The 144,179-nt window shown below is 42.6% G+C and overlaps 4 protein-coding genes across 4 annotated transcripts in view; 1 reads left to right on the top strand and 3 right to left on the bottom strand.

Moving 5' to 3' along the window:
- Positions 1 to 12,977: 12,977 nt before the first annotated feature.
- On the bottom strand, positions 12,978 to 13,907 carry LOC311224231 (olfactory receptor 4E1-like; the record flags this gene model as incomplete). The annotated part of the gene is made up of 1 exon (XM_084309131.1): positions 12,978 to 13,907. The coding sequence occupies one exon, from the start codon at positions 13,905 to 13,907 to the stop codon at positions 12,978 to 12,980; it is 930 nt and encodes a 309-aa protein (XP_084165257.1).
- A 9,289-nt stretch (positions 13,908 to 23,196) lies between these two features.
- LOC311224239 (uncharacterized protein) lies at positions 23,197 to 72,226 on the bottom strand. The gene is made up of 21 exons (XM_084309143.1): positions 72,069 to 72,226; positions 68,438 to 68,676; positions 66,342 to 66,490; positions 65,700 to 65,825; positions 63,418 to 63,576; positions 62,182 to 62,353; positions 59,755 to 59,888; positions 57,304 to 57,460; positions 56,785 to 56,888; positions 54,214 to 54,340; positions 32,182 to 32,317; positions 31,675 to 31,791; positions 31,032 to 31,159; positions 30,342 to 30,490; positions 29,574 to 29,699; positions 28,479 to 28,640; positions 28,014 to 28,194; positions 24,600 to 24,730; positions 24,272 to 24,437; positions 24,063 to 24,166; positions 23,197 to 23,336 (listed from the first exon to the last, which is right to left on the bottom strand). Exons 1-21 carry the CDS (start codon positions 72,201 to 72,203, stop codon positions 23,233 to 23,235), a joined length of 3,006 nt encoding a protein of 1,001 aa, XP_084165269.1. The 5' UTR covers positions 72,204 to 72,226; the 3' UTR covers positions 23,197 to 23,232.
- On the bottom strand, positions 34,312 to 47,041 carry LOC311230030 (matrix metalloproteinase-20-like). The gene is made up of 10 exons (XM_084316170.1): positions 46,798 to 47,041; positions 44,068 to 44,321; positions 39,680 to 39,828; positions 39,327 to 39,458; positions 37,412 to 37,573; positions 36,526 to 36,640; positions 35,522 to 35,664; positions 35,173 to 35,329; positions 34,750 to 34,850; positions 34,312 to 34,552 (listed from the first exon to the last, which is right to left on the bottom strand). Exons 1-10 carry the CDS (start codon positions 46,909 to 46,911, stop codon positions 34,452 to 34,454), a joined length of 1,428 nt encoding a protein of 475 aa, XP_084172296.1. The 5' UTR covers positions 46,912 to 47,041; the 3' UTR covers positions 34,312 to 34,451.
- A 68,610-nt stretch (positions 72,227 to 140,836) lies between the features above and the next one.
- LOC311230615 (collagenase 3-like) overlaps positions 140,837 to 144,179 on the top strand; it is a 12,177-nt gene continuing 8,834 nt past the window's right edge. The window contains 2 exon segments of the mRNA XM_084316950.1: positions 140,837 to 140,951; positions 142,693 to 142,931. Of these exon segments, the coding sequence (XP_084173076.1) occupies positions 140,853 to 140,951; positions 142,693 to 142,931 (338 nt within the window). The 5' untranslated portion in view covers positions 140,837 to 140,852.

A 144,179-nucleotide genomic window follows, 5' to 3' on the forward strand; every position in this document is an offset into this window, starting at 1 on the left:
GTGGCTTCACAGTGGGCGCTCCTTTAGCGATCAACTAAACTGGTCATTTCCAAAATCAAGGGAGAGTAGCCTCGGCTGATGATGTCGGCCTACACAGATCAAAAGCCAAGGTCAAGTGGCATCGCTTGGGTCATTCTTGAGATGTGGTCAAGGAAACTATAAAAGAAGGAAAGGCTCATCACGTCACCGCGTGACACGTGAACGTACCTCTGTGCCAAGTGTGGACACTTTCAGTTCGGCCGACATGGAGTTGAATGGGATCAGCCATCTCCTCGTTTATGACATTTAAAGTTATTACCTCGGATGTCAAGAGTTATCGGCGATTTGTTGCTAACTAGCTAAATTTTGATGTATTGGTTGATGTATACCTGAATATTTTTTAATTGAATACAGGCTTCAATAGAACTGGCATCAAGCAGAGCACAGAACACTGCTATTCTGACATGACGACCCTTCCTTCTCTTATAGTTTCCTTGGATATAGCCTGGCGCGAGAGTCTCTGTTGTGATGCCAACGCGGCTTCTTCATTCTGAGGCGCGGTGCAGGTTTCTGTGTGATCCTGCTCACTCTCTGCAAACCGCTGTTCACATTGTAAAGCCAGTCGGTTGGAAACTAAACGTATGCTATCGGAAGTACAGCGCACAAGTCTCAAATCGGCCTATATGGGTGTATTTCAGTACGGTAGTGGTTTTCATTAGAGATTTACAAACGTTGACACACTGCGATCGGCTAATGCAGTGGTTGTTTATTAGCGTGATCATTAGTAATGTAAGTGATGGTACCTTGTTGCAGCTGGTTCCTTTTTAAATGCTGCTGACTAGCTGTCCTTCTCTTCGCTCATCTTCATGTCGCTGCAGACGTGTGAGAACCTTGTGTGACCTTTTCAGGGATAGTCGCCCGTATTAGAAACCATACAGTGAACCCTTGAAGAGGTTTCTATGGTCCCTCGGGTGATTAACTCCCCGAGCGCACGAGAGATTGTGTAAGCTTTCGATCAATTAAGTCAAATGAATAAAAAGAATACCAAAACCGTGACGTACAAGGTTCAAACACGACAGTCATCATGGTCCTGTGTGCTTTATGTGTAGATCCAGTCTATATAAATGGACCTAGTACCTCTCAACCCTGTTTTTGCTGCTTTGAATATATGTAACTGTGGACGAGCTACAGTGTACCAGCCAAAGGTCGGAGGTCGTGTGTGAGGCATGCCATGTACATAATGCATAGGGCACCGCCTAGCGCCTACCCAACACTTACGTTTAGAAGACAAAGAAAAGAGACAATCGGGACAGATGGTTTTTCTTCTTTAACACTTTCAATGCCAACGACGAGAGATCTTGTTTTTTTTTATTAGCGATTTGAATTCATATTTCATCAATCTAGTCTCATGTTAGTGCTGCAAACTCTCTCTGAGCTCCATTGGGAAAATACCGCCCCCTATCGTGTCTCCCTGTTGTACTGCACCCCTTTGGAATGGATTCAATGAAACGCATGGTAAAAAAGAAAATCCTGCTTCCTCATTTACTTCTCGGGCAAGTCACCCGAGAGGATTGGATTCATTGTGGACCATCAGAACAGCGTGGAATACATATTTCCAGTACCCAGCGTTGGATCAATAAACGCAATCGATATTTGGAATGGCGATCAGGAATTGGAATAATCTTTTTGGAGAACATCTGATCTGAGGTAAGGAATCTATTTTACCAGTCTTAGGATAATCAGACCTTTTTTCACAGAGATATCAACGTGTGCCCTATGTGTGTGTGTGCTGATCGGGAAATGAGAGAATCGATTTTTCAGCTTGCTTCTATAGCGTGCATACGTACACATACTATCGATAATCTAGCGTTTATTTGAAAACGATTCATAAATAGGCCGAAAAGTTGTGTGTATTCCAGAATATTCCAGTAAAGGGCGATTATCACACTCTTTATATTTTCCTGAAACTTAAAAAAATTGCGTTTTTCAAAATGGTATAAAACGGAAATAAACCGATACATTTTTTATTTATTTTTTAATCCGTTTAGACAATGTTGACTGCAAACAAGTCATTGATAAGCGACGGCCAGATTAGACACATAGCCATAATTTAAGACATAGTTTATGCGTTTGCAAATATGAGAGCTCTATCATTTAAGTGGGTGGTGGCATTCAAGGGGGGTAAGGCGCACCGCATGGCTGGCAATGAAAGTGTTAAAGGCAGAACAATAGGAATGAGAGACACATTTGCATCTTCTAGTTGGTAAAACAGGTTAACGGTAGACAACAGGTAAATATGACTTTTTAATTGTATTAATTTGCCGTGTTAATGGTTTGTTTACCTCTGTAATGTTTGTAAAGACTAGAGAAAAACAGACCTGTATTCTGATCTGATCTAGGAACAGAAAATTCCAAATGGTGTATTTTCCATCAAACACTTAAAGGGACACTTCACAAAAAAAAAATAACATAATCTCACACTCTAAAAACTATAAGGAGTTTTGCACACATTAATTTAGTTTGAGATTGAATGAGTTTGAATATGGCCACCAGTGATGTCGGGGACCTTAAATCCTTGTGTTAATTACAGTTCCATGAAATGATGTAGAATAGATGAACAAATGGCAACACCTTGTCTTTTAGGGACTGCTACCGGCATATAATTTCATTGAGCTGTAATTAACAACACTAGGATTAAATGTCCCAGATGACATCACTGGTGGCCTCATTCAAACTAATTTACTCTCTAACTCTAAATGAATGTGTACAAAACTGATTAGAGTTTGTGTGAGATTATGTGCAAAATAAATCAGTATTGTTATTTTGGTGAAGTGCCCCTTTAAGGAATGTATGAGAATATACCACACATTGATATGGTAAAATAAATGTATTGGGATTGGGTAAATTTGCCAGAATTCTACTAGATGACATTATAATGCCTCATGTTGGAAAGTATTCGTGGTTGGCCTTAGAAATTAGATTTTATGTCATCAGTCAGTTAGGTTAGGATGTATTATGTCATTGACAGGGCAGAATCTGCGCTTTTGTTCACCAAATTGTTATTCATTATTTTTTTTATACTTTCATCACTTTTAAATTGTAAAATGATCAACATTTTTCCAAAGACACTGTACCTTTTTATTTTGGCGTTTAATTGTAATTGTCTTCATTGTTTGTTCATTTAATTCACTTTACATGGTTTATCTGTAACATTCTGTGACGGATAATGTAACATAATCTGTAACATGCCACTGGTGGTACATTTCAGAAACACAGCCAAAAGTGCAAATATTACAACCTAAAGTTAGTCTCTTTTTGCTGTTGGCATCAGGCGATTTAATATGAGGCAAATAGACGGCTATTGATTTTTGATTGTGATTGGCGTATTTGTCAAACCGTTTTGAAGCCATCACACCAGAATGAAAGACTAGCTTTAGCTCAGGACTTAACGGTGACTGCATGTGGGAGTCTTGACGAGCATTGTCCACTAGGTGTCAGGCTATACCTGAATATTTAGGAATGGAGGCATATCCCTTTATTGCTCCAAATGTCCATTTTAGTCAACAAGACTTTGACATGTTTTCAGCCAAACATGAGCTCTCTTTCAGCCATGCAATAAACTATTGATCTTCTGTTGGCTTCAGCCAGATACTATCCCCAGGTTTGGTTTGTGAACTCCGCAACATTTATTGGCTAAATATGTTTATCTACACATACGTAAGGTAGACTAACTATGTTCCATATACAATTACTTTATTTTGAAATTGAAACATACTGTATGATGTACAAGTACTGTAGAACCTTGTTTATCGAAACCAATAAAGGTAGAATCAGTAATGTCGTCAAACGGCGACATCTAGACAAAAGATGACAACATGGTACTGCACTTTGTTTACAGTTTTTGTTTTTGTCTGATGTGTGGGTTGGATTTCAGTGGGTATAGGGGAGGGGTTGCTACTGCTGATGTCTGGAAACTCTCAGTATAATAAGTTACTAAATTCCAACCGACATGTCAAAAGCAATACCATGCAGGGCTCTTTTGCCTAGAGATCAAGCAACTGTTGTGCCTTCCAACATGGACGAATGGGCATTCTAAATATTCTGTGAAAGGGGCACCAGCCGCTTTAAGATTCACTTTTCACCACTTGGCAACCAATCGAGTACCGAAGAACCATACAACTCTGTTTTAAGTTTTCAGAGTAACAATGTTTTCAAACTTTATCTAAAGATGGTAAGTTAGAGTGTTGTGTTCATTCATAGTTAACCCTCATCCATGTAGTCAATGGGCCACGCTAAAAGATAGGCATTTTCACTTTGCGTCACAATGTTTGCAGAGCTATATTTATATTCTATATTATAGCTATGGAGACAATACTATGGCTCATTTGACAGTCACTATCTCTTGTCCAACATGTAAAAAAGAGTAAATTTCTTCATTTATACGTTTGCGTGTTATCCCTTGGTGAATATTGTATAGTTTCAGAGTGATCCGGGCTAATTCCGGGAAGCTGAGTTATGGAGCGTTGTGTGCATTTTGCGAAAGATCGTCAGCAACGGCATACGTTTTGAATACTACATATGTTGATCGTTGCGATCTATGTGAAATCATTGTTGGATCAAAGTAGGATTGATGTCATCTAGTCCTTACCTTTGCTAGGAGTTATTCCAAAATGAATATTCCAATTGTCTGATCGCGATTTCCAGTATTGATGTCCATTGGGTCCCTGACATGAAATGGCACAAAAATATGCATCAAGTGTGCTGGACCATATAAAATGTAACCGTGTGAAATAAGGTTTCAAAGGGTAGACGATACTGCCACCTAGCAGGATTCGGCCAGCATTGCACCCTCGAGGTCTCGGAATGAGTTCCAATGATAACACTGAGGTCTGTGAGAGTGTATAGAATATTAAAATCGACCAGAGAAATGTCGGGTATGGCGCAGTAATAGAGAAATAGACAGTAGAGGTTGAGTACTTTATTATGGTGAGTTAGTGTTGTGTTCATTCATAGTTAAAGACAGTAGAGGTTGACTAGTTTCTTGTGATATATCACATTCACACTCCAAGTGATTTTAGATTAACTTCACAACTGCAAATACACAGGCTCTCCAAGAAATGTCAAAACAGACTTCTATGGTTTTTCAGTGCAAGGGTTCAAATGTTAAGAATTTGAACAACCAAACGGATTTATTTTTGGCCTGCCAAGTGGTGTTTCTGTGGTCGCATCAGAAAACTACCACCGCGTTCTTCATCAAAAAGTACACAATGTGCAAATCCACCTGCCGATCAGGCTGGGAAATATTTAGTCTTTTTTTTAAAGATTTAGCTTAAAGCTACTGGTGCCTCTGGGGCGTCTGTGGAAAAGCTTTGTTGCACTGCATTGGGCTTGTAAAGTGATGCAGAGCTCACTCTGTTTCCGGCCGCTGGATATCTACGCTCACTATTGCTCACTATTGCTCACTATTGTTCATTTCTCTCAAATTGCCTTTTAAAAACGTCAGCAGCTTAATGGTATTTACGCATCCATACAGTCCCCCTCCCAGCAGTAGCTCTGTACTCCAAACTGTAAAGTGTTGCCGTGTACTTTATATAGGCTCTATGCTAACATTATATGGGTTATGCTGTATTTTGTTGTATGTTTTGAGTGAGCAGTGATTAGTTTCACCTAATATATAAAAAGAAACGTGTACTATGCTGAGCTATACCCTTGACCTCCACCGATACCTATTTATTTGTATATCATGCCATAAGATATTTATGTAAAAGCACTTATTGTACAGAGGTCAGACTTGGAGGCTGGATGTCGACACTGTTGTTGCAGTATTCAAAACGGCACATAACTTGATGTTGAAGACATGGGATTTTGAATGCATTTAAGCAATTGGAGGATATTCCCTAAAGATCATGCTCTATTTGTTAGAAATAATTATGGAATATAGCTATATTTTTTCAATTGTATCTTTCAGGAACCAAACGTTTCTTTCAGAAAGAAATTGCTGTGAGATATTGAATGGCAGTTCTAAATAATATGAATGTAGCATATATATTTTCACTTGACTCCTATAGATAGCTATTTTTATGTTTTCCCTTGTTCTCTATGCATGTCGTATATGCAGCTATATCACAGTGTTTAGTCTACATTCATCAGAACGGTGTTAATGTGATATTCATGATATTACACCAATAAATTTCCCTTTTCAATGAGGTTTAATAATCCATTTGTGTTGTGCAATTTTCTTTTTAGCAGTGTGTAAATATGAGATAAATATGCTATAGCATTGTGTAAATACGAGATATATATGCTATAGCAGTGTGTAAATACGAGATAAATATGCTATAGCAGTGTGTAAATACGGGATAAATATGCTATAGCAAAGTCTGTTTACTACTGCTACCTGGATTATTTCAGGCTCAGGAAGATGGTTTCTACAGATTTCGTTTGCCATCTTTGGAGGTCACTGCTGTTCTATTAGTGAGGAAGATAAGATAATATATTCCTTTATTGATCCCCTTGGGGAAATTCAGGCATCATAGCAGCAAGGGGGGGGGGGGGTACAGGTAGTAAAAACAACACAAGCAGTGTAAACAAATAGGTCAATATAATTTACTATCTAACTAGCTGAAAAATATATTCACAGTATTCACAGTGTCACATAAGGTGCAGTATGCATAAGGTAGTGTTATAATTTACTATCTACTGAAATATACATTATTCACAGTATCACAGTATCCACTGAAATATACATTCACAGTATCACAGTATCCACAAGGTGCAGTATGCCTAAGGTAGTGTTATTGTCCTCCTTGGGTTCCTATTAGTCCCAGGTCAATGTCTGGCAGCAGTCGCTGCCCCCTGTTGTGGAGCCTGGAGGCCGCTAGTCGCTGCCCACTGTTGTGGAGCCTGATGGCCGCTGGTATGAAGGACTGTCCGAGGCGGTTAGTTGAGTGTCGGGGGGGGTATGAGTATGGCTGAACAAGCTTCTCATCTTGACTAGCTTGTCGTAGAGGGGGTGGTAGGGGTTCTCCATGATGGCAGCCAGCTTCCTTCTCATCCCCCTCTCTGCCATCACCTCTAGTCTAGGTAGCTCGACTCCCACCACGGAGCTAGCCTTCCTCACCAGCTTGTTGGTGTCCCTTGAGTTGATGTAGCCTCCCCAGCATGCCACAGCATAAAAGAGGACGCTGGCCACTACAGACTGTTAAAATGACTGCAGCAGCGTCAATATCTGTCCCATGATCGTTGTGAATTTTTCTGTGAGGCTTTTCACATAGGACTATTCCAACTAGGGATGTCCGATATTATCGGCCTACCGATATTATCGGCCGATATTGGCATTAAAATATAATATCGGAAATTATCTGTATCGGTTTTAAAAAAAACATATATTTTACATTTATTTAACCTTTATTTACCCAGGCAAGCAAGCAAAAAGTATGCATAATGTTGTGTTTTTTGGGGGGGGAACCCTGCATATATCGGTATCGGTTGATATCCGTATCGGAAATTAAGAGTTGGACAATATCGGGATATCGGTAAAAAAGCCAATATCGAACATCCCTAATTCCAACCATGTTTTAACCCAAAAATCCGCCTATCGACCGGAGTGATCCTCTACATATGGCAGCTTGCCCCAGAAATCTGATGTCAACTTCCCAAGCCCAACTATTATAAATGTTACAAAGGATCAGATTAAACCGAATATATATATTTATTGATTGATATATATTGCATAATATTTGTATATCGTTTGATATCCCTTGTATATTCCTTGTACATATACACGGAATATCCCTTTAGCCTAGTACAGACCATAATATTTCATTCTCCTATTGGACAGCGGCCCACAGGCGCCAAGGCCATGCCTCCAAAGTCAGGTTCAAAGTCACCGCCGGGGACATGCCTGGACAAGAATGGTATTGCGCAAGGATATGAGACAGGAATAAAGCTGGTACTAGTTTATTCACCTAAGCGTATAAATACGGCGCAGGTGAATACAGAAGCACTTAGTCAGAAGTCTTAGTAACTAAAGTTGAAGCCTCACCCATGATACTACGTGCGGTGAAGTATGGCCTGTTTGGCCCCAAATAGAGCATTGAGACCGCGTGCGAATTAATAACTGAAGTGTCAGAGTTTGGCGCTATACCGTCGAGTGCGACATATTCTATTAAGTCAGTAATAGTCTTCGTGTATAGTGTATCGTGCGGCTAAAGTTCTACAGTGACCAGCATCACCAACGTTTTCCTCGTATCAGCTAGAGTGCTTATCCAGGCTGGGCTGCTTTCATGGCGCTTTCACCCGAGGAGCCCTAGACGAGGACCGTGTGGACATGTACACTGGATTATCTACCCGACGACTGCATAGCCCTTTTCGGCTGGATTATATTTGCTTTTGGTCCTGTAATTAATGGAGCGGAGAATCGCCGACGCCCACAAGTGTGTGGGATTTACCCTGTGAGGAGCCACGTCGAGTCTGCCCCTCAGAAGCCTGAGGCAGGCTAGCTTTCTTCCCTGTGGAGCTACAGGCTACGGAGAACAGCTGTATTCGTCTGTGGATCAAGATCTTATTGCACCGTCTCCCGTACTCGGAGTCTCCTTATCATCGTTGACCCAGACTCTATTACCGACAGATCCTCTACCCTTGCTGGCTTACAACCGGGGGGACCCTTCCAGTATCTCCCGCTATATTACTAGTGTACCATAGATATAATTCCCTAAGATTCAGGTTGTATGATTACCTCCTGCGTAACCAGAGAATGGACATTCGTTATTGATTTGCCTACGCACATTCCTTTGCCTTATAAGCGCATTCAAAGTGAAGTAAAGAAAGTATATTATGTACCTTTTGCTGCAATAAATACTTAATTACAACTTTGTGTGGAACCGATTTCATTGTGGGGAAGTGTTCATCATTAAGATACCTATGTACTGTATGGCCAGTAGAATGTACATAAAGACGGTAGTGGTTTAATGATACCATACTTATCAATACAGTCAGGGAATTGTACCCCTCAGTTACAATAAACATATCTTATATAATGTGACTACCACCAGACACAGTTCTGGATAATATCTTATATAATGTGACTACCTCCAGACACAGTTCTGGATAATATCTTATATGTGACTACCACCAGGCACAGTTATGGATAATATCTTATATAATGTAACTACCACCAGACACAGTTCTGGATAATATCTTATATAATGTGACTACCAGACACAGTTCTGGATAATATCTTATATAATGTGACTACCAGACACAGTTCTGGATAATATCTTATATAATGTGACTACCACCAGACACAGTTCTGGATTATATATTATAGAATGTGACTAGCACCAGACACAGTTCTGGATAATATCTTATATAATGTGACTACCAGACACAGTTTTGGATAATATATTATATAATGTGACTACCACCAGACACAGTTCTGGATAATATATTATATAATGTAACTACCACCAGACACAGTTCTGGATAATATCTTATATAATGTGACTACCACCAGACACAGTTCTGGATAATATCTTATATAATGTGACTACCACCAGACACAGTTCTGGATAATATATTATATAATGTAACTACCAGACACAGTTCTGGATAATATTTTATATAATGTGACTACCACCAGACACAGTTCTGGATCATCTTATATAATGTGACTACCAGACACAGTTCTGGATAATATTTTATATAATGTGACTACCACCAGACACAGTTCTGGATAATATATTATATAATGTGACTACCACCAGACACAGTTCTGGATAATATCTTATATAATGTGACTACCACCAAACACAGTTCTGGATTATATATTATATAATGTAACTACCACCAGACACAGTTCTGGATAATATCTTATATAATGTGACTACCACCAGACACAGTTCTGGATAATATCTTATATAATGTGACTACCACCAGACACAGTTCTGGATAATATCTTATATAATGTGACTACCACCAAACACAGTTCTGGATTATATATTATATAATGTAACTACCACCAGACACAGTTCTGGATAATATCTTATTATAATGTGACTACCACCAGACACAGTTCTGGATAATATCTTATTATAATGTGACTACCACCAGACACAGTTCTGGATAATATCTTATATAATGTGACTACCACCAGACACAGTTCTGGATAATGTCTTATAGAATGTGACTACCACCAGGCACAGTTCTGGATAATATCTTATATAATGTGACTACCTCCAGACACAGTTCTGGATAATATCTTATTATAATGTGACTACCACCAGACACAGTTCTGGATAATTAAAGAAGTGGAGAAATGAAGGGTCAATGCCTGGTGGATAAACACAATTTATCATTAAGAATACTTTATTATGGACGGCTAAGTGGCGCAGTGGGCAAGGCTATCGCCACTAATGCAGGAGATGCTGGGTTCGAGCCCAGCTCTCGGCATTGCTACCAGCTTGGCTGGTTGTTCATACTAACGCAATTAGCAGTGTTAGGGGTGGGAAGCTGGTGGGTGGGGATCGGACGTTGTGGGCAGCGACTCCTACAGGTCTGTTGGTGCGCCTGCGCAGCAGAATCAGGAAGCAACGGGGGTGGCGTGTCCCTCCCACGCAGACCCTCGCCGCTAAGAGATCGCGCTGTGCAGGTGAAAAGATGCGACGGCTGCCTCCTCGTGTACCGGAGGGGACACGTGATGCAAGGCTTCGTCCACATTGCAGCCAGCCTGTGGGAGGCATGGCCTAACAACGTTCGAGACAGGGGAGGGTAGAATTGGACAATGCGAAATTGGGATGGGAGAAAAATTGAAAATGGGAGGAAAAGTAGATAAAAAAAAAAGAATACTTTATTATCTTGCTATTTTATACAATGGACAATGTCAAATTTGGGTTGTTGATTGTTTCCTGACGCAAAACAGTTGAGAACCACTGGTATGAATGAATGAATAAAAACTTTATTTAACAGATTGCAGAATGGGTACAATACAGTACGGCTCAATACACACAATTGTTAAAGGGATGCAGACCAGAGATAGACGTTTGTCTTGTTTACATCAGGGTCCCCCATTTTCAATTCATAGTATGCCACATGTAGCTAGATAATGAAATGAAAATCAACACCACTGTGAACCATAATGTATGTACAGACAAGCTGCAGCTAAAGACCAGACAATTGAGACCCACTGTAAACAATGCAGCTATAATTTAATCATAAAGCAAAAAGCTAAGCGTGGTACATTCCTTGCATTGTTTGATGTTACAGAACTGATGTCAAGCTTTTACAGGTTTTGTTTTTGGAGAGAGATTTGAGAAGTGAAAAATTATATGGTGCATATTTTCATAACCACTGATAACTTCAGAGGGAAATAGGGGCCCCAGAACACTGTTTGAAGCTAGAAGAAGCTAGAAAAGTGATTGTTTCACCATCATAGTTTACAATGACAGGGCTGGCAATTTTATTTACAGCTATATTTACTATTAAAATAATTACCTTCTAGGCTTATGTCGAGTATGCTGTGCCTCAAGATGATTTGATTTAGATTGATGACGACATAAGATAGAATAATTCAATGATAGGGCGGCTACGTGGCACAGTGGGCAAGGCGCTCGCCACTAATGCAGGAGATGCTGGGTTCGAGCCCAGCTCTCGGCGTTGCTTCCGGCTTGGCTGGTCGTTCATACTAATACAATTGGCAGTATTAGGGGGTGGGAAAGCCGGTGGGTGGGGATCGGACGTTGTGGACAGCGACTCCTACAGGTTGGTTGGTGCGCCTGTACAGAAGAATCAGGAAGTATCAGGCGCAGCATGAGCCTCCCACGCATTACTCCTCGCCACCGAGAGATCGCGCTGTACAGGTGAAAAGATGCGACGGCTGCCTCCTCGTGTACCGGAGGGGACGCGTGAATATTTTAGGCAACCAACTTGCGTGTAGCCACGTCCCCGCATTATTATTATTATGTAGCCATAATTCCCCCTCTTTTAACATCGACGACTAGCTCAACTGGTTTGCCGCCTTGCTGTGGATCCTGCGGTGCGTTGGTGACAAGTTCGATTCCCTTCAATTTTTTTTTCTTTTTTTAACGTGCATTCTTTCGCCGGTTAAGTTTAGGCATTGTTTCGGAGTTGGTTAAGGTTAGGGTTAAGGTTAGGCATGGTTTCGGAGTTGGTTAAGGTTAGAAGGGTTACGTTTAGGCGCTGTTTCGGAGTTGGTTAAGGTTAGAGTTTGTCTTAGAGCATGGCAATATTCTTTCGGAGTTGGTTAAGGTTATGGTTAAGTTTAGGCATTGTTTCGGAGTTGGTTAAGGTTAGAAGGGTTAAGTTTAGGCGCTGTTTCGGAGTTGGTTAAGGTTAGAGTTTGTCGCAGGGAATGGCAATAGAATGCAGCCTATTTCCGCACTGCAGCTCTCTCGCGCTGCCACGGACACATGGGCGTAGTGGCCAATCAGAGAAACGCTGAACACAAGTTGTTTGCCTAAAATATTCACGCGGAGGGGACACGTGATGCAAGGCTTCGTCCACATTGCAGCCGACCAGTGGGAGGCATGGCCTAGCAACGTTCGAGACAGGGGAGGGTAGAATTGGATAATACGAAAAATTGGGATGGGAGAAAAATTGAAAATGGGGAGAAAAAGTAGATAAAAAAGAAATTCAATGATTTCCATCTTCTGTAAACTAATTGCAGGCTCTAAACTGAATTCTCCCCCCAAACTGCACAATGCTCGTTTTAAACACGGAGAGACATCTGGTGTAGCTTTTCACAAAACATCCTATAATAAATGATGCAGTATAAACCTTGGCATTGACAGAGTCCAAGTCGATGAGTTTCCAGATGGAAAATGTCCTGTCAGGAAAACCTGAGCAAGATGTGAAGTTGTCCATATGAGAAATGCTTCATAATTACAATAAAGCACATGATTAACGATATTTACAATATGTCAAAAGTCAAAACGTGTCACACCAGAGCAGACATAATTCTGACATTACAACATCTTGTGCATTTACCTCAGTGCATTTACCTTGTGAGAAAACATTCGTATAACTCTCCTGCGAATCTTATGCAGATTCAATCCATATATGATGGGATTTATTAGAGGAGGCACAACCAGAAACTCTGCAGATAAAATATTCCTCAGTAACTGGTGATTGCCGCTCTGGCCATAGCGAGCATACATGATGTCGAACATGAGCGTTATGGTAAACGTCGACAGGGTGATCAGATGAGGCAGACATGTCTGCATGAATTTCCTTCTCTCTGCTTTGGATCTCAGCGATGCCTTGACTATATTGATATAAGAAACCAAGATGAGCATAGTTTGAAATAAATGAGACATGGTAAGTACAAACCCATAGATGTTATTCAAAGTGTTGTCGGTGCAGGAGAGCTTAACAACTGCCCAGTTAGTACAGTACAGTTTATCTATCTGATCTCCACATATCGGTAATATGATCGTTAGCCCGGTCCCGATAATTACTTCTAAGTGAGCGAAGATCCATGTGAGGAGAAGCAACCGTCCCACCTTCTCAACTGTCATAATCGTGTGATATTGCAACGGTTTGCAGATGGCAATGTACCTGTCGTACGCCATCACTGTCAAACTGGTGAATTCACAGAAAACGTACGCGTATACAAAGAATATTTGTGTGATGCAACCGGCGTATGATATCACGTGAGCATCGGCCAGAAGGTCGTGAAGCAGTTTAGGGTAAAAACTTGAGGCACCATATATTCCATTTATACAGAGATTACAAAGAAATATGTACATTGGTTCATGAAGCATTTTCTCCAGGAAGATCGTAAAAATAAGAATTAGATTTGCAAAAATGGTAAAGAGGTATAGTATGAGAGTAAAGGTGAAATACATGCGTCTGTTTGTTCGTGTTTCATTTAAACCCTGCAGGAAAAAGACTATCTTTGAATTGTTTTCCATTTTCTGTTAATGTTCAAGTGCACCTGGAAGACTGACGTTTTACGACGCCAGGCTTGAACTGCATTAGGAACACAGGTCATTTCTTTTTCAGACTCACAAGAGCAATGTTTTCACACAGTTCATGCAATAACCATCATATTGGATTCACAGGATTTCAGCCTCAGTTTCCCACTACAGGAAGCCTTTCATCTGCTATTCTGAAGATTATTTTTAGAAGTGATATGAGCCGGCACATAGCATTAAGAAGATTCTGAAAGAATAAATACAGTTAATTACAATGTTTTCACCTGAGTCAACCATTTCTTTTTTTATCTTTCATATCCTGCACAGTCTAAAAAAAACACAGTGTATAGTCACAGCAAACCAGTTGAATTTCCATGAATGACAATCAAGTTAGGAGCTCTTAGAAATTAGTGAAAAGGAAGGAGGGTCATCAAAGAGAGGCCGCCTATTCTCGGTCCTCCCTCCACAATGGTGGAACGAACTTCCCACCACAGTTAGGACAGCCGAAACCCGACCAATCTTTTGCGGTTGACTAAAGACACACTTCTTCAATCAATATCTGAAATGAAAGAAAATATATGGAAAAAAACGAACCTTCTTACTGTCCTCTACTATCATGCACTCTTCCTAATATAACATGTCTCTACTACTATATGCTCTCAACACTGCAGCACTCAAGTTTCAACACTTTGATAAACATTGTTACTCAGCTGATAGTTGTACCCTTCCTGCTGACTTGTTGTGCAGAACTTGTAAGACGCTTTGGATAAAAGCGTCAGCTAAATGACAAAATGTAAATGACAGCATAGTCCTCACACAGTGACTGTGGATCCCTGTCCTGAAACAGTCTGGAGACGTTCTCTGAAGCACATCAGAAGCCCTTATGAAGCTCAGCGAGAGGAACATCTCAGACGAGGTGACCCCCGTGGAGGTCTCCTAATGACATCATTCCACCAAGGATACAGTTTCCAACCCCCCCCCCCCCCCCACCCCCTCAAAGACGTAAACATATATCTCCTTGTGGATAGTGTGCACAAACAATGTCAGCTTCTTTTAGTGATGTCATTCTGTCCCTTCAGTCAGAAGGACTTATATTGCTTATTTTTATAATTTTTATAAATATTCCCAATATCTCCTTAGGTACGGAAAATCATGTTAGGTAATCCAACCGATGTTGTATTGTAGGATAATGGGGAGTGTGATGCAAAACTTGAAGAATGCATTCAGTAGAGGACAGATATCTGCCAAAACTAAACAATCTCCCCAGTTTGTCATTGCTTTCACAATCAACATTTTACTGGGACAGAAACAAGAGTCTCCAATATTGCCAGTCTCAACAGGCCAAGGCTGTAAATCCATGTTTTATGTATCAACAACATTTTGTCAAGTTTGGTGCGACCGTAACCCTATCAAAACAGCAGTTTATTTTTACCGATTTAAGATTTACCGGGAAAAAAATGTATCGGAAATAAAATGCTAATTATATCTCTTTTATCGTAAAACCGTGAGGAAATGACTAAATCCTGATTTAACACTGCCATTTGGAAAGAGGAGCCTTTTCCCTATACATAGATGTATGATTTGGCCATAATAAGGTCAAGTTCAAGGTACAATATGAATTTATAATTAAAATGGATTATAATTTATTACTGCATCTAAAAATCCTTCTGTTTAATCATCTTCCCTTTATTCCTTTGCTTAGATTTTTCGTACACCTGATCTCAAGAAGGTGCTGAATGAGCTCAGTGAGCGAAATCAATAGCACCTCAATGTTTTCATGGTGTTATTTACCGGCACAAATGCAAAATAAAATCATAATTTATATTCTCCTTTTTTTATTACAATTCACTCAAGCCTAGTAACAGACACAATATTTCTGACACTGGGAATACATACCCCCAGGTCCCCATATGTTCCTAGATACCAAGAACATGCAAATCGACCTTGTAGAAGTGGAGCAATCTTCCATTTACTTAGGCATGTACCTGAAAATAGGGCCAACTTAAAAACGCACATTTCCCCTAAAATGCAGTACATTTATTTATTCAACATAAAATCACATCATATTTAATTATTTTATTTGTTTGCATCAAGTAGTTTTGTTGTTGTAGCCATCTTTAATGTTACAGATTTCCCCATTCAGATTCATTACAGGAGGCTGTTGCCATCTTTAACTAATGTTGTGTTCATAGGTGTATGTTTTAGTACATCTCAGCCTTTCTTACTAAACCATCCATTCACACTGCTGTTGATTGAAAAATACTTCACAATGCTTAATCTTTAAAGAATATTTAAAGAAACCTTTAAATAATAAAAGTGTCCATCAAATGGTATATGTCCTTCCCCAGTCTTTGAAAAGCACTGTCCTAATTATGGAGCATGTTTAGAATGCATGTCAACCTCAGAGATTGATTCAGTCATCCCATATTATTTTGTAGATGTCGGATGTCATAAACTTAGTTGATTCTAATAGTAATTATTATAAAGTAGTGTTGGCCTACATGTCTTCAGTTGTCATGGATTGGATCATTCAAACCCTGACATCAGCATTAATAATGACCTCCCTCAGGCCAATGGTCATCTCATCTCAACAACATGTTGACCATGAACACATAGTAAACCATTAGTCCTTAATCCCTTGGAAGCAAATTACAGAATGAACCGTTTACCTATGAGACCAATCAGACTTAACATGTATCATCTTCGCTTATGGAGCCCATAGAGGACAGAGTGGCCGTAATGACCTCCCTTTAGACAGCTGCTAAAACAACCTCAGTAGTTATTATACCAAGTAAACATTAGGATCATTAGATGTACCACATAATGTTGAAAGGCCTGCAAAGGTTATACCACAGAGTTTGAGTGGATAGGAAGGGCTTTTCCTAGAGTATCATGGTAATATCATCTGGTACACTAGAAGATGGCCGCCATAGAACACAACATCAATAATAACAACAATAATAATAATGACAAGACAATAATAAATAATAAATACTTATAGATCAAAACTTAACTAATAATACAAAATAAAAAATGCCATGTAAAAAAATTATAAAAACATCACAAACAACACAAAAGACATTAGACATTGGACATTTCCTCCCCCACTCCCCCCCCCATCCCAAGACTGCCGGATCCCCCAGGACCAACACCCCATCCCAACTCCGCCACTACATTGTACCTTTGACCCCCTCGGCCGCCGCGGCCCACAGACCTGCTTGTCCCACCCCAACCACACGAGCAGTCGAGATCTCCAAATAAATAACATCCAGCAATGTCAGGGACCAGTTAATTACTGTGAGTTTCTCAGGTTCTTTCCATCTCATAGCGATAAGCTTTTTGGCTGCTGTAACGCCTGCCAGAATAATTATTTTCTGTTGTATGGATGTTGGTGGTAAAGATATATTGTTTAGAAGTAATGTTGCTGCCGTGAGTGGAATTGATATATTACAGATGTTTGAGAGTTTAGTTGCTATTGCTATACATTTCCAAAAATGGGCTTACTGGTGGGCAATCCCAGAACATATGCATATACTGTACGTGCCGGTGGCTCTTTAGAGAGCATAAAGTCCACCGGGAGTCGGCCACCAGTCCCATAGTAAACAGCTTATTCGTCCTATGAATATAATTAAAATTAATTTATTGGTTATTAGGGAGGCTAATATAACATTTGTCCAAACGTCGTCCCAGTCAAACTCAGGGTCTAACCCTGGGATGTCCCCTCGCCAGACTGTATCCAATGTTAATTTCTTATATATGGATTTGATTAAACGTGTATACAAATCTGAGACAAACCCTCTTGTGGTTGTCCTGTCACCGATAAGCCCGACAAAAGGGTGTGGGTGCAACGCCTGAGCGCCGACCTTAGTTGTAGGTAAAGGAAGAATGACTCACCAGGTATATCAAAGGGTCATCATTAGGTCCTGAAACGCTCGAAGACCGTTTTTATCATATATATCTTCCAGAGTATGAACTCCCCTCCTCTCCCATTGAGGAATATGAACAGGGTTTGTGCCCAACAAGTAGTTGCTGGTTATGAAATGTTGGAGAGTAGAGGTGTCACAGGCATTTAACCACACAGGACCTCTTTACATTACGCCACGTTTGAATAACGTGGGATATGATTGGTCCATATCGTAACTGGCATTTTGATATAGGGATAGTGGAGTATACTACATCCTGTAGTCTTTGTGGTGAGACCGCTGCAGCTTATAAGGAGCGCAATTTCAGGGTCAAGCCAGTTTATCAGGGGCCTCAGCGAGAAGGACCAGAAGTATAACTTAAAATCAGGGATTGCCAAGCCACCATCCCCATCCCATCCCATTCCTACGTTGAGTGGTAGTTATTTTTGATTCTCTGGCATTTGTTATTCCAAATGAATTTAGCTATCATAGTTTGAGTCTTACGCCAGTGGTCTATTGCACGGGTTCCCAAAGTTTTCAGGCCGCGACCCCCGAAATAACGGTGTCAGAGAGCCGCGACCCCCATTATTATAGGAGGGGATTATTCTTTTTGGAGCACCTTCTGGCAAAGGTAAGGTCTATTCTATTTTACCGAACCTAAAACATGTTTTTGTACCGATCACAGTGTTGTATTTTACCGGACCTAAAACATGCTTTTGGTAACGATCGCAGTTTCGGGGTAAGACCACCCTCCCCCCTCCCTTGATGATTTTGTGAAGACACATATGTATGGTTTGAGTTTGAGTATGAATTTTCAAAGTCCGATTAAAACTAACAGTTAATCATGTCCCTTGCCCCATGACAAACCTACTTCATCAAGTATTGTAGTGTTACATTAATCCATTTGAATGTTGCATCTTAGTGGGACTTGATTCAAAAATGTTATCTAATTAATTCAAGACTTCATAGTTAATTAATCTAAATCAATTTGATGCGAAAAGCTAAAATGTTCAATTCAAATGGAATGGATTTAGGTATACAAGTGAATCAATGAATATACATTATATACATTTAAGCAGCAACATTTTGTTTATTAGCTACTAATTACACAGACCAGCAGATAAATGCAATTTTTACAAAGTGCAGCACTTTTAGGAATAATATATATAGCGCAAAGGACCTTTTGTAAACGCAAGCACTTTCGAGGTACAAGTAAAATGCAGTACTTTCAAGTACATTCGAGAACAGTTGACCATTGGGAAAAATTGATTGATCTCAATTTCTCTTATTTTTTCAATATTCCAAACCAAAGTTCAAGTTCAAGTTCTTTAATAGTTGTCATACAGAAGTACAGAATACTTTCATACAAAATGCTTCTTACTGTTACGCTCCAGAGACTGTGCTAGACAAGATAGTATCAAATAACATAATAACATAATATAGCATGAATGAAAGCACTGTTAGCCCCCTAGTCATCCTCTGAAGCAAACAGCAAGAGGCTCTTCTTTGTTGGCTCCTCCTCACAACAGTGCCTCACATACTGTATCTGCAGTAGATAGTTTAGGAAAGTGATTAATTATTGTACCAATTAACAGTATTCAAAATAATTCTAATAAAAACAGCACCAATGTTTTACTATTGTGATCAATATTCAGTACATTTCATTTTGGAAAAGCAATTTAATTAATATTTCACTAATTCACTGTCAATTCACAAAGATTTAATGGACAGTAAATCCCACATTATTACAGTAAATTACAGTAAAACTGTAATAAAACAGTTATTGTTGTGGGTGTTTTTTTGTTTACCTGCGCGGTTCAAGGAGGGTGACGGTCTACAGCTTCTGTATTTTGGTGGTCCACGGCAATCCAGCAAGCCAGCCAGTGTGTTTGTTACTGCTTCAGCATTAGCCAGCATTAGCTCTTAGTTCCACGTTAGTCAAAGTCAGCTTTATTGTCGCTTCTCATAATGTGCAAGACAGAGAAATGGACGTTTTGATACAAGAACGGTTGTGTTTGCAAAGACTTTGCATATCACCGGAGCATTTCAAGCCTATACGTTATCACCTCAATGCTAAGCATGTTGCAGCTAATCCAATGCAGATATTCATTCAGGTTGTTATTGGCTTTCTGATTTTGGATTTGTAAACTAACAATGAAATAACAGGTTGTTATTGGCTTTCTGATTTTGGATTCTAAATTTCATATGAAGTGAACAAATGATACACGGATACTGCCGCTGCTCAGATGCTCTGGTCAGGTTGGTAGGTTACTCTGCTACTCTACTGTCGCACTTAGAATGAACGATGGGAGAAATTGTTTTAAAACTAGGCTCAAATCAGAAGGATGTGTTCTGTGAGGAAACATTACAGCTTATAGTGCAGATTCATGTCCTCTTTACTTTCCCTGCCTTTCCTTTTTGTATCTCTGATGTCTGTATTAACACTAAATAAGCTAAATTAAAATGAATGGAACTCCTAATTTGCTATACAAGTTGTGAAAATTATGGAAACTTGAGTTCAGTCATGGTCCCGTGGTCTAGGACAGTTCAGTCATGGTCCCGTGGTCTAGGACAGTTCAGTCATGGTCCCGTGGTCTAGGACAGTTCAGTCATGGTCCTGTGGTCTAGGACAGTTCAGTCATGGTCCCGTGGTCTAGGACAGTTCAGTCATGGTCCCGTGGTCTAGGACAGTTCAGTCATGGTCCTGTGGTCTAGGACAGTTCAGTCATGGTCCCGTGGTCTAGGACAGTTCAGTCATGGTCCCGTGGTCAAGGACAGTTCAGTCATGGTCCCGTGGTCAAGGACAGTTCAGTCATGGTCCTGTGGTCTAGGACAGTTCAGTCATGGTCCCGTGGTCTAGGACAGTTCAGTCATGGTCCCGTGGTCAAGGACAGTTCAGTCATGGTCCCGTGGTCTAGGACAGTTCAGTCATGGTCCCGTGTTCTAGGACAGTTCAGTCATGGTCCTGTGGTCTAGGACAGTTCAGTCATGGTCCCGTGGTCTGAGACAGTTCAGTCATGGTCCTGTGGTCTAGGACAGTTCAGTCATGGTCCCGTGGTCTAGGACAGTTCAGTCAGTATTTAACACACTTTGATTTCCTAAACCAAAGAAAACCCTTGACTTTGTGACGTCACCCGGATGCAGAACCTGGGCCTCCTCCCTAGAGGACTCTGTGGGCCTGGGCCTCCTCCCTAGAGGACTCTGTGGGCCTGGGCCTCCTCCCTAGAGGACTCTGTGGGCCTGGGCCTCCTCCCTAGAGGACTCTGTGGACCTGGGCCTCCTCCCTAGAGGACTCTGTGGGCCTGGGCCTCCTCCCTAGAGGACTCTGTGGGCCTGGGCCTCCTCCCTAGAGGACTCTGTGGACCTGGGCCTCCTCCCTAGAGGACTCTGTGGGCCTGGGCCTCCTCCCTAGAGGACTCTGTGGACCTGGGCCTCCTCCCTAGAGGACTCTGTGGACCTAGGCCTCCTCCCTAGAGGACTCTGTGGACCTGGGCCTCCTCCCTAGAGGACTCTGTGGACCTGGGCCTCCTCCCTAGAGGACTCTGTGGACCTGGGCCTCCTCCCTAGAGGACTCTGTGGACCTGGGCCTCGTCCCTAGAGGACTCTGTGGACCTGGGCCTCCTCCCTAGAGGACTCTGTGAACCTGGGCCTCCTCCCTAGAGGACTCTGTGGACCTGGGCCTCCTCCCTAGAGGACTCTGTGGAGCCATGTTGAGTTCTGACACCCAAGTGAGGTTTGTATTCTAATCATGGGGAGATTTTAAAGTCAGGATAACTTTGAATAGGCTATATTCCAGTTGTTATATATCATTCTATTTTGTAGGGATGTGCTCCTGTACCGTAGCCGTTTTCATGTGCTGTGTATAAAACTAAGATTACAGGACCAACTTCGAGTTCGTACACAAGCTACAGCCAAGGTCTGCCCTGCGAACGTACAAAACAACTCTCTTAAAGCCGCCACGACGGAAACCATGATTGATTCTCTCGGAAACAGGATACGGTTTGAACTGGCTTATAATAAAAGAGTCATTCTGTTCCGTTGTTACCCAACGGTTGCACACACACAAACACACATTCACACCCGCTTGATTATGGTTTAATTCTGTTTTTAATTATGTTTACGACAGAAATCCATGGAGTGTCTCCAGTCTGAGGAAGAGCAGTAGTGGCTCTCGTTAATACACTAACACATAGGTGTAGAATTAGGGGGGCTTGCAGGGGACATGTCCCCCTCATTATTGAGAAGAGGTAAATGTGTCCCCCTCAAAATATAGGAAAGACAACCCTCTTTTCGCTCCTGTAACAGTCTTGCACAATATGGGACACACTGGCCCTATGTATAGTTCAACAGTCAAAAATATTATCTTCTCTCCAGTAACTGTCGTGCACAGTATGAGACCTGTAAGAGTAGCCTAATCTTTAAAGGTGTGATTTCTTGTTGATAAATAGTTACATATTGGGAGGATATCTTAACATTACTGATTATCATGCCTTACTTCCAAATAAAACCCTGATGGTCCACTCAAAGACACAAAGGTGTCCACCGAGCAACTCTCAGCGGAACACTTTTGCAGAGATGGAAGGAGATCTTCTCTCCGCAGAAACACAGAGGCTCTGAGGTCATCGAGAGAGAGGGAAGCGGCCCCAGCTTGTAGCGAACACGGCAAAGCGGATAGGATCAAACGTGAAACTACCGACAAGTCAGCTCAAGCCAATGCTGGAGGGCACGGTTAAAAACTGCAGTGGTGCCTTTTGTGTATTTCACTCCTGACATTTATGCGAGTCCCTGGGCTACGTTCAGACAACTTAACAATAGACAAAGGGGAAAGTAAACACCAGATTGGGTTACGCCTCATGTAACAGCCTCAAGTTGTGCAATCTGCACGATTGCTGAAATGAATACCCCCCTGCCAAATACATTCATTATCAGTACCTTATTTTACAGTTGTAACAAGGACAGACGGTGTCTTAGCTGTGAAGTAACGCGTCCCACGCAAAGTGCAACCGCCACTAATGGCTGAGTGGCTCACTGTGAGTGACATCGCTGGTCGTAAAGCGGTGATTCACGTTTTAAAGCAAGTCAGGATAACTATAGTGAATCACGAGAGAAATAACCGTGTAGTGTTTCTGTGGTGAAACCACAGGGATACTCTTAATGATTCACCATAGATTTCTATCATATTCCACTACAGAAATACTACGGTAAATCACTACAATCTAGTGTTTATGGGGGGAAAACACAGGAATACTATCAATCACTATAGTATTTCTCTTGTAATAGTGTGTCCAAAGTACTACAGGTTTTTACTGGAGTTTGTATGTGCAGCTCCTGGTGAGTGACGGGTGGCGTCTTGTTATTATTCCTCCGTCACACAGTTTGGACAGTTTTGGTTTTGACAGTGCAGGACGGTCTACTTGTCCTCAGTAGCAGTTGAGCCAGCCGTAGTTGAGGAGGACGCGCATCACTCTCTTGGAGGCGAAGCAGTACTCGCTCTGCCTCGGGCCATCGGAGAAGTACAGGAATCCTACGGAGGAGGCATCAGTCAATATGTAGAGAAACCATCTTATCTTACAGTAAAGTTACATTCAGTCAGTCAATATGTAGAGAAACCATCTTATCTTACAGTAAAGTTACATTCAGTCAGTCAATATGTAGAGAAACCATCTTATCTTACAGTAAAGTTACATTCAGTCTGTCAATATGTAGAGAAACCATCTTATCTTACAGTAAAGTTACATTCAGTCTGTCAATATGTAGAGAAACCATCTTATCTTACAGTAAAGTTACATTCAGTCTGTCAATATGTAGAGAAACCATCTTATCTTACAGTAAAGTTACATTCAGTCTGTCAATATGTAGAGAAACCATCTTATCTTACAGTAAAGTTACATTCAGTCAGTCAATATGTAGCGAAACCATCTTATCTTACAGTAAAGTTACATTCAGTCAGTCAATATGTAGAGAAACCATCTATATTACAGTAAAGTTACATTCAGTCTGTCAATATGTACAGTAGAGAAACCATCTATCTTACAGTAAAGTTACATGGAGTCAGTCAATATGTAGAGAAACCATCTTATCTTACAGTAAGGTTACATGGGGTCAGTCAATATGTAGAGAAACCATTTTATCTTACAGTAAAGTTACATGGAGTCAGTCAGTCAATATGTAGAGAAACCATCTTATCTTACAGTAAGGTTACATGGAGTGATGGAGTCAGTCAATCTGTCACCATTGATAAAAGTCTCACCGAAATTCTCAAACGCCGCGTCCACCTTGGAGCCGATCCCGGAGAAGTCCTGTGTGATGGATCTGGGGTACCCGCTGTCCATCCGGTTTCTGCTCTCATCGTAGCTGGAATGTGACACATTTATCATTTTGAGTACATTATTATTCTCCGTCATCGTGGAGATATTGATACTGTATAATACATACGATCAAGACATTGTGACCCCCCACCTCCAATATTGTCTTTTGACAAAGATGAGTGTTTTCCCAGTCGTTGGCACGTAGACGGCTGCGTCCACCTTGTTCACAGACGACGGGAGGCCGAGGCTGCAGATGGACTTTGGATAGCCTGAAATCACTGTCTTCGCAAATGCCCTCAAGCCCCAGTACTGATCACCTGCAGGGAAAAAAGGGTAGGCGTTATACTGTAAAGACATGTCTTTGAGGAAAGTAAATTCATCATAATGATTGATTGATAGATAATAAGTAATGTTACACCATGCTGGTTTATATTCATTCAGTCATTTATTTGAGAATATTCATCCTGTATGAAAGGTACCTTCAAAAAGATAGAACACATCCTTGTTCGGGACTTCATAGGCGGCATCGACATGATTAACGCGAGGCCACCTTGTGCTCACTTTAGTGAGCCGGATTGCTTGGATTGAAGTACTCTTCCTCCAGTAGTAACTATCAATAAAACGGAAAGCATTTTAGGACTCTACACAAGAAGCTGTCAAAAAAAGAACGTGTTGTGTTTTGATTCAAGTACAACACATACATACAGTGTGCTCCATAAGTATTTGGAACCCCTCCCATCCCCTCTATGAGGAGCTAGTCAAGATCTAGACCTAGATCAAGAAATATCTGACTCTTAATAATAAACACTGTTAGGACTATCTGACTCTTAATAATAAACACTGCACAAACTCTGGTCCAGTGTGTCACTATACTACTGTCTGATTGAATCCTGCCACCCAATACTGTTCGCTACTACTACTACTATTATCACTATTGACACTATTGTCATTATTACTTGCGCTTTGTTCTATGTTCTATTATTCTATTATCTATGTACATGTGGGTATCTACATGAACCCCCCCCCCATGCTGCTATGACACTTGAATTTCCCCAGGGGGATTGATAAAGGAACACTTGACTTGGATAGCTTGATGTTTTGTCTCCATTTTCTTGCTACCATGTATGTGATAACATGAACATGATTGTAAGGTTCAAATTTAGGATACTTTCAACTATATTTCAACTAACTGTTGAATAACTATAGCAATTTTTTTACACAATAGTATCTGGATGGATTAGGGCTCTATTTAATAAAGTACTTCTTTATTTTTGTGGCCTTTTTGCATTCCTATAATATGAGGATTTACACAATTAAACAATTATCTGACTGTCTAACGCTTTGAGTTAGTTCTGCTGTAGAGGTTCAAGTTTCATATGAATGGTCATGGCAGTTTCTTTCTACCAATACCGTCCTTCGGATGAGACGCTAAACCGAGGTCCTGACTGAATTCGGTCGTTAAAGAACCCTATCGTAAAGAGTAGAGGGGGTTCCCCGACGTTCCTGGCCAAATTCTCAATCAGGTCTCTGACATCAAGACCACCTAATCATCCCTTCCCCTTAATTGACTGATATCAATCCCTATCTCCTGAGCCGTTAAGCCATTTTGAAGTGTGATGTGTGCCGGGTGCCAGTGTATGGTAGCCATTGAGCCTGTGTAGCCCAAGGTTGGGTGCTACCAGTGGGGGTGAAGGACGCAATTTCCACCCTACAATGTAAAGCGCTTTGAATGTCTAGAAAAGCGATATATAAATGCAATTCATTATTATTATTATTACCACATTATTATTATTATCTGTGGGAATATTTGATTTTATTTGATCTTTATTTATCTCAAACACAACAAACATACAAATCACAGTAAAGACAGAATGTAAACATAAACAAATGAGTTCATTTTCATCCATAGAAAAACAAACAAGGATCAGTTGGAGAAGAGGCAGAAGGAAGCACAGCTTATCTAGTCCCGCCCCTTTCCTACAATATCATAACATTTGAAATAAAACGTACCACCCAAGAGAGCGAAATAAATAATAATAAATTAATTAAGGCTGCAACGTCCCTCATATGGGATGTTTTTAGGATTTTTTTGCAACCGGCAATTTGGCGACCCCTAGTGGCTCGGGTGTGCATATTTTGTAATACAATATATATATCGTATTGAAGGCTTATTTGTTGCCTGTCGATAGTGACAAAATCCGACAAAATCTAGGGCGGCTGGGTGGCGCAGCGGACATTGCGCTTGTCACCAACGCAAAAGACACCGGGTTCGACTCCGGCTGTCGGCGTTGCCTCCGGCTTGGGCCGGCCGTCATACTAATTCAATGGCAGAATTAGCGGGTGGAAGTCGATGGGTGCTAATCTGGCCGTTGTGGACAGCGACTCCTACAGGTCGGTTGGGGGACGCCTGCACAGCAGAGACAGGAAATGGCGGGGGTAGTGTGAGCCTCCCACACATTACACCTCACCAATGAGAGTCCGCGCTGGCAGGTGAAAAGATGTGACAGGCTGCCTCCTCATGCACCGGAGGGGACACGTGATGCAAGGCTTCTATCCTCCCTACGACCGACCTGTGGGGGGCATATGCGAGCAACGTTCAAGACAGGGGAGGGGAGAATTGGAAACAGCGAAATTGGGATGGGAGAAAAATAGAAAAAATAAAGGAGAAAAAGTGGATAAAAAAATTATAATCCGACAAAATCTGTTCAGCGGTTCTCGAGTTACATGCCGGTATTTGAGGCTTGTGCAAAGTACACGGTATTGCACAAAATACCACTCCCGACTCCCGTCAATCTAGATCCGATCTCGAAAATGATTGTGGATCGTGACTTTCCAATGATACCCCACATGGGGATCTAAATAAAAAAACAAAAAACACGAAAGAACACGAAAACAGGAAGAGCAAAACAGCCGAATGAATTGAAGTCTATGAGAAAACTGAGTTTGTCTTTGTACACAGTTTACCAAAATCACTCCTAATCACTCCTTTCTGAATGGATATTTATGGAATTGGGTACATACTACATAATGCGTCAGCAGGCTATGGCTCCGTCTGGATTTGTAAGCCATACCACCTTCTGGGGAAATACTACCTCTCGACTACTAACTACTACAGAAAAACTTGAGTAACAAGTTTTTTTACAACTCAAGTTCAGACCTATGTTCCTCTATTACATTAGCACTAAAGGTCAATTTTTTTTTCTGGAATCAGAAACTTCAGAATGTCATCTTTCAAAGGGGACCAGGCTCATGCATGTGCTATAAGTATAAAGTATGTTGTTTTGGTTTGCAAAGAAGGTATGCAGTCCTCAAGTTCAAGTTCAAAAATTGCCGCTTTTCTGCCCGCTTGTTAAGAGGTTAAAAAAGCAACAAGACAACCATTCTTTTTTATAAAACTTTCCCTGAGATATTTCATATTGATAAATAGATACATATTGGGAGGATATCTTAACATTCAAGGTTGATTATTACTGATTATTGATCGTGCCTTACACTAAGGGGTCCACCGAGCAACTCTCAGCGGAACACTTTTGCAGAGATGGAAGGAGCTCTTCTCTCCACAGAAACACAGAGGCTCTGAGGTCATCGAGAGAGAGGGAAGCGGCCCCAGCTTGTAGCGAACACGGCAAAGCGGAAAGGATCAAACGTGAAACAACCGACAAGTCAGCTCAAGCCAACGCTGGAGGGCACGGTTAAAAACTGCAGTGGTGCCTTTGTGTATTTACATCATTGTGGTTGCTACTGTACATCATATTTGTATTGTGGTTGAGTCTACACCTGGTCCTCATTCACAAACTCAGTTAGGCACCTCGACTAATGAAGGCCGGTGCCCTGCGGGTCCAGCAAAAAGTATTAGATGCACTATTTAATGGTAAGTACGTATTCACACATACCCGTTTTTGAAGAAGTACAGGTCTCCCCTTATGGAGGTGGCAGCATCAAACACCAGGTCCCGACTGCACTGTTCATCTCCTGGGTTGGGCTGAGGGTCGGTCTCTGTGGGCTCCTCAGGTTCTGGTTCTGATGTTGGAGGCGGCTCTTTTGGTGTCTTTGTAGGCCCAGTTGTACGGGTGCCTTCAGGACAAATACACAGTCAACCAATCACACAACACAGTTAATACTCACAGTATAACACAGTCATAACTGATAGGCCTACACATTATGGCCGACATCACCAGCTTGTTATTGTAAGAACTGATCTAAGATCAGTGGCCACACCCCCTTGATCATATCATTCGTGAACTGATGACAAGACTACAGATTATAACTCAGCACACTTGTTCTGAGACACACAATACATGTAACATGTGCATCCTTTGTCTATTAACAGTCTAATGAGAGAAACAGACTTTGTTTACCATAAAGGGCTTGGACTCCACGTCTGTCGTCATCTGGCAGCCTGTATCCGTTAGTGTCGACATATTTGTAGGTAGGGAACAGCAGAGCACTTCTGTCCCTGGAGTGATCCAAGCCCAGAGCATGGCCGAACTCATGGGCCGCCACCAAGAGCAGATTCACGCCTGATAAGATAAGATAAGTTACCCTAAGTTGTACCTCATCCCATTTCTGCATTGTATTGTGTATTGTATTGTAACTCAGTTACTAATTTTTTAGTATATTGTATAATATATGTATATTGAACACTTTTGTTTACACTTGTTTACATACTTTTGACTTTCTATGTTTTACTTATCTATTTAAATTTTTATCTAGCACACTCTCAGGAGCAGAACAGAAAAAAGCATTTCATATAAAAGTATTCTGTATTTTTGTATGACTACTAATAAAGAAACTTGAACTTGATAAGATATTCCTTTATTGATCTCCTTGGGGAAATCCGGGGGCCATAGCAGCATGGGAGAGGTACAGGTATGGGCAATAGTAGAAAGACATAAATATAGGCAATACAATTTGATCTCAATATAAGAATATGAGAAATAAACAGTGTAAACAATTAACTCTGAATATAAAAATATGAGAAAAATAAACACTGTAAACAAAGGTGCAGATGAGGGTCTGTATGCCCTATCGGTTATATTCTATGTTACAATACATAGGCAATAAAGAATTTGATCTGAATATATACTATGAGTAAAAGTAAACAGTATACACGTGGTGCAGTATCAGTATACACAAGGTACCCCAACTGGCATGATATACATGTTGTAGTCCGTGCAGGTTTTGGTGATTAACAAAATGATGACAAAACATATGATAGACTAAACTTTCAAATGTTGTGCTTATATTCCAGTTATTATACATAGGCAGAGTCTATGCTGTCCTCATTCCAAATGACTGAGTCTACATGGTCCTCATTCCAAATGACTGACTCTACACAGTCCTCATTCTAAATGACTGAGTCTACACTGTCCTCATTCCAAACACACTCCCATTTAATTTTTCACAAGCATAACTTGTTTCTAGACAGGGCAGCTTGTAACAAAGACTCTTACCTCTCTGAGTTAGACTCCAGTTTTCATCATCATCAAAGTGAGTGTCCCCTCCTTGACCCTGACTTGGAGAGTTAGCGTGGGCCAAGACTCCACCAAGGCCATCAAAAGGGTAGAAATCACCATGGTCTGCATTTAGACAGGGAGATAAGATAAGAGATTCCCTTATTGATCCCCATGGGGAAATGCAGGTGTGATGGCAGCAAGGATGAGGGGGGGGGGGGGGTACAGGTATGGGCAGGGTAATAGAAAGACAATACATTTCATATAAAATATTCATTAATAAAAATAAACAGTAGACAAAAAGGTGCAGAAGTAATCTCAAGTCAACATACATTAACTGCATATGAAGACGCTCAGGCAGAAATTGTCCATACTTGCCACCAGAAAAAAGAGACTATGCTCAATATTTAGCAGCAGCAAGCAATGGATTCTGGTCTTTCTCTACCACAGTGTCTTTATACCTGTATCACTGTACATATTAATACTACAACTCTGTACATACATCTGATGTAGCACTATTACTCAGTAGTACTCATTTGTATATTTTGTACCCAGTTTAATCATCTGTACATTCATTGTATATTATTATTGCACTTTACTGTTACATTTGTACTCTGGTTGGATGACAGACTTATTTTCGTTGTACTGTACTTGTGCTGTATAATACATTTTAATCTAATCTAATATATAATATCATATAATCTTTGGAGGTTTAAATGTGTTCCTGTGTGAAACTCTGTTATGCATGTGTTTCTAAAACCTACTCACATCCGCCCTTGAAGAGGATCATGATATCTGCTGTGCCGCTGTATATCTGCTTGAAGTCTAGTGGGATGACGTCACTGTAGAGCTGGAAGGCCTGGCCGATGGTGGCATCCACCTGACTCTGGATCAGATCTGGGGTGTACTCTGTGATCCTGCTCAAAAGAGGGCATCAAGGGTTTGGACACTACATTGATAATAATAATATAATATAATAACATTGATATCCTGGGGAACAGTGATACACATAGACTTTGTTTGAATCCACTGAAACCAGAACCTTCTTCTCGGGAGGAAATGGGTGGGACGGCAGACGTGTTGCTATTCAATCACATCTTCATCTAAATGCAGTGTATTGTTATTGTCATTATTGCTATCATCATCATCATACCAGGTACCATTCAACCGCTTCAAATAATTTAGCCTTAAAACTAGTTTTTATTTCAAATGTTTGTCAGACCTTTCTTACAGTATGGAGTTCTCTCTCCTGATTGGATAAAGTGGGAACGGGATACACAGAAAATGTATTTTCTGTTTACTGCAGAGCAGAGGGACTGATCGACCGAACTTATTGACCAGACACTCTATATCAGTGATGGCTGTCAAAATGTAGAGCTATTATTTTAACATGTAGACCAATTATAAAAAAAACTAAAAAAAACACTTATAGCACTTTTTAATTCCGGGGTACATTACCTGTAGGTAATCAGACTCTTCTGCCACTTGGGTCTTCCAGGGAAGTGTCCATACCGGCTAATATCTGACACTCCACACCTGGGTGCCTTCATCACCTCCACTGTCTCCTTATTCAGGACGCCAGTCACCTGGTGATGTCATTGGTGATGTATGAGGTCATACCCTTACAAACGATGCAATATCTGTTTTCATGTTATCCCAATTCACAAGTTTCACAAGTGCAATTATGGTTTTTGAAATAATAGTGAAGTAAAATAAATTTTAGAGGAATCTGATATTAAAGCCACAGGTAGAATTTTCAACAATAATATATTATATTGAGTGTCATTGTCAGATTAGTTGTGATACCTTGGTATGATTACTGTAAACAAATGAGACCGTTGGCAAAACAATCGGTAGCCTAATTCTGCTGATAAGACCACATTTCCTATAAACCCTCTTGCTTCCTGTTGTCAAGGAGATTTTTTAACCGTTTGTTAACGAGATGAAGGTCCTCGTACCAAAACATTGTTCTAAAAAAAATTAAAAAAAATGAACTGCAAGTGAAGAAGACATTGTGTGAGTCGGCCCACTGTCTTCTCCTACGTACCAGCTGTCTACCTACGATCATGTGTATCTACGGTTTGATATCCGTGATTAATACCTCTAGGCCAAAGAAGGACTGCATGGCCTGCAGACTCTCGTTGAATGAAGACCTTTGGATGTTACGTGATGTGGAGTTGTTCAGCCCAACGTCAGTGTAGAAGTGAGAGACGTACTCCTGTCAGGTAACGGGAAGGACAAGTATTGGACAGAACATTTACTCATGTGTCATCTGATCATCATGACCATGCACCAACATTGCACCATTATCTGACCGCTATCAACTTATTTGACCTATCGCAAGCGCCGCCCCTCTTTTCTTGATCCTCAAATCACAAGTGTTGCTTCCCTCGGACAACTTTGTCAGTGGGAAGCAACAGTTGTGATTGGAGGATCAAGAAAAGAGGGGCGGCGCTTGAGATAGGTCAAATAAGTGGATAACGGTCTACACTGGAGAGACCTTAGAGCTTCTTATTGTATTTATTTGTTTACGAGATGTTATTTCATACAATATAATAATATACAAGACAATTCTTTAGTTGCATTTATTTTTACAGGTATACATTACCTCTGCAAAGGCCTCTTCTTCTTCTGGTGAAGGTTGGTCTTCAGGTGTAGCAACAGGTGCCGTGTGACACAGAGACAAACAAGCCAGTAACGCCATCCCTAACCCCTCCAGGGAACCCATTTTATTCACAATAAACCTTTAATGTAGAATACAGATCTCTCTCTCTCTATTTCTGTCTTGCCCTCCCACTCTCTCCATCCAACCTCTCTTATATAGCCTCCTCTGACCGCCTGAGGTATGTTTGGCTCTGATAGAACTTGACAAAGATGTCATGGAAGGCAGAGTACTTTGAGGCATTCCAGTAAGCGTTAGGACAAGTCTGTGTCCTAGGGGAGAGGAGGGACGGGTGGATATAAGATAATAGTGAGGTGATGTAGCAGCGAGGTAGTGGAGATTACCTAAACTCTGTTTACCCACTCTAACATAATATATAATAGGGTAGTTCTTGAGGAAAATATACAAAACTATAATACTATTATATTCTGAGAGAAATGGGAAAAAAGATAACCTCCCCATCAAATTCAGTAGATTATTATCATTATTATTATTATGATTGTTATTTGCATTGTATTGCATTGTGATCATCAACTTGAGTTTGACTTTTTTGGCATACAGTGAAATGCAGGTGGCTTGACTTGTTTAAAGAAGACGTGTCCAGCCCATGGGGACATTAACGTGTGTTGTCGGGCCTTACAAATACATTTGAGAATTGGCTTGAGAGACCCGGCGAAACCCCTATACATTTATACAAATGAGACAAGGGGATGTGGTTTGGTCTCCCCAGGTGGGTGGTGGTAGACAGAAACTGAGTATTGGAGAACAGGTTGCCTATTATAGTAGATGTGTGTGTGGGGGGGGGGGGGGGGGGGGACAATTCCACTACATAACCCACCATATTCCAATCTGACCTCCAGACATGATATTGGCATTATAACAACCAGCACCATTGTACCCCAACGGTACTTCAGGCACATGTAGGGGTCCCCCTTCTCCCATAATCCTCGGAGGGGAGGAGGTAGAGATGGTGGAGTCCTACAAGTTCCTTGGAGTGCACCTGAACAAAAACTGGACTGGTCGGACAACACTGAGGCCCTCTACAGGAAGGGACAGAGCAGGCTGTTCTTCCTGAGGAGACTCAGGTTGTTCGATGTGTGCAACCGACTGCTGCTATCTTTCTACCAGTCGGTTGTAGCCAGCGTCCTCTTTTTTTGCTGTGGTGTGCTCGGGGGGGCAACATCAGAGGGACTCCAGCAAGTGGGTGGTGAGCTGGCTAATCTAGAGGTGGTGGCTGAGAGGAGGATGAGGAAAAAGCTAGAAGCCCCCCCCCCCCCCCCTTTATACCGGCAGCCATCAGGCTCTACAACCAAGGGCTCTGCTGCCAGGATAACTATTGCTGTCAGAACTTGGGACGTGAGAACTCATATCCACGTGCACTCATTGTACTATTTTGTATTTTGTACTTTTATATTGTATTTTGTATTTATATTTTATATTGTATCTATAGTGTATATAGATACTGGACTGTATAGGACTGTGAAGCTCTGTACCCCCCCCCCCCCCCCCCCCCCCCTGCTTTGACACCTGCATTTCCCCAAGGGGATTAATAAAGGATCATCTTAGCTTACCTTATCTTATCTTATCTTATGTGTGTTTGAAGAAGAAGCAGATTTATTCTCACAAGAAGAAGCCTGCGTTGTGAAATAATGCTAGATTTATTCTGGCTTGTGAGGCTGTAAGCAGGTAGACACTTGTTTCAAAATTGTGCAATAATTAAAGGTACTGTAAATGGGTTTCTTTTGTTAAAATAAGTGTAAAATTAGAGAACCCTAGATATTTGTACTTATTTCAAGAAACCGTGCCACATTTGCTTACTGCACTGGCAGATTATTTTACAGTAGCGTACTTGTTTCAGGCACTATTTGCTTAAAACTTGTTTTTTTTTGCAGTGCGGAGTTCTCTCTACTAATGGATAAAGTAGGAACAGGATACCAGAACATCTATATTGTGTTTACTGCAGAGCGGAGGGACTGGGAGACCCATTTTACTGACCAAACACTCTATATCAGTGATGACTGTCGAAGTGTAGAGCTATTATTTTAACAAACAAAAAAAGACCACTTACACCTTTAATTTACAGCGATGATAAACAAATAGTGCAACAACTCAAATGGTAATGTTTACATTTTTTGGTTGTTTTAATTCGTTTTTAAAGACGTACACAAGAACTAATCAGCTGACCCCTTTGCCACAATCCTGACCACTGTTTAATGTCAGCAGCCCAGCCAAGTATTTGCTGGCATGGTATTCAGCACCTGGTTTTGTCTCAAGTCATAGTGGTAAGCTTTAGTCCCGCTGAAGAGGTAGATGTTCCCTGCCAAAGAAAATGACACAAAAAAGAAAGTTGTGTTTACAAAAACACAGATGTTGAAATATGAATTGTGTATTAGCGATGTAGGTTTTGTCAAAATATACCGGAGCTATGATGAGAAAGAACTAGTGTTGAGCTGTGGAATACTTGGATGCAATATTTGAATTCTTTGAATTCTTTCAAACAGGTCTGATTCCTACCTTGTAGTTCAAATGCTGCGTCGATCCTCCTCTTGATGGGCCAGTCCAGACTGATTGGTCTGGGAAAGCCTGGGTCCATTTTCCTTCTACTCTCATCATACCTACGGATCAATTAGATGAATAAACACAAGGCACCTTCATTTTCATCACAACCAGTTGCTTTCCATAGCGTGCACTGCAGTGTCTGTGAGGTGTTATACCAGCAAACCATCACTAGGTGGCATACTTTAGTTAGTATGATCTGGAGTATAGCCTACTAAAGGTTGCACATGAATCAGGTAAACAATCTCAATTCTGTTGAGAAATATGATGCTTTATAACATTTTATTTGAAGGCATTGACATCGTTTACCATATAAAAATAATAATATAGTATAAAATATCAGTATATTCTGACAATGCATTCAAGACAACTTGACATTACCGATAATAAACATGTCCACTGAAGAAGATGGTTTTTCCATATTCAGGAACATGCAGCGCCGCATCGACCTGCTTGACCGCGGTGGGGAATCCGTACTCGTAGATGGAGCCAGCGCTGCTCTTCGTCTTCAGCTGTTGAACCACCCAGTACTTAGGACCTGGAAGAACACAGATGTGTCACTGCGTCGGGACACCATGAAAAACAGCAAAATACCGCAAGCGCGGCCAAACGCAATGAGCCCCTTCTATGAAGGCTGTAATTTGGGTGCAACGTCGGTGCTCCGTGCTGGATATCCAGCCTTGTCATGCTGAGGCCTAAGTGATGCTTTGCAGACTGTACATTACCGTACCAGTGAATATGTACGCCACGCCTTTGGCAGGGATGTCGTAGGCCGCGTCTACGCGAGAGTTGATGCCCGGAAGGTATGTCCTGCTGTGGCCCTCGCTCAGCTGGTTCCAGTAGCTCGCCCAGGTGGTCCTCATCCACAGGTACCTGGGGCCAAATAATCAATCTGTCACAGATTATAATCCATGTGTACCTGGGGTCAAATAATCTCACCTGTCACAGATTATAATCCACATGTACCTGGGGTCAAATAATCTAACCTGTCACACATTATAATCTAACCTGTCACAAATTATAATCCACATGTATCTGGGGTCAAATAATCTAACTTGTGTTTCGATCACACCTGTCACAAATTATAATCCACATGTACCTGGGGTCAAATAATCTAACATGTCACAAATTATAATCTAACCTGTATCACAGATTATAATCCACATGTACCTGGGGTCAAATAATCTAACCTGTCACACATTATAATCTAACCTGTCACAAATTATAATCCACATGTACCTGGGGTCAAATAATCTAACATGTCACAAATTATAATCTAACCTGTCACAAATTATAATCCACATGTATCTGGGGTCAAATAATCTAACCTGTGTTTCGATCACACCTGTCTGTCACAAATTATAATCCACATGTACCTGGGGTCAAATAATCTAACATGTCACAAATTATAATCTAACCTGTATCACAAATTAAAATCCACATGTACCTGGGGTCAAATAATCTAACCTGTCACAAATTATAATCTAACCTGTCACAAATTATAATCCACATATACCTGGGGTCAAATAACATAATCTGTCACAAATTATAATCCACATGTACCCACCCATTTGTTTATATTTGGACTGCTGATTGGACCTTTAACCTCTTAAGGTTCAGCGTACCGTATATGGTATGTTTTGCACTTGGCACTTCTACCGGGTCGAAGCTGCATCAGGATGTGTGTGAAGATTAAGAATCATAGTGTTATTATTCATATTACAACATATTTACCTATTTTTAAAGAAAACCATCTCCTTCCCAATGACTGCAACTGCATCAACAGTGAAGGCGGAGTCACATTTCTTAGGTATTAACTCAGGTTCCAACTTCCTACTGGACGGCTTGCCTAGGAAACAGTACAATATATATTAGAAACAGTACAATATCTATTAGAAACAGTACAATATATATTAGAAACTGTACAATATATATTAGAGACAGTACAATATATATTAGAAACAGTACAATATCTATTAGAAACAGTACAATATATATTAGAAACAGTACAATATATATTAGAAACAGTAATATATATTATAAACAGTACAATATCTATTAGAAACAGTACAATATATATTAGAAACAGTACAATATCTATTAGAAACAGTACAATATATATTAGAAACAGTACAATATCTATTAGAAACAGTACAATATATATTAGAAACAGTACAATATATATTAGAGTACAATATCTATTAGAAACAGTACAATATATATTAGAAACAGTACAATATATATTAGAATACAACATACATTACTAGGCTTACCTAGGAAACAGTACAATATCTATTAGAATATAACATACATTCCTAGTTGGCTTGCCTAGGAAACAGTACAATATCTATTAGAATATAACATACATTCCAATTGGCTTACCTAGGAAACAGTACAATATATATTAGAATACAACATACATTACTAGGCTTACCTAGGAAACAGTGCAACCATCTATTAGAATACAACGTACATCCTCACAATGCAATTTAACTATTTCAAACCCTGTCCACTTTTCTTGATCTTCCAATCACAACCGTTGCTTTGTCTGAAGGAAGGGGTTTGAGATTATAGTATTAGTATTATTATGTGCTTGTAACCATTCAGGTGGGTTGCTCACCGTACAGGGTTTGGATCCCGAGCACATCGTCTTTGGGCAGCGTGTACTCTGCACTGCTGTGATACTTGTAGTTGGGATACATGAGAGCGGAGGGTTCCTTGGAGTGGGATAAACCCAGCGAATGGCCCAACTCATGGGCCGCAGCGGTGAACAGGTTGTAACCTGAAACAATCAGCCAACAATGAACCTCGTTCAGAACATCTAAGATACTGTTCTACTTGTCCAAGTATTCATGGAGATCAACTAAGTAAGTTGTACCAAAAAAAAAAAAAAAAAAAAAAATTAAATAAATAAATAAATAAATAAATAAATAAATAAATAAATAAATAAATAAATAAATAAATAAATAAATAAATAAATAAATAAATAAATAAATAAATAAATAAATAAATAAATAAATAAATAAATAAATAAATAAATAAATAAATAAATAAATAAATAAATAAATAAATAAATAAATAAATAAATAAATAAATAAATAAATAAATAAATAAATAAATAAATAAATAAATAAATAAATAAATAAATAAATAAATAAATAAATAAATAAATAAATAAATAAATAAATAAATAAATAAATAAATAAATAAATAAATAAATAAATAAATAAATAAATAAATAAATAAATAAATAAATAAATAAATAAATATAAATTAGACAGCCTCATCACTAGGCTATGGACTAGGTTTCTTAAACTGGGCTTTTTGTGGGTGCATTTTAACCTTCTCTCCCACCTCATCTCCCATTTATCTTAATTATATTGTTTACAATGTTTATTTTTCTCATATTTCTATATTCAGATCTAATCTTATTGCCTATATTTATGTCTTCTACTATTACCCTGCCCATACCTGTACTTCCCATCCCCCCACCCCCATGCTGCTATGTATCAGTCAGTCTGGGGAGGGTGTTGACTACCACATGCCTCCTCCGATACATGTGGAGTCTCCAGTCACTTCTTTTCACCTGACAGTTAGGAGTTTCACTGGGAGAGCGTAATATGCACAGAGGTTCACACTATCTCCTCCAGATCCCCTCCCTACTGAACAGGAGAGCCGAACGACCAGTAAGAGTCGCTGTTGCAACAATCAGGACTCATACCCCACCGGCTCCCACCCACAAACACTGCCAATTGTGTTTGTAGGGACGACTGACCAAGTCTATCTCAAACCCTGCCCCTTTTCTTGATCCTCCAATCACAGCTGTCGCTTACCTCGGACAAACTTTGTTTGTACGAGGAAGTCCGAGGTAAGCGACAGCTGTGATTGGAGGATCAAGAAAAGAGGGCAGGGTTTGAGATAGGTCCATTGAACCCGGCTCTCTGCAGTGGTAGGCAAGTGCTTAAACCTCTACATTACCCAGCCGCTCCCCCTTAGTCTGGGCTAATCTACCATCAGGATTTGATCAGCTATATAAACAATATCACTACTCCTGGACAGTGGCGTCGCGTGGGTAAAATAACTGGGGATGCCAATCTTTTTTTAATACATTTTTTTTTTTTTTTTTATTAAATCTTTATATTTTTATATATATATATATATATATATATATATATATATATATATATATATATATATATATAATGTGGAGAAAGACACCTCCCCTCTGCCTCCTCTCCTCTGCTGCAGTGACTGCATCAGTGACTGCACTGTGTCTCAGTGTATTAGAGAGAGTGAGAAGGAGAAGAGGGAGACATTAAAAAATAATAATAATTATAACACGGAGATGAATAATAATGATTTTTTTATTATTATTGTAAACTATATAAACATTTTTTTTATATTTCTTTAATTTTTTCTTTTTTTTCTTCATATTTCATATTAATTCATATTTTAATAATGGGGAAGCCTGGCTTCCGTTGGCTTCCAGGAGGATTCGCCACTGCTCCTGGAAGGATGTTGTGATGATCTCAAACCTGACTTTTGTTGGTCCATGGTCCATGTTTCATCCTCGTCAAAGTGCACGTCCCCTCCCATCCCCTCCCCCGGCTGGAAGGCGTGGGCCAGCACGCCCCTGGGTCCGTCAAAGGGAAACAAGTCTCCATGAGCTGCATGGGACAGAGATTGCATAGACATGGGTCTATTGCTGTGTGTGAATGAGTCAGGGCTTATAATAGTATACTGTAAGTGTCAGTTACTGTATGTATAAAATATATACCATGCTATATTTATGTATCTTTTGTGGCATCATAAAACATAATAAGGTACTTCACTTTTATTGAATATAAACAAAAAGGAAAGGTTTTCAAAATCGGTTTGATGGTAATACTTCTCCGTGTGAAGGAAAGGACGATGTCAGCTTTGCCCTGGTTGACTTTGATGAACTTCAGCGGAGACGCATCACTCCAGATCTTCAGGGCCGAATGGAAGGAGTTCTCCACATTCTCTCTACTCATGTCCGGGGTGTATTTATCAATCCTGCATGCCGTTGACAAATGGGTGGACACAAATATGAGGTACTGTATCTGTCTAGCAAGGAAGAAATAACTGGACAAGGGCCAGAGTGGGTGGTAATGGTAATATAGGCCAGGGGTTCCCAACGTTTCAGGCCGTGACCCCCGAAATAACGGTGTCAGAGAGCTGCAACCCCCACTATTATAGGAGGCCAAAAGAAATTATTAAAAAAAAATATATAATAATAATAATAATAATAATAATAAATGTTTATTTTATTTTATTTTTTTATGGAAATGTATGGTTGAAACATGCAAACGTTCAAACGCACACACACTAATAAGCATGGGAGGCTTTTAACCAGGGCCGGACTGGGGAAATCATTCAGGCCAGGAAATATAGTGCGAAATATAGCCCCAGTCAGGCCACTTTTTAAGGGGGTCCCCCACCAGGAAATCTTTTGTTACAAATACTTAATTTCCTGCATTCTGGTGCAGGAATTTTTTTATTTGTACCCTTTAAATGCCAGTGTTTGTGATGGTATCACAAATTATTCTTAAAAAACAGGCTAGCTGTATGATTAGCAACAACACTGATTTTGATGGATTTCCTGTTTTTTTGTAATGTCAGATTGAAAATAATACAATCTTTTATTCAACTTCAGCCCTGATCATAACACCACATATTTATTTTATAATCCTAACCCTTTAAATGCCAGTGTGTGTGATGGCATATATTTGCAATATATCAAATGCAAAGTAGATTTTTCTGGGGGGGAATATTACAGGCTAGCATGTGTCAATGATTAGCAACAACATTGATTTGGATGGATTTTTTGTAAGGGTCCCGCCTCCACCAATCACATGCGGCTCCCTTTGTGTGTGTGTGTGTGTGTGAGCAAGAGAGCTCCAACTTGTGTGAATTGCAGTGATCTCCTGGTTGTTCCCCACCTAGGTTATCTAACTATTGCACCGCTGCAACTGGAAACACTGGCCTGGCCTGCTTCTAAGTTCAGTGGCCTGACTGCATAATTTTATTTATTTATTTTTATTTATTTTCTAAATCTTTTATTTTATTTTTTTTTAATATTTTTTTTTATCATCTGGCGACCCCCCCGCGGCGACCCCCACTTTGGGAACCACTGATAGGCTACTGTTGATAAGATATGAATGTTATGGATAATAACAAAATTAAACATGGCAACTGCATGCTACCATGTCCTCCCTCCTCACTCCCCCCCACCCCCTCCTCCCTCATCTTTCTCTGCCGAAGACTTTGCTATCTTCTTTGAGGAAAAAGTGGAGAAAATCCACAGCTCCTTCTCCCAACCCCCACCCATTCCAAACACTGAATCGAGAACCTCATCCTTCACTCTGTCATCTTTCTCTCCCATTACAGAAGCCGAGACCCTGACACTGGTAACGTCGAACCGTCCGACTACATGCCAGCTGGACCAGCTACCCTCCCCACTCCTCCAGACCATAGCACCAGACATCCTCCCATTCCCTTTTTTTTTTTTTGGTCTTTTTCCCCCTCCATTTTCCTCCGATTTTCTCCCATCCCAATGTTAGTCGTATGCCAATTCCCAGTCCCTTCCTGATCGCTGCGCACTTACCCCCCACAGTCAGATCATCTGGGAGAGTGGAGGCTACCACGTGCTTCCTCCGACACACGTCCAGCCAATCACCGCTTCTTTTCACCTGGCAGCGCGGATTCTCATTGAGAGGGCGTAGCGTGTGGGAGGACCACACTATCCCCCTCACGTCCAATCCGCGCTTAGCAGGCGCCCCGACCGAACTGTAGGAGTCGCTGTTTACAACGACCCGGACCCACCCCGCCAGCTTCTCCCACCCTCTGATACAGCCAATTGTATCAGTGCAGACGGCCAGCCAAGCTGGTGACAACCCCGGAGCTGTGAGCTGGATTCGAACAGGCGAATCGAGCTCACAGCTCCGGGGCTGGTGACGAACGCAATCTCCGCTCGGCCACCTAACCGCCACGACATCCTCCCATTCCTAACTGCAACCATCAACTCCTCACTCAACTCGGAGTCACGCCCCTCATAAAAAAAAAAAACCTGAACCCCACCGTCATAGGCTCCTGTCTCTCTTCTCTCCTTCCTTTCTAAAACACTTGAACGTGCTGTATCCAACCAACTTACTGCTTATCTCTTACAGAATGATCTCCTAGACCCTAATCAGTCTGGCTTCCGGACTGGCCACTCCACAGAAACGGCCCTCATTGCGGTCACAGAGGCACTTCACTTAGCAAAAGCGAAAGGCCTCTCCTCTGTCCTGATTCTCCTAGATCTATCTGCAGCCTTCGACACAGTCAACCATTCCTCGCGGCCCTCGCAGGAATGGGAGTGGCTGGATCTGCGCTGACATGGCTGACATCATACCTCAATGACCGCTCCTACCAAGTGTCATGGAGAGGGACCCTGTCGGCCACCCGCCCCCTGCGGACGGGTGTCCCCCAGGGCTCGGTCCTAGGACCCCTTCTCTTCTCCCTCTACACTAAATCACTGGGTAACATTATCACGTCTCATGGCTTCTCATATCATTGTTATGCCGATGATACGCAACTCTTCCTCTCCTTCCCTCCCTCAGATATCCACGTCTCTGAGCCTGTCTGTCCGACATCTCCGCCTGGATGACGACCAACCACCTCAAACTGAACCTAAGCAAAACAGAATTGCTCCACCTGCCGGCCAAATCCTCCCCCCTGACCGACCATTCCATCACAGACGAGAATGCAGCTGTGACCGCGTCCCCGACCGCCAAGAACCTTGGTGTTGTCCTCGACGACCAGTTGAACTTCTCTGCTCACATCGCAGCGACAACCAGAACCTGCAGATTCCTCCTGAGCAACGTCAGAAGGATCCGCCCCTTCCTGACAAAAGAAGCCACCCAACTCCTCGTCCAATCAACAGTCATCTCCCGCCTCGACTACTGCAACGCACTGCTCGCTGGCCTCCCGGCCACTGCCACCAAGCCTCTTCAACTCATTCAAAACGCAGCGGCCAGCCTGATCTCAAACCTACCGAAGTCGGCCCATGTCACCCCACTTCTTAGGGACCTGCACTGGCTCCCCATTGGTGCACGTATCCGCTTCAAGGCCCTCGACCTAGCATACCGTGCGGCAAAGGGAACCGTTCCCGCCTACGTCCGGTCAATGGTCTCTAACTAACTACACACCCTCAAGACCCCTACGCTCTGCATCTTCTGGCCGCCTCAGACCTACTCCTATCCAAGCTCCGGGAGGGTCATCAAAGAGAAGCCGCCTATTCTCAGTCCTTGCCCCACAATGGTGGAATGAACTACCCACCCCAGTTAGGACAGCCGAATCCCGTCCAATCTTTCGCCGTCGACTAAAGACGCACTTCTTCAACCATTATCTGAAATAATGAAAATAAAAATATAAAATCTAACCCCAACTAACCTTATTGTCATGCACTTGTCCTAATAAACTAACCTACACTGTAACACGCAACACTTTGATGAACATTGTTACTCAGCTGATAGAGTTGTACTCTTCCTGATGACTTGTCGTACAGAACTTGTAAGTCGCTTTGGATAAAAGCGTCAGCTAAATGACTGTACCGTACTGTAGCATGTTCCAATAATCAATAATACAGCATTGCAAAAAAGGGAACAGGATATAAATTCTTTCAGTTGTACAATCTCACATGTGACATTCGCATTTCTGAGTGAGAAGTGAATGTTCTAATAATAATAATAATAATAATAATAATAATAATTATTATTATTATTATTATAATTATAATAATAATAATAATAATTATTATTATTATTATTATTATTATTATTATTATTATTATTATTATTATTATTATTATTATTATTATTATTATTATTATTATTATTATTATTATTATTATTATTATTATTATTATTATTATTATTATTATTATTATTATTATTATTATTATTATTATTAAATTAATAATAATAATAATAATAATACACTTTATTTGTATAGCACCTTTCATAATAGAATTGCAGCCCAAAGTGCTTCACAGCAGTAATGTAGACATAATGGACATAAAATAGACAAAAAATTTGCATAAAAGTGGCAAAAATATAGACAGACAATGAGCATAGAATTGACATAAAAGGTAAATGTCGAGAATTCCGAGACTTTGGAGAGAACGTTCCATGTGTACACGAGAAAGGGTTAAAGACTGAGTCATGTTAAAATAATAAGAAGAAGAATAAGTGAATAGGTGTCAGGTGGTCTCACTTGTATGTGACGGTGTTGCTCTTCCACTTGGGCTTGCGAGGGTAGAAGCTGAAGTTCTCCACATCTGGAACACCACACCTGTCCTCCTTCATCACGGCCAGGGTTTCAGGGTCCAGGCGGCCTGTCTCGCTCACGCCAAAGAACACCTGCATTTCCCTGATCTTTTCCTCCATGGCTGAAGCGGACCTGATTCGCCTTCCGGAGATGCTAGCTCCGCTTTGGGGCTTCAGGTGGTAGAACTTCCTAAGGTAGTCCTGTCATTAAAGGAAGACACTGGCATTATTGGAAATGCCCTTACCGTCTTCTCCGGAGTCAGACAAGATGAGAGATACCAACTCCCTCTCTACTGTGTTCAGTAGAAAGCCTGAAAGCCTGAAAGCTAGCCTAGCTTAGCACAAATGAATAGAAGCGGATACAGACTAGCTGGAGTTTTAAGCTAGGTTAGTGGTCCGTATCCACTTAGTTAGCCTCTCTGGTTAGCAGTTAGCCTCTCTGGTATTCACGCCATTAGTGTTAACCACGCTTCTAGGCCTCTTTGCTTTTAGAAAGAATGAAAAAAATATATGATATTATAATGTTTTTATTTATTTTTTGCATTCGACTAAGATGTTGGCAGTCGACTACGGCTCCTTTCGATTGATTAGTCGACTATTCGACTAATCGGTGTCAGCCCGACTGCTGACTTCTATAGACTTAATACAGGTATCTTGTGTTGATTACTGTCTTCTATTATTATGCACTTTGCTACTAAGGAATCTTCCTTGCCTATATTACGGTCTACTACTATGCATGCTAATATGTCTACTACTACTACACTCAAGACTGTAGCACTCAAGTTCAACACTGTTTGACGAACAATCTTACTGACCCTTAGCTGCCAGAGTTGTACCCTTCCTGCTAACTTGTTGTACAGAACTTGTAAGTCGCTTTGGATAAAAGCATCACCTAAATGACTAAATGACTGAATGTAAATGCTGTACATATGCTTGGCATGTCGTCTGAATCTGTGCCTCTTCCTGAAGTGCCATCCTGACATCGACAACAGAGCTAAACAGGACACGTTAGGGCTTGTTCAGACATGTTATTTCCCCCCAAATTGACTGTCTCGCTCTTTATCTCGTTGCCACCAGAGGTGACGTCAGCAGGGGCATGACCTCATGTACAGCAGCACTGCCATTAACCCATTAGAGGCCTGGTGGCATGTTCAGGTTCTGCTTCAGATTACTGTGGAACAGGATTGGAAAGTGGTCTCAATATACTAGGCTCTGACTCACATTCTCGGTCATCAGTCACTCAGTCATCAACGCTTCATGAGATGGCCTCTGGAGGGCATGTCATTTGATACATGTGCTTTGTACAATCAATTACAATACAATTGAATTGAAGTGAAGTGAATTAAAACACAGGCACCGTGGGCCTGTATAGGATTTGTGCTTGTTTTTTGACAAAAACTATTTATTTGTCCATGAGGTTTAAGTGAGATATATGACGGGAGTCATTTGGATAACTGAATGTAACCAATTAGAGAATTAGATAATCATAAAGGATATTAGCCATCCAAACAATGGACTCTTCTGTCTTCTCTCTACTGAGATCAAACCTTCAAAATCCCCTCAGAGATGTATTTTAAACCTATATTGAATAACAATATATATACAGGTTTTTTCCACCACATTATTTAATAAAGTACTGAAAGTCACTTAGCAGCATCTTTACACCTTTACCCTCATTAAGAATGCAAGGATCTCTGAATATACAAATTGGCAACAAGCATGTATTGATATTTTCCAGGAATTGCAAGTCGGAAGCTTATATTGTTTCAAGACATGTCAATTTCTACTCAGCTTTCTGTCTATGCTGGAGCTAAAGGTGTCAAGTTACCACATACTGGACAATGAGAGGCTTGACCTATGTGAGTGATGTCACACATGCAATACAACTCAGATGTCGGGGGCAGTACAGATAAACTCTCCCTCAGTCTCCACAGGAAGAATGTGAGAAAAGCGCTGCACAAATAACAATGTGAATAGTCAAACGACTCAAATCCATGCCTCCAAGAGGAGTTAACCAGAAAGAAACACATTTTTTAATGGAGGGGGGTCTTTAAGACCAACGCAGAGAGGCTTAAGAGAAGCTACTACCCACAAGCCATCTGGAGCCTATATAAAAAAGAACTGTCTAAAAACTAAACTAAATACTCACTGACTATAATACCTATGAAGAAAGTGAAGTCTAGTAAATAAGTAGTAATACAAATATAGGTTAAAGTAGAATACGTTGTTAAAGAGTTTTTCATTCAACTAAGTAATTTGATGTACAGTAAGTATGTGTTTAATAGTGCATTATCATCTGTGCTAAAGTTAGTGGTGGCACATGCTTTTTCTGATCTTGCTGTTAAAGATGGCTGGTTTTGTGATGATTTTTGATCATGTTTTGCATACAATACACGTATCTCAAAACTGGATTTAATTTAAGTACAGTACTTGAGTAAAAGTACTTAATTACTTTATGATCCTGCTTTATGATCCTTTATGATCCTCGTATACGAAATATGAAGCTAAACAAACAATGTGCTGTAACTACCCCCTTTAAAATCTACTTAAAAGTCAGAAAGGGGGCCTGAAGGTTCGGCGATAAAGCCCTTCCTGGAAGGGATTTACCTCTATAATATATACCTCCTGTGCATTTTCCATGGAAGATCCTGCAGTACAGTTTTCCAGACACACAAACCTCAGCGAGCTCCACATCCTCTGGCCTGAGCCATTGATCCTCAAGAATCGGTGAAGTCCACAGGATGTCCACAAGCACCAGCAACACAGGTATCCACAGCCAGAAGAACTCCATCGCTTTTCAAAAGAACATCACAGCAAGCTCATTTTCACCTGGCCCTAGATTTTATGGGAGCATTCTTTCAGGGTTGTTTGTTCGAGGAATCACGTGGGCCAAAAGCTCTCAATCCTGCGTTTACACTAATGCCATACCTGCTCCGATCTTCCAGAGGTTCTGTGGTTAGAACTGCCTCATAAGGAATGTCTGCATAATGCGTCTGGTCCACCCTCGTCTCTACGGCTACAAGACAAAGGTAGAATAAACAATTCCTCATTCCTGTAAACACTTATGGTGAAGGAGCTGTTGCCATGGCCAAATGTTCATTATCAGTATTTGATTGTTGTTGCTACAGGATTTTAATGATACTGAACGATACATCTTCCTCCTGTGGACTGTCAGTGTGGTCCGTAGGTCAGTGTGAAACGGACAGTGAAACTGTTGTATTGTTGTTGTATTGGCTCTGTACTCCAGCACATTCGAGCTGGGGAAAACAAATGTTGTCCATATACTGTATATTATGTTCTGTTGGATGTTCTGTTTTGTATTTCTCTGTGTCATTGTAAATGAGAGCTTGCTCTCAATGATCCTTCCAGATTAAATAAATATTGAATGAATGAAAATGAAAAAGGTGCAGACTTTCAGCTTCAACTTGGGGGTGTTTATGTGAACCACCGTGTAGGAATTGTAGTATTTCTTTATACATTTTTAGGGGACCAAAAGTAATTGTACAACTGAACATAAACTTCATTCATTCATTCAAACTTCACTTCCATGTCACTGTTTTGTCCCCGTTTTAATTCACTTTATATACTGTACCTTAGACAGTATATAACATATTCTCAGATTCTCAAACATAAACATAAAGACGGACAACACGCTCATCACAGAAAAGCTGGATGTAGCCAATTACTTAAATAGTTTCTTCACAAACATAGCCACAACACTGGTAAACAAACTACCCTCCCACTCAGGGCATTATGGGGTAGAACACATAGTAGCTTACTACAAAAACCTAGGGGTCCACAAAGACGACTTCAAACTGGAAATGGTAACAACAGATGAGGTACTCAAAAAACTGAGCGCCCTCCAACCTAACAAGGCCACTGGCCATGACAACATCCCCTCCAAATTCCTCAGAGACTCAGCAGCCGCCATCACCCCAGTCATCACACACATAATAAACCTCTCTATAAAACAGGGACACGTCCCCAAGGACTTCAAAATTGCGAGAGTGACCCCTCTGCACAAAAAAGGCAGTAAATTAGACCCAGGCAACTACCGCCCTGTTTCTATCCTTACCTCCATCTCGAAAGTCATGGAAAAAATTGTATACGAACAGGTCGAAAAATACCTTGCGGAAAAAAATCTAATCTACGAATTCCAATCTGGCTTCAGAACATCCCACTCCACTGACACATGCCTTCTCTATTTAAACGACCACATCAAACAAGAGGTGGACGCGGGCAAATACTGCGGCATGGTCATGCTGGACCTACAAAAGGCCTTCGACACTGTCAATCACACCATTCTGATTGACAAGCTAAAAGCAATTGGTTTTGATAGTCTATCAGTGAGCTGGATGCAATCCTACCTGGAGGGGAGAGAGCAGATGGTGGAGGTAAACGGTACCCTATCCCCCCCCCTCACAGTAAACTGTGGTGTTCCACAAGGAAGCATACTAGGTCCGCTACTGTTCCTAATTTATGCAAATGACATGTCGTCAGCTTGTGACTGCAACTTGTTCCTGTTTGCGGACGACTCAGCCCTGCTGGTCTCTGACAAGAACAAATTACAGGTTGAAAAAACCCTCAGCTCAGAACTAAGCAAAATCTGCATATGGCTCGCTGATAACAAACTATCATTACACATGGGCAAAACAGAGTCCATTCTCTTCGGTTCAAATAACAAACTCAGCAAGACCGACGGCTTCTCAGTTACAGTGGGTGACAATATTGTCACAAGGAAAGAAGATATTACCTACCTGGGTTCCATCCTAGAGGCAAATCTTTCCTGTGACAAAATGGCATCCAATGTAATAAAAAAAAGTCAACCAACGAACTCGTTTCTTGTACCGGATCTCCTCACTGGTAAACAAGAATACCCTGAAGACTCTAGCAGGAGCACTCATTCAAGGGTACTACGACTATGCTTGCACCTCATGGTACCAAAGCACCTCAAAGGCGCTAAAAACAAAATTACAAACATCTCAAAACAAACTGGTCAGACTACTGCTTGACCTTACTCCTAGAACCCACCTCACCCCTGCCCACTTTGACAACCTAGGATGGCTTAGAGTAGACGACAGAGTACAGCAACTTGCAATGGGCCTGGTCTACAAGATACACTACACGACCAAGGTACCCATGTACATGACTAAATACTTCCCAAAGGTCAGTGAATACCACGATCACAACACCAGAGGGAGCTCCACAAATCATGTTAAACCCAGATTCGGCTCAAACAAGGGACTAAACACGTTTCGCAATTATGCCACATCAATGTGGAACGCCCTACCCAAAGCTGTAAAGGAATGTGAATCACTACCCACTTTCAAAAACACTCTCAAAAAACACCTAAGGGAGACTGCAACTCGAAACTGGCCCCTGTAAATGTCCGAACACAACCCCCGCCAATGTACAGTAAATTACCAAGTATGGTCTTGTCAATAATCCAATGTACAGTGTTGTTTGTACAGTTGTACAGTGTCCCCCACCCACCCCTCCTACCCACCCCCCCCCCCCCCCCCCCCACCCAACCACCTCCAATGTACAGTCCAATGTACAGTCCCATAATCCAATGTACAGTGTTGTTTGTACAGTTATACAGTGTCCCCCCCCCACCCCTCCTACCCAACCCCCCCCCCCCCCCCCACTCCTACCCAACACCCCCCCCCCCCACTCCTACCCCCCCCCACCCCCCCCCCCCCCCCCCAACCACCTCCAATGTACAGTCCCACCCCCACCTACCCAATCCAATGTACAGTTTCTACGCCTAATGTATATACTCTTTTCTTTCTGGACTCTTTTTGTATCACAAATACAGTACTGTAATTGCAAATCTGGTATGTCATAAATGTATAGATGTAGCAGTACTGTCTATCTGTATGTCATGTATGTCATATATGTTACGATGAATTGGAAATGGGGGACCCTGGTGTAAACAAGACGAAAGTCTTTCTCTGGTCTGCATCCCCTTAACAATTGTATGTATTGAGCTGTACTGCACTGTACCCATTCTGCAATCTGTTAATAAAGTTTTCATTCATTCATTCAGACTGCAGGTTGCGTCTGGGATCTGGCTGCTACCTGCAAAAACCTTCTTCTGATTCTGCACTCGTTGGCTAAATCCTCAGAGACAACCAATTACTGTAGCTTACTGTACCGCAGGAAGGACATTGAGGATGGTTTCCTCTGCCAAGAACCTCAGTGTCCATGTGGTTAAAGAGGAGGACATTGAGGTGGTGTCTCCTGACAAGAACCTCAGTGTCCATGTGGTTAACGAGGAGGACATTGAGGTGGTGTCTCCTGACAAGTACCTCAGTGTCCATGTGGTTAAAGAGGAGGACATTGAGGTGGTTTATCCTGCCAAGTACCTCAGTGTCCATTTAGACAACAGGCTGGACTGGAAAGAGAACACCAGTGCCATCTTTAAAATGTCTCAGTCCAGGCTGTTTGTCCTCAGGAGGCTCTTGTCTTTTGACGTCATCAGCAGGTCACTCCTGCACATGTTTTATCAAAGCATTTTAGCAAGTGTCCTATTTTATGCCGTTGTCTGTTGGGGGTGCGGCTTAAGGTCATAGAACAGGAACCAGATCAATATAGACCACTGCACTTCCGCGTTACATTGAGCTCATGGGAGAGAGAGCGGGGGGAGAAAATGAATGAATGTGGATGAGAGCCTTGACATTAAGTGGTTGTAGCTACGGCTGTGGGGGTGCTCCGCATTCACAGATTGCCCACGGAGTCTCTCTGGATTGTCCAGAGATCTAGGTTTATCAATCTGCGCATGCGGAGTTCGGGAGTAGGTGCGGAAAAGTGACTATAGCCGAGAAAGTGCAGATCGACTTGAGATTGGTCTCTCCGTGTTCAGGAGACTCAGGCGTATACAAGTATATTGGATCATGTCTCCAGCACCCCCACAGCCGTAGCTACAACCACTTAATGTCAAAGCTCTCATCCACATTAATTCATTTTCTCCCCTCGCTCTCTCTCCCATGATTTCAGAATACCGGAAGTGTTGCGGTGGTCTATACTGATCAGGATCCATTATTGTCTTGACCCCTGACTCTCTAGAAGTGATCACGGAGCAGAAGAATGTGTAGGAAGCTCAAGACTGTTGTTGCAACATGAGGATCATCCGCTCTTTAATGTTTTTAACGAGCTGAAGAGCTCTTTTAGTGACAGGCTTGTTATGACAAGGTGCTCTTCAGAGAGATTCAGGAAGTCATTTGTACAGTCTGCTGCATTTTCTTTTTATTAATATTGTCGTTGACTGTCACTGTGGTTGACGATGATGATGATCATCTGATGTTGACGACTAGGATGGTGGATGTACTGAGGATTGTGGTGATGTCGGTGTTCATGAATATGACGTTGATGTCATCTATAACCACTAACATTATTCTAGTAGAGTCACATTGATGTTTACACTGTTTATTATGGTGCTGTGCTCTCCCCTTATTTTGTACTGCCTTGAGATGTGTATGCCTCTTTTCTATTTTATTTTCACTTTATTTTAGTGATAGGAATATCAATAAACTATACAAATAGGTGGTACGAGTTTACTTGTGTTTATCCAGTGCCTATGAATCAAGGTAAACAACTGTAGTATATGTATGTACGTTTATGGTTTCTCACTGCTTGTGAATGTAGTGCATATTAATATATACTGTATTATGTAATATATACTATTGTACTATGTATGACTCCATATGGTTAAGAATATAGTATGTATAGTATGAGAGAAAGGATATCGTCACTTTCTGATTTTAATACCACTTGGTTGTTTGTCTGTAAATGTCTTATCTGTTGTCATGTTTATATGTTGCGTTTCCACAAAGGAAGAGTAGCTGATGTTCTGCATCCTAATAAAATCCTAAATCCTAAAGTCCTGCCTGTTGTCTGTCCTGTATGTATGGTGGCTGTGTGTCAATTTCCTCTTGGGGAATTAATAAAGTATTTTGAGGGGCGGCCTTCATTTCCAAGCATTTGGAAAGTTTTTGTATTTAGTCATACATTGTTGTTAAAGGCCCCATGAAATCAAAATAGATGTTTATGTTCTTTTTATCACATATGTCTTGCACTTATTGTCACATATATGCTAGTATCAGTCCCAACAATGACAAAAAAGTAGTTTTGTATGTTTTTTTCTTTATTTTTATTATATTTATTTTTGGGCTTTCTGTATTTTTCACCCATCCCAATTTAGTCGTTATGCCAATTCACTTCCTGGTCGTTGCGCGCATTGCCCCACTGTCAGCCTGTGGAGGGTGTAGAACTACCACATGCCTCCTCCGATACACGTGGAGTCGCCAGCCGCTTCTTTTCACCTGACAGAGAGGGGTTTGACTGGGGGAACGTAGCGTGTGCGGAGGTTCACGCTATTTCCCCCAGATCCCCTCCCTGCTGAACAGGCGCCCCGACTGACCAGTAGGAGTCGCAGTTTACAAAGACCACCTGACACATACCCCACCCGCTAACACTGCCTATTGTTCCTGTAGTAGTACAGGAAACACATAAAGACTTAACCCCTAACTTCTCCCGATGAGCAGGTTGGCACCTTGCATGGTTGCCTCCTATGAGGTGCAGATTGTGTCCCAATAGCCTCCGCCGTCGGTGTGTGAATGTGTGAGTGAATGGGTAAAATGTGAGGAACAAAATTGTAAAGCGCTTTGGATTGAAAACGCTATATACTGTAAATGCAGCCATTTACTACTTGCCATTTATAAATATCTGGAATCATGTAGCATTCTGCCTGCTGTCTCATGGGGACTTTAATTTCAAAGTTGTCACATTTAATATTTGATTGATGACTGCTTGAAGGACAAAGCAGAGACAAATGCTCAATACATTTGAATGGGATTTAATGGTATTTACGGTGTACCGTGGACTCTCCACCAGAATACAGAATACAGTATGGGATATGTAGCTGACTTGAAAGTACAGATCGGTGTTTTGGTGACTTTTTCCAATCCAATCTCTCCATTGTCTTCCATAGTAAAACTGGACTGGTGTGACACTATTGTGATAGCCCTGCCCAAACCCTAACACTAACCTTAACCCCAACTTTATATTAAACTTAAACATAATCGTTAAACATTCAAACAAACCATCATCATCATAGTATTTCTGTGTTTGTTTCTAGGTGGGTGGGTGAACGCATGTATCAAATAATATTTTGGTGATGAATGACCACTTAACACTTTGAGTGCCACGCCGTGTTTTCCTTTTTACCCCCTTGATGCCACCATCCACTCCCAATGTTAACGTTAATATCGCCTAATCTATGTTTTAAAATGTGTCTAATCTGCCCGTCGCTTATCAAAGACTCATTTTCCAGTCAACATTGGCAAGGCAGATTGTATTTTTATCGCTTCATTTCCATTTGATAGCATTTTGAAAATCACCCGTTTTCCGGGGAAAAACAACACATTCTATGATAATCGCCTTTTACTGGAATATTCCAGAACGTTGTCATTTGTCGGCCTATTTATGAATCGTTTTAAAATAAACGCTAGATGATCGATAGTATATGTGTGCGCTGCTGTTATTTCCTCATGGCTTTTACAGTCAAAACAGCTATATCACATATAGTGGAAACGCTTATATCTCCGTGAAAACAAGTCTGATTATCCTAACACTGATAACAGCTTCCTTACCTGAGGTCAGATGGTATCCAAATGGTTTATTCCAATTTCCGATCGCCAAAATAATACATAAAGGAACAACTTTATATTTGCACAATACAAGATATCAAACCCAATAGATGCCACTGCAATATTCCATTCTTCATGTGGCATGATGGTTTGTTTTACAGACCCCATGTATGACACAGGATCCCTATGAAGTCGCCCACGGAAGTCAATCTTCTCTGCAGGGAGTATTTGACTGTGTTAAAACCAAACTGGTTTACCGTCTCCATGTATCATCCATGTATCATCTCTATTCTAATCCTTCATAAAATATTAAATACGATAGTGTGACCTGGACAATAGTTATTTATTGCTAAATAACATTCCACTTAGAACTGATTATGCACAACATTCGGTTCCTCTGGATGTACTGTATGACCGGTTCATCAAAGTACATAATGAGGCCTCAGTTGATTCTTGGCGCTGCAGTGTTTTCACATCCCAGCCAGGTGTTTGCTTTCTCCACTCCGACAACCTGCTTCTGTTTGTAGTCGTACTTGTAGACTTGTGATCCGACAAAGAAGTAGATGAAACCTAGGATGACAAAGAAATCATACGGCAACAGAAAAAAACAACATTAATGTAATTTATTATAGAGCCTTGGGCTTTCATAATACTGTATGCATGTGTGTCATTAATGCTGCTATTTCTGAAGTCTGGATTTCAGGATTCACAACATCAAAATGGCATCATCAATCTTGGAGGCCAATACCCCCCAGAGCCCCCTCATACCCACCCAGTACCCCCCAGATGCCCCCCCAGTAACCCAAACCCACTAGTCCAGTTACTGTATCAATAGCCACATGACATCACAAGAGACACATGAACATAACATTTAATAAAACATTTACAAACTAAATGTTGTTTTACCAGAAAAAAGGAACACCTTCCATGGTGCAAAATAAAACAAACACAGCTAAATAAAACAAACAAAACACGATCCCTAGGAAGCAGGACATTATGATAATAATAGATTCAGAAATATTCATTATACATCAGACAAAAATATACAGGACTAATACAGGACCAAAATCTGCACGGACTATAACGTATATTATGCCAGTTAGGGTACAGACCCTCACCCTGCACCTAGTGTGTTTATTAGTTAATTATATTGTTTACAGTGTTTATTTTTTTCTTGTTTTTATATTCAGATCTAATTTTATTGTCTATATGTCTTTCTACTATTACCCTGTCCATACCTGTACCTCCCCTCCCCCCTCCCATATGCTGCCCGAATTTCCGCAAGGTGATTAATAAAGGAATATCTTATCTTAGGTCATCATCAAACAAACTAGCATGTTCCTTTTATACCTTTTAAGAGAATATACTCTTTTGTGCTGCTTTTTAAAACAAGCTTTACTTGTTGCTTTTGTTAAGGACCATGGTAACACATCCCACAAGTGGCAGCTCTGTTCAAAACAGTTTGTGCATTGCACAAGTTCTAGGTGAAAGAACTATGATATGACCTTGCGTTACCTGTCTGGTATGACTGTGTCTGTTAGTATTATGAAATGTTTGAGTACAAGCTTTTAGGCCTAGCTAGAGTACACAAAACTAGGAGGATTACTTACAAATATGTTCTCAACTTGTAGCCAGGAGAGAACATCATGCCCTGGGTGACCAGGTAAGAGCTAGACGCAAGTTGATCTGCACAAGTTGAAGCTTGTGCAAATCTCTTTCTCTCACGCTTGACCAAACAACGGAACAACAAGATGAGACAAAACCAGCGCTTGTATAACATGTCTAATTTAGTGGATCAGTCAGGAAATAAGCACAACCTCCTAATGACAGACGCTGCCCTTCCCATCTTAGCCACAAACTTATCAACATGACAAGACCGTACGCTGTCTGTCCAGGGTGACTCCTAAGAGCTTTACTTTGTGGAGCTGCTCCACCCTTCATTAACTCCTTCTTATTTGATACACCTGTTAAAAATGTAATCTACTCCCTATAACAGAGCTGCTCACCATATCTCACTAGATGCCCCCAGTGTTAATACTTCCTTTGGTCAACCCTCCTTCCAATTTGCTGCTCCCAGAAGTTGGAACGAGATGCACACACACACGCGCGCGCACGCACGCACGCACGCACACACACACACACACACACACACACACACACACACACACACACACACACACACACACACACACACACACACACACACACACACACACACACACACACACACACACACACACACACACACACACACACACACACACACACACACACACACACACACACACACACACACACACACACACACTTACACTTACATACCTTGTAATTGTATTTGGTTGTTTGTTTGATGTGTGTTTAAATGATTTCCCTTACCTCTGTAATGTATTTTCTATTTTATTTATTTATTTATTTTATTTAGTTGTCCCCTTCGAGAGGCCCTTTTGTCCTCTCACCAGGCCGTCATTGTAAATAAGAATTTGTTCTTAATTGACCTGCCTGGTTAAATGAAGTTTAAATTAAAAAAATCTAATTAATTAATTAATTTGTTCTTTGATTGATAGCTTGTTAGACTTTGAGGAAGATTGTATAGACCAATCAAATTGAAGCATGCCTCCAATGTTTACACACCTCCAGCGCACGCCCATGCGTCCTCATTCGCACGCTGGAAGAACACGTGATACATCGTTTTCGAGTTCCCCTCTCCTCCTAATGTGCTCTATAGCGCCAATTTCATCAAATAGTGGTAAAAATAGCATAGTACCTATCAATTCCTTCAGAAGGTTTGATGACTGACATTATTACTACACAAGCTGACCCGAATATGAGCACGTCTGGTTTGTTGTGTACACTTATGTTCTATTAGCTTTCTATGCCATTTGCAACCTTGAAATCAAACCGTGTGAACACAATATTTATGTCAGCTGAACAACCAAATTTATAGAACAGTGATTATGTATATGAGAATGTGTAGTGTGCGTGTGTGGGGGGGGGGGGGGGGGGGGGTGGCTTACCATTCTTATGAACAGCTGCACTTATGGTGGTGTTGAGTCCAGGGAAGTCCTCACTGATGTACTTTGGGAAACCAATGTCCATAACCCTCCGCTTTTCATTGTAACTGAAAAAGCCATGACAATTCATAATGCCAATACCACTAGTAATTACAAATGCTTCATCTCTACACACACACGCACACACACGCACACGCACACACACACACACACACACACACACACACACACACACACACACACACACACACACACACACACACACACACACACACACACACACACACACACACACACACACACACACACACACACACACACACACACACACACACACACACACACACACACACACACACACACACACACACACACACACACACACACACACAGTGGAGTCCAAGTCTCTGTCTAGGTTCAAGTCCAGAACACCAAGTCACTTACTAGTCCAAGTCAAATCACAAAGTAAAGTCACAAGTCTGTGAGATAATCACAAAACATGTTGTGTATGTGTTGTCTTACCTCCAGTAGATGTCATGGATGAAGAAAAGCGTGCGTCCAGTCCCCGCAATGTGCACCGCCGCGTCCACATCCTGAACCCAGGTGGGGAAGCCCAGGTTACTCAGGGGCTTTGGCTTGCCTTTCACCAGAGAGCCCTTCACCGTCCAGTACATGGATTCTGTCACAGGGTTGTGGAAAAGACGAGATATGGGACACCTCCTGAATACCACTGGTGACAGGGGCGTAGGAGAAAGACACGCTCATCTGTCATTAAAGCCCCAGTCTGTGATTAGTGGGGAAACAGCGCCCTCTATAAGATTCCGCCCGAGCTGCCATTTGTTATTGTACACTCTGAGGCTGGAGGAGCTGTCTCCGCTTCCTTCCTGACAGTGAGGTGAAAATAACAGAAGGTGAATAGAGCTGACTATCTGTGATACTAGCTTGTTGTTTTACTACAGAGTAGGCCTATATTGACAATAAACAGTTATAAACTAGAAAGGTGTGCTCAGTAAATCTCTCTCTCAAACAAAAAATATGTGTAGCATCCTGAATATTCTGCTATTTATTCAGAAGTGCTGACTTAACCTGTTACTTCCCCTGTGTGCACAAAGACGTGATAAACAGTGTTCCTCTTTGATATCTCGCCCGGACTAATGATGCGAGGTGCTCTTCTTCCTCCGGCTTCGATATGGACCATTAACGTGACATTGAATCATCTTTCTTCCTGCCTTGAGTGTCCCATAGTGGGACCAGTTTGCGGTCGCCAGCAGGGGGCGGTGGTGGCAGGCGGAGCGAAGGAGAAAGGAGCAGCGAGTGAGAAGCTAGTTACCTGGAGGGCGGAACAGGAGGAAGTCCTCTTCGACAGTGAACTCGAACGTGAACGGACGTGGGCTCTCGAAGAGCCCCGTTGAAGAGCAACAGGAGATAACAAGTACTTTGCTATAACACGGGTTATCCTAGAAGTACAAGCGATAGAGAAGTGTGTGACTAAGCGAAACGGAAAGAAGAACCAACTTCAGTAAATAACGTGTTATCCTAGAAGTTGAAGCAGTATATTAGCTTGCTGCTAACGGCTATAGTGACTCTGAGTACACCACAAGGCGAGCGTCGCTGAAGACAGGTGGTGCATATAGCACGTTGCGTTAGCTGTATAGACGACAGCAGGAGGGTCCACCAAGACCCACAGTTTAGCTGTGTTTAAGGTAGCAAACAGTTTAGAGGGCGCCAGCTCAGTCAGCAGCCCCGCAGTGGACGTCTCGTCGACGCAGCCGAGGACACCTCTTCTTCCAACAGAGGTCGCCACAACACAGCACGCTCCTCCAGTTCAGCCACTGCCCCTGCTGCCTACCCTGGCTGGCTGTTCTCGCGGGATCGCCCGACGGCCATCTTGTCACCCGGACGAGGGGTGGTGAGAGTGGACCCGCCATCTCGGTTAAGTACAGCGGTACTTCGTGTGCCAAAACAATATTCATTTGAAGCGAACGCTAGCAACCAGCGTCTAGGGGTACCCCAACCATTATAAGCCGGCTTTAGCTTAGGTCTTTTATTTGGTAACGTGGGCCCACATGTGATTTATTTTTGTATGGTAATAATATTGTGATGTTCTTGAATTCCCATTGAACTCCTTAATATGTGCCTGGGTCTTCCCCTACTCAAAGCCGGGCTCTTGAATTAATGTACTGAGCACTAGGTGGCTATTTTGGGAATAGCGTCCCCTGTATTGTGAGTGAGAGCACCCGGTGCCTACTGTGATTATACTGCATATGAACCACATGAAGTTATAATCTGTAATTGCTACTTGACCCGGCCTTATATAAAGGAGACGTAGATGGGAGCACAGTGTGTGTGTCTATTACTGAGCCTTGTTCTAACCTTTGTTGACCGGGTAAATATATGACTATCAGCATTACTATTGAACCCTTCCCACCCTATTCGTATCACATGGTTAAAGGTCTCTACAGGTTGTCAAGGAAGGGTACTGCTTTGGGGGAGCGCAATATCTTTAGTCAACTAACAGTCACCATGTGTGGGAGGGCTAACGGAGGTACTGGGGGAAGTGAGAGTGTGTGGGGAGCTACTGCTGACCGCCCTGGAAGGCGAGGAGGACCAGAGTACCACCCCCCAGGTTAGTAAATCCTGGGCCCCATCCGCTCCTGCTGCCCGCCCTCCAGTTCGACGTTCCGGGCCCAAAGATGGGGGTTCAGATAGATTAGAATCTACTGCATCCCGCTACCAGGTGGCCGTGTACAACCACTCCCATAAAGCAGGGATAATCCACCCTGCTACATATGTATTACTGATTATTAGTATAGAGATACATTCAAACTATAATACAGTTTAATCATTAACCCTTTCACTGCCACACTACCAGTGGTAGTGAAAGGTTAACCTTCTGTAGTGTGGTAGTGAAAGGGTTAAAAGCAAACACATTATTGTATGGGGCTATGACATGAAAATGGTTGCATTTTGTACCATGAATGAGATAAGCGGTGGATCTGCGGGGAACCCAGAAGGCAGCATCGATGTTCGTCTCAATCTTGGGCATGAAGTTGGTGATGGGACCTTCTTTGATGTCATTTTGCTTGTTGTGTTTGATCCATAGATACCTTATACAGACATGAGAGAAAAGTAGTACACATCAGTATCATCTGGGTGTGGGCAAAACACAAAGCACTTCATTCATCATGATTCCTCAAGCCAAGGCACTTTATGGTAAGCCACTAGGGGTGTAACAATCGAAATGCATCGATCCTAATGTGACGATTCAACTGCATCGATTTGAAAATATTAGAATAGATTAGAATCGATTAGAATAAAAACGAAAATATTTGTAAGTAATTTTTTTTATGTATTGTTTTTGTGTACTTTTTTGTGTATTGTTTTTATTGGCCTATAGTCCATTCATGCTGAGTGAATCAGTTCCCCCAGCCACATTTGTGTATTCAAATTTTTTTGGGGAATTCACTGATAGAAAATTAATCTAATCGAATCGAATCGAATCGTGGTCAAATGAAGAGATTTCATGATGCATTGAATCGTTGCCTGAACAATCGTAATCGAATTTAATCGTTGTGAGGTCGAATCGTTACACCCCTATAAGCCACCATAAACCAATTTCCAATTTCACCAATTTTCAATGGTATCTGTATGGTCTCTGATTACTGTGTTTTTAACAGTAACTGCAAATTAATGGATTACATTTACAATTGACCCACATCAAACCCTGCCCCCTTTTCTTGATCCTCCAATCGCAACTGCTTCCAGGAATTTACAGAATCAATAACTGTAAATCAAAGTAAACTCTACTCCCCCAGCCATGTAAAGTTCCCAGAGTTTGCACTGAATTAGGAAAATCTGCTTTTAGCTTCTGTGCCCCAGAAACATGAGGTGCTTTGCAATGCACTTAAAAAATGTATTCATTAGTATCTATTGGTCAGTTTAAATCTTTAATAGCAAACCACTTCACCACAGTCTGCAGTTGTTTTTAATTATTTTAAATGTTTAATTGACTTACTTTGTGTTTCTATATTTATTAAAAATAAATATATACATATTGTGTTGTATTTCTCAACGGCATTGTAAATGAGAGCTTGCTCTCAATGGGCCTCATTCACATACTCTCTTATATTCTTTCTTTTCTTATATGTTTTCTTAACCGTCTGGAGAAAAAATAAGAAAAGCCACGCTGCATTCATCAACCCGTTCTCAACGTCTGTTCTTCAGGTGTGTTGAATGATGAATCCCACTCATTCTAAACTGAAATGCGCATTCTTGCTCAATTAATTTGCGGTCATTATAATACGAGAGCCGTGTGCAAAACTGCATTGCATGAGCGGATCCATGTTTTCAACAGGTAGCGCTGGCACGCTTCTTTGCGACAGATCAAAATGTTATCAGATTCAAATGTATTGTCATCATACAGCACCTAGAGTGGAATAGACTGCATTAATATTCCATATTTATACCGTCTAGTTGTGCACTCCTGGCCACCTACCGCAGCGCGCACACACACACCCACACACACACACAAACACACACACATACGTGTGTTGGGAAATACCGGACCTGTCATCTATCACTCTGAAAGGTTCCTGTGGCTAAATCCCAGAGTGCGCTCAGAACTTGTAGGTGTGGAGGCACAGGATTTGACCGGTGTGTGTGTTTATGTTTGGTCATCTCATCACTCGTGTGTGTTGTTATGTATAAGCTGTCTCATCCTTTCGCCTCTCTCTCTCTCTCTCTCTCTCTCTCTCTCTCTCTCTCTCCCCCTCTCTATCTCTCTTTCTCTCTCTACCAAATCCATTCAGAATGCAGTGCGTGTGACGCGGGTCAAAGTCAGTTGTTTATTTATTTATTTTCACTTGTTTACATATGAGGTGGTCCGCAAATGTTCTTGATAACAATCTAGTGGTCCGCAGAAACATCTCTAAATATGCGTTCTATGCGTACGGCCTGGCCGGCCAGAGCATCTAACTGTTCTAACAGCAATATATAATCCATTTCAGAAGCAGAACGCAGTTATAATAATAATTATTATTATTATTGAAAAGTTCTGGGGTTTTTTAAGTCGTATTTGGGGGCAATTGACAAATGTTAGGCATTTAAAATAGTTTTCATCTGGATAAGAGTTTATTATCTGAGTAAGTGTGCTCTCGACCACTCTTAGAATTTGGTCTTGCCTAAGAGAAAAGCTAAAATAAGAAAACATTGCTGAATCCCAGGTAAGAACAAAATGAGAAAAAATGCTAGTTAACAAAATAAGAGGAAATCTGTTCTTATATCGCTTTGTGAATGAGGCCCATTGATCCTTCGAGATTAAATAAAGATTGAATGAATTAATGTATTTGTCGCCTGCCAAGGCCAGATGTAATAGGTGTCCTCATTAATAAACCGCTTTACCTTTCTCTGAAAAAAAAGGTGGCGTCCCCCAGGGTAGATACTGCGTCAAAGGACAGATCAGGATTACATTTGTTTTGCAGGAGTCGGGGGAACTGAGGTCCTGACAACCAGGGGTTGTACTGAATGTTCCAGTTGTATCTCGTAGAGAAGTACTGAGGACTTATCTGTGGACCTGAGAAATATCAGCAAACATCAGAGACACGTCACTTGACTTCCACTTTAAAGACACAATACTGGATTAATTTGGTTAAAATATGCTCTAGAGGAATTTGACTTGTTGACAACATTCAAAATCATAAATCAAATACCTTTAATTGCAAATGTAAATAGACATTTAACAGCCTCAAAAAGTCATGTCAAGCTTAGTCTCACATACTGTAGCCATACCTCTCTCCACACTATGTTAGCACTGTGCCAGCGGCAGAGAGAGGTCTGGTGGAACCTGTTATCATTCCAGTATAGATTGTCAGACTGGCCAAATACCTGTATCTCCAAACACTATAGAAATAAAGCCAGTATAGGTGTTAGTAAGCATCCTGAGATCAATAGTGACCTCATATAAAATAACAGTCACAGCTTGGCTTTAGGGGGCATGAATGGTGAAAATATAAAAAATGTTAGTTGAATTCACCAGACGAGATGGAGCAAATACAGGTATATTAACAATGAAGATGAAATTGACTGCTATGAATTCTCTGTGGCGTATACAGTAGATAATGAATAGGTTACATTTAGAAATGGTCTAATCTTTTAAATGACAACAATGCCACTGTTGAGACCAAACGCACTAGCATGCCTTCATGCAAGTTTGATAGTTTTTGATGATCAAACTGGTGCAAGTAGAGCAAGACAATATTTATCTTTGCGTTGTAATCTGAACGTACAGTAAGACCAACTCAATAAATTCCATTGAAACCAGCCTTTAATCTTTTACTCAACATGACCCAATAGTCTAAATCTCTATATATATATAAAAGCAACTGCCCATGCTGGCCCTAACACAAGATTTGAGAGCCACTGGTAATTTAGCTGTGACTACTTTAGCTGCTGTCGTGACACGCTTAGTCCTCTGTTGGTTGTTTTGCGATACTCTATCATCTGGTGGTGGTACGGGGCAGCCTGCAGGCTTAGCGCCTGACCAAAATGGTTGGACCAAGTGACAGACCGACCTTGCCATTTCTTAGAGCCCTTTGCTAGCCCTCGCTAGCCGTGCTAAAAAAACAAAATAAAAGTTACCATAAAGTGCATTGATGTTTGTCACGTCCTCTCTGGAGAGTAAGTTGAGTGCTCTAGGGAACTTGTACGTAGGATACATCAGCGACTGTTGGTTCGTGGAGTGTTTCAAGCCCAGCGCGTGACCGAACTCATGTGCTGCTACCACATAGAGATTGAATCCTGTAATGGTACAAAAACAAATCAGATCACCATAACACTTGGTTTCTTAAAGGGTTCTTTAAACTGGATTTGACAACGTCCTTCCCAACGTCCTTCCCGCATCAGGATGCCTCCAAAGCCACGCCGCAGCTGTGTGTCAGCAGCAGGCCTTTGTGTACATGTGCAACTGTTATGCGCATAACAAGTACATGTGTCTCTAGAGGGTTTGATAGACAGCTTGCTCGTTCAAATCATTTGACTTGGTCGTTTGGTTGATTGGATGTCATTGTTTTAGGAAAGATCTTTTTAATTTTGGTGTCAAACGTCTTAATCTTTTGAGTACTGCTGTTGAGATATAATAAGGAATCTAAAATGTTGCCAAAAATCCGTGGCAGCCTATTGATCCTGTAAACAATTTGACTCAGGACCAAATGTGAGTTGCAAGCCTTCTATTGGCAGGTCCGCACATGCAACACTGTATCATGTCCCGGTGTCACGCCTGTCCCACGACGTCTGCGTCTTCACACTCGGGCACCATTAGGCGTGTGTTCTTCATGCTCAGACACCATTAGGCGTGTTCTTCACGCTCAGGCACCATTAGCCATGTGTTCTTCATGCTCAGACACCATTAGGCGTGTTCTTCACGCTCAGGCACCATTAGCCATGTGTTCTTCATGCTCAGGCACCATTAGGCGTGTTCTTCACACTCAGGCACCATTAGGCGTGTGTTCTTCATGCTCAGATACCATTAGGCGTGTTCTTCATGCTCAGACACCATTAGGCGTGTTCTTCATGCTCAGGCACCATTAGGCGTGTTCTTCACACTCAGACACCATTAGGCGTGTTCTTCACACTCAGGCACCATTAGGCGTGTTCTTCATGCTCAGGCACCATTAGGCGTGTTCTTCACACTCAGACACCATTAGGCGTGTTCTTCACACTCAGTCACTATTAGGCGTGTGTTCTTCATGCTCAGACACCATTAGGCGTGTTCTTCACACTCAGACACCATTAGGCGTGTTCTTCACCCTCAGACACCATTAGGCGTGTGTTCTTCACACTCAGACACCATTAGGCGTGTGTTCTTCACGCTCAGACACCATTAGGCGTGTTCTTCACCCTCAGACACCATTAGGCGTGTTCTTCATGCTCAGACACCATTAGGTGTGTTCTTCACACTCAGACACCATTAGGCGTGTGTTCTTCACGATCAGACACCATTAGGTGTGTTCTTCACACTCAGACACCATTAGGCGTGTTCTTCACACTCAGACACCATTAGGCGTGTTCTTCATGCTCAGACACCATTAGGCGTGTTCTTCACACTCAGACACCATTAGGCGTGTGTTCTTCACGATCAGACACCATTAGGCGTGTTCTTCACACTCAGACACCATTAGGCGTGTGTTCTTCACACTCAGACACCATTAGGCGTGTGTTCTTCACGATCAGACACCATTAGGCGTGTGTCTAACATGCACTGTGCATGGCCCTCTTCACTCTCTGTAGTCTCTGTGGTTAACTGCATAAGTTTGCCTGCCGGGGATCGGAACCCAGGGCGTTACGTTGGTCAGCAAGTACTTTTGACCATGACACTGCCGAGACACAGTTTAATGACAGCCTCACCCAAACCATAACCCAAACCTTAACCACACAGTTGTCTTAAACTAACCATAACCGTTAAGGAAACCAGTAAAACGAACCTTAACCATAACCATAACTGCTTCCATTCATTGTGCTAAGCTAGGCTAGCGTGCAGCTGGATATGCATGTTAAGTAACAGTACCATTCATAACAAATCCATGAGTTAAAATGTAGGTTTACATGGCCATATAGAGTAGGCCTATACCCACCTCTTTTTCTGGCCAGGCCACATTGTGTATACCCTGAGGGGTTGACCCACTTCCCCTTTGCCCTCATTGGCCCAAGTGCCCCTTTTCATAGCATAACATAGTTATTATATATAACAAAAATAAAAAAGAATTTATGACAATTATCAGTCAGTCTGCATATACTTCAACATAATCCCACCATAGAAGATGAATGACTCTGTTATGAATGTGTTATGACCCTGTTATTTCACAAACATAATCCCATATAGATATGTCTGAATATCCACTGTGATTCTGATTGTGACTCAGTACCCTTGTCTCCTGCTGTCCAGTGCTCATCATCATCGAAGTGCGTGTCCCCGCCCGTCCCTTCTCCTGGACCAAAGGCATGAGCCAGCGTTCCTCTGGGGCCGTCGAATGGAAACAGGTCTCCGTGGTCTTCATTATAATAATAAGAAAGAAAGAAAAGATAATCCTCACAGAGGAGAAAATCATCACATCAAGCCAAAAGACAATGAGAAATCTCTATAGACGGGTTTCTGGTCCACGTCAGACTCAAGGAGGTAAAAAGGAACATAATCCTGGCCAGAACAATGGGGCAGACTACATATATTTACATTTGTTTGCCATGCTAACAATCTAAACAATCAATCTATGCCAAAGCTATATAATAAAAGGTTACTCACACTCACAGCTGATTTGACTAAATGACATCCAGCTGTTTTTGTCAGGGGAGTGCCATGGTTTCTCCATAGAGCCTGTTGTACTTTTTTAGCGCAGCAGCTCAGGCAGGTAGGGGGCAACCTATAGTCACGTGATTCAGCGGGCATCGCTTATTGGCTCAAACATGGTATGTTTATAAACAAGAAACCCGTCTATAGACGTCATCTAAATGAATGAATTTGCAACGGTACAGTATTATAGTGCTTTTATGCTAACGTTAAAGGAACCCACCATGGGTAGCAAACTCCACCATGATGTCAGCGTTGCGGGTGTATGACCTCACAAAGGTCAGGGTGCTGGCTATGCCCCAGACGCTGAGAGCCGACTCGATCAGAGAGTCCACGGTGCTGCGTGGCATGTCTCTGGTGTATCTACCGATGCTGCAACACAGGAAACGGTAAGGCGGTAAGACTCGGATTGGTTGAAATAAAATTAACATTCTTTCATTTGATTTGAATGCGTTTGATTTATTCTTCCTCAGAAAGTTTGGCTGGTAATTCAGTTGGTTCAACTGTGCTAAATGAGATCAGTCTATCTCATGAAAAGTGTATGTAATTAAATCTATATCCAATAGAAATGCAACCAAGGTCTGAAATTAAATTAAATTAAACCAGCGAGAAAGAGATTAAGACAAAACAACACGTCACAACTGAACACCGATGTCAGTCCTCTCAACCATCATGAAGATTCTAAAATACATATGTTGTAAATGATTGATTGATTACTTTATTTTCGTGTCATGCACACCAAGTGCCCAACCCTCATGGGTTTATAAGATACCAACAATAGTGTTGCCGTGTTCCAATATTACACCACACATTACATTCCATAATGAATCTAAATACGGATTACAGCTCAGTCTTAAACAAAGTATTATGTCTTCTCTCCCATGCTTGACAAATAAAACTACAAAAAAAGTGTTTTCCTTCCTGAAGCACAACTCAAGTTGTTCATAGTCATCCAGCTCAAGAAAATCAACATAAACGGAGGACATTTTACTAAAAAGTACACACATATTACCTCATTCTCAATTTCAATTTCAATTGACGTAATCAATTGACGTAATCAATACCACTACAAGTATGGTCTTGTCAATAATCCAATGTACAGTGTTGTTTGTACAGTTGTACAGTGTCCCCCACCCACCCCTCCTACCCAACCCCCCCCCCCCTACCCAACCCCCCCCCCCCCTACTCCTAACGAACCCCCCCCCCCCCCCCCCCCCCACTCCTAACCAACCCCCCCCCCCCCCCCACCCACCCAACCACCTCCAATGTACAGTCCCCCCCCACCCCCACCTACCCAATCCAATGTACAGTTTCCACGCCTAATGTACATACTCTTTTCTTTCTGGACTCTTTTTGTATCACAAACAGTACTGTAATTGCAAATCTGGTATGTCATAAATGTATAGATGGAGCAGTACTGTCTATCTGTATGTCATGTATGTCATATATGTTACGATGAATTGAAAATGGGGGACCCTGATGTAAATAAGACGAAAGTCTTTCTCTGGTCTGCATCCCCTTAACAATTGTATGTATTGAGCTGTACTGTACTGTACCCATTCTGCAATCTGTTAATAAAGTTTTCATTCATTCATTCATTCTACTACTACTACTACTACTACTACTACTACTACTACTACTACTACTACTACTACTACTACTACTACTACTACTACTACTACTACTACTACTACTACTGCTACTACTACTGCTACTACTACTGCTACCTATAACAATCTAGGTAGTGAGCTAGCTCATTCGCAAATGTGTCTTTGCGAATGAGCTAGCTGGGTAACGATTTGATTTAATTTGATTATGGATCCCCATTAGCTGGTGCCATAACAACCAGCTAGTCTTCCTGGGGTCTAGCTAGGTCATCTTTGCAAATGAGCTAGTTGGGTACTCAGCTAGTTAATTCGCAATAGAAAACTGGAATAAAAGCTAAAACGGCTTGCCATACCACCACCACCTACTACTACTACAGTACTACTACTACTACTACTACTACTACTACTACTACTACTACTACTACTACTACTACTACTACTACTACTACTACTACTACTACTACTACTACTACTACTACTACTACTACTACTACTACTACTACTACTACTACTACTACTACTACTACTACTACTACTACTACTAATAATAATAATAATAATAATAATAATAATAATAATAATAATAATAATAATAATAATAATAATAATAATAATAATAATAATAATAATAATAATAATACAAATAATAAGAATTTCTGACAAGGCTTAGTGAAGGCAGCCCTTCATGCTTTGGACCTCAGACAGGAATCACCTGTAGGTGATGACGTTCTTGTTCCAGCGTGCTCCCTGGTCGTGGTTATATTCCTCCACGTCAGGGACTCCACAGCGGGGGGTCCTCATCAGGTCCAGGGTGTCTGAGTCCAGGGTGCCGGTCGTGTTTAGCCCAAAGAAGTTCTGCATGTCCTTCACCTTGGAGGTGAACGAGGGCCAGCTCCTCTTCCTGCGTCCGAACGGCTCCTTCTTCAGGTTGTAGTACTGTCGCAGGTATTCCTGAGGACAGAGTGGACAAGATAAGATAAGATATTCCTTTATTGATCCCCTTGGGGGAAATTGGGGCGTCATAGCAGCATGGGGGAGGGGGGGGGGGTGTGGAGGTACAAGTATGGGCAGGGTAATAGTAGAAAGACATAAATATAGGCAATACAATTTGATCAATATATAAATATGAGGACGGGGCATCGACGGGGCACCGGTTGAGAGAGTCAACAGCTTTAAGTACCTCGGAGCCTACATATCCGAGGACTTGACATGGACCACACACATTGACAGTGTTGTGAAGAAGGCACGACAACGCCTCTACTTCCTCAGGCGCCTAAGGAAGTTCCAAGTCAGTCAGAAGATCCTTAAGAACTTCTACTCATGTACAATAGAGAGCATCTTGACCGGCAACATCACCTCCTGGTTTGGGAATAGCACTGCACAAGACCGAAGCAGACTACAAAGAGTGACACGTTCAGCCGAACGCACAATTGGAGGGGGGCTCCCCACCCTCCAGAACATTTACAACAAGCGTTGCAAGGGCAAGGCTAAGAGAATCATTAAAGACTCCAGTCACCCGAACAACTGCCTCTTTGAACTGCTGCGGTCAGGCAAGCGATACCGGAGTCTCAAGGCGAGCACAGAAAGACTCAGAAGAAGCTTCTATCCCCAGGCCATCAGGCTGCTAAACGAACAATGAACACTACACAACAACAACCACCAAACGCACATAGCACACACATCCACACGCACACACTCACTTTAAACAAACACACTGTAGCACCCACTCCACACACTTTATAGCACACACCCACTTTAAACAAACACACTGTAGCACCCACTCCCCACACTTTATATTTATTGATGAAGGATTGCACTACAACTCGTACACCTTACTGTAAATTGTACCTAAATTGTACCTCATCCCATTTCTGCTTTGCACTATATAGTACTGTACATTAGTACACTGCATAGTATTGTATATTATTATATGGTAACTCAGAACATTGTACATATGTCTATACCGAACACTGTGACCTCATTTTCTTCTTCTAAATTACATGCACTATGTTATTTGATACTATCTTGTCTAGCACAGTCTCTGGAGCGTAACAGTAAGAAGCATTTTGTATGAAAGTATTCTGTACTTCTGTATGACAACTATTAAAGAAACTTGAAACTTGACAAAATAAACAGTGTAAACAAAGGTGCAGATGAGGGACTGTTTGCCCTATCGGTTATATTATACATTACAATACATATGGGCAATAAAGAATGTGATTCTGAATATATACTATGAGTAAGAGTAAAAGTAAAGGACAACCTGAATCCTAACCTTGTCCTGTTGTGAGGAGGACATCAAAGGTACCAATGTGTACCAGAGCTCAGCTGCATCGGCCCCTTGAGGAGCTCTGCTGATGGTACCTGAGTCAGGGTTAGGGTTAGGTTACCTGACAGAGAACACATCTCTAATGAACTGCAGACAGTCACATCTCAACTATTTTCAACCGTAGGAGGTCCAACTCGAGGAAGAGATAGTTGAGGAAATAGTGTCAGCAGTTCACTAGAGGTCTGTTTACAAGAGCCCTGTTCACTATAGGTCTGTTTACAAGAGCCCTGTTCACTATAGGTCTGTTTACAAGAGGTCAGTTCACTAGAGGTCAGTTCACTAGAGGTCTGTTCACTATAGGTCTGTTCACTAGAGGTCTGTTCACTATAGGTCTGTTTACAAGAGGTCAGTTCACTAGAGGTCAGTTCACTAGAGGTCTGTTCACTATAGGACTAGAGGTCTGTTCACTAGAGCAGGGGTTCCCAAACTTTTCAGGCCAGGACCCAGAAAATAAGGCGTCAGAGAGCCGCGGCCCAATGCACATCGTGAAGCTTAAAAAAAAAAAAAAATTGCCAGGCGACCGATTTTTTAAGCCAAATATCACTTCGATCCTATTAAGTTAGTTCAAGTTAGTTATTCATTTATATGTGCTATTTATGAGAGGGCTAACTTGTTGCAAAATAATAATGATAATAATAATAGCCTCATTAAAATACTATTGTTGCTTCGGTTGTTTTCAGCGTTTTATGTGCATAATCTGTTATTTAGTTTGAAATGTTCGTTGAAATAAGTAGATTTTACGTTTTTGTTTATTTATTAAGTTAATATAAAACCATATAGTCACATTTTAGAATACAATAGAATAGAATTTTAGAATACAACTAGAAACACTGTCCTGGCCTGCTTCTAAGTTCAGTGACCTGACCAAAAAAAAAAAGAAAAAAATGATTTAAAAAAAAAATTTAAATGTTTTTTTGGAAATCATCTCGCGGCCCTCCCGTGGCTTTTCGCGGCCCACCTTTGGGAACCACTGCACTAGAGGACTGTTTACAAGAGCCCTGTTCACTAGAGGTCAGTTCACTAGAGGTCAGTTCACTAGAGGTCAGTTCACTAGAGGTCAGTTCACTAGAGGTCTGTTCACTAGAGGTCTGTTCACTAGAGGTCAGTTCACTAGAGGTCAGTTCACTAGAGGTCAGTTCACTAGAGGTCAGTTCACTAGAGGTCAGTTCACTAGAGGTCTGTTCACTAGAGGTCTGTTCACTAGAGGTCAGTTCACTGGAGGTCTGTTCACTAGAGGTTTGCTCTAGTTTCTTAGGAGGGTGACACATCCGAGCTCTCGAGAGACGTTGTATGTCTTCGTCACAACAGAATGACAGGATTCAGGTTTGAAATGATCAAAATGCACCCTTTAAGATTCTTTATCCAATCTGTATTACACTGCATTGGGAATCCGAGATTATTTCCCAACTCTCTTATCGATTTAACAAACACACAGGTTATCAAATAGCAAGGATTATACCTGAGCATACAGTAGGCTACTCCTATAACCTCAAGCTGAAATGACACATGAGAAAAATTCCTACACTGCACCACAAACAAACCAAATAGACCTGACGTGCCACAAACAGTCATAATGCGACAAAAATTCTCATTGGCAAAGAACAAAAGGAATAAGTGAGGGAGAAGTAGAAAAGAGGAGACCAATTAGGCAGATCGGTAGAATTTGTAAAAAATAAACAGTATTATTGTGGCAGAGACTCATAGGGCAGTGCATTTGGAGATAATTGGATTTACCCCCGCCCATCCTACCCACACAAATAATTTTTTATGGATAAACAGATATCTCAGTTCATCCACACACGCCATTCACACACCGATCAGGAGGCACACATTCTTCAGCTTACTTTCACTTAATTAAAGGACACCTTGCTTCTTTCACAATAATTGTCTGGTAAAGAAAAAAAAGCTAATATCTGACCTTCACACTTAGCACAGTTCTTGGTAATGCACAACAGATGCACCTGCATGCACTCGCTCTCAAATATCTCCAGATCTCATTCCATTATGCACTTACTGTGGCAAGCTTGAGGTCATTCTGCTGTGCAGGAGGAGAGCTCTCTCCCTCCAGGGTGGACGCCGGAGCCGCTAAACATGGACCGGACATAGCCGAGACCAGCACGCAGAGGCAGGAGAGCAACCTGACATGCATCTCCCAAACCAACAATGCGGGAATTGGAGTGGCCTAGTTTTTAAGAAACGCATAGAGTTGCAAGTCCTTGGTTAATGAGAAAGCCTTTTAAATGGTTATTGTGACTCATACCACGCCAAAGCCAAAGGGAAGCCTCAGACAGAAAGCTACTATGGAATTAGGGAGGGGTTTACTTGGAGCAAAGGAAAAGCAAAGAGAAAGAACTGAATGCGTCAAATTGTATACATCATGAAGGTTTTATATCGTGTGGTCTAAAATGTTGATGCATACAAATTATGTCCATTTAAAATCTAACTTCAAATCTCTTTCCTCCCCCAATCTCCGGTCTCATTGATCGATTGATGTGACGATGTTCCTAAAGGTCCTGGTCTCACTGATGGATGATGTTGTGATAAAGTGCTAAAGTCCCTAAGACCCACAAGTTTGCGTTGCCACGTTTTGAAAACACGTTACTCACAGATAATCCCAAAGATATTGTGAAACCATAACTGCTAGAAAACAGGACGATGATTTTGCCCTGCGTGTTCTCTCGTCACACGATCCGATTGTTGCACACGATCTGTAGACATTCAAAGATGTCTCAACGAGTTGCGATATGTCTTTTAAACTATTCTCTTCGCAGTGCGTCTCTGTCGCGGGGGCGCTCCCTCGACCTCCATCGACCTCCCTCCATCCAAACTGATGCAACAGCGGGAACTCTGCTGTAATACAGCTCCTGTCCCACGCATTCTGCTCGCTCTCCCGAAATAACCCCCCCCCCCCCCCCCCCATCAAAGGCCATTCCCGGCCTGTTTTAGCAAATCCGTGTAAGTCCGTTCAACGGGGGAGAGATCCATGGGAAGGATCAAAACTGACTCTAATTGCAGGGATGGCTTCGGGGGCCGAAAAAGAAGATGGCTGCCGGCCAGGACGCCTGTAGTGGCGAGAGTGGTGGTGCCATGGTGAACTCAGGCTACAATTAGCCTTGATTGGCTGTTGTGGAGCTTTACGGGCTTCAGGAACATTCCAGTGCTGAGGGCATTATAGGAGGACCCACTGTTCCGCTGTGCTCTTTCTGCGGAATGATTTGAAAGAGCTCCTGCTGCTGGTTTTGTGGGCGAGCCAGTGAAATGGTGAAGTCCATTTAGGCAACTTGTGATCTAGAGAGCAGGGCTTAGCAGCAGAGAGGTTACACGCCGGGAGAGACCATGACAGCTGCCGACGTAATTAAGCAAGCAGACGTCCACGCCGCAGGAATACGCTTTTGCTCTCAAGGAGACGCTGGAGCTGTGCAACACAGGACTGCTCTGATGGCACTATATTGATGTAACTATAAGAGATTCGCTGAAATAAATAAATTTTAACAGGGAATTACATGCGGAAAAACACCAATGGGGCATGATCGCCTAACAGCGGCGGTCTGACATATCATGTTGCTCCCGCAGGGAATAGTCCATGTCCTGTAAGGGCAGAATAAGCAGGGAAGGCAGGATGGCCTAGACTAGAGTAAAGTAAAGGTCACCAGTTCAATCCCCGGCACAGACAGGAGGGTGTATTCCAGCTGTGAGCTGGTGATTGAAGGGTGGATGATGACATCTACGCCCCACCATCTCTGACAACTTGAGGAAAGCACTGAACCTGTGGGTAGTCCTGTGCCCTGTGACCTCTCTAATGAAACGTATTATGTGTGGAAAACTGTGTGCATGTGTAACTAGGAAGGATATGCAAAAACACACATTTCATAAACACACTCCATTTCAATTGCCTTGTGCACATTGACAATAAAGTAATATTATGATTTAGAGGGAAATTATGATGGGGTGGCTTTATGGAATGGACTACAAGTGGAAACGAAACAGAGCAATAACGTTGCACAGTTCAAAAATAGATACAAAAAAGCACTGATAGACATACAGAAAAAAGAATGGTTGTTTAAATAAATAAACCTTGTTTTAGTTATTATTCTTTTTCCTCACTCTTAGGTAGTAAGAGAGTTTTATTTTATACGGTAAGAAAGGGGCAGGACTAGATAAGCTGTGCTTCCTTTTGCCCCTTCTCCAACTCATCCTTGTTTGTTTTTCTATGGATGAAGATGGACTCATTTGTTTATGTTTACATTTAGTCTTTACTGTGATTTGTATTGATTTGTTGTGTTCAAGATAAATAAAGAGAGAGAAGAGATCACAGATCAAAGATCTTCTTCTGACTAGTGACTACCCCACTGTAACTGCAGCTATGGTTAACAGTTGGTTAATATAGTTATTTATGTTTACAATTTATATGCTTATTTTGTATAATAGTAATAATACACTCAATTGCTTTTCAATGTATTTCTTATTTGTTTTATATAAGATATATATTAGTGGCGCACTGTTTTTTCTATTTTATTTGTGCAATTACCACATCTCACGAGAGTTGACACACCTGGTATCCATCCGGTGACGTGTGTTTCCTCCTTCGCTCTCTTGCGTTGGACCATGAACTTGAATGGTAATGGAATTACCTGGCGTTCTAATAAGTAAAGAACAATCCATCACGCCAACGAAACAAGACAATCTTCCAAGAAATTGACAGAAGACATATACTACAGTAACGCATTGATGTTCTCATGTACTTGCACGCAGCCAATAAGGTATTGATTGATGGAGATAATAATTGTGGTATATGTTTAGTGACGTTCCGACCATTGGTAATGGACTTGTGATTGTAATAGTATCTTTTGTATGCAAGTTTCAAGTTCAAGTTTCAAGTTTCTTTATTAGTTGACATGCAAAGATACAGAATACCTTCACATGGAATGCTTTTTTCTGTTATGCTCCTATGAGGATCATAGGACGCTTGGATCATACACATACAGCTCATTACAGTAATATTCCACAATTATTACATTTTAGATAGTAATAATGGTACAGAGCCTTGAGACAAACATATGCATATTCACCACCGCAAACAGACTGGCAGCCGTCATAGGCAGCGCCATTTACGGAAGGAGGGGGGAGTGGGTTGGGGTTGTTACAGGGCTGTAGGGGGGGGGGGGGAGTGATCCCTCACACGAGGCAGCCGACAGTGCAGCGCCAATGCAGAGGAAGGGGGGGGGGGGGTGGGACTGGAGGGGGGGGGAAGGTGGGGGGGAGTGCACAAGCCAAGTCCTGGGTGGGGGAGGTAGGGATTGGGGGTGTGGGAAGCCGCTCGCCACTCTTATCTCCCAGAGGGCCTTCGACTCCACAGCTCTCTGGTTCGACCTTGGTCCAGGAATTTGTTTTGGCTGACTGGCACAATTTATCCCAGCCACGTCACTTTAAATTTTATTTGAATAGAGTGGAATATAACTCTATTGATTTGAGTGGAGTGAGTTTTAACAACTCCGTCCAAATGACTGAATGCATTATTAGTCCAAGTGCATTTGTATCTCATACAGATTTTTACGGTTTGGATGAAGTTGGATCAAGCTTCTTCATTAAAATCAGTCCAAGAAATCAACTTGTGTTTTGCGTCGTGCCGAGGATGTCACACCCACTGTCAGCGCAGAATAAGCAGGGATTAATGGCAGACTGACATATTGTTACTCTGTTGCAGTGTTAATTTTGTCAACTAAAATGATGACGAAAGATGTTCGTCAACTAAGGTTTTTTTCATGATGACAACGAGACGTGACGTCACGTTATTGAAAACCATGTCACGCTAACGTGACTAAATAGTTAATTAAATATCGTTGACACAACTGAGGACACACAAAATTTTATTTACAAAAACCAGGATTAAATTTCTCTTCATGCATGTTGATATTGTTGACTAAAACAAGACGAGACGAAATAATTATAACTTTTCAGCCATCGTCCCGAGTAGAGCAGTGTGACGGGGAGCTCTGTTATTAGCATTAGCTGAAGAGCTATTTGAAAAGCTAGTTTTAGCTTAACGTTACCTTGGCTAAAGTTGGGACTATTCATAATCCAGCTGCAGACCTGCAAGCAAAGTACAGCAAGTTGGCAAAGGAGTATTCCAAGGTAAATCACTTTTTCACCAGTAACGTTACATTTTCAGATTCAGATTCAGATTCAGAGTTTTTATTTGCCACATGATATCAATACAATCAGAGTTTCTTCATTACACAATCATAAATATCATTCCATGGACAAAAGGAGCAGGAAGAAGAATAAATGCCTGCCCCTTATTCCTAAACTAAACAAGTATTTACTTAATGGTCAGTGTACAACCTAATTTACACAAAATAATAATTTATACCATTATACAAGAAACACAATCCACAGTTAAACAAGAAAAAAAATTAATAATAATAATAATAATAATAATAATAATAATAATAATAATAATAATAATAATAATAATAATAATAATAATAATAATAATAATAATAATAATAATAATAATAATAATAATAATAATAATAATAATAATAATAATAATAATAATAATAATAATAATAATAATAATAATAATAATAATAATAATAATAATAATAATAATAATAATAATAATAATAATAATAATAATAATAATAATAATAATAATAATAATGAAAGAAAGAAAAAAAAGAAAATATCTCACTATTCAGATCACATTTGATTTTCATACTGACTAAATATTTTTAATTTTTTTTTGTTTTTGAATTGATAAACACTATTACATCCCTTAAGCTCGCTATGGAGAGAATTCCACAACTTTACACCAATAACTGAAGGATACATCTGTTTAAGTGTGGTACGTGCAAACTGATGTTTAAAATTGCATTTTCTCCTACTAAACTCACTTTCTAAATGAAAAAGATTTTGTACTTTTTCTGGCAGTGTATTATTTCTTGCCCTAAACATAATTAACATTGTTTGAAACTTAACCATGTCTTCAAGTTTAATTATTCTAGATTTAATAAATAATGTGTTTGTGTGTTCTCGATAATTCACTTTATGTGTGTTCTTTCCATCTAGCTCGCGTTAACTAGTGGCTAACCTAGGCTAGCTCACGTTAACGTGGTCACTGATCGACCTCTCGCACACAATTAATGACATAATGCAGACAGCCATACCGGTGACAATGTTTAGCTTTTAGTGCCAAATGATAAGAGTCTGAGGCGGAGTCTCAAAAGAGAATGTTGAATATTTATTTTGCATTAAAAATCACAACAGAGCCTCTGCTACTACAGTAGCTAACCTAAACGGAGCCTTCTGGTAGCAAGTGCAACAACGTATAACATCCGTGCGGAACCAATGTGCCAACAACCTTTCCGTGGGTGAACTCATTGAGCTTAGTTGTCAATTAATGATACTAATACTAATCTATACAATCACCTGTTGTTGAATAAATACCATTACTTTCTAGTTATTACTAAAAAACTGTATATACTGTATAAAACAGTAGCTGTAAAAAAGAAAAGAAAAAAAGTTTTATAATTTATATAATATAATTTTATTTAAAAAAAATTATGTATGCACTGGTATCGGATCAGTATAACCAGACCTAGACCACCTCTAACTCTAACCCCTAACCAGACCTAGACCACCTCTAACTCTAACCCCTAAGTTAGGGTTGTGACTTAGGCAGAGGTTACACCTTTCGTATCATCTTCGTATTGTTTTCTTATGCGTATCGCCGCGACGTCGTGCGCCTGAGTCACACTTTCGTTTTTTTCGTTTTTGTCAGCCAAGCACACTGATGTAGTACACTGCCAAAGCAGTAGGTGGCAGTAGGTGGCAAACATGAAGGCAATTTCAACCAATCAGAACGAATGTGCCAATACACTTCCTGGTGGAAGCTCCAGCAAAGAAATGTCAATAAGGCAGGCGCCTATGCCGCGCCACCATCTTGCTTGCTCACTCAATGCAGCAATTCTTTTTTCAGCAAAGCCTAATAAAAGTGCAATAAACAAAACGGATACATTCACTGTGTGTTCTGCCTGTCATTTGTTGATGAAACAAAACTAACATCAACACAAGTGACCACCAAGAGCAGATTGTTTAGTCTAAAAACGATCGGTAGCATTGTTAGCTGCATGCTAACGTCAATGGAGTATGCCATTATAACAATATAGCATTGTGGCTAGAAGCTAACGTTAGCTCACGCTACTTAGCCAGCACGAAACTGATGATATCGCGAGCTATCAGTAGTTTCAGTAGTTAGATAACATTAGAGACAACGCTGTGTGTATTAAACAAAGGTGAATAGATGACTGGGCCATTTTGTTTAATGCTTGTAAGTTGAAAGAGGAACTCTGAGCTAACAGGGTCTGAATCCTGATAGCTCACGTTAGCCAGCTCATGCAATCGGTAATGCTAGCAGAATGAATGGATGTAAACTTTATTTAACATATTGCATATGGGTACAATACAATACGGCTCAATACAAACAATTGTTAAGGGAATGCAGACTGTTGTAGCTTGGACTGGGGTCCTTATAACAATAACTTGACAACACATGGTAGCTGAAGCTATTTGGGACACGGAGCTCTGTCCCAAACACACACACTGTACACAGGAAGGGCACGCAGATGGTATCTACTGCGCATGGGCGTTTTCGCAACAACTGCTCCGTGCTGACTACACGCTGTATTCCTGGCGTTTTTTTTGCGTATCTCCAAACGCAAACACAATTTTGCGTTTCAGCCGTATCCACAAAAAAACGCCAAAAAACGCGTTTCTGTGTAGATAGGACATGATACGTCGTCAAAAACGTATAAAAAAACGCCAGGAATACACTAGTCTAACCTCAGCCTAGAGGTGGTCTAGGTCCGGATAGGGGTTAAGAGTTGGTCTAGCCCAGGGCTATTCAACTAAATTGTTCAGGGGGCCACATTGTCAGAAACCCAAGGGGCCAGGGGCCGGACTGCCACGGCGCCTCCCCATGCTATGAATATATGTACACTTGACACAACACGCAACCACATTTTCACAACTTTTATTTAACTACATTGCAAAAGTAGTATACTTTTCAAAAAAAGTGCTTCATTTATGTGCCACATCTGCAACATCTCCTGCAGAAAGTGCTTCATTTATGACTGTGCAACAACTGCAACATCTCCTCTTCAACATTTCAATATAAAAATAAAATAAAAAACAAACAAGTGCATGATGTGCATCTGAACATTCTAACATCAACAGTAACACTTGAACAAAAAAACACATTTATAGTGCAGCTGAGCTTATGAAAAAGTGCTTCATGTCTGTGCAACAACAGCAAATCACAGCATCTTATTAGCACTTATTGTCCACTCTTAACTCTCAAACATCAGGGGGGTGGGAGGCAGACAGGCCTAGCCTACATACACACATCTAATGAGAGCGATTGCACTTATTTGACTGGGCAATGGCAGAGAAAGAGGGTTCATAGGAAGTGAGGGCTACCCGCAAACAGTGATGCAAATGCTCATTTGTCAAGGAGGCACGTTGCTTGTTTTAATGACATTCATGTGAGAGAAACTGGATTCACAGGTGTATGTTGAGCCAAACATTGTGGTCAATGTCAGACTTTGCAATCAAAAGTTAGGGGGCTAATAACCCTTGCCATAATTTCAGTGCGCCCCCTAACTTTTGATTGCAAGGTCTGACATTGACCCCCTTTTCAGGAGTTGACCTAGAGCCCACCAAGGTCATGCATATCAAGTTTGGTCAATGTCAGACCTTGCAATACACTGTAAGGCACTGTAAGGCTACTGTCCTGCCTCACTTCCAGTGATGAAGCTAAGCTATGCTAACGGAGCGTCTATTCCCAAAGCTAAAATGCACGCACAGAGACAAAAAAGGTATGCATCTTCTTGTCTAACTCCAGGGAAGATGTTAAATAAGCTAATTTCCAAAAAAAGTGGAGTTCCCCTTTAACTACCCCTAAGTTAACCTAACCAGACCTAGACCACCTCTAGCTCTAACCACTAACCAGACCTCTTCCATGTGGCACTTTAACACTGACCTCAGAATGTGATTTTATATAATGTTTTTATGCAAGCAGATTGCAATCAGTGTGTACTAGTACTACTGTGTGTTCTGTTTACTTAGTTTACAGTATCCTGTTGTTATAGAATAAACTGCTGCCAGACACAGCAGAGAGAGAGAGGACAGACATGACAGAGAGGACAGACACAGCAGAGAGAGGGTACAGACACAGCAGAGAGAGGACAGACATGGCAGAGAGAAAGGAAAGACACAGCAAACAGAAGACAGACAGAGTTCAGCGTTGTCTCTCTGGTCAGAAACAACGTCACCACATCCGTAATGCATTGGACCATGTCTACACCAACATATACTGTAGGAGCAACAATACATTGGACCATGTCTACACCAACATATACTGTAGGAGCAACAATACATTGGACCATGTCTACACCAACATATATACTTCCTGTGTATCACTTGTGCCGCCGACTCAGATTCCCCTAGGTTAAAAACAAAATATGCAATTTAAATCAGAAAATGTTGGCAGCTAGGTGGCGCAGTGGGCAAGGCGCTCGCCACCAATGCAGGAGATGCTGGGTTCGAGCCCAGCTCTCGGCGTTGCTACCAGCTTGGCTGGTCGTTCATACTAATACAATTGGCAGTATTAGGGGGTGGGAAGCTGGTGGGTGGGGATCGGACGTTGTGGACAGCGACTCCTACAGGTCGGTTGGTGCGCCTGCGCAGTAGAATCAGGAAGCGACGAGGGCGGCGTGTCCCTCCCACGCAGACCCTCGCCGCTGAGAGATCGCGCTGTGCAGGTGAAAAGATGCGATGGCTGCCTCCTCGAGTACCGGAGGGGACACGTGATGCAAGGCTTCGTCCACATTGCAGCCGGCTTGTGGGAGGCATGGCCTAACAACGTTCGAGACAGGGGAGGGTAGAATTGGACAATACGAAATTGGGGACGGGAGAAAAAAGGAAAAATGGGGAGAAAAAGTAGATAAAAATGTCATCCGTTTTCGTCGACTAAATCTAGACTAAAACAAAAAAGGCAAAATTGAGACAAAAACTGACTAAGACTAAAATGCTCAGACATTTAGTTGACTAAAACTGACTAAACGAAAAATAAATGAAGATGACTAAATATGACGAAAACGAAAAAGGAGCACTTGACACATGACTAATACTAAAACTAAAATGAAAATAGCTGCCAAAATTAACACTGCTCTGTTGTCACTGTATTATAGCGGGAATAAGAAGGGAACAGTGTCTCGAACATAGAAACATAAAACAAGTTTAAAAAACAAAAAGGTAAATAGTCAAAGACTATTTCAAGTTCAAGTTCAAGTTCAAGTTCTTTAATAGTTGTCATACAGAAGTACAGAATACTTTCATACAAAATGCTTCTTACTGTTACGCTCCAGAGACTGTGCTAGACAAGATAGTATCAAATAACATAATAACATAATATAGCATGAATTTAGAAGAAGAAAATGAGGTCACAGTGTTCGGTATAGACATATGTACAATGTTCTGAGTTACCATATAATATACAATACACAATACTATGCAGTGTACTAATGTACAGTACTATCTAGTGCAAAGCAGAAATGGGATGAGGTACAATTTTAGGTACAATTTACAGTAAGGTGTACGAGTTGTAGTGCAATCCTTCATCCATAAATATAAAGTGTGGGGAGTGGGTGCTACAGTGTGTTTGTTTAAAGTGGGTGTGTGCTATAAGTGTGTGGAGTGGGTGCTACAGTGTGTTTGTTTAAAGTGAGTGTGTGCGTGTGGATGTGTGTGCTATGTGCGTTTGGTGGTTGTTGTTGTGTAGTGTTCATTCATTGTTCGTTTAGCAGCCTGATGGCCTGGGGATAGAAGCTTCTTCTGAGTCTTTCTGTGCTCGCCTTGAGACTCCTGTATCGCTTGCCTGACCGCAGCAGTTCAAAGAGGCAGTTGTTCGGGTGACTGGAGTCTTTAATGATTCTCTTAGCCTTGCCCTTGCAACGCTTGTAGTAAATGTTCTGGAGGGTGGGGAGCCCCCCTCCAATTGTGCGTTCGGCTGAACGTGTCACTCTTTGTAGTCTGCTTTGGTCTTGTGCAGTGCTATTCCCAAACCAGGAGGTGATGTTGCCGGTCAAGATGCTCTCTATTGTACATGAGTAGAAGTTCTTAAGGATCTTCTGGCTGACTTGGAACTTCCTTAGGCGCCTGAGGAAGTAGAGGCGTTGTCGTGCCTTCTTCACAACACTGTTAATGTGTGTGGTCCATGTCAAGTCCTCGGATATGTAGGCTCCGAGGTACTTAAAGCTGTTGACTCTCTCAACCGGTGCCCCGTCGATGCTGAGGGGGCTGTAGTCCTTGACCCCCGACCTCCTGAAGTCCACAATCATCTCCTTTGTTTTGCTGACGTTCAGGGAGAGGCTGTTTTCCTGGCACCATCCCGCCAGGACCTTGACCTCTTCCAGGTAGGCCCTCTCGTCGTTGGCAGAGATCAGGCCCACCACCACTGTGTCGTCAGCAAATTTGACGATTGTATTGCTACTCCGCTGAGCCACACAGTCGTGTGTGTACAGGGAGTAGAGGAGGGGACTCAGAACACAGCCCTGGGGGGCCCCTATGTTGAGGGTGATGGATGAGGAGGTGCAGTTGCCTGCTCTCACCACCTGGGGTCTGCCAGTCAGGAAGTCCAAGACCCACTGGCAGAGGTCATAGCCCAAGCCCAGGTCCCTGAGCTTGGCTATGAGTATGGAGGGGACTATGGTATTGAATGCCGAGCTGTAGTCGATGAATAGCATTCTCACATAGTTCCCCTGCCTCTTGTCCAGGTGTGATGCTGCTGTGTGCAGCACATGGGATATGGCGTCCTCCGTGGACCTGTTGGGGCGGTATGCAAATTGCAGGGGGTCCATGTTGATGGGGAGGGAGGAGCAGATGTAGCCCTTTACTAGCTTCTCAAAGCACTTCATGGCTATGGAGGTGAGAGCTACAGGGCGGTAGTCGTTGAGGCAAGCAGGCTTGGATTTTTTGGGTACAGGGATAATAGTGGACTTCTTCAGGCAGGTGGGGATGACAGCCTGTTCTAAGGACAGGTTAAATATGTCAGTGAATACTGGGGCCAGTTGGTCGGCACAGACTTTCTAAGTGTTCGAGAAGGAACAGGGGGAAGTAAAAAAACATATCAAGCCCTGCCCCTTCCTTACAATATTTTACATTATAATTTAAACAAATAAAATAATATAACAAATAATGAAAAATTTAATAAAAGTAGTTTTTATATATCCAAATGAGAAAAAAATATGTATTAGGCAGTCACATTACTGCTCAAGCTCCTCTCTCTTATATGTGTCCATACGTGCTTGTTTATAGCTACCTAATTGATTGATATTATTGCTAAATTTTATACTCACATCCAGACCATTCCAGAGTGATACCCCACAAACTGCAATGCACATACTTTTAAGAGTTGTACGTACCGTAGGTTGTTTTAAAGCTAATGTCCCTCTAAAATTATAAACACTCTCTCTAGCCATGGAAATTATTGAATGTTGCTTGGTAATTCGTTTTTTATTGCCAGAAACATCATTTGTGCAGATTTGAATTTAATTAAGTCCATGCATTTTAATGTTTGACTCTTTACAAAATGTCAGTGCAGAAGAAGAACAAGTCGTGTTTATCTATCCCCTTGGGGAGATTCGTCCTCTGCAGAAGAAGAATAAGAAGAAGTCATGTTTATCTATCCCCTTGGGGAGATTTGTTCTCTGCAGAAGAAGAAGAAGAAGTCATGTTTACTGTATCTATCCCCTTGGGGAGATTCGTCCTCTGCAGAAGAAGAATAAGAAGAAGTCATGTTTATCTATCCCCTTGGGGAGATTTGTTCTCTGCAGAAGAAGAAGAAGTCATGTTTATCTATCCCCTTGGGGAGATTCGTCCTCTGCAGAAGAAGAAGAAGAAGAAGTTGTTATGATGTATGCACGTACCACGTAATATTTTGTAGTGGTGTAGTATGTAAGTAATAAGACTCAGGATGCAGGATCACTCTTTAGCCTTTAGCCTATTTACTTATACTTGTAGCAGGTGTAGCCACCTGAATATGTCTGGCTATTATTCAGGGTGTCTAACGTTAATCTTTTGCATGACCTGTGTTCACGAGGACATTGTAACCAGTTGACCGCTCTTGATCATACCTACCCGGACATGGACTATTAACTTGCTGCTCTTTGATTCTCCTTCTTCAAAACATTGACGTTTCATAACGAGACAGGATTACAGGTGCCGGCAGGGGGCGGTGGTGGTCGCTGGGCAGGAAGGACATCAGGAGAAGAAGAAATGGTTCATTGCACGGTGCAGCGGGGAGGGGCTCTCACTTCTGCGTTCTACACGGAGGAAGAAGGACGTCTGGAACGGGAGCACCACTGAGTCAGCATGCGAGGAACAAACTCAGTTACCAAACGGGTTATCCTAGAAATATCTGCGGTAGCTTAGCGTTTGGTTAATGTGCCAGAGACACTGTGAATGAATCGACAGGCGAGCATCGCCGAAGACCAGGTGGTAGACATTGGCCACCTTGCGTTAGCTGTGTATAGGCGTCATAGCAGGAGGGTTCAACACGACCCACAGTTTAGCTGTGTTTAGGCGAGTACCACAGTTTAGCACGCGCGCCGGCTCACCTCTTCAGCCCAGCAGAGGACGCCACTACACTGCATGCTTCTCCAGCCCCTCCAAGCCGTTGCCCAGCAGCACCTGCCCCAGCGTCTACTCCGCCCCGCTGGCTGTTATCGCGGGATCTCCGTCGGCCATCTTAGCACCTGGACTAGTGGTGCTGAGGTTGAGCCCGCCATCTTGGATAAGTACCAGCGGTGCTCTGAGTGTTGAAGCGTGTTCGGTAGACAGTCCACTGTGTGGCGCAGGCTCTGTAAGAGTGAAGATAAACGGTGCTTTGAACGAACGCTGGAGAGCAGTGTATAGGGGCGCCCCAACCATTTCAAGCCGGCTTTAGATAGGACTTTATTTGCTAAATGTGGGCCCACTGTTAATTTCTTTTGAGTGTAATAATAATGTGTGGTTCTTTATAAAATTCCCATTGAACTCCTTTACTCCTTACCTGGTTCTCCCCTACCGCAAACGGAGCAGTAGATAACCCTTAAAGGGAAGAGGTTCTTACTGTGTCTGTAATAAAGAGTGAAAGCACTAGGTGCTCAGTGTGGGAATAGCTGTCAGTGTGGGAATAGCTGTCAGTGTGGGAATAGCTGTCAGTGTGGGAATAGCTGTCAGTGTGGGAATAGCTTTTCTAATTGAGTGCTATACTTGTGAATGGAACCAGGCTATATAAAGGAGACGTAAATGGGATCACTGTGTGCGTGTCCGTAATGTGCATTTCATCTAACCCTTTTCTCTCCGGGTAATGCTCATTATTATTTAACCCTTTCCCCACCCCTGCCTATAGTTCATTGTTAAAGGTCTCTACGGGTTATTAAGGAAGGGTACTGCTTTGGGGAGCGAATACATCATCCATCTTACTGCCATCAGGTGTGGGAGGGCTCAGGAAGTATTGGGGGAAGTGGGGGTGTGTGGGGAGCTACTGCTGATCGCCCTGGAGGGCAAGAAGGACCAGAGTACCATCCCTAGGTCAGTGAATCCTAGGCCCCATCCGCTCCTGCTGCTCGACCTCCACTTCGACATTCCTGGCCTACAGTCGGGGATCCAGCTAGACTCAGCTCTGCTGCGTCCCGCTACCAGGTGGCCGTGTACAACCACTCCCATAAAGCAGGGATAATCCACCCTGCTACACAGGGTACACAACATGGTACACAGGCTTCTTCTCTCTTCACCTGTATGCATAACATCGCATTGTATTAACTGCGCCCCATAGTGGAGGCTCTTGGAAGTACAGCTTAAACATGCATTATGATTAGAGAACACAACAGAAGTCATGTTTATCTATCCCCTTGGGGAGATTCGTTCTCTGCAGAAGAAGAATAAGAATAAGAATAAGTCATGTTTATCTATTCCTTTGGGGAGATTCATCCTCTGCAGAAGAAGAAGCAGAAGAAGTCATGTTTATATATCCCCTTGGGGAGATTCATCCTCTACATTTGACACACATCCCAACAATTTCTGGAGCAGTGGGCAGCCACACAAGTTCAAGTTCAAGTGTGTCACTGGGGACCAACGCCAGTTGTAATGCCAGTAGGTCAGTGGCAGTGGCATGAGGATATGCAGAGCATGCATGTCTTTATGGTGTGGGGGAAACCGGAGTACTCAAGTTAAACCCACGCAAACACAGAGATAATATGCAAACTCCACACAGGCAACAGTGGTGGGGTTTGAACCCAGGACCTTCTTGCTGTGAGGCAGCCAGCAAGGCTAACCACTGCTTGGGGTTGAACCCAGGACCTTCTTGCTGTGAGGCAGCAGGGCTAACCACTGCTGGGGTTTGAACCCAGGACCTTCTTGCTGTGAGGCAACATTGCTAACCATGCCAGCCTGATGTTTTTACTCTCTACTATAAAGGGGAATAAGCCAGGAATATTGCATCAATTATCTGTTGTTACTGTATTATTATAGTTTAGATGGATTGAGGAGTAGTGCCAGTTTACCATTCCTTACTCTGGAACTAGAGTGAATTAGAGTGGAACTAGAGTGAATTAGAGTGGAACTAGAGTGGATTAGAGTGGAACTAGAGTGAATTAGAGTGGAACTAGAGTGAATTAGAGTGGAACTAGAGTGGATTAGAGTGGAACTAGAGTGGAACTAGAGAGAATTAGAGTGGTACTAGAGTGGATTAGAGTGGAACTAGAGTGAATTAGGGTGGAACTAGAGTGAATTAGAGTGGAACTAGAGTGAATTAGAGTGGAACTAGAGTGGATTAGAGTGGAACTTGAGTGAATTCAAGTGAGTTAGAGTGGAACTAGAGTGGATTAGAGTGGAACTAGAGTGGATTAGAGTGGAATTAGAGTGGATTAGAGTAGAACTAGAGTGAATTAGAGTGGAACTAGAGTGTATTAGAGTAGAACTAGAGTGAATTAGAGTGGAACTAGAGTGGATTCGAGTGGATTAGAGTGGAACTAGAGTGAATTCAGGTGAGTTAGAGTGGAACTAGAGTGGATCAGAGTGGAACTAGAGTGAATTAGAGTGGAACTAGAGTGGATTAGAGTGGAACTAGAGTGGAACTAGAGTGAATTAGAGTGGAACTAGATTGGATTAGAGTGGAACTAGATTGAATTAGAGTGTAACTAGAGTGGATTAGAGCTAAACTAGAGTGGATTAGAGTGGAACTAGAGTGGAACTTCTTCCTGTGAGGCAGCAGGGCTAACCACTGCTGGGGTTTGAACCCAGGACCTTCTTGCTGTGAGGCAACATTGCTAACCATGCCAGCCTGATGTTTTTACTCTCTACTATAAAGGGGAATAAGCCAGGAATATTGCATCAATTATCTGTTGTTACTGTATTATTATAGTTTAGATGGATTGAGGAGTAGTGCCAGTTTACCATTCCTTACTCTGGAACTAGAGTGAATTAGAGTGGAACTAGAGTGAATTAGAGTGGAACTAGAGTGAATTAGAGTGGAACTAGAGTGGATTAGAGTGGAACTAGAGTGAATTAGAGTGGAACTAGAGTGGATTAGAGTGGAACTAGAGTGAATTAGAGTGGAACTAGAGTGAATTAGAGTGGAACTAGAGTGAATTAGAGTGGAACTAGAGTGGATTAGAGTGTAATTAGAGTGGATTAGAGTAGAACTAGAGTGAATTAGAGTGGAACTAGAGTGTATTAGAGTAGAACTAGAGTGAATTATAGTGGAACTAGAGTGGATTCGAGTGGATTAGAGTGGAACTAGAGTGAATTCAGGTGAGTTAGAGTGGAACTAGAGTGGATCAGAGTGGATTAGAGTGGAACTAGAGTGAATTCAGGTGAGTTAGAGTGGAACTAGAGTGGATCAGAGTGGAACTAGTGTGAATTAGAGTGGAACTAGAGTGGATTAGAGTGGAACTAGAGTGGAACTAGAGTGAATTAGAGTGGAACTAGAGTGGATTAGAGTGGAACTAGAGTGGATTAGAGTGTAACTAGAGTGGATTAAAGTGGAACTAGAGTGGATTAGAGTGAATTAGAGTGGAACTAGAGTGAATTAGAGTGAATTAGAGTGGAACTAGAGTGAATTAGAGTGAATCGGAGTGGAACTAGAGTGAATTAGAGTGGGACTAGAGTGGATTAGAGTGAATTAGAGTGATTTAGAGTGGAACTAGAGTGGATTAGAGTGGGACTAGAGTGGATTAGAGTGGATTAGAGTGGATTAGAGTGGATTAGAGTGGAACTAGAGTGGAATTAGAGTGGATTAGAGTGGAATTAGAGTGAATTAGAGTGAACTAGAGTGAATTAGAGTGGAACTAGATTGGATTAGAGTGTAACTAGAGCAGATTATAGTGTAACTAGAGTGGATTAGAGTAGAACTAGAGTGAATTAGAGTGGAACTAGAGTGGATTAGAGTGGAACTAGAGTGGATTAGAGTAGAACTAGGGTGAAGCACCAGAGGAAAGGTCATAGGGTCACCAGAATCAATAGATTTCTTCCTCTTGGGGTCATGCATGTGCACAGCAAATTGTATGGCCATTCGGGCCACTTTCATGGCAATCTGACCATTACTTAATAGATATGTCATGCTCAGTCTAAAAGTTTGGCCTGATGTCACTAGAGAAAAGGTAATTTCTTCCAGTTTCTTCCTCTTGTGGCCATACATTTGCTCATCAAATTCCATGGCAATCCAACCATTACTCTCAATGTTGGCCTGATGGTGGCACATGAAAAATGTCACCAAAATCAACAGGGTTCCTCCTTTTAGGGCAGGGGTCAGCAACCTTTACTATCAAAAGAGCCCCCCCCCCCCCGGAACTAGAGTGGATTAGAGTGGAACTTGAGTGAATTCAAGTGAGTTAGAGTGGAACTAGAGTGGATTAGAGTCAAACTAGAGTGGATTAGAGTGTAATTAGAGTGTATTAGAGTAGAACTAGAGTGAATTAGAGTGGAACTAGAGTGTATTAGAGTAGAACTAGAGTGAATTATAGTGGAACTAGAGTGGATTCGAGTGGATTAGAGTGGAACTAGAGTGAATTCAGGTGAGTTAGAGTGGAACTAGAGTGGATCAGAGTGGATTAGAGTGGAACTAGAGTGAATTCAGGTGAGTTAGAGTGGAACTAGAGTGGATCAGAGTGGAACTAGCGTGAATTAGAGTGGAACTAGAGTGGATTAGAGTGGAACTAGAGTGAATTAGAGTGGAACTAGAGTGGATTAGAGTGGAACTAGAGTGGATTAGAGTGTAACTAGAGTGGATTAAAGTGGAACTAGAGTGGATTAGAGTGAATTAGAGTGGAACTAGAGTGAATTAGAGTGAATTAGAGTGGAACTAGAGTGAATTAGAGTGAATCGGAGTGGAACTAGAGTGAATTAGAGTGGGACTAGAGTGGATTAGAGTGAATTAGAGTGATTTAGAGTGGAACTAGAGTGGATTAGAGTGGGACTAGAGTGGATTAGAGTGGATTAGAGTGGATTAGAGTGGAACTAGAGTGGAATTAGAGTGGATTAGAGTGGAATTAGAGTGAATTAGAGTGAACTAGAGTGAATTAGAGTGGAACTAGATTGGATTAGAGTGTAACTAGAGCAGATTATAGTGTAACTAGAGTGGATTAGAGTAGAACTAGAGTGAATTAGAGTGGAACTAGAGTGGATTAGAGTGGAACTAGAGTGGATTAGAGTAGAACTAGGGTGAAGCACCAGAGGAAAGGTCATAGGGTCACCAGAATCAATAGATTTCTTCCTCTTGGGGTCATGCATGTGCACAGCAAATAGTATGGCCATTCGGCCACTTTCATGGCAATCTGACCATTACTTAATAGATATGTCATGCTCAGTCTAAAAGTTTGGCCTGATGTCACTAGAGAAAAGGTAATTTCTTCCAGTTTCTTCCTCTTGTGGCCATACATTTGCTCATCAAATTCCATGGCAATCCAACCATTACTCTCAATGTTGGCCTGATGGTGGCACATGAAAAATGTCACCAAAATCAACAGGGTTCCTCCTTTTAGGGCAGGGGTCAGCAACCTTTACTATCAAAAGAGCCCCCCCCCCCCCTGGAACTAGAGTGGATTAGAGTGGAACTTGAGTGAATTCAAGTGAGTTAGAGTGGAACTAGAGTGGATTAGAGTCAAACTAGAGTGGATTAGAGTGTAATTAGAGTGGATTAGAGTAGAACTAGAGTGAATTAGAGTGGAACTAGAGTGTATTAGAGTAGAACTAGAGTGAATTATAGTGGAACTAGAGTGGATTCGAGTGGATTAGAGTGGAACTAGAGTGAATTCAGGTGAGTTAGAGTGGAACTAGAGTGGATCAGAGTGGATTAGAGTGGAACTAGAGTGAATTCAGGTGAGTTAGAGTGGAACTAGAGTGGATCAGAGTGGAACTAGCGTGAATTAGAGTGGAACTAGAGTGGATTAGAGTGGAACTAGAGTGGAACTAGAGTGAATTAGAGTGGAACTAGAGTGGATTAGAGTGGAACTAGAGTGGATTAGAGTGTAACTAGAGTGGATTAAAGTGGAACTAGAGTGGATTAGAGTGAATTAGAGTGGAACTAGAGTGAATTAGAGTGAATTAGAGTGGAACTAGAGTGAATTAGAGTGAATCGGAGTGGAACTAGAGTGAATTAGAGTGGGACTAGAGTGGATTAGAGTGAATTAGAGTGATTTAGAGTGGAACTAGAGTGGATTAGAGTGGGACTAGAGTGGATTAGAGTGGATTAGAGTGGATTAGAGTGGAACTAGAGTGGAATTAGAGTGGATTAGAGTGGAATTAGAGTGAATTAGAGTGAACTAGAGTGAATTAGAGTGGAACTAGATTGGATTAGAGTGTAACTAGAGCAGATTATAGTGTAACTAGAGTGGATTAGAGTAGAACTAGAGTGAATTAGAGTGGAACTAGAGTGGATTAGAGTGGAACTAGAGTGGATTAGAGTAGAACTAGGGTGAAGCACCAGAGGAAAGGTCATAGGGTCACCAGAATCAATAGATTTCTTCCTCTTGGGGTCATGCATGTGCACAGCAAATTGTATGGCCATTCGGCCACTTTCATGGCAATCTGACCATTACTTAATAGATATGTCATGCTCAGTCTAAAAGTTTGGCCTGATGTCACTAGAGAAAAGGTAATTTCTTCCAGTTTCTTCCTCTTGTGGCCATACATTTGCTCATCAAATTCCATGGCAATCCAACCATTACTCTCAATGTTGGCCTGATGGTGGCACATGAAAAATGTCACCAAAATCAACAGGGTTCCTCCTTTTAGGGCAGGGGTCAGCAACCTTTACTATCAAAAGAGCCCCCCCCCCCTGGAACTAGAGTGGATTAGAGTGGAACTTGAGTGAATTCAAGTGAGTTAGAGTGGAACTAGAGTGGATTAGAGTCAAACTAGAGTGGATTAGAGTGTAATTAGAGTGGATTAGAGTAGAACTAGAGTGAATTAGAGTGGAACTAGAGTGTATTAGAGTAGAACTAGAGTGAATTATAGTGGAACTAGAGTGGATTCGAGTGGATTAGAGTGGAACTAGAGTGAATTCAGGTGAGTTAGAGTGGAACTAGAGTGGATCAGAGTGGATTAGAGTGGAACTAGAGTGAATTCAGGTGAGTTAGAGTGGAACTAGAGTGGATCAGAGTGGAACTAGCGTGAATTAGAGTGGAACTAGAGTGGATTAGAGTGGAACTAGAGTGGAACTAGAGTGAATTAGAGTGGAACTAGAGTGGATTAGAGTGGAACTAGAGTGGATTAGAGTGTAACTAGAGTGGATTAAAGTGGAACTAGAGTGGATTAGAGTGAATTAGAGTGGAACTAGAGTGAATTAGAGTGAATTAGAGTGGAACTAGAGTGAATTAGAGTGAATCGGAGTGGAACTAGAGTGAATTAGAGTGGGACTAGAGTGGATTAGAGTGAATTAGAGTGATTTAGAGTGGAACTAGAGTGGATTAGAGTGGGACTAGAGTGGATTAGAGTGGATTAGAGTGGATTAGAGTGGATTAGAGTGGAACTAGAGTGGAATTAGAGTGGATTAGAGTGGAATTAGAGTGAATTAGAGTGAACTAGAGTGAATTAGAGTGGAACTAGATTGGATTAGAGTGTAACTAGAGCAGATTATAGTGTAACTAGAGTGGATTAGAGTAGAACTAGAGTGAATTATAGTGGAACTAGAGTGGATTAGAGTGGAACTAGAGTGGATTAGAGTAAAACTAGGGTGAAGCACCAGAGGAAAGGTCATAGGGTCACCAGAATCAATAGATTTCTTCCTCTTGGGGTCATGCATGTGCACAGCAAATTGTATGGCCATTCGGCCACTTTCATGGCAATCTGACCATTACTTAATAGATATGTCATGCTCAGTCTAAAAGTTTGGCCTGATGTCACTTGAGAAAAGGTAATTTCTTCCAGTTTCTTCCTCTTGTGGCCATACATTTGCTCATCAAATTCCATGGCAATCCAACCATTACTCTCAATGTTGGCCTGATGGTGGCACATGAAAAATGTCACCAAAATCAACAGGGTTCCTCCTTTTAGGGCAGGGGTCAGCAACCTTTACTATCAAAAGAGCCCCCCCCCTGGAACTAGAGTGGATTAGAGTGGAACTTGAGTGAATTCAAGTGAGTTAGAGTGGAACTAGAGTGGATTAGAGTCAAACTAGAGTGGATTAGAGTGTAATTAGAGTGGATTAGAGTAGAACTAGAGTGAATTAGAGTGGAACTAGAGTGTATTAGAGTAGAACTAGAGTGAATTATAGTGGAACTAGAGTGGATTCGAGTGGATTAGAGTGGAACTAGAGTGAATTCAGGTGAGTTAGAGTGGAACTAGAGTGGACCAGAGTGGATTAGAGTGGAACTAGAGTGAATTCAGGTGAGTTAGAGTGGAACTAGAGTGGATCAGAGTGGAACTAGCGTGAATTAGAGTGGAACTAGAGTGGATTAGAGTGGAACTAGAGTGGAACTAGAGTGAATTAGAGTGGAACTAGAGTGGATTAGAGTGGAACTAGAGTGGATTAGAGTGTAACTAGAGTGGATTAAAGTGGAACTAGAGTGGATTAGAGTGAATTAGAGTGGAACTAGAGTGAATTAGAGTGAATTAGAGTGGAACTAGAGTGAATTAGAGTGAATCGGAGTGGAACTAGAGTGAATTAGAGTGGGACTAGAGTGGATTAGAGTGAATTAGAGTGATTTAGAGTGGAACTAGAGTGGATTAGAGTGGGACTAGAGTGGATTAGAGTGGATTAGAGTGGATTAGAGTGGATTAGAGTGGAACTAGAGTGGAATTAGAGTGGATTAGAGTGGAATTAGAGTGAATTAGAGTGAACTAGAGTGAATTAGAGTGGAACTAGATTGGATTAGAGTGTAACTAGAGCAGATTATAGTGTAACTAGAGTGGATTAGAGTAGAACTAGAGTGAATTAGAGTGGAACTAGAGTGGATTAGAGTGGAACTAGAGTGGATTAGAGTAGAACTAGGGTGAAGCACCAGAGGAAAGGTCATAGGGTCACCAGAATCAATAGATTTCTTCCTCTTGGGGTCATGCATGTGCACAGCAAATTGTATGGCCATTCGGCCACTTTCATGGCAATCTGACCATTACTTAATAGATATGTCATGCTCAGTCTAAAAGTTTGGCCTGATGTCACTAGAGAAAAGGTAATTTCTTCCAGTTTCTTCCTCTTGTGGCCATACATTTGCTCATCAAATTCCATGGCAATCCAACCATTACTCTCAATGTTGGCCTGATGGTGGCACGTGAAAAATTTCACCAAAATCAACAGGGTTCCTCCTTTTAGGGCAGGGGTCAGCAACCTTTACTATCAAAAGAGGAGACAAAACACTGGCGTCTGTAGACCGACTTTGAAATAAAACCCTGAAATATTCAGGTATATTTGAGTCCTTCCCTTATTTGTGGAACATTTATAAAATAAAAAGTAGTCCACTTTGAAAAAAGACTACCATGTGTAGACCTACTTTGAAATAAAACCCTGAACTATGCAGCTCTATTTGAGTCCTTCCCTTATTTGTGGAAAATCTATAAAATAAAAAGTAAATTTTTAGTTGTTCGCAAATTTCTCACCACATATCAGGCATAAGCCTGCATCGTTAGTCATGAAAGCAAATTAATCTGTCCACGCTGAATTAAACCCTCTATTTTCCTCAGACTTTCCTTTTTTTGGATTTATCCATGGTTAGCTTACTGGGGGGTCGTAAACTCAAGATTAGCCACTTGCAGGGAGAGGCGCGGGGTGTGACATACTGTATATTTTAGTTGAATAAATATTTTAGTTGAATAAATATTTTAGTTGATGAAATATTTTTTCATTTCAGTGTCACAGTATGACATCGATCTCCAAAATAAGAGATAAAAAAAAGAAGTAAAAAAAAGAAATAAAGATTTCTTTTTATTTTTTTGGCCAGGGAGCCACAGCTGATTGGCTAAAGAGCCGCAGGTTTCCGACCCCTGTTTTAGGGTCATGAATGTTCATAGCAAATTTCATGGCAATACGACCAATTATTTCCGAGGTATGGTAAGAAAAGAAAGACACACACACCGGCAAAAACACACACAATGATGGTAGAAATGATGGTGACATTAGTGAGTGTACAGGATCCTATGCTAATTCTCCCTCTATTCTTCCCATATAATTCCCGGCATGCCTATCCCCATTGCAAAGCAAATCGTTTCTCTCTTGTTCCTATACCCAGTTTTTATTACCTGGTGTGGTCTGGGGGTGGTGTAATTTGAGCAGCCACACCTGTCTGAGGTCTAGTTAAAGGAGCTGTAAGTGGTATTCTTTTGGTTAAAAAGTGCTACACTCCTCTCAACAGTCATCACTGATATAGTGTTTGGTCAGTAACATGGATCTTCCAGTCCCTGCAATAAACAGAAAATACATTTTCTGGTATCCATTTCCACTTTATCCAATCAGGAGAGAGAACCCTAGATATTTTTACTTATTTCAAGAAATCTTGCCAAGCCAAATTAGCTTACTGCACTGCTAGATTATCTTACTTGTTTCGAGGACACATTTGCTTAAAACTAGTTTATTTCTTATTTTTGTCAGACCATTTTGCAGTATGGAGTTCTCTCTCCTGATTGTATAAAAGTAGAAAGAGGATACCCGCTAAATGTATTCTCTGTTTTACTGCAGAGTGGAGGGACTGGGACACCCATGTTACTGACCAGACAATCTATATCAGTGATGGCTGTCGGAGGAATGTAGAGTTATTATTTTATCACGTACAGTAGACCACTTATTTTTAACAAACATCAAAATACCACTTACAGCTCTGTTAATTGGGCCCAGGAGCTGGAGTGGCTGCACACCCTTTTCAATAAAGTGGACTGTTTTGCGTCCTCTACCCTGTGTCTCTGTGCTGGAGAGGGACCCTTAAACAGTAGGTGGCCTGTGTGGGGCTCCTCCGGCACAGGAGGGACCAGCCAGTAGGCAAACTGGAGGAGGACAGCCGGCCTGACAGCCGAGCAGCAGCCTCTCCTAGCCGAGCCAGCTGGGAGGACGAGGGGGAAGGAAGGGTGCCTCATCACTCTGACTGGGGAGTGTCTTCAGCAGCCTACCAGCCTGGCCACCCCCTCCAAGCAGCCCAGGCCTGGTCACACCTCCGCCAGCCAGCAGAGCAGCCCAGGGCCCCCCACGCTCCGGAGGGCTGCCTCCCCCGTCATGCTGGCTGGGCCGTGCAGCGGCTGGTGTGCCCACAATGCTCAACCGCATGGTATGAGGTTTGGATCAAAATACCATGAGCCAGAAAACAAAGACCCGCCAAACTGGCGCGACTCAATGTAAAGACTTCACAATTACTGAAGTTGGCCCTTGTCATTACAATACCTTGGTCACTCGGTCATTTGTTAAGGGCAATATTTATAATCCCGGCATGGTTTCCATATGTGCTTTTTCTCAAACGGAGCTGCATACTCTGTGACGTGGCTGCGTTTGCAGGTGACCTGAAGTTAATGTTGGGATGGCAAGTCACCTGCAGATGCAGTCACATCACAGACCACGTAGCTCCGTTTGAGGGGAAAACCATATGCAAACAGCACTGCCTCAAAAATCTTTACATATTTTTTCTCCCATCCCAATTGGCCGTGCCAATTCTCCCCTCCCCTGTCTTGATCGTTGCTCGCATGTGCCCCCCACTAGCCTGTTGTAGAGATTATAGAAGCCCATTGCATGTCCCCTCCGATACATGTGTAGGCAGCCAGTCGCATCTTTTCACCTGCCAGCGCGGACTCTCATTTGGCGAGGAGTAACGTGTAGGAGGCTCACACTGCCCCCGCCATTTTCCTGTCTCTGCTGTGCAGGCACCCCAACCGACCTGTAGGAGTTGCTGTTTACAACGTCCAGATTACCACCCATCGACTTCCCACCCGCTAACTCTGCCAATTGAGTTAGTATGACGGCCGGCCCAAGCCGGAGGCAACGCCGACAGCCGGATTCGATACCGGTGTCTCTTGCCTTGGTGACGAGCGCAATGTCCGCTGCGCTACCCAGCCGCCAAATCTTTACATATATTATTTTTTAATCCTCTTTTTCTCCGCCTGATTTTTCGATGCTTTTCCTCCCATCCCAATTTAGTCGTTATGCCAATTCCCCCCCTCCCCTACCTGGTCGTTGTGCGCATGTTCCCCCTACTGGTCGGTACAAGGGAACCCTGAAGTCTACCACATGCTTCCTCCGACACATGCGGAGACAGCCAGCGGCTCTCCTCTCACCTGGCAGCGAGGACTCTCATTGGTGAAGTGTAACGCGTGGGAGGTCACGCTGCCTTCACCACTTCCTGCCATTCGCTGAGCAGGCGCCCAGACCTGACCTGTAGGTGTCGCTGTCCACAACGCCAGATTACCACCCACGACTTCCCTCCCGCTAACTCAGCCAAACGAGTTAGTATGACGATCGGCCCAAGCCGCAGGCAATGCTGACTCCGGGAGTCGAGAAAAATCTTAACATTTTTAAACAACACTTCTACCAACTCCTACCAACCAACGGGGGAGACAGTGGCTCAGGAGGTAGAGCGGTCGTCTGGTAATCAGAAGGTTCCCGGGTTGGATTCCGCCTCCCCCGGCAGCATGTTGAAGTGTCATTGAGCAAAACACTTAACCCCTAAGTGTTCCCGATGAGCAGGTTGGCACCTTGCATGGTCGCCTGCCGTCGGTGTGTAAATATGAGGCATGAGTTGTAAAACGCTTTGGATGAAAGCCCATTTACCATTTACCAACTGACAGATAATTGATACCAGCTTGGTTGCAACAAAAACGGCCTGTCAAAAAAGGCCTGTCTATTCTACTCAACTGAAGTATTATACAGTATATTATTAACTTTGGAAGGATGCTCACACCATGACACACGCCACCTCCCTTGGGTCGGTCTCTCTCTATCCGCCTATGTGGCAGAACCGAACCAATCCACCAGATCCACCATACAGCTCTGCCCCCCTGCGGTTCTGTCTCGCCATTCGCCTCAATTCGTCCACGTTGGCCCCTTCAAAGATCCCTCTCTTTGTCCCAGTAGGAGTTAGATCATTTTGTGTACTGTACTGTGTAGGGACTGTCCTGCTCCACTAGGGGCAGGCTTTTCTCATTCACTAGGCTGGGGGCGGGGCTGGCTTTTCTAATTCACAGGAGCGATCTTTTCTACCACAGTGCACGTTGGCTTTGAGAGTTGTTTGATTGATTGAAAACTTTATTAACAGATTGCAGAATGGGTACAGTACAGTACATAGATGTAGCAGTACTGTCTATCTGTATGTCATGTATGTATATGTCCTGATGAATTGAAAATGGGGGACCCTGATGTAAACAAGACGAAAGTCTTTCTCTGGTCTGCATCCCCTTAACAATTGTGTGTATTGAGCTGTACTGTATTGTACCCATTCTGCAATCTGTTAATAAAGTTTTCACTACCCACTTTCAAAAACACTCTCAAAAAACACCTAAGGGAGACTGCAATTCGAAACTGGCCCCTGTAAATGTCCGAACACAACCCCCTCCAATGTACAGTAAATTACCAAGTATGGTCTTGTCAATATTCCAATGTACAGTTTTGTTTGTACAGTTGTACAGTGTCCCCCACCCTCCCCTCCTACCCAACCCCCCCCCCCACTCCTACTGTCCTGCTACATCACTGTCCTGCTACATCACTGTCCTGCTACATCACTGTCCTGCTACATCACTGTCCTGCTACATCACTGTCCTGCTACATCACTGTGATGTACTGTCCTGCTACATCACTGTGATGCTACATCACTGTCCTGCTACATCACTGTGATGTACTGTCCTGCTACATCACTGTCCTGCTACATCACTGTGATGTACTGTCCTGCTACATCACTGTCGTGCTACATCACTGTCCTGCTACATCACTGTCCTGCTACATCACTGTGATGTACTGTCCTGCTACATCACTGTGATGCTACATCACTGTCCTGCTACATCACTGTGATGTACTGTCCTGCTACATCACTGTCCTGCTACATCACTGTGATGTACTGTCCTGCTACATCACTGTCCTGCTACATCACTGTGATGTACTGTCCTGCTACATCACTGTCCTGCTACATCACTGTCCTGCTACATCACTGTGATGCTACATCACTGTCCTGCTACATCACTGTCCTGCAACATCACTGTCCTGCTACATCACTGTGATGCTACATCACTGTCCTGCTACATCACTGTGATGTACTGTCCTGCTACATCACTGTCCTGCTACATCACTGTGATGTACTGTCCTGCTACATCACTGTCCTGCTACATCACTGTCCTGCTACATCACTGTGATGTACTGTCCTGCTACATCACTGTCCTGCTACATCACTGTGATGTACTGTCCTGCTACATCACTGTCCTGCTACATCACTGTGATGTACTGTCCTGCTACATCACTGTACATATGTTATGATCTATTTAAACCCAAGGCATTAAATTAGATTGTGATGAGCTAAATATATACAAAATCATCATTTATAGGGTACTTTCTATTGGGAAGTAGCTGTCCCAAACCCTGATCCGTAAATTTAAATGTATGTAAATAAGACAATTTTTTTTTAGATTTAGTTCAATGGTGTAATTTCAAAGATCTTCATGATTAAGTTTAAACAGAAGTTGAAAGATTTCGATTTATTGTGGGTTTAATTTTTAAATAAAAAACTATACTCAAAAAATCGTGACCCTATAGTTTTCATGTCACTACCGAAACACAGGATTGATTGATTGATTGATTGATTGATTGATTGATTGATTGATTGATTGATTGATTGATTGATTGATTGACAATTGTATTAACAGATTGCAGAATGGGTACAATACAGTACAGCTCAATACACACAATAGTTAAGGGGATGCAGACCAGAGAAAGGCTTTTGTCTTGTTTACATCAGGGTCCCCCATTTTAAATTCATCATAACATATATGACATACAGTACTGCTACATCTACATTTAGTCCATTGGCTGAGCCTGGTTTTTAGCCACACCCCTGCATTTTTGACCAGGCAATGACACTGCCTTCCTGTCCCTCATGGCTGCATGGTTATCTCGACGGCACTGTAAATGAGTTTAATTACTCAGTGTATTATCGAGTATAAATAAAGATTGAATGGTTATTAGCTAAATCCCATACTTTTGAAATAAATGTGTTCCAAAGTCTGAAAATCGGTGTGTAACTTTAAGAATTGTCACCACCTATGTCAACACATATTCTCTTCAATTAAGTAAACTTTTTGAGGTTTCATGCGGAATATTATGTTTTTATGTGTGTACACCTCTTCAAATATGTGTATGCTAGCCATGTGCTTGCTAGCATTCTTTAGTTATACTCAAAGTTAGCTAGAATTGTCACTACCGAAACAGTCACTACCGAAACATATATGGTAACATTTCGGTAGTGATGTGATCATTTCGGTAGTGAGTAAATGGAATGGTAAGTAGTTAAATCCCATCATTTTGAAATAAAGGTGTTCCAAAGTCTGAAAATCAGTGTGTAACTTTAAGAATGGAACACATATTCTCTTCAATAAAGTAAACTTTTGGGGGTTTTATGCAAAATATTATGTTAACTTTTTATGTATTATGCAGTCACTACCGTAAAAAAAATTAAGTATATTGTGTTATAAACTAAAATGTTATGATACTGATTGGTTAAATGTACGTTCAATTTCATCAATCATTAACTCTGAAATCAATATGATCAGTGTTGTGCATTTTACAGAGAAAGATTGCTTTTAGATTATTATTTTTTTTTTATCTACTTTTTCTCCCATTTTCAAATTTTCTCCCATCCCAATTTCGTATCGTCCAATTCTACCCTCCCCTGTCTCGAACGCTGTTAGGCCATGCCTCCCACAGGCCGGCTGTAATGTGGACGAAGCCTTGCATCACGTGTCCCCTCTGGTACACGAGGAGGCAGCCGTCGCATCTTTTCACCTGCACAGCGCGATCTCTCAGCGGCGAGGGTCTGCGTGGGAGGGACACGCCGCCCCCGTCGCTTCCTGATTATGCTGCGCAGGCGCACCAACCAACCTGTAGGAGTCGCTGTCCACAACGTCCGATCCCCACCCACCAGCTTCCCACCCCTAACACTGCCAATTGCGTTAGTATGAACGACCAGCCAAGCTGGTAGCAATGCCGAGAGCTGGGCTCGAACCCAGCATCTCCTGCATTAGTGGCGAGCGCCTTGCCCACAGCGCCACTTAGCCGCCCTATTGCTTTTAGATTTTGATCTAATTGTATCAATTGAACTTAGACATTTGGTAAAAATTTAATGTTTATTGATTTAATTGTGAAAACCTTCAAGAAGAATTTTCAAAAATACTCTTTAGAGAAGGGAAGGAAACACAATCATAACAGGTTAATATAATACCTTTTTACTATTGTATTACTATGTTTCGGTAGTGACCATTTTTGGGAGAGGAAAAACTTTCCAAAATATTCTGAAAATACAATATAAAAATTGCCGGTACGCTCACTAGATATATGTACTTTAGATATGGTACAATATATATTCGGACAAAGTTCTGGGAATAAACATACAACATTTCTAAATATTTCCAACCTTGACTTTGAACCAATTCGGTAGAATGGCCCATATACCCTATTGAGCAAGCGCCTAGCTCCTCCCCTGTGGCCTCTCTGCCGAGTGGAACCTGCCATCATGGGCCACTTGGTGATCTCTTTCCCTTTCTGGAGGCCACTCCACCGAGAGGTTCTTTGAAAGACTGCTTCTTGTGTGGGTTATCATGGAATCTCTCCCAGACAGACCTAAGATTGAGAATCATGGAATCTCTCCCAGACAGACCTAAGATTGAGAATCATGGAATCTCTCCCAGACAGACCTAATATTAAGAATCATGGAATCTCTCCCAGACAGACCTAATATTAAGAATCATGGAATCTCTCCCAGACAGACCTAAGATTGACAATCATGGAATCTCTCCCAGACAGACCTAAGATTGAGAATCATGGAATCTCTCCCAGACAGGCCTAAGATTGAGAATCGTGGAATCTTTCCTAAACAGACCTAAGATTGAGTGCTCTTGGACGCTTACATTTTTTTATCAATAACGACCGCTGTCAACTTGTAGTTATTTGTACTATACTGATATGTTCTTGATTGTACGACTGCTTTTGTTTTACTGTTTATTTTAAACGATTGAATGTTTTGTGATTTATGATTTTTTACTCTCTACGTCATTGGAAATGAGGGTCCCCCGAGGCTACTCTATTGGTTAGAGGCAGTGTCCTCCTCTCAGAGGCTACTCTACTGGTTAGAGGCAGTGTCCTCTCAGAGGCTACTCTACTGGTTAGAGGCAGCCTCCTCTCAGAGGCTACTCTACTGGTTAGAGGCAGTGTCCTCTCAGAGGCTACTCTACTGGTTAGAGGCATCGTCCTCTCAGAGGCTACTCTACTGGTTAGAGGCAGTGTCCTCTCAGAGGCTACTCTACTGGTTAGAGGCAGTGTCCTCTCAGAGGCTACTCTACTGGTTAGAGGCAGGTCCTCTCAGAGGCTACTCTACTGGTTAGAGGCAGGTCCTCTCAGAGGCTACTCTACTGGTTAGAGGCATCGTCCTCTCAGAGGCTACTCTACTGGTTAGAGGCAGTGTCCTCTCAGAGGCTACTCTACTGGTTAGAGGCAGCGTCCTCTCAGAGGCTACTCTACTGGTTAGAGGCAGTGTCCTCTCAGAGGCTACTCTACTGGGTAGAGGCAGGTCCTCTCAGAGGCTACTTTACTGGTTAGAGGCAGGTCCTCTCAGAGGCTACTTTACTGGTTAGAGGCAGCGTCCTCTCAGAGGCTACTCTACTGGTTTGAGGCAGGTCCTCTCAGAGGCTACTCTACTGGTTTGAGGCAGGTCCTCTCAGAGGCTACTCTACTGGGTAGAGGCAGGTCCTCTCAGAGGCTACTCTACTGGTTTGAGGCAGGTCCTCTCAGAGGCTACTCTACTGGGTAGAGGCAGGTCCTCTCAGAGGCTACTCTACTGGTTTGAGGCAGGTCCTCTCAGAGGCTACTCTACTGGTTTGAGGCAGGTCCTCTCAGAGGCTACTCTACTGGTTAGAGGCAGGTCCTCTCAGAGGCTACTCTACTGGGTAGAGGCAGGTCCTCTCAGAGGCTACTCTACTGGTTAGAGGCAGGTCCTCCTCTCAGAGGCTACTCTACTGGTTTGAGGCAGGTCCTCTCAGAGGCTACTCTACTGGTTAGAGGCAGTGTCCTCTCAGAGGCTACTCTACTGGTTAGAGGCATCGTCCTCCTCTCAGAGGCTACTCTACTGGGTAGAGGCAGGTCCTCTCAGAGGCTACTCTACTGGGTAGAGGCAGGTCCTCTCAGAGGCTACTCTACTGGTTAGAGGCAGTGTCCTCTCAGAGGCTACTCTACTGGTTAGAGGCATCGTCCTCCTCTCAGAGGCTACTCTACTGGTTAGAGGCAGTGTCCTCTCAGAGGCTACTCTACTGGTTAGAGGCAGTGTCCTCTCAGAGGCTACTCTACTGGTTAGAGGCAGTGTCCTCTCAGAGGCTACTCTACTGGTTAGAGGCAGTGTCCTCTCAGAGGCTACTCTACTGGTTAGAGGCAGCTTCCTCTCAGAGGCTACTCTACTGGTTAGAGGCAGTGTCCTCCTCTCAGAGGCTACTCTACTGGTTAGAGGCAGGTCCTCTCAGAGGCTACTCTACTGGTTAGAGGCAGGTCCTCTCAGAGGCTACTCTACTGGTTAGAGGCAGTGTCCTCGTCTCAGAGGCTACTCTACTGGTTAGAGGCAGCTTCCTCTCAGAGGCTACTCTACTGGTTAGAGGCAGTGTCCTCCTCTCAGAGGCTACTCTACTGGTTAGAGGCAGCTTCCTCTCAGAGGCTACTCTACTGGTTAGAGGCAGTGTCCTCGTCTCAGAGGCTACTCTACTGGTTAGAGGCAGCTTCCTCTCAGAGGCTACTCTACTGGTTAGAGGCAGCTTCCTCTCAGAGGCTACTCTACTGGTTAGAGGCAGTGTCCTCCTCTCAGAGGCTACTCTACTGGTTAGAGGCAGGTCCTCTCAGAGGCTACTCTACTGGTTAGAGGCAGCGTCCTCTCAGAGGCTACTCTACTGCCTGATGCTCTCTCTTGCTCTCTACCGTGTCTCCTCAACATACAGGCCTGCAGTATTCAGCCCCTGGGCCTCAGACGTATTTTCCAGTTCTCAAGTTCAGGAGTCAAAGAGGGTGCAAGTGTAGGAAGAGCATTTGGAACACAGCCCACCCCTCTCAATCAACACAATAGACACCAGCTGTCAGCAACCCAAGATCTGGGATGTTATTATAAAAATAAATTTGGGGTTTAAGTCCACAGGTTTTGCATGAGCATTTCAAATAGGAATAAAAATAGAAGATATAAAATCACTTACTTACTACTTAAATATAAGTGTTGTATGTAAATGTAAAATGTTTTTCTCATTTTACCATTATGGGTAAGGATTATTTAAGATGTGTTGGAATACTTTTAAATACATGACTACATTCACGCTCTATCAGTCGCTTTGGATTGGGGCCAATTCCCATGAGTGAGGTTCATTAAGCTACAACACAGACCTGCTGAAAGACCTCACAGAGGGGGACAACCCTCTGACCTCACACACTTAAAGGGGCAGTTCACCCAAAAGAAAAAGAAAACATATTTCCCCCCTTATCTAGACTCTAGAGTGCTGTAACTCCAATACAATGAAGCTGAATGGCACTGGGCTTGTGGTGCTCAAAGCACCAAAATAATACATTTGAAAAACTCGAAAGAAACGTCTCTTTCCAGAAATCATGACCCGTTTACTCAAGATAATCCACAGACCTTGTTGTGACCAGTTACATGTAGGATTTTTTTTTACCTGACTACACACCTATTCATTATTATGGAGGGTGTACTTCGGTAGAAAATAGTTTGCAATGAATCTATTCACAACCAGGTCTATGGATTATCTTGAGTGACTTGAGTCATGATTTCTGGAAAGAGACATTGCATTGGAGTTTTTTTTCAAATGTATTTTAACTTTCTGAGCACCACAAACTGAGTGCCATTCAGCTCCATTGTATTGGAATCACGGCTCTCCAGATAAGGAGGGAAATATGTTTTCTTTATATTTTCTTTATTTTGGGTGGACTGCCCCTTTAAGTGTGTGGGGTCAGAGGGTTGTCCCGTGTTAAATCCATGAAGCCTCTGTGAGGTCTTTCAGCTGTAGCTTAGCGAACCTCACTCAAGGGAATTGGGAATTGCTACAGCATATATTTCCAAAACTAGGCACGTCACACAAAAACTCTCTGGATAAAGGTCATGTTCAAGGTCAGATGTATTTATACAGCACACAAACAAACGAGGTTGACCAAAGTGCTGCACAATACAAAGTATAAAAGCAATGTAAATACAATACTAATAATAATAAAAATACAACACAAGATGCACAATTTACACAAACAGAAACAGTACTGCAAACAGTACAATACACATAACAATACAAATACAACAGAAAAATACAATGTTTATTTGTTTATCATGAATAAAAAGCCAGTAAGAAGAGGTGAATCTTGCTAGGGTAAAATTGCTAGGGTTGGGGCAGATCTAATTATATAAAGGTAACTTTTCCACAGTAAAGGGGAAAATATGTTTTTTATTTTATTTATTTATACATTTTTTACTGTAAACTGCTCCTTTAATGCGGGTGTCCCCCAGGACTCGGTCCTTGCGGGTGTCCCCCAGGGCTCGGCCCTTGGACCCCTTCTCTTCTCCTTCTACACTAAATCTCTGGGTAACATTAGGCGTGTTCAAGATTGGCTAGGCGAACGCAGATCTGCGCAGGTTTTACTACGGCCTCGCCAAGCGCGTTGCATGACGGTTAGAATGTTGTCCGACTTGCTCTGAAAATCTGACGAGACGAGGCGCGGAACTCTCACGGGAGCGAGCCACGCACAGCCTTCAGAGCGAGGCTCCACAGTACCTCTCACCGACTGCTCCACGCAAATACATGATGGGAAACGACTTGCTATGGTCGCGCAAAGCGCCTATTGGCTCAGAAAAGTTGTCAGTCACCAGCCACGTGACAGCCAGGGAGTTATGAGACGTTTGATTGATTGATTGATTGAAAACTTTATTACAGTACGGGTCCGGCGTACCCATCTATCAGATATATTTATTATTATTATTATTGGATACAGGAGTTTGGGTACCAAGAGCGTCCTCAAATAACGTTATGCGTTATCATCATATCATCATGATAAACTTCAAGCTGTCAGACACACACACACATACACACATGCGTCGTCTGTTTTGCCTCAATACTGTATAATTCTGTTTTGCCTCAATATACACAGTATACATATATATATTGATGCAAAACAGAATTATTCAGCAGTGTGTTGTGTGTGTGTGCGGCCAGGAGCGCGCAACAAGATGGTATAGATTATGGTATATGAATAGTATATTCCACTATAGCAGTATATGGTGTGCTGTACATTTAAATCTGATCTAATTTTGCACACGGCCATCGCATTATAATGAGCTGGACAGGTGTGTAATGTGTGTGTGGTGACGTGAAAGCGTATCTGCCATGCGATACTAGGCGAGAGGCTCTCGTGAAATCGGAAGTGTCCGACGTTCTGACTCCTCCCCCGGCTGCACTCGGCTACTCTCGTCTATTTTCGAGACGAGCCAAAATCAATCTCGAACACGCCTACTATCACGTCTCATGCCTTCTCGTATCATTGCTATGCCGATGATACTCAACTCTTCCTCTCCTTCCCTCCCTCAGATATCCACGTCTCTGAGTGGATCTCGGCCTGTCTGTCTGACATCTCCACCTGGATAACGACCAATCACCTCAAATTGAACCTAAGCTAAACAGAATTGCTTCACCTGCCGGCCAAATCCTCCCCCCTGACCGACCCTTCCATCACAGTCGAGAATGCAACTGCACCCCGACCGCCAAGAACCTTGGTGTTGTCCTTGATGACCAGTTGAACGTCTCCGCTCACATCGCAGCGACAACCAGAACCTGCAGATTCTTCCCGAGCAACGTCAGAAGGATCCGCCCCTTCCTGACAAAATTAGCCACCCAACTCCTTGTCCAATCAACAGTCATCTCCCGCCTCAACTACTGCAACGCATTGCTTGCTGGCCTTCCGACCACTGCCACCAAGCCTCTTCAACTCATTCAAAACGCAGCGGCCCGCCTGATCTCAAACCTACCGAAGTCAGCCCATGTCACCCCACTTCTCAGGGACCTGCACTGGCTCCCCATTGCCGCACGAATCTGCTTCAAGGCCCTCGACCTGGCATATCATGCGGCGAAGAGAACGGCTCCCGCCTATACCTCCGGTCAATGGTCTCTAACTACACACCCTCAAGACCCCTACGCTCTGCATCTTCTGGCCACCTCAGACCTATCCTATCCGAGCTCCGGGAGGGTCATCAAAGAGAAGTCGCCTATTCTCGGTCCCTGCCCCACAATGGTGGAACGAACTTCCCACCACAGTTAGGACAGCCGAAACCCGTCCAATATTCCGCCATCGACTAAAGACGCACTTCCTCAATCATTATCTAAAAAATATATAATAATAACTCTGTCATGCACTTGTCCTAATATACTATCCTACACTGTAGCACTCAACACTTTGATGAACATTGTTACTCAGCTGATAGAGTTGTACCCTTCCTGCTGTCTTGTTGTACAAATCTTGTAAGTCGCTTTGGATAAAAGCGTCAGCTAAATGACTAAATGTAAATGTAAATGCGAATGCGTTTCAAAGTCTGTGAGCCCACAAGTCCAGACGCTGGGATTAAAGCCATGAGGCCCGTTGGCATTCCTACAACACATTGGTGCTGCTGACTTTACACATCACACTTATACACATCACACATCACACTTCTACACAAATCACTTCTACACCTCACACTTCTAGACATCACACTTCTACACACCACACTTCTACACATCACACATCACACTTCTACACAAATCACTTCTACACCTCACACTTCTAGACATCACACTTCTACACACCACACTTCTACACATCACACATCACACTTCTACACATCACACTTTAAATTTCAAGTTTTCAATCAATCAACACTTCTACACATCGCACCTCACACATCACACATCACACTTCTACACACCACACTTCTACACATCACACTTCTACACACCACACTTCTACACATCACACTTCTACACACCACACTTCTACACATCACAATACTACACATCACACTTCTACACATCACACTGCTACATATCACACATCTACACACTTCTACACATCACACTTCCTGCCACACATCATACTTCTACACATCACACTTATACACATCACACTTCTCTTTGGTAAGGTTTCCTTTTTCCTTTTCCTTTGAACATGTGTGTATCTCACTTGTTGTCGTGGCTTTGAGCCCAGGTCATGACACTACTGTAGGAGCAGATTGACTCTGAACATGCCCTGCAGAGTAAAGTGGAATACAAGGTGTGTATACTGCACCTTGTGTATACTGTTTACTGTTTGTGTATACTGTTTACTTATATAATCTCACTCATAGTATATATTTAGATTTAAATTCTTTATTGCCTATATTTATCGTAACGCATAATATAACCGATAGGGCACACAGACCCTCATCTGCACATTTGTTTACACTATTTATCTTTCACATCTTTTTATATTCAGAGTTAATTATATAGTTTACACTGTTTATTTTTCTCCTAGTTTTATATTCAGATCTAATTGTATTGCCTATTTTATCTATGTCTTTCTACTATTACCCTGCCCATACCTTTACCTCCCCTCCCCCATGCTGCAATGATGCCCGGATTTCCCTAAGGGGATCAATAATGGAATATCTTATCTTATCTTACTCTACAATTGACACTGCAAAGACTAATCTATACCATATCACTGACTGAATATGAGGCCATAATAAAAATGTATGGAGGCCTGTCCGTATCTGACCTAAAATAATTTCACGGCCCCTGGTATTTTCTGTCAGTGGTGTTGCACATCACCATTGGTAATTGTACCCTCCAAACGCCTACATAATACAGCAATTGCATGACCTCATAGTCGTGGCGTGTTGCTAAAGAGCCACGTGTCTCCTCGCCTCTCATGGTGTGTTGTTTCTCTCAAGGGGTTTCACAACTCCTAGCCTGGAGCCAGTGAACCAGAACGAGCATGCAGGGCTGCCTACTGTACTGTACGTGTTGAACCTGTACCGACAGCCGCAGGCCGCGCAGGCCGCACGGCGCCAAAGAAAACCACCGCCGTCTAAATAAATACCACCATTGATGCAAAATGCCGGCACTTCACGCAAACGGCCCCAAGAGTAACAGCTCAGTCTAATAAAAAAAAACTGAGCCTAATTATATAACGCAAAAAACATTTTCAACATTCCGTATGATGTTCCTCGGTGATTAAATCCACGGGAGGTCTTATTAGGATTGGCGCCTATTGTGTTCGTTTTACACAGACGTGTTGCCTCTGACAAATGAAGGCTTGCATTCCAATTTTGAAGTAATAGACCTATTCAATAACCAAGTTAAAGTCAGGGTAAAATGAAAATATGTATTTTTTTTGTCACACCACAGAAATATTTTTTTATTAACCTGTTAAGCTGTAGCCCTATTTTCAGAAATGTTGCCTAAAGGTACATGCCTAAGTAAATGGAAGATTGCTCCACTTCTACAAGGTCAATTTGCATGTTCATCTAGGGACCTGGGGGTACAGATGAAGCACTTCAGATTCAGTTCCCTACTGCTGCGCTTCTGCCACCCTTCTACCACTTTAGAAGTAGCACTCAGGTGTTCATTTTCGGGGGCTGGTGGCTGGGTCTAAATGTGAACAAATGGAGGGTACTTAACTTAAGTGCTTCCCCAGGGAGGGGGTCGGGGGCTACTGCCCTCAGACCCCCAAGACTATTTTTATATGGGCAGTCTGACTTGGGGTACTGACCATATATTAGTGTTGCAATGCATGATAAGTAAACAGTGAAAAAAGCTAAGACATCGGATGGGGCTGGGACATTTGGGACGAATAGAAATGTAAGATGAAAATCTCCCCAGCCTGTGGGAGGCAGTGGAGGTGTGAAATCCAGCCCGGTCCAGAACAATAGGAGTCACAAAATCAGTTTGGAGTGGAGTGGTGGAGGAGTGGTAGAGGCGCAGTAGAGGTTTGATTTTTCAGTGCTGTATCTGTTACTAGGCTTGAGTAAATTGTAATAAAAAAAGGAGTTACATGCCGATATGTGAGGCGTGCGCCAAAGTACACATTACCACACCCGACTCGGAATACATTTTGGACAGGGTTGTAGCCAATGAGTGTGGCTTTCCAATGATACCCCACGTGGGGATCTAATACGGATACACAACACACGACCAAGGTACCCATGTACATGTCAAAATACTTCCCAAAGGTCAGTGAATACAACGATGTCTCATTCACCTCCACTGCTGATGTCTCATTCACTGCTGATGTCTCATTCACTGCTGATGTCTCATTCACCTCCACTGCTGATGTCTCATTCACTGCTGATGTCTCATTCACCTCCACTGCTGATGTCTCATTCACCTCCACTGCTGATGTCTCATTCACCTCCACTGCTGATGTCTCATTCACCTCCACTGCTGATGTCTCATTCACCTCCACACTGCTGATGTCTCATTCACCTCCACTGCTGATGTCTCATTCACCTCCACTGCCGATGTCTCATTCACCTCCACTGCTGATGTCTCCTCCACTGCTGATGTCTCATTCACCTCCACTGCTTTGTCAGTCGGGGATGGAAACCATCTGGACGTAGAGGAGTAGTTGCAGGGGCAGGGTGGGATACACACACACACACACACACACACACACACACACACACACACACACACACACACACACACACACACACACACACACACACACACACACACACACACACACACACATGCACACACACACACACACACACACACACACACACACACACACACACACACACACACACACACACACACACACACACACACACACACACACACACACACTGCAGCCACTCCCTTTCTCTGGTTAATCTCAGTCCCTTTCTCTGGTTAATCTCAATTTATCTGGTTAATCTCAGTTTCTCTGGTTAATCTCAGTCCCTTTCTAAATCAAATCAAATCAAATTTATTTGTAAGGCCCGACACGTTAATGTCCCCATGGGCCGGACACGTCTTCTTTAAACAAGTCAAGAAGAAACATCACAATAAGTCAAGAACAAAACAAAAACACCATAAGGTCCAACAAATTTAAAATGAATGCAAAATAAATGAATGCAACACTCCCAGACATACCCCACACGAAGGTAAGGAAAAACTCACTAAAACCTACCAATAGGAAAAAATGCACCACAGGCAATGTGGAGGAGAGAAACCTTAGAAGGGCCATTCAAGGAGGGATCTCCCTTCTTAGATGTCGGTGATAGTAGTGTTGCAGACGGACAGTTGGTAAGCATGCACTCATGTGCGTAGTGAAACACAGATGAGTGCATGCAATAGCAACTGAACATTTTGAAAAATTTAAGATAGAGCTGATAGCGATAGCAACTGAACATTTTGAAAGATTAAAGATAGAGCTGATAGCGGATCTATTTGAGGCACAGGGGCGGCGCAAAGAGGGTCGCGTCCTCCCCGTCTTAATCACGTGGACGTTCAACACTCCGGTCATCACTCCGAGACAGCCGGAGACAGGGGGCGGCGCAGAGAGGGTCGCAACCTCCCCGTCATCATCGCGGGACGTCCAGCACTCCGGTCATCACTACGAGACAGCCGGAGACAGGGAGACAGGAGGGCACGCACAGAGGGTCGCATCCTCCCGGTCTTCATCACGGGACGTCCGACACTCCGGTCATCACTCCGGGACAGCCACTCACAGGGAGACAGGACAGGCGTTAGACAGCTTGCGTGATTGTGATGGGCGGACATACAGTAGCAATAGATACAAGTGGTAAGCATATATGTGAATAGAATAGATATATGAAGTAAGCATATTGTGTGAATAGAATAGAAGTACTTAACCCAGCAATGAAACCACGTTGACAGACCACGGACAGAAGACGGTAAGAAGCTGATCCATGGACTCGGTGGTGCACGTAGAACAGTCACTGCAATTTTGGCCAAGACCCCGAGACATCCACCACCTTGGTCAGCACTACGAGACAAGCACTCAGAGAGATGGGGGGGGGGGGGGGGGGGGGGGGGGGTTGGGGGGGGGGGTTAGAGAGTTCCCATGTTTGTAGTGGGCGGAGATGGAGCAATAAATACATGTAGTGAGCATATGCATACATGGTGACAGTAGAATCATAGTATATAAGAAAATTGTGAAATAGAGTAATAGATAGAACTACTGCAAGCGTATGGATACAGGATGAGATACAAGACAATAGCTCAGGGCCGTATGCCCCGTGGGGGCAGGAGGAGTCACTCAGAAGGTTCAGCACTGCAGGCCAGACAGAAGGCGGTATGAAGCTGTTCCATGGGACCGGTTAGACAGAGACAGAGGTTAAAAGGTTCTCCCATGTCTGCAGAAAAGCAGACATGGGAGAAAATAGACATCCTAACTAAACTAGACAGATTAATCTAAAGGTCAGTCCCCGACCAGGTGAGATCAGGGTAGGTTGAAGGAGAGAGAGAAAAGATGGGTCTTAAGCAGGGATTTAAAAGCTTCGACAGAGCAGGCGCCCCTGATGACGGCAGGTCATTTGTTCCACAGGTAGGGAGTGTGGTAGACAAAGGCTCTGTGGCCGGCGGATTTCTTTTTAACCCTAGGAATCGATAGAAGCCCCGCATTTTGTGAGCGCAGAGCACGAGCAGGCGAGTATCGGGAGATGAGATTGGATAGATAGAGCGGTGCAAGCCCATTACAAATTTTGTAGGTGAGGAGTAGCACTTTTAAGTCAGATCGGGCTTGAATAGGAAGCCAGTGTAGGGCGGACAAAACTGGTGTGATGTGATAACATTTTCTAGTTCTAGTTAGTATCCGTGCAGCCGCATTTTGCACAAGTTGAAGATTTTTGATGCTTGAATTAGGTAGGCCTGAAAAAAGTGCATTACAGTAGTCCAGACGTGATGAGACAAAAGCCTGAATCAGGGTTTCAGCATCAGCCAGAGTTAAAATGGGGCGAATTTTTGCGATATTACAAAGATGGAAGAAGGCAATTTTGGTGAATTTTTTTATGTGCATTAAATGAGAGGGAGGAATAAAAAATTACTCAGAGGTTTTTTATGGTGGAGCTCTGGGATACATGACAAGTATCAAAGTTGATGGAGATGTCCTGAAACAGGCCTCTGTGGTTTGGGGGGCCAACAATTAACATCTCAGTTTTATCTGCACTACGGAGTCAAGGTTTCCATGGGGAGCGGTCGGGATTCAGGTCCTATTTGTCGAGTTTTAAGCGGAAGGACACCATCTTTTCAGGCCTTATATGGAAGACCTACCACCACCACCCCACCAAGTATTAGTCCGCAGGACTCAGAGGAACTATAGAAAATGGCCGCCAACACGACAGGCGAGTTTTTTGGTAGGTTTTTCCAGAGCGTTCGGTCAAAGAATTTAGTTCTCCGGGGAATCCGCGCTTGTTTGTGCATTTCGAAACGACCGTGTCAGTACTGTTTATACTAATTTGTTGGATAACGTTGGATTTGTTCGTTAACGTTTATGACCGTCTATAGTGTTTGTGAGATGTTTTTCCAGAGATTCTGGTCATATTTTCCATCAAAAAGCTTGTTTTGAAAAGTACCGTGGTGTGCTACTAAGTTTACCAAGGCTGCAGTGCGTTAGCTGCTGAGCTAACGCATGGCTAATATGAACACAGTTGACGTATTTATTTCGCAAATGCAGTGTTTTCAAATAGCCACATTGCTGTATTTAGTGTATTCATTAGTGGGTCATATTCGTATGTAACATATTTCATTTTATCAACCTAGAATTGACGACAAGGCCTAGCTGCTGGACGCTAGCTCCCAGAGTATGGAGGAAGACAAGGCTCTATGAAGATAATGGGGTAAGTTTGAAGAAAAGGTTACCACAAACATGAAAGTTTTATAATTTCCATCACAATATGTAAAGAATTATTATTTGTAATTTTTTTTAATCTAATCTAGTTTCATTAATTAATTCATATCTTTTGAACAATAGATGCTATTTCTAATCTGTCAGCTGTTCTATATTGCCAACAAGATTGACATTCCATTCATTACACATAAATCTGATATAAGCAAGGAAAGTTTAATTTAATTAATTTTTATCTTCCCAGTTTAATTTCAACAAGTTCAAGTGCAACTACATATGAACCATAATAATAGAAATTATTATGATAATCATACACTTATTTTATATCATTGGAAAGCCCTAGTTGTTAGCTTCAAAATGGTAATATGAGGTACTTTGAAATACCCAGTAACTAATAATCTATCACAAACCAATGCAAGTTCAAGTTCAAACTGATTTCCTAAATGGACCACGACTCCGTAGTGTAAGGAGTAGAAAGTTTTGCGACATCCACTTTTTGACGGCAAGCAGGCAAGCCTCAAGATTTTGTAATTGGGAGGAATCATTTGGCTTAATAGGTATATATAATTGGGTGTCATCAGCGTAAAATGAATTTTTTTTCTCTGGTTAATCTCAGGCCCTGTCCACACGAATGCTGGGTTTTATGTAACCGTGATTGTATGTGCGCAGTTGCACTGTTCGACCACATGCAACCAGGGGTTTGCTACACTGCAACCGCAGTCTTTGAGTCCAGGGTGAAGTTTTGCGCACATCCCGGTTACAGTGGTTGCGTGTGGGCATAGTAACCGAGGCTATTTCCAGTGTTTCCGGCAGAGCTGTCGCAATTATTTCCCATGTTTACGGCAGACTGTCGCAAACAATAGCAAGTTAGCAACCGAACGCGGGGTAGAGAGATTAGAGCAGAGCCAGCTACATCTGAGGGAACGCCGTTTTGAAAAAGACAGCTACTGAAATGGAAGTGATGGTGTCGGCTGTTCATGGATGTTATGTTCTGTTGATGAACATTTTGCACGAACGGAGGCGCTCAGGCGCATGGTCGAGAATCGAAGAAGGCTACTGCTCCTCTTGTTTGCTAGCCCAAATACAACTACACGAAGACATCGGCGATGCGCTCACCAGCGGAGGTTCTGGACGAGACCAGGTCGGACCTCTAGCTGGTCAGTTTCTCTGGTTAATCTCAGTCCATTTCTGTGGTTAATCTCAGTCCCGTTCTCTTGTTAATATCAGTTTCTCTGGTTAATTTCAGTTTCTCTGGTTAATCTCAGTCCCTTTCTCTGGTTAATCTCAGTTTCTCTGGTTAATTTCAGTTTCTCTGGTTAATCTCAGTTTATCTGGTTAATCTCAGTCCCTTTCTCTGGTTAATCTCAGTCCCTTTCTCTGCTTAATCGCAGTCCCTTTCTCTGGTTAATCTCAGTTTCTCAGTTAATCTCAGTCAAATAGTGTTTCTGTTTTTCTGATCTGTAGCAAAATTACGAGGTACAAAAGGTTGAACTCTTATCTTTTCTTTGTTACCATGTTGACTGTTGTGTTTCCATATTTCCACAACAAACTTGCAAATTGGAAGTGAAAAGTGGCTTTAAAGTATGAGCAAGCTGATTGATATGCATGCCAAGGGGCAACACCCATAGATGTGTATGCTGCTACCTCAGAACAGGAGTCAGTCCTGCTCTTATTGTGTCTCTGCTGCCCTCTTGTGGTATATGGTTGTATTACTGGCTGCCTGTTTGTTTTATAATTTATTTGAAAATGTGAAGTGCCTTTTAAGGCACAAGGGGATCTGGCTCCCAGCTATATAGACATTTTAATCCAAAATGAACCCGAGCACAACCTGAGGGCTACTAGCAGCAGGGCCCTAAAGGTGTCTTATAGCAGGGTGGAAGAGGTTCAAAGAAAATAATAATTTAAAACAATGAATAAAGTGTGCATGAAATAATAGGGGAAAGACAACGTTAGGAACTTGTTACATTCACCCACACAAGGGCTGAGGACTCCCCCCCCGCCCCCCCCCCCTCTCTCTCTCTCTCTCTCTCTCTCTCTCTCTCTCTCTCTCTCTCTCTCTCTCTCTCACACACACACACACACACGCACACACACACACACACACACACACACACACACACACACACACACACACACATACACACACACACACACACACACACACCACACACACACACACCACACACACACACACACACTCACACACACACACACACACACACACACACACACACACACACACACACACACACACACACACACACACACACACACACACACACACACACACACAATTTGAGTCAGAAACAAACATAGTATCAATAATACACCTGAGTGAAGTCTAGTAAAAAAATAAATAAAAAATGTATTTATTTGTTTTAAACGTGTTAATCTTGCGTTTAAATTCGTATTTCCAATAAATCGTATAAAACATCGGTAAAAATGAAAATATACACTTTGACTACTGTTTTTGATAGGGTTATGGACCTGGTCTTTACTCTTGGCTACAAAAAAAAATATTTAAAAACATTAACCTCTTAACATCCAAGGGCCCACATGTGGACGATTCTTTACCGACCTCTAGTGGCTCGGGTGTGCATTTCTATATATATAGATAGATTCTATAGATAGAATTAAAGCCCTATTTGTTGCCTGTCGATTGCCCTTTCAGGTGACAAAATCCGTTCAGCGGTTCTCGAGTTACATGCCGATATGTGAGGCGTGCCCCAAAGTACGCAAAAGTACACATTACCACCCCGACTCCCGGAGCTCTAGCTCCGTCAATCATTTGGCGATCTCGAAAATCTTTGCACAGGGTTGTAGCCAATGAGTGTGGCTTTCCACCTGAATGAAGTCTAGCAAAAATAGAAAATGTATTTATTTGTTTTAAACGTTAATCTTGCGTTTAAATTATTTTTGGCTGGGACCCGGAGACCTTTGCTGCATGTCCTTCCCCCATATCTTCTCCCATCCTTCGTCTCTGCCGGGCCTATCCAAATAAAGCAATAAAATGCCACAAAAATATTCAAAAAATAGTGGCGTTAAAAGAATTGTTAACTTTGACAGCCTTAGTATTTATGCTTGTTCCAAGTGCGAATCGAACCCACTAATCCTGGTGGTGTTGCGGTCGCGCTCAGACCATGTGTTAGAAAGATGACGGTGAGCAAGAGGTAAAATAATTGAACCATGATGTCAACCAAAGGAACTCATTCCACAGGGAAACTGTCAGTGTTTTTATCTCATGATGACACACAATACTACACTTTATTCAAACAACAGTTTAGAAGAATGTTGTGACCGTCACAGTCACAGTATGATGGAGAGTTCTCAGTGAGAAAACAGAAAAAAACATTAAACTTCCTAACGCTTTGGATAAAAGCATCAGCTGAATGACTTAATGTAAAATGTAAATGTAATAAAATGTGTTGAAATGATAAGGAATCCCTTATTACACCATGTAATACCACTAATACTGAGAGGTGGGCTGTCAGGGTCAACAAAGCCTTCTGTCAGAATCAGATTTTTTTTTTAATAATTTATTATAGCCATATTTTCATTAATTAATGTTATATGTATTTTACAAAGTTCGTTCACATCAGTTTATTTATTAACATAATTCCATTGCTCTCTCCCACAGTTACGCTGCTTCCTGTGCAGCTCATAATACATTATTTTGAGCTTGTTTGATCCAATCAGATTTTCCACCTGTGCTGTCTGGGTAAAATAAATCTACCCTGAGGCCTTCAGGATTTCGAGTGAATCCCCTCTGCGGTTGAAACAACATTTGATGGGAAGATCAGAGGGCCAGCTACTGTAGCAAAACTAGCAAGGTAAAGTCTGTCAAGTAGCAGATTTAGATTTTTGAGAGATTGTAATTAGTCTTGTTGTTTTTTAATGTACAATGGCGGAAAGGGAGGAGAATTGGATTTGGTGGATTTACTGGCAAAGCCTTTTAGGAGAAGGACCTTTCAAGAAAAGCTGAAGCTATTGATGACAGCTGGCAGCCTTGTCCCGACCGTCAAAGGAACATTATAGAAAAACTGGAACTAGTGAGGACAGATAGCAGCCCTGTCCCAACGGTCAAATTAACTTTCTATCAAGCAACTACGAAAGCTAAACCTGGCTTAATCTGTGTCTTGTGTACTGTCACCAAATGTGTTTTAACTTTTTAAGCTGTGGGAATATTTCGCCTAAAGGTACATACCTAAGTAAATGGAAGATTGCTCCACTTCTGCAAGGTCAATTTGCATGTTCTTGGTATTTAGGAACATCTAGGGACCTGGGGGTATGTATTTCCAGTGTCAGAAATATTGTGTCTGTTACTAGGCTGAGTAAATTGTAATGAAGAAAAGGAGAATATAAATTATGATTTATGATTTTTGCATATTTGATCATGTTAAATCTGCGGGGTACGAGAAAATGCTCACTGAGCTCATTCACCACCTTATTGAGATCATGTGTAGCAAATCACGTGTAGCAAATGAATCATCTAAGCAAATGAATAAAGGGAAGATGATTAAACAGAAGGATTTGTAGATACAGTAATTAATGATAATCAATTTTAATTATAAATTCATATTTGACCTTGAACTTGACCTTGATCTTATTATGGCCAAATCATACATCTATGGATAGGGAAAATGCTCCTCTTTCTAATGGCAGGGTTGAATATGGATTTAGTCATTTCCTTGCGGTTTTTACGATAATTAGCATTTTCCGATAAATTCGTATTTCCAATAAATCGTATAAAACATCGGTAAAAATGAAAATATACACTTTGACTACTGTTTTTGATAGGGTTATGGTCTTTACTCTTGGCTACAAAAAAAATATTTAAAAACATTAACCTCTTAACATCCAAGGGCCCACATGTGGCCGATTCTTTTGATAGGGTTATGGTCTTTACTCTTGGCTACAAAAAAAATATTTAAAAACATTAACCTCTTAACATCCAAGGGCCCACATGTGGCCGATTCTTTACCGACCTCTAGTGGCTCGGGTGTGCATTTCTATATATATAGATAGATTCTATAGATAGAATTAAAGCCCTATTTGTTGCCTGTCGATTGCCCTTTCAGGTGACAAAATCCGTTCAGCGGTTCTCGAGTTACATGCCGATATGTGAGGCGTGCCCCAAAGTACGCAAAAGTACACATTACCACCCCCGACTCCCGGGGCTCTAGCTCCGTCAATCATTTGGCGATCTCGAAAATCTTTGCACAGGGTTGTAGCCAATGAGTGTGGCTTTCCAATGATACCCCATAATATGATAATTGGGGATCTAATACGGTCTCTATTGATCGATTTATGATAAAGAAAAGCAGGGTCCCCCTATAGGGGGACCTTAAGGCTTAAATGTGGTAAGGTGTGCCATCACTGAATATGTTTTCGTCTGTGTCTGGTCAGGTGCTTCTGATCATGTTGTCATCTGTCAAGGTGCGCCATCACCAAATGTGTTTACAGTTTTCATCTGTTATGGTGCTCCAACACCAGATTTCTTCATATAGCATGGTATGAATGATGTTCAGATTCAGTGGCCTGGCTGTGCATGGAGGCATGTGTGCGTTTAAGCCCTGCAGCTTGGCTGGAATCTGTGGGGAAGCCTGTTGAATCCTGATTGTGTTGTGTTTTAGGAGATTTTTGCTTGCTTGGTGGTCATATGAGTAAATTGAACTGGTTGTTGTGAGTTTGTTCTTGTTTCTTGGTAATGACGTTGATTGGGGATATGGTGTCTATTTGTGATGCAGCATCCTTTCATACTGCGTAATAGTGGTGCATGACTGTTTCAGTCACCACCATGTCTCTGCAATTCATGTTTTGTAGGAACCTAATGTTGAGCCTTGTGTTAAATCACTTTATTCCACTCTATAATTTACTGTCACTGTGAAAAAGTTGGTTAAAGTGCTTAATTGATAGCATATAGGCGTAAAATACATGCCGTCACTGCTTATGCTAGTACAGTGAGCTGCTCTTAACCACTGGCTGCTTACGTGGGTGGATACTGTGGGTGAAAGAGATTTGTATGCATACTAAAAAGTCCAACGCTTGAATCGTGGTGTGAATGGTTGCTACCACGAAATCATCGTCTTTTCCCACAATGCTTTGTGCCAAGTCATACCAGTGTCATTTCCAGTTACAAGTCAGTGAAAATTCCCCAAAGGCAAACTTACAAAAAATTTCGATTTTTGTCAAAACTGTACTGTACAGTCCTGTACAGCTAGCAAGTGAAAATTGTTTTCTAATTCTGGTATTATAATTGGCCACTTCCGCCTGGGTGTTATGGAAGATTCCCTTTTGGTTGTCCCAACCCAATAGCAAGCCTTAAAGGAACACGCCAGCATTTTGGGAAATGAGCTTACTGTCTTCTCCAGAGAGAGACAAGAAGATAGATACCAGTTTCCTCTCTGTGCGTTCAGTAGAAAGCTATCTGGCTGCACGTTAGCCTAGCTTAGCACAATGAATGGAAGCGGACAGTGCCGGTTAGCCTAGGCATTGTCCAACTAACACCTCTCCTGAAGGCTAACCGGCACTGTCCACTTCCATTCGTTGTGCTAAGCTAGGCTAACGTGCAGCCAGATAGCTTTCTACTGAACGCACAGAGAGAAAACTGGTATCTATCTTCTTGTCTCTCTCTGGAGAAGAGAATATGATAAGCAAATTTCCCAAAATGTTGGCGTGTTCCTTTAAATCTCACCTTGGTGAGAGCCAAGGGGCTTACAGTACCACCCCTCCCTGCTCTTACATGTAAGACTCTCTCTTTCTCTCTCTCTCGCTCTCTCGCTCTCTCTCACTATATATATATTCCATTACTTTTGCCGTGGTATCGTTTTAGAACCGGTATTGTGACACTTGTTGGTGTCACAATACCAGTATACCGGTTGGTATCAGTATCAAAGTAAAAATGTTATCGAGACAACACTACCTCCAAGTATTCTGAATATACTGTTCATATATGTATATCCGATACATATATCTTGAATTATAGTCGGATATACTGCACTCCATGTACTAAACAATAAGGTTCAATAGTATATGATTGTACATACTTTACATACAATGGATTTGGATGCAGCCATAGTCTGGCCACACATCTCCACCAGAGCCGTTGGAGCAAAACCTGAAAGCAGGCATAATGGCGATATAGAACATAAATATATGTTTTTCCTCTTACCCAGAGTGCTATCTATCCATCCAGATAGTTTTGGTGTGCTTTGATGAGTTTCTGAGATATCTGCTGTAGATATGTCTGCCATCGCTTCAATACAAGGGAGCTGAAAGGCAATGGTTTTGTGGAGCTCTAAGCGCCAAACAAATACATTTGAACAGTTTAACTGGGAAAATGTTCTACCACATTACACCCGCCGTAAAATCAGTAGCCGTGTCATGACTGCTGGAAAAAGAAACGTTGCTGTTGAGTTTGTCAACTGTATTTCTTTACCACTCAACCTGTGCCATTCAGCTTCATTGTATAGATGTGACGGCAGATTAATAATAATAATAATAATAATAATAATAATAATAATAATAATAATAATAATAATAATAATAATAATAATAATAATAATAATAATAATAATAATAATAATAATAATAATAATAATAATAATAATAATAATAATAATAATAATAATAATAATAATAATAATAATAATAATAATAATAATAATACACTTTATTTGTATAGCACCTTTCATACAGGGGATTGCAGTTCAAAGTGCTTTACACCAGTAAGAAATAAGACATAAAATCAGTGTAAAACAAGCAGCAAGAGCAAAGCATAAAGTGGGACAAAATAATGCAGATATATTAATCAACATCATATCAGAACCTCCCGTTCCAATAGGCTTCTTGAATTTCTGTAATCTGTTACAAAACATGATAAAGGTCATAGTATGCACCCAATGGATAGTGGGGTGCAGATTATCTCCAAATCACACCATCATCTGCATGGATAGATAGCACTCTGGATAACGTGTATTATGTATTTATTTAACTTTGGGTGAACTGCCCCTTTAAGTGCATTCCAGAGGGACACCTCATCAGTAATAGTTTGGGAAGATGATAGTGTGTCACACTCACTTCATTGTATTGGAGTGACGTCAGATATCTCCTAAAACTGCCAAATCACACTGGAGCCATCTGGATGGATGGATGGCATTCTGGATAATGTGTTTGTTTATTTATATATTTATTATCCTTGGGTGAACTGCCTCTTTAAGTACATTCCATATGGACACCTCAGCGGTAATAGTGTCACACTCACTTCCCCTGGCCACATGTTTTTATCTACGACACAGGGCACTAGTTGTACAAACACACACACGCACGCACGCACGTACGCACGCACGCACACACACACACATGCATGTTGCCTGAGATGTACCCCTCCTGGTGACATGTTGTTGTTGGTTTGGATAAAGCGTCAGCTAAATGACAAAATTGTAATTGTAAATTGCACACACACATGCACACACACATGCACACACAGGGGAGTCTTGACAGGGCAGTCTTGACGTCAGATTATAAATACCTATATATTTGGTTACACTTTATAATGGCAGTATGCGTGGTGAAAACAGTAGGCCTACTGTCACCCACTTAGCAGCTGTAGCAGAACAGCCGGAGGTCAGGGAGCAGCTGATGAGGGAAGGGAGAGCGTGTCTTGTTCACCGTCACATTTCCCCTGTTAGTCCAGGGCTAAAAGAGCTGATCTGAGACCAGAGTGGCCCAATAAGTCACGGTGAGGGTGTGGGTGGCTATATACCCTCAGCCTGGGTTTGCTTCCATCTTACAGTACCAACGTAACACTAACTCATCCACTCATCCATTCTACACTCATTGCACACAACATCCACATGCACACACTCACTTTAAAACATTCACTTTTAACATTCACTTTAGACTCTTTAAACACTTTTTACAAGCATTTTTGCATTTAGTTTTTGCATTTTGAACATTTTGTAAGTTTTTTGTTTTGTATATCATATATTTTGTATAGTGTTTGGTCTTTATTCTTTTACTTTTACTGTATGTAAATGTACCTTTGTACCATGTACCTTTGTACCATAAAACAAAACAAAACTTGAAGGTTGAAAATCGATCTACATCCTTCATAAAAGTACAGGAAGTTCTTGTCTTCGCTCCCAGGACTTCTTCCTACTATCTGTCTCTAAAGGACTTCTTCCTACTATCTGTCTCCAAAGGACTTCTTCCTACTATCTGTCTCTAAAGCAGCGGTTCTCAACAGGGGTGCCGCGGCACCCTAGGGTGCCTCAGAGAGCTGCCAGGGGTGCCTTGAGATAATATATATATTCTTTTTGGATTACAGAAAATTATCGCTAAAGTGCTATCTGTTGCAGCTGCACTGTTTTCCATGAAAATACCATATTTGGATAAGTTTGACCATTTCTCAAAATCTGAAAATCCTTATTTAATAAAACACAGAAAAGGATCACCAAGTTACTCTGGATAAAAAAAAACCTTTACAGACAACATTGAGACAAAGCTTCCTGACACATCTCCATCCAAACTCTTGGAAGAACTCATTGAAATCTCATCTGATACCACCTGGAGAGCTAGTTTCAGAGTGTGGTGCTGAGTACCAAGTATCTCATGATGCAGCAGTTAAGGTGTTGATACCATTCAGCACCACATATCTGTGTGAAGCTGGCTTTTCATCCATGACAGCTCTGAAAACAAAATATAGGGCCAAGTTTAGCCTTGAGGATGACATGCGTGTTGCCTTGTCAAAGATCTCCCCACATATTGACCGTATTATTAGCCAGCAGCAGCAGACCTCGCATTGAGCTAGAAATGTCCACTGAGTGAACGAGTGCTTATTTTCTGTATTTATTTATATTTTTTGAAAAATGGTAAGTTGGTGATCCTCTGTGAAATGGTCACACTTATCCAAATATGCTATTTTTATGGAGAACAGTGCAGCTGCAACAGATAGAACTTTAGTGATCCTTTTCTGTATTTAAAAAAAAATACATGATTTTCAGTTTTTGAGAAATGGTCACACTTATCCAAATATGCTATTTTATGGAAAAGAGTGCAGCTGCAACAGATAGGACTTTAGTGGTAATCTTCTGTAATTTTATTTAAAGAAATATGCTATTTGATTTACTACTACAAGCAGTGTAATGTCAACCGTACTAAGCCATTTAGACCTGAAACACCTATTAATAATGCATTATATAGCCTGCATATACACACAAATGTGTTTCCCTGTTTCTTAAATAAACATTATTTTGAAAGCAAGCCCTTTTGTCATCATTGTAGCAAAAAAGATAGGACCGGAAAAGTCTTTATGTATGTAGGGGTGCCCTGGAATATTTTATTGAACACAGGGGTGCCTTGGCAGCAGAAAGGTTGAGAACCCCTGCTCTAAAGGACTTCTTCCTACTATCTGTCTCCAAAGGACTTCTTCCTACTATCTGTCTCTAAAGGACTTCTTCCTACTATCTGTCTTTAAAGGACTTCTTCCTACTATCTGTCTCTAAAGGACTTCTTCCTACTATCTGTCCCTAAAGGACTTCTTCCTACTATCTGTCTCCAAAGGACTTCTTCCTACTATCTGACCCTAAAGATCTTCTTCCTACTATCTGTCTCTAAAGGACTTCTTCCTACTATCTGTCTCTAAAGGACTTCTTCCTACTATCTGTCCCTAAATGACTTCTTCCTACTATCTGTCTCTAAAGGACTTCTTCCTACTATCTGTCTTTAAAGGACTTCTTCCTACTATCTGTCTCTAAAGGACTTCTTCCTACTATCTGTCTCTAAAGGACTTCTTCCTACTATCTGTCCCTAAATGACTTCTTCCTACTATCTGTCTCTAAAGGACTTCTTCCTACTATCTGTCTCTAAAGGACTTCTTCCTACTATCTGTCTCTAAAGGACTTCTTCCTACTATCTGTCTCTAAAGGACTTCTTCCTACTATCTGTCCCTAAAGGACTTCTTCCTACTATCTGACCCTAAATGACTCCTTCCTACTATCTGTCCCTAAATGACTCCTTCCTACTATCTGTTCCTAAATGACTCCTTCCTACTATCTGTCCCTAAATGACTCCTTTCTACTATCTGTCCCTAAATGACTTCTTCCTACTATCTGTCCCTAAATGACTTCTTCCTACTATCTGTCCCTAAATGACTCCTTTCTACTATCTGTCCCTAAATGACTCCTTTCTACTACCTGTCCCTAAATGACTTCTTCCTACTACCTGTCCCTAAATGACTTCTTCCTACCTGTCTCTAAAGCCTGGACTGAATGGAGAATAAGGGGTGTTTGTGTTGCTGCTCCCTCAGCTTGGAATCAAATCTCACTGGATGCATGTAAAATAATTCTTTATGACTTGGAGGCACTTCTGGCTGCAGATGTTTTTACTGCCCCTGTATGCATCCTGATGATATTTCTTTATATATTTAGTGATTCTAGTATCTATTTTCTATATTCTATTGTATGGTTAATAATGTTAATTGTGCTGCTGCCCGTCTTGACCAGGACGCTCTTGTAACAGAGGTTTTTAATCTCAATGAGACTTTTTCCTGGTTAAAAAAATAAGACCTGAGCAGTGATCCTAGATCACTGATCAGTAGTAAAATGTGTGCGACCATCCATTCACAAACTCGCTCTTACCTCACAAGCATCAGGCACAAAATTAACATTTTATTAATAACAGAAAGAAAAGCAGAACTGATTCTGGAGCAACGATCACTGCCCCGAGACTCTTGAAGTGGTGCATGCAGATCGGTCACAATCTCACGTTGACTTGATCAAAGTGAATCATCAAAGTGGGCTCATCAAACGCGGGGAATGTTATTCAGCACCAGATGTAACAGTGTCTATTCATGAGACCAGTCACCATGGATATAAACACACAGCGCGGCTCGCTCCGTCATTCTCGTGTTGAAAAGATATGAATGACTTTTCAACCCTTTTAACCACGTTGTTTACGGCAGCTGTGTTTCATTGAACATGAAGCCTTGGCCAAACTCTTATTTTGGAGACAATCACCTTCAGAGTTACACATGGAACTACACTGGAATAAGGCCATTATGAAGGGTTACCAAGTATATTTGTATTCTGAATTCAGCAATAAAAAATATTGTCTTTTTGTTTTTTTATATTCAGATAAAAAAAAATTATTGCCTATATTTATTGAGCATAACGTATAATTTATATAACCGATAGGGCATACAGACCCTCGTCTGCACCTTAAGTTAATTATATTGTTTACACCGTTTTTTTCTCATATTGTTATATTCAGATCTAATTATATTGCCTATATTTATGTCTTTCTACTATTACCCTGCCCATAACCTTGACCCCAGCCTCACACCCTGGACCCCTGCTCTACCCCTGCTCACCTGGACCCCTGCTCTACCCCTGCTCACCTGGACCCCTGCTCTACCCCTGCTCACCCAGGACCCCTGCTCTACCCCTGCTCACCCAGGACCCCTGCTCTACCCCTGCTCACCTGGACCCCTGCTCACCCTGGACCCCTGCTCTACCCCTGCTCACCTGGACCCCTGCTCACCCTGGACCCCTGCTCACCCTGGACCCCTGCTCACCTGGACCCCTGCTCTACCCTGGACCCCTGCTCACCCTGGACCCCTGCTCACCTGGACCCCTGCTCACCCTGGACCCCTGCTCACCCTGGACCCCTGCTCACCTTGGACCCCTGCCTGCTCTACCCCTGCTCACCCTGGACCCCTGCTCACCTGGACCCCTGCTGCAGCCTGACCCCTGCCTGCTCTACCCCTGCTCACCCAGGACCCCTGCTCTACCCCAGCTCACCTGGACCCCTGCTGCTGCCTGCTCTACCCCTGCTCACCTGGACCCCTGCTCTACCCCTGCTCACCTGGACCCCTGCTCTACCCCTGCTCACCTGGACCCCTGCTGCTGCCTGCTCAACTCCTGCTCACCTGGACCCCTGCTGCTGCCTGCTCAACTCCTGCTCACCTGGACCCCTGCTGCAGCCTGCTCAACTCCTGCTCACCTGGACCCCTGCTGCAGCCTGCTCTACCCCTGCTCACCTGGACCCATGCTCTACCCCTGCTCACCTGGACCCCTGCTCTACCCCTGCTCACCTGGACCCCTGCTGCAGCCTGCTCTACCCCTGCTCACCTGGACCCCTGCTGCAGCCTGCTCTACCCCTGCTCACCTGGACCGCTGCTCACCTGGACCCCTGCTGCTGCCTGCTCTACCCCTGCTCACCTGGACCCCTGCTGCAGCCTGCTCTACCCCTGCTCACCTGGACCGCTGCTCACCAGGACCCCTGCTGCTGCCTGCTCAACTCCTGCTCACCTGGACCCCTGCTCTACCCCTGCTCACCAGGACCCCTGCTCACCCTGGACCCCTGCTCTACCCCTGCTCACCTGGACCCCTGCTGCTGCCTGCTCAACTCCTGCTCACCAGGACCCCTGCTGCTGCCTGCTCAACTCCTGCTCACCTGGACCCCTGCTCTACCCCTGCTCACCAGGACCCCTGCTCACCCTGGACCGCTGCTCACCAGGACCCCTGCTGCAGCCTGCTCAACTCCTGCTCACCCTGGACTCCTCTCTGCCCCACTCCTCCATGCTACCCTGTCCCAGGCCCGCTCTCCTCCACCAGAATGGATCACATGCTCTCAGACCTCAATAAATACACCCAGCATTGGGTCTTCTCTGTGTCCTGCTGTGTCCTGCTGTTTTCTGAGTCTGGGTCTCTGGTCTGGCACCTTAACAATTTTAGTAATTTAGCTGACGTATGTTTGGATCACTGATTGAGCCTTTAAACCGTATGACTTTTGTTTGACACACATTGATGTTTCAGTGTCGTTTGTGTAGCGATGCTTGTGTGTCAGTGTTGATTGTGTAGCGATGCTTGTGTGTCAGTGTTGATTGTGTAGCGATGCTTGTGTGTCAGTGTTGTTTGTGTAGCGATGCTTGTGTGTCAGTGTTGATTGTGTAGCGATGCTTGTGTGTCAGTGTTGTTTGTGTAGCGATGCTTGTGTGTCAGTGTTGATTGTGTAGCGATGCTTGTGTGTCAGTGTTGATTGTGTAGCGATGCTTGTGTGTCAGTGTTTTTTGTGTAGCGATGCTTGTGTGTCAGTGTTCTTTGCATAGCAATGCTTGTGTGTCAGTGTTCTTTGCGTAGCAATGCTTGTGTTGTTTGCTTGTGCGCATCCTAGAATAACTGCAGAAATCCCCCTGGCTGACAACTTCCCCCGGCTGTGACTCAGGATCATTCTGTCAGTCTCTGTCCACACAGTGTCTACTCCAAACCAAGTGGGTCCTCACATGGAAAAGTATACAATGACACACTGTATGTAAACTATTACAACATTCAGGTACTTTTTATCTGAAATACGGAAAGGTTGTTTTGCAACAGTTTTTCCTGTAAAGGTGTGTTCAAAATGTAGCTTTTAATTCCTTGTTTGGGATTTGTGAAGCAGGTACCTATAGGGAGGTGTAGTCTGACGTCACTTTAGTTTCCCGCGCGGTCTACCCGTAATGTATTATCGGCTATTGTAATAATTCTGCCTCATGAACATTGGCAAGCTTTCCATTTTTGCACAAAATGAGTTCCCTTCTATCACTAACATTATTGTTTAAGCATTTTTGGTTGAAATAAAAGGATACGTAATTATTTTACGATTAATTGCGAATTTTTTCATGTTGAGCTATAGATTGTGGATGAATACACACAGAAAGGTACACCATGCCAATGTTCATACTTTATTTGTGAGAAATGTGTCCATTGGAAATACATTGCAATTTCAAGCGAGGTGGACCGGCCGGAAACAACAATGACGTAACCACTACACCTCCATATAGGCGCTACAGTATATATAGATAAACAAACAGAAGCAAGGAGAGGTTTGCATATTCATAAATGTATTGATACCGTACAGTATGTGAGAAATAAATTAGATTTTTTGTTTTAATTGGTTTGTTCACATTTGTGATCTACATTTGAGTGAAGTGGGCTTAACATGGAATGTTTGTTTGATCCTTCGTTTTATGGAAATGCTGAGAGCTCTTTGGGGGAGATTTGTTCATACAAAATAAATTGTCCCAAAAATCACGAGAATAACATTCTGCTTTTCTTATTTTCACTGTAAAGGTTCACTCTGTAATCCAGATGCTCTCATCACTGAGAGCCAAACCATTGAATACATTTCTTTTGTTTCTTTTTAAATTCTCACATCGGATTGAATAATGTCTTGATACAAGGATAAACTCTATGTACCAACTAATGGACTTTGATGCTGCAAATAATGTGGTATTTTGAGTTATGAAAGTTCAAAGACGCTTATTTTTCATATAGGCTATAAATCATGCTCTTCAAGAATCGACATTCTGCTCAAATGTAGGCGGTCAAATAAATGAGAGATTGGAAGGAAGGGGTCTGATACTGTACGTCTGCTGTTCTAAAGTGCAGTGTCTCTCGTGAGACAGACCTTCTGTCACGGAACAGGCCTCTTACCGCCGGTGGAGGAGGTCAGGAATTCCATTGTTGTTGTTGTTGAAATAGCTAATAATTATACACCTGAGTGGACTCCTGCACTCAGACCAAGGTTGCAGGAGACACGTGAGAGACAGCATGTCTTGACCTGTTGGAGCCCCGGGCGTCTACTTACATCCTGTTCAGGGCAGTATGTTGTTCTTATGGCATTTGAAAGTCCAATCAATATTTGCAGGTATAAACAATAGAGGCTGTGCATGGAATGTTAGTGTAGTTCTCTTTCTTCCAGTATGGCTGCCCGTAACCATTGGTAACCACTTTCAAAAGAAAATGCCTACTTCCCGTGCAGTGGTAGAGCTGATAAAACACTGGAAAAGCATGATATTACTGTTCTACTGTGACTTGTTTACAAGATCCAGTAGTAAGACACCAAATGATTATGTTTCTGTTGATATATCTCTCATATATCAACACTGTTGTTTTGCACATACTGTACTGTACTATGTTACATGCAGCCATGTTGGAAGACAGAGAACTACACAGACATTCTGTGCAAGGCCTTTATTCTGTCACAGTTCCTACCTGGCATCTCTCTCTCTCTCTCTCTCTCTCTCTCTCTCTCTCTCTCTCTCTCTCTCTCTCTCTCTCTCTCTCTCTCTCTCTCTCTCTCTCTCTCTCTCTCTCTCTCTCTCTCTCTACCCTCAGATGTCATGAGGCTGCCAGATCGTAACTTCGTATTTCCCAGTTAGTGGTGTTATTCTGCTCTCTGTCGTATTTGTTCTTTACTCCATTGTGCTTCGACCGTGTCTAAACCTTGTTCTCATCCTTCCCTGCAGTCCTACCTGGCTCTTCACCCTGTTCTCTGGCTCCCGACAAGAAGTGCTCTGATCCCTGCCTGCCTGACGACTCTCTTTGCCCTACGCCCGGAACGTATGAGGACCCCCCCCGTGTATCGACCCCTGCCTGAATACCTGACCATTCTATATTTATTAAATAAACCCAAACTGGGCTTTAACAAGATCTGTCTGCCGAGTCTCATTATCTGCATATTGGGTTCAATACGTCGAGTTGTGACATATTCTGTCCCACATCTAAAAATCTGAAATCTAAAACTCATCTGCTGTCCTATTCTGGTATACAACCTAGTGCTGTTTCATTGACAATGAATAGGAGACTGACTTTGTGGGCTAATGTTTGTCAAAACTTGAATCCAAATAAATTTTCGATTTGAGATGCTGTGGTTTATTAATCAAGTTCAAGTTCAAGTTTCTTTATTAGTTGTCATACAAAAATACAGAATACTTTTATATGAAATGCTTTTTCCTGTTCTGCTCCTGAGAGTGTGCTAGATAAAAATAAAATAGATAAGTAAAAAATACTAGTCAAAAGTACGTAACAAGTGTAAACAAAAGTGTTCAAAACAAAAGTGTTCAATATACATATATACAATACAGAGTAGAACAAAATTTGTAACTGAGTTACAATACAATATAAAGTACAATGCAGAAATGGGATGAGGTACAACTTAGGGTAAGGTGCAATGAGGTATGAGTTGTACTGCAAATCGCTACCAATAAATATAAATATAAAGTGTGTTAAAGTGTCTAAAGTGATGGGGCGCCCTCGTGGCGCATACCATAGTGCCTTGCGCACCTACGCGGCCGACCCGGGTTCGATCCCAGCTCCCGTCGTTATTTGTCGCATGTCTTCCCCACTTCTCCTCCCGTTCGCCCTATCCTCTGTCGGTCCTGCGTGACCAATAAAGCTGTAAAAATGCTAAAAAAAAATAATAATACAAAAAAAACATGTCTAAAGTGGGTGCTACAGTGAGTTGTTTATTTAAAGTGAGTGTGTGCATGTGGATGTGTGTGCTGTGAGAAGGGCCGCCGCTAGGGGCGTGCAAGACATGCGGTCGCACTGGGCCTCGTGAGAAGGGGGGCAAAAAAATATATAATAATAAAATGATTATAATTTGTTTAATTTTTTATTTTTTTTTATTTAAATAAATAGAATGTTAACAATCACTTTCCATCACAGACCTAAAATCGAGTTTTGCTTACATGCTTATATATTTCACATTAGACACGTTTGTAGAATAGTGTAGACACGTGAATGTGTCTGACTTGTTCTGGGCTCTGCGGCTCTGCAGATATATGCTATTGTTTCAATGGACCGTTTACTTTTGTGCTCGGCAAAGCATCGTGGTAGGACTAACACTAGGGGGAGCTGGTTGGCGTCGGTCTGGTAGTTGGTAGAGAGATGTGAAGATGACCGGTATTATCCACGAGGGGGTACAGGTACGGGGTCTCTTCAGCGCTATCCACAGGAGCGAGTGGATGTCTTGGCCAAGAGCATCCTACTTTTGAAAACGTGAAATACCAAATGTGCAGCATCGGAGCAGAAGAAATAAGGCTGCGTGCTGTAAGCTTATCAATACCAAGTATAGTGATTAGGTTACGCCAAGACGAAGAGGACGTTTGGCAGATGGACTGTGAACTTAAGATGAATGTTAAAGTGTTGTGTAACTGAGGGGTTACAAAACCCTGACTGTATTAAAGATTGTGATAGATTAAACCACTGCTAGGTATGTACTTTAATTACTGGCCAGACAGTACATCTAATATATGGCAGACACTCATAATATCACGGCACTGACAAAGAAATATCATTTGAGGGTATTTATTATTATGCAGTAAATGTTACAGATATGAGAATTAGGGTCGCGCTTGTATGGCGAAGAATAAGCATAAAGTCAGTCAGTAGCATAAGTCAATGGGAATAGAATGATTCCTACGATGGGGTACTAGGCTAACGCCGCCTGGCGAAGAATGGCAATTATAGAGGGCAACGCTGGTACCGCTGGAGACAATGGGTTCCTCCCAGAGTTGTAAGTTCTGGAGGAGAGAGGAATGTTCGGATACTCAGTCTGATCAATTGAAGAAGAAGGGGATTCACGTACAGAAGCCAGTCCTTGTAATCCAAAACTCGGCATCAAAAGCAATAACTGTAATCCAATTGCCCAATAGCAATGATAATAGCCAGCTAGCCTCGGTCCATGAGGCCAGCCCGAATGTAGATCCTCACGGTGTTTAAATCCAAACGACAGTGGAGATTAACGATGCTCTTCTCCGGGTAGTACGTTCCACAATCAATATAATCCAACCAATACTGGTTCTGCAATCGCCGCCGTCGGTTCTCCTGTGCACATGTCCAGTAGGTTCTCCGACTAGGCCTCCTCGTGTGCTGGTACCAATGTATTTAGTCCACGCGCACTGGCTAAGGTTCACTAGCTAAACGAACGAACTGCTGGGTAATGCTACACACGAACGAACTGCTGTTGGCACGATACACAATAATTAACGACTCTTTACTTCACATTAAGCTAAGTCGAACTTGACGTTACTGCATTAAATCTGACACTTTTACTATTCACTACGCACGTGGTTCTCAACGCTCTGTTAGACGCACTGCTTCTCACTTCACTGTTTTACCGAACTTGATGAACAGCTACTGTTCGCACCTGCCGCTGTATATATACTTAAGTGGCTATCTAGTGCCGAACCTCAGTTCTCGTCTCGAATCAATGCGCTGTCTCCGGGCATGTTACGACATGCCCGGACTCGCCTTTGAACCTGACTTTGGGGGCTTGCGGTCTGGCACCGATAGCGTTATCCAATAAGGAAAGCGAATATTACTATGATTCAAACGCAGGCTTAAAGGGATATACTGTGTATATATAAATAATATACAAGATTCTCAGCTTTAATCTGGCCCTTCACAACATGTTGCGTGTTAGAACATTCAGTCGGGGAGTCAGGCTAGCCATGTCGGCTAGTAGCTTAGCTGAAGGCAGGGACAGCTAACAAGAAATTAACTTTACTAGCGTTAGCTAACCTAGCTAGCTAGTTAGCTAACCTAGCGAGCTAGTGTTAGCAACGTTATCGAGTGCTAACGTGTGGCAGATAAACTAGGAACAGACTCCCAAGTTCATCCCAACGGGGGGACAATATCATGGGTCTGGTGCACTTTGTCATCTCCATGGTAGAAAAATGCGTCGACGTCGTCTCCTTCCTCTTGAACCTCAACTTTGCCATTGATTCTGCGTTATGGTGAGTTTTTCATGCAATCTATTCTGTTCCCGCCATGATCTCTCTCTCTCTCTCTCTCTCTGTTCTGTTGTGCTGCACCCGCCGTGGTCTCTCTCTCTCTCTCTCTCTCTCTCTCTCTCTCTCTCTCTCTCTCTCTCTCTCTCTCTCTCTCTCTCTCTCTCTCTCTCTCTCTCTCTCTCTGTTCTGTTGTGCTGCACCCACCATGGTCTCTCTCTCTCTCTCTCTCTGTTCTGTTGTGCTGCACGCACCTGCCGTGGTGTGTGTGTCTCTCTCTCTCTCTCTCTCTCTCTCTCTCTCTCTCTGCCATATTAACGGTATCATTCACCAGTAGTGCCGAATTTCTCAGTTATCCGCTTGATATAATTTAATACAAATGTTAATTAATACAAACCGGTCCGTGGCCGTCAGATAGACCGATAGAGAGAGGCGCTTTATAATTCAATGGAAAAAAGACAAAGGTATAATGTTCAGTGCAAACATGTATATGTCGTTTACAGTTTATTATGCCACCTATGCAGCTCGTTTATTTGGACAGAGTTAAAACTTTTTCACTATCATTATATTAAATTAGTCATTGTTTTTGGTTCTGACCCGCCATACAATGGCTTGGGGAAAAATTGGCCCGCGGCCAAACCTAATTTCCGGCCCCTGATGTAGGCTATGGTTATTGCAGAAAGTTTATCTTGGGCGTGGGGGTAGGGCATTCAACTGTTTTGAGCACCCACTGGCAGAAACATAAATCGGCGCCTATGGAGACAACAACCTGATTTAATATTTTTAGGAAATAATAATAATAAATACATTTTGTATTAATTAATTAATTAATAAAAACATTTCGTGCAGGGCCTCGCACATTTAAATCTCGCACAGGGCCTCACATTTCTCCCAGATGGCACTGGCTGTGAGTGTATTTGATGTTTTGTTATTTGTTATTGTCCTTGAGCATCCTGATGGCCTGGGGATAGAAGCTCCTTCTGAGTCTCTGGCCATGAGACTCCGGTATCGCTTACCTGACCGCAGCAGTTCAAAGAGGCAGTTGTTTGGGTGGCTAGAGTCTTTGATTATTCTCTTAGCCTTACCCATGCAACGCTTGTTGTGAATGTCTTGGAGAGTGGGAAGCCCCCCTCCAATTGTGCGTTCGGCTGAACGGGCCACTCTCTGTAGTCTGCTACGGTCTTGTGCGGTGCTATTCCCAAACCAGGAGGTGATGTTACCAGTCAGGATGCTCTCTATTGTGCATGAGTAAAAGTTCTTAAAGATCTTCTGACTCACTTTGAACTTCCTTAGGCGCCTAAGGAAGTAGAGGCGTTGCCGTGCCTTCTTGATTACACTGTCAATGTGTGTGGTCCATGTCAAGTCCTCGGATATGTGGACTCCGAGGTACTTAAAACTGTTCACTCTCTCAACCGGTGCCCCGTCGATGCTGAGGGGGCTGTAGTCCCTGACCGCCGACCTCCTAAAGTCCACAATCATCTCTTTTGAATCCACTTGTCCACCATACTGTCTTTATACCTGTATCACTGTACATATTATACTACAACTCTGTACATTTGATCTGCACATCTGATTATCACTACACTCAGTGGTACTCATTTGTATAATTTGTATCCAAGTTTCAAGTTTCAAGTTTCAAGTTTCTTTAATAGTTGTCATACAGAAGTACAGAATACTTTTATACAAAATGCTTCTTACTGTTACGCTCCAGAGACTGTGCAAGACAAGATAAGTATGAAATAAAATAACATAGTAAAATTAGAAGTAAAAAAATGAGGTCACAGTGTTCAGTTTAGACATATGTACAATGTTCGATGCAGAATATACGTAACTGAGTTACCATACAATATACAATACTGTGCAGTGTACTAATATACAATACTATATAGTGCAAGGCAGAAATGGGACGAGGTGCAATTTAGGTACAATTCACAGTAGGTGTACGAGTTGTAGTGCAAATCCTTTATCAATAAATATAAAGTGTAAAGTGTGTTTGTGTGATCTAAAGTGTGGAGAGTGGGTGCTGCAGTGTGTTGTTTGTTTGAGTGAGTGTGTGCGTGTGGGTGTGTGTGCTGTGTGCATTTGATGGTTGTTGCATAGTGTTTATTGTTCGTTTAGCAGCCTGATGGCCTGGGGATAGAAGCTTCTTCTGAGTCTTTCTGTGCTCGCCTTAAGACTCCGGTATCGCTTGCCTGACCGCAGCAGTTCAAAGAGGCAGTTGTTCGGGTGGCTCGAGTCCTTAATAATTCTCTTAGCCTTCCCCTTGCACCGCTTGTTGTAAATGTTCTGGAGGGTGGGAAGCCCCCCTCCAATTGTGCGTTCGGCTGAACGTGTCACTCTTTGTAGTCTGCTACGGTCTTGTGCAGTGCTATTCCCAAACCAGGAGGTGATGTTGCCGGTCAGGATGCTCTCTATTGTACATGAGTAGAAGTTCCTAAGGATCTTCTGACTGACTTGGAACTTCCTCAGGCGCCTGAGGAAGTAGAGGCGTTGTCGTGCCTTCTTCACAACACTGTCAATGTGTGTGGTCCATGTCAAGTCCTCGGATATGTGGGCTCCGAGGTACTTGAAACTGTTCACTCTCTCAACCGGTGCCCCGTCGATGCTGAGGGGGCTGTAGTCCTTGACCCCCGACCTCCTGAAGTCCACAATCATCTCTTTTGTTTTGCTGACGTTCAGGGAGAGGCAGTTCTCCTGACACCACTGTGACAGGTTCTCTACCTCTTCCAGGTAGGCCCTTTCGTCGTTGGCCGAGATCAGGCCCACCACTACTGTGTCATCAGCTAATTTGATGATGGTGTTGTTGTTCCGCTGTGCTACGCAGTCATGTGTGTACAGGGAGTAGAGGAGGGGGCTCAGAACACAGCCCTGGGGGGCCCCTATGTTAAGCGTGATGGATGAGGAGGTGCAGTTGCCGGCTCTTACCACCTGGGGTCTGCCCGTCAGGAAGTCCAAGACCCACTGGCAGAGGTCATAGTTCAAGCCCAGGTCCCTGAGCTTGGCTATGAGTTTGGAGGGGACTATGGTATTGAATGCTGAGCTGTAGTCGATGAACAGCATTCTCACATAGTTCCCCTGCCTCTTGTCCAGGTGTGATGCTGCAGTTTAATCACCTGTACATTGTATATTACTATTGCACTTTACTGTTACATTTGCTCTCTATTTTTGTTGTACTGTACTTGTGCTGTATAATGATAATACATTTGAATCTAATAAACCCTTCAGTCATATGTAAAATAAACATCACACATTACCACCTCCACAACAAATGTTATGTCTACTTCACAGTAGACATAAGCTAATAACCAACTCAACTTGTATTTACAGTGAGGAGACAAAGATATGGGGTTGTTGAGTCGTGACGACCTTCCAATAGACAGTTTGTGGGGCCAAGCTTCCTGCGCTGGCCGGGGCTCTGTTCAACATGCCTCAGTGCTGCGTCACCTTGTTGTTTTAATAGTGGCGTCACGCTTAACAACCAAATACTGCTGGGTATAATAACAGTTTCTTTATCATTTCAACACATTACTTGTAGTTAGCTGGTTTTGAGTTGTTTTGAGACTGATACTGTCTCTATTCAGTAAAGAAATTATTGTTTTTTCACCATTCCAAAAAATAAGCCTACATCAGCATAATAAATAGTTAATAATGGGGAAGCAGGATGGCCTAGACTGGTAACCGAAAGGTCGCTGGTTCGATCCTCTCCACTGACAGGAGAGTGTATTCTCCAACTGTGAGCTGGTGACTGAAGGGTGGCTGGTATTACATCTACGGTGCCCAGAATCTCTGCCTATGTGCCCTTGAGCAGGGCACTGAACCCCAAACTGCTCCAGGGGCGCTGAACTGCGGACTGACCCTGCACTCTGACCCTGCGCTCTGACCCTGCACTCTGACCCTGCACTCTGACCCTGCACTCTGACCCTGCGGTCTGACCCTGCACTCTGACCCTGCACTCTGACCCTGCACTCTGACCCTGCGGTCTGACCCTGCACTCTGACCCTGCACTCTGACCCTGCACTCTGACCCTGCACTCTGACCCTGCACTCTGACCCTGCACCCTGCGCTCTGACCCTGCACTCTGACCCTGCACTCTGACCCTGCACCCTGCGCTCTGACCCTGCACTCTGACCCTGCACTCTGACCCTGCACTCTGACCCTGCACTCTGACCCTGCACTCTGACCCTGTGCTCTGACCCTGTGCTCTGACCCTGCACTCTGACCCTGCACTCTGACCCTGCACTCTGACCCTGTGCTCTGACCCTGCACTCTGACCCTGCACCCTGCGCTCTGACCCTGCACTCTGACCCTGCACTCTGACCCTGCACTCTGACCCTGCACTCTGACCCTGCACTCTGACCCTGCACTCTGACCCTGCACTCTGACCCTGCACTCTGACCCTGCACTCTGACCCTGCGGTCTGACCCTGCGCTCTGACCCTGCACTCTAACCCTGCACTCTGACCCTGTGCTCTGACCCTGCACTCTGACCCTGCACTCTGACCCTGCACCCTGCGCTCTGACCCTGCACTCTGACCCTGCACTCTGACCCTGCACCCTGCGCTCTGACCCTGCACTCTGACCCTGCACTCTGACCCTGCACTCTGACCCTGCACTCTGACCCTGCACTCTGACCCTGCACTCTGACCCTGTGCTCTGACCCTGCACTCTGACCCTGCACTCTGACCCTGCACTCTGACCCTGCACTCTGACCCTGCGCTCTGACCCTGCACTCTGACCCTGCACCCTGCGCTCTGACCCTGCACTCTGACCCTGCACTCTGACCCTGCACTCTGACCCTGCACTCTGACCCTGCACTCTGACCCTGCACTCTGACCCTGCACTCTGACCCTGCACTCTAACCCTGTGCTCTGACCCTGCGGTCTGACCCTGCGCTCTGACCCTGCACTCTGACCCTGCGGTCTGACCCTGCGCTCTGACCCTGCACTCTGACCCTGCACTCTGACCCTGCACTCTGACCCTGCACTCTGACCCTGCGGTCTGACCCTGCGCTCTGACCCTGCACTCTAACCCTGCACTCTGACCCTGCACTCTGACCCTGCACTCTGACCCTGCACTCTGACCCTGTGCTCTGACCCTGCACTCTGACCCTGCGGTCTGACCCTGCACTCTGACCCTGCACTCTGACCCTGCACTCTGACCCTGCACTCTAACCCTGCGCTCTGACCCTGCACTCTGACCCTGCACTCTGACCCTGCACTCTGACCCTGCACTCTGACCCTGCACTCTGACCCTGCGCTCTGACCCTGCACTCTGACCCTGCACTCTGACCCTGCACTCTGACCCTGTGCCCTGCACTCTGACCCTGCGCTCTGACCCTGCACTCTGACCCTGCACTCTGACCCTCCACTCTGACCCTGTGCCCTGCACTCTGACCCTGTGCCCTGCACTCTGACCCTCCACTCTGACCCTGTGCCCTGCACTCTGACCCTGCACTCTGACCCTGTGCCCTGCACTCTGACCCTGCACTCTGACCCTGCACTCTGACCCTGCGCTCTGACCCTGCACCCTGCACTCTGACCCTGCGCTCTGACCCTGCACTCTGACCCTGCACTCTGACCCTGTGCTCTGACCCTGCACTCTGACCCTGCACCCTGCACCCTGCGCTCTGACCCTGCACCCTGCACTCTGACCCTGCACTCTGACCCTGCACTCTGACCCTGCGGTGTGACCCTGCACTCTAACCCTGTGCTCTGACCCTGCGCTCTGACCCTGCACTCTGACCCTGCACTCTGACCCTGCACTCTGACCCTGCGCTCTGACCCTGCACTCTAACCCTGTGCTCTGACCCTGCACTCTGACCCTGCACTCTGACCCTGCGCTCTGACCCTGCACTCTGACCCTGCACTCTGACCCTGCGCTCTGACCCTGCACTCTGACCCTGCACTCTGACCCTGCACTCTGACCCTGCGGTCTGACCCTGCACTCTGACCCTGCACTCTGACCCTGCGGTCTGACCCTGCACTCTGACCCTGCACTCTAACCCTGCACTCTGACCCTGCACTCTAACCCTGCACTCTGACCCTGCACTCTGACCCTGCACTCTGACCCTGCACTCTAACCCTGTGCTCTGACCCTGTGCTCTGACCCTGCACTCTGACCCTGCACTCTGACCCTGCGGTGTGACCCTGCACTCTGACCCTGCACTCTGACCCTGCACTCTAACCCTGTGCTCTGACCCTGCACTCTGACCCTGCGGTGTGACCCTGCACTCTGACCCTGCACTCTGACCCTGCACTCTGACCCTGCGGTGTGACCCTGCACTCTGACCCTGCGGTGTGACCCTGCACTCTGACCCTGCACTCTGACCCTGCGGTGTGACCCTGCACTCTGACCCTGCACTCTGACCCTGCAGGCTGGCCTCTCTGATTAAATGCATGTGTGGGGGCGGAACTGTGTGTATGTGTAACTGGAGGGATAGGTGAAAAGACACATTTCAATTGCCTTGTGTACATTGACAATAAAGTTCTAGTTTATAGAAATAATACTTCAACATTCATTTTCAAAATTAGTTCTTCTCAGACATGAGACGTTTAGTCATGAGAACCTCATAGCTCTCATGTACCTATGAGAGGGTACAAGACAACGGTTGCTATGTGCAAAACAACGGTTGCCATGTGTTGATATATGAGAAATATATAGACAAAAACGTAATAATTTTGTGTCTTATTACTGGATCTTGTACACAAGTCACAGTAGAACAGGAAGACCATGTTTCTCCCGTGTTTTACCTATACTCTACCACTGCACAGAAGTTAGGCATTTTCTTTTGAAAGTGGTTACCAATGGTTACAGGCAGCCATGCTGGAAGAAAGAGAACTCCACAAAGATTCCATGTAAGGCCTCTATCGTCTGTTACACAACTCCTTCAACTAGATTCATCACAGACAGGACACTTTGTGAAATAGACAAAAGATGACATGGATGAACCATATTGATATTAGTCACACTTAGTCACATTCGCTGTCTCATCCTGAAATAATAAGAGACATCATGGGAGCACTATTGTCTGAATAGAATATTATTATCCAGAGGGAAGTGATTTTAATAGCTTTCTCAACAGTATTCCTATTGGAGAGAGCGTGTGTAAAAGTGATGGAATCTTCCTCAATCTTCTCTGTCTCTTCTAAAACGGTCTCCAACATAATCTCCATGTATATTTTTTCATTTGTCAGTGACTCATTAAAAAGTCCAGTAAATGAATTTAATCCATCGGGGGGGAAAACCCCCTTAAGCCACGACGATTTAGCATAAAAATATTACCCGTAGCACATTCAGGTGAGTTCAAAGCCCCTGTGGCCACTGGCACAGGCCTTTTAGAGATATAAGCACATTTCTGAAGGATCCAGGAGGAAGTGGCCGGGTGCTTTTACATGAATCACTAAGACACTGAGAGAGAGAGAGAGAGAGAGAGAGAGAGAGAGAGAGAGAGAGAGAGAGAGAGAGAGAGAGAGAGAGAGAGAGAGAGAGAGAGAGAGAGAGAGAGAGAGAGAGAGAGAGAGAGAGAGAGAGAGAGAGAGAGAGAGAGAGAGAGAGAGAGAGAGAAAACATAAACACAGGACTAAACACTATAAATACCCCTCAGAGTTCTACCACCCCCCAAAACGGGCCTGGACGACAAACGGAGACAACATGAAGATTACAGCTGTACTGCTCCTGGTGATGGCGGCGCCTTCCTTTACACTGCCTCTAGTGCCTAATGAGGAGACAGACAAGAGGCTACTAGCTGAGGTAAGAACACTGGTACTAATCCATACTGTCATAAATAACCTAATTTCTTAGTACCATAGAAATACTATGTATGGATAGTGATTCACTCTAGTATTTCTAAAGTAATTGGGGGGAAAATAACACAGGAATCATATAGTTTTATTATTGTTAATTTTCATACGGGAAGACTCTCCTCTTTAACTATTCAGGACTTTTTAACAGACATTTGTAGCAATATAAATAAAATTTACACTTTATTTGACTTCCAGTTTGATCATTTGGTTGCTGCTCTTGTTAAATGTACCTGGCCGAGTGAGTGACACTCCTACCTCTACGAGAACCCTTTAGAGCAGACATCCTCAATGTGCGGCCCACGGGCCAATGACGGCCCTCAGAAAGTTTCCTGACGGCCGGCGATGAGTTAAGGTGTAAATGCACGTGTTATATTTGGTCCGTTTTCAAACCAACCTGCAACATCACAGAGTGCTCTTTAGAACTGTGCCCCCTGGACTAAGCTGTCAAGTTAGGAATGTTGAAAGCTTTTATTGAAAGCCTGGTAGGCGACTGCTTTCATGTTGTATATATGACTGATTTCGTCATCATTGCGCACACGTTAGCTAGCGAGTTGAGTGATTGCTGTTTTTGTGAGGTCAAAAGTTTGACCTTAAAGTTGTTGTGTAAGTGAGAGGGAAGTGGATCCTTATAGTCCAATGCTGGGTCATTTATTTGGCCCTCAGTTATCAAAACCCCTGCTTTTTAACTCTGTATGATAATATGTACAATAATGCTATAATTAAGTCATAATAAGTAATAATTACTGTATGTATATCTATCCACACCTGTCTGTATATCCGTCTGTACATATCTGTAGATACTATACTATATCTATATCTGTACATATCCCTTACCTATACCACTCGGGGGGGCGACAATGGCTCGGGAGGTAGAGCAGTCGTCTGGTAATCCGGAAGTTCCCGGTTCGATTCCTGCTCCTCCCGGGCAGCGTGCCGAAGTGTCCTTGAGCAAGACACTTAACCCCTAATTGCTCCTGATGAGCAGGTTGGCACCTTGCATGGTTGCCTCAGCCGTCGGTGTGTGAATGTGTGAGAAAAAAATTGTAAAGCGCTTTGGATAAAAGCTGCTATATAAATGCAGCCATTTACCATTTACTCTTCCTAGTTACACTGCTGGCCAGTATGACGACCATAGTTTCTTTATACCTGTATCACTGTACATATTAATACTACAACTCTGTACATATATCTGATTAGCACTATTACTCAGTATAGTACTCATTTATATATTTTATACCAAGTTTAATCACCTGTACATTGTAATATATTACTATTGCTTTACTGTCACATTTGCACTCTGGTTGGATGCCAAATGTATTTTTGTCATACTGTACTTGTGCCGTATGATGACAATACATTTTAGTCTAATCGAATCTAATTATACCCTGTAGAAGACAACTTTGGTAATAAAAAGAAAGCAACGTTTGTCATTTAATGGAGGTATTTGAGTCTAATCTAATTTAGATTATGCAGACAACATCCGCGCACCGTATAATGTTAGAATTGTTTAACCCTTTCACACTACCACACTACAAACCGTCTGTAGTGCGGCAGTGAAAAGGGTTACCCTTCTGTATTGTCGCATTGAAAGGGTTAACCCTTTGGTAGTGTGGTAGTGAAAGGATGAACACATCCAGTTCTTCTTCAAAACACTTCAAAACACACCGTCTCTCCTCCTCAACGTCCAGAAATACCTCAAGCGGTTCTACAACCTGCCGGCCGGCCTCCTGGGGAGGCGCAGCGCCTCCGGCGTCATGGAGGCCAAGGTCAGGGAGATGCAGAGCTTCTTCAAGCTGGAGGTGACGGGGAACCTGGACGCCAACACGCTGGAGGTGATGCAGATGGCCAGGTGCGGCGTGCCGGATGTGGGGGAGTACAACCACTTCCCCCGGCAAGTGAAGTGGCAGAACACCAACATCACCTTCAGGTGAGCGTCTAACAATACCTCATGTTAGATTCGGCACTGTTCTTCATCATCATCATAATGATAATAATAATAATGATAATGATAATGATAATGATAATGATAATGATAATGATAATATAATAATAATGTTAACACATTCCCTGCCACGGTTATATCCATCAATGTAGCCTCACTGCCAGCACTCTAAGTCTATGGAGATGTTTACCTTCTTTGCAGGGCTATAACTTTTTAAATTGTATTGCTAAATTGACATTACTATGGCCCATTCAACATCGATTATCTATCGTTCAGGATGTAGGAACGTTATACTTTTTCATTCATAGATTCTTCCAAAAATATTTTTGGAAGAATCTATGAATGAATAAGTATGTTTTTATCGTTTTTCTGCAGTAATTCATAGAATGTGAGTTATAGGCATAAACGCATATATAGATTATCAACTGCCGTTTATTCCCGATACACGCTATATTAAAAAATTCAACTGTATATGATCCTATACGTTATGTGTCATCATGCGCGGATGAAAAGGGGGGGGGGGGGGTTGTTTATAATTCCGTGATCGTCAGTAAATGCTTTATGTAGTATGGGTGATATATTGATCAGATCGGTTTGCAGTGAAAAGAATAAACAATTGGGCTGAAAATAGCGTCAGTGTCCTCTTACCGTGCGACAATGAGACTGGCGGTGAAAGATCCCAGGTATAGGACGTCGATCGCCTAGGTCCATTTCCGGTTTGTATGTCGCAATAAACACCAAAATCATATTGATTATTAAGTTTATAAAGCGATCGATATGTACATTGTGTCTGTCGGGAGTCATGCAACAATATCTGACGGCCGGATGAATTTTATTGACGCACAGCCCCCATATCCTGTTTACCAGTGTAACTCGCCCGACCATCCACCAGGCGGCGGTATTGAGCCGTTGTTTTTTTGAGCCGTAGGGTCCAGCTGCAGCGCCGGAGGTGTATATATGAATTATGAATGCCATGGCGAAAACATTTAATATTGATCTCAATATCGCTGTACAGCGTGGTCTGGCGGTATAAGCATGGCGGGCAATAACGTTTTAAAGCGTTTCCGGCGGTGGATGTGTTAAGGTATGCGTTGCTGTGAATATAGCAAAAAAACAACAACAACAAACTTTATTATTTTATTGAACTCATTCATGCATTCATTCACTTTGTGTCTCATTGACATTGTGTCTCACTGGGGCGACAGTGGCTCAGGAGGTAGCGCGGTCGTCTGG

The sequence above is a fragment of the Notolepis coatsorum genome (genome assembly GCF_963971535.1).
Source record: "Notolepis coatsorum genome assembly, chromosome: 1".
Classification (NCBI taxonomy): domain Eukaryota; kingdom Metazoa; phylum Chordata; class Actinopteri; order Aulopiformes; family Paralepididae; genus Notolepis; species Notolepis coatsorum.

Bases quoted from the DNA above. Each gene is read 5' to 3' on its own strand.
- LOC311230030 (XM_084316170.1), bottom strand. From the start codon at position 46,911: ATGGAGTTCTTCTGGCTGTGGATACCTGTGTTGCTGGTGCTTGTGGAC. The intron at 44,322-46,797 runs GTTTGTGTGTCT...CTTTAATGACAG, and splicing joins AGGATGTGGAGCTCGCTGAG to GACTACCTTAGGAAGTTCTA. The intron at 36,641-37,411 runs GTGAGCAACCCA...ACTGTTTCCTAG, and splicing joins CGGGATCCAAACCCTGTACG to GCAAGCCGTCCAGTAGGAAG.
- LOC311224239 (XM_084309143.1), bottom strand. From the start codon at position 72,203: ATGCATGTCAGGTTGCTCTCCTGCCTCTGCGTGCTGGTCTCGGCTATG. The intron at 68,677-72,068 runs GTAAGTGCATAA...CTCTGTCCTCAG, and splicing joins ATGACCTCAAGCTTGCCACA to GAATACCTGCGACAGTACTA. The intron at 31,160-31,674 runs GTATTAATCACG...TGACATCACCAG, and splicing joins AGTCCTTCTTTGGCCTAGAG to GTGACTGGCGTCCTGAATAA.